This window comes from Physella acuta, unplaced genomic scaffold, assembly GCF_028476545.2.
Source record: "Physella acuta isolate Inbredline_101_S28 unplaced genomic scaffold, ASM2847654v3 ptg000365l, whole genome shotgun sequence".
Taxonomy (NCBI): Eukaryota; Metazoa; Mollusca; class Gastropoda; family Physidae; genus Physella; species Physella acuta.
This window is the reverse complement of record NW_026731884.1, coordinates 12,501-155,537: the sequence shown is the minus strand read 5'-3', so window position 1 is coordinate 155,537 and position 143,037 is coordinate 12,501. Positions and strand designations below refer to the sequence as shown.

The 143,037-nt window shown below is 44.6% G+C and overlaps 4 protein-coding genes across 9 annotated transcripts; 2 read left to right on the top strand and 2 right to left on the bottom strand.

Annotated features, from left to right (window-relative positions):
- The first annotated feature begins 29,163 nt into the window (after positions 1 to 29,163).
- On the top strand, positions 29,164 to 30,890 carry LOC131941555 (NADH dehydrogenase [ubiquinone] iron-sulfur protein 6, mitochondrial). Its single transcript, XM_059300849.1, has 4 exons — positions 29,164 to 29,205; positions 29,620 to 29,673; positions 30,093 to 30,212; positions 30,756 to 30,890. The coding sequence occupies exons 1-4, from the start codon at positions 29,164 to 29,166 to the stop codon at positions 30,888 to 30,890; spliced, it is 351 nt and encodes a 116-aa protein (XP_059156832.1).
- Positions 30,891 to 36,890: 6,000 nt separating this feature from the next.
- Positions 36,891 to 65,634, top strand: LOC131941561 (17-beta-hydroxysteroid dehydrogenase type 6). Its single transcript, XM_059300855.1, has 8 exons — positions 36,891 to 37,154; positions 45,213 to 45,573; positions 60,049 to 60,261; positions 60,784 to 60,966; positions 61,196 to 61,328; positions 62,088 to 62,247; positions 64,386 to 64,522; positions 65,395 to 65,634. The coding sequence occupies exons 2-8, from the start codon at positions 45,366 to 45,368 to the stop codon at positions 65,510 to 65,512; spliced, it is 1,152 nt and encodes a 383-aa protein (XP_059156838.1). The 5' UTR covers positions 36,891 to 37,154; positions 45,213 to 45,365; the 3' UTR covers positions 65,513 to 65,634.
- Positions 65,635 to 70,328: 4,694 nt separating this feature from the next.
- On the bottom strand, positions 70,329 to 85,285 carry LOC131941552 (structure-specific endonuclease subunit slx1). 6 transcript variants are annotated; one of them, XM_059300842.1, is made up of 8 exons: positions 84,105 to 85,045; positions 80,570 to 80,788; positions 79,542 to 79,593; positions 78,732 to 78,921; positions 78,032 to 78,177; positions 70,904 to 71,104; positions 70,422 to 70,470; positions 70,329 to 70,388 (listed from the first exon to the last, which is right to left on the bottom strand). In XM_059300842.1, the coding sequence occupies exons 2-7, from the start codon at positions 80,740 to 80,742 to the stop codon at positions 70,429 to 70,431; spliced, it is 804 nt and encodes a 267-aa protein (XP_059156825.1). In that variant the 5' UTR covers positions 80,743 to 80,788; positions 84,105 to 85,045; the 3' UTR covers positions 70,329 to 70,388; positions 70,422 to 70,428. The 6 variants fall into 6 exon arrangements, with proteins under 6 accessions (XP_059156825.1, XP_059156826.1, XP_059156828.1 ...); XM_059300843.1 differs by lacking the exon at positions 84,105 to 85,045 and adding an exon at positions 85,228 to 85,285 and having other exon boundaries at positions 70,386 to 70,470; XM_059300845.1 differs by lacking the exon at positions 84,105 to 85,045 and adding an exon at positions 85,190 to 85,214 and having other exon boundaries at positions 70,386 to 70,470.
- Positions 85,286 to 89,420: 4,135 nt separating this feature from the next.
- LOC131941554 (uncharacterized) lies at positions 89,421 to 90,170 on the bottom strand. Its single transcript, XM_059300847.1, has one exon. It carries the CDS (start codon positions 90,168 to 90,170, stop codon positions 89,421 to 89,423), a length of 750 nt encoding a protein of 249 aa, XP_059156830.1.
- Positions 90,171 to 143,037: the final 52,867 nt, after the last annotated feature.

Below are 143,037 nucleotides of genomic sequence, written 5' to 3'. Positions count from 1 at the left end.
GAATAGGCCACGCAGCGTTGACGAGGTTAACCACCGGTCACGAATGCAGCAACTGTCGGCCCACAGTGAAGAAAAAATCAATATACTAATAAAATTACTAATACAACAATAATGTCCATAATTTTACTTTTTCCACACATGCTACAATTGAATTATAATTAAAATACTAGACTTAACAGTTCATTCCGTAAAAAACAAAAACTAGTTGTTTCAGTCTGGCAACTAGCGTAGCAATGACGTCATGATACTAAAAATAGCGGATAGAAATGTCAGCGTGGGTACCTCATTTTGGGATAAGATTTTGGAAGCCAGAATCAATAATTATGTAAATATACAAGGTAAATATCTCAATTATATATTAATTTAGAGGAGGTCGGGCCGTTTTCCCCGGAGGTCGGTCGTTTTTAGCGGCGGTTCAGTTTTTACGGAGAGCGCTCTACTAGAAATCCTCTCATTATTTACAACAACAAATCTCTCGATTTTTTCTGGCATTCTAAGGCATATTATCCATTTTATTAGCATTCTGCATTAAAATAATGATGAGAATTTGCGAGATTAACAGTTTTTTCATTTGTCGTGGATGGGACCCCTAAAATAAACGTAAAAACCGTCTAAAAACGACGCGTGACGTTTCAGGGTCAGAGGTCAATCCAGCCATCTAAGCAACGCGCCAGACTATTAAATACTTAAATACTTAGATCTAGTACTAGTAGACTAGTAGGCTTTTTGATGAGAATTACAGAATGATTTTTTTATTAAAAATGTATCAATAATAGCTAGAACACTAGTAAACTAAGCTAATTTAGCTTATTTTAACTTTCTGTGCAAAGTCATTATTACTGAAAAAAATTCCAAGGTGTTGCACCCTTTTATAGTAATTATAGTGACTTAGTTTATAGTGACTGCAACGTGACAGAAGGAAAAGAAACTTCACCCGTGACCTTCATTAAAACAGAATTTGCTTTTTTATTTTTTTTATTTTTGGTAAACATGTGCTTAATCTTACCCAATAAGTGATAAAAATTTGAAAATTAATTTTAATTACTGTTGTAAAGTAAAGATAAACAGCTTAATAAGTTAATAAACACATGCTTTCTTGAGGGGGTGTGGCCCGGGTGTGGCACATCGCAATTATAACTTTATATTTCTGTGTTTTATGACTATATTTGTTCACAATCAGCATGCTATGTTTTTAAAATTGATAAAGGGTAAGTATACCAAGTTACAAAATCTGCAAAAATTATTAGTTTCAATTTAAAAAATAATAAAAACGATCATCAACGAAGAAAGCGTAAACATTCTATTTTTAGGTGTGACATAAAAAACAGTCATAAATCTAGCCAAATGATTGGATTCTTGCGCGGCACACATTTTCCCGCGCCTCGTTTTCACCAAACAAGAATATAATAAAATGGCCTTATTACCCACACCCTCAAAAGCATTGTTGTCACCCTAATTATATTAAACAATTCTATTTTTATTTGATAGTAAAGATGTTATACAAATTGAATATTACAATAAAGTTATTGAAGAACGCACCTGCTTTAGTTTATTCGACTTGAAACGCAAGCTAAGTAAGCGTGACTTTCTCTCGACGGCCTCGTTAAATACAAATAAAGATATAAGGTCAAGCTGCCATTATTAAAATGTTAATTATTCGCCCCGTAAATACATGGGCAGTTTCGAGTACAAATGTTTCCGAGTACAATATAATCCTTATTTTTAACTATTGTGTACTTCATGAGAAAGAAATGATTCGATATTTTATATGTCCGCCCAAAACACGGTAGCCATGAAACCGCGAGAACGAGACTTGACGAATCGAAAAGCCTAGATCTAGTACTGTACACGGTAAAACCTGGCTTAGTTTAGCATCAGAAATTATTGGGTAATGTTTGTTGAGTTTCGGTAACTAAAGTTACGATAACGGTAAACCATGGTATTATTTGTTGACCATTGAAATATCCTAATATATAAAAAGCCATGTGCGCTCTTCTCTCTCTCTCTCTGTCTGTCCGCAAAATATTTTCGCCGGACATCAAGTCAGAAACGGCAGCGATATATGGAGAACTTTATACGGACTTTTGTTGAAAATAATATGTTAGATGTTTTAAATGTATAACCACAATTTTCTTTAAAGAAGAAAAATAAAAATTAAAGGCGTATTCGAATGTAGAGAAACAGTATTATTTATGCAACCGGAAAAGCATTAATAGATGTGAAAAGAACGCATAAAACTGTGACGTCACTATTGCTTATACATTAACTAATGACGTCATCTGCCGTGTTTAGAATAAAAAGAAATGAACTATTTCATTCAAATTTGATTTAGATCTACGTACACTATGAAATGTATACAATACAATTTTTCCGGCCTAAACTCATAAAATTTATTTTATTTATTTGGATTCTAGATCTAGATATTCTAGATTCATCTATTCAAATAATACATTTCTATACTAAAGTATTTCAGGCCTTAATTACTTTATTGAAATCTTTGTTTATCTATGCAATTTGCTAATCTCTATAATATATAAAGCAAAGTTGTCGGGTGCCCGATAGGGCACTTCCCGGCGCCGCAGGCGCTTCAAATTTGGCAGGATCTTGCCTTAAGGCGACTGAACACGGGGGCCGGTTGGCCGAAAAGTCTACGATGATGGGGTCAAAACTGACCTCGACTGACCGGCGCCTTATATGAGCTATAAATCGAAAAAAAATGTCCACGGAGGAACCTCTTCATAACTCCTGAGGTCGTAGACCGACCCTCGGGCGAATTAATTAAGCATTCAAATTCTCAATGCTTTCGAAAGCCTAAGCAAAGTTGGGCAGCATGCCTAGTCCTAATATATAAAACCCCACGTTCGCACCTCTCTCTCTCTCTCTCTCTCTCTCTCTCTGTCTGTCCGCAAAATATTTTCGCCGGACATCACGTCAGAATTGGCAGCGATATATGGATACCTTTATACGGACTTCTGTTGAAAATAATATGCTAGATGTTTTAAATGTATAACCACAATTTTATTTAAAGAAGAAAAATAAAAAATAAAGGCGTATTCGAATGTAGAGAAACAGTATTATTTATGCAACCGGAAAAGTGTATAAACTTGGGACAAGAACGCATTTAACAATGACATCACTTATTGTTTACACTAAAAAAAGAGCACGAAACTGATGACGTCATCTTCCGAGTTTAGAATAAAAATAAATGAACTATGTCATTCAAATATGATTTACAGCTATGTACGCTATGAAATGTATACAATACGATTTTCTCGGCCTAAACTTAAAAAAATTATTTTATCTATTTGGATTCTAGATCTAGAGATTCTAGATCTAGATATTGATCTAGATCTAGATATTCTAGATCATCTAGATCTAGAGATTCTAGATCATATAGATCTAGAGATATTCTAGATCTAGATCTAGATTATCTATAAAGCTAAGTTGTCGGATGCCCAATAGGGCACTTCCCGGCGCCGCAGGCGCTTCAAATTTGGCAGGATCTTGCCTTGGGGCGACAGAACACGGGGCCCGTTGTCCGAAAAGTCTACGATGAGGGGGTCAAAACTGACCTCGACTGACCGGCGCCTTATATGGGCGAATTAATTAAGCATTCAAATTCTCAATGTTTTCGAAAGCCTAAGCGAAGCTGGGCAGCATGCCTAGTAATAATATATTAGGCCTAATATATTAATATAAATAGGCCTAGGCCCTAAAGTTAAAGTCGATTGTATAAAATTATTTAAGTTTAATAGACAAAAGAAACATGAATAGGCCTGAATATAATTAAATTAATTATAATAGTAGTAGATTTAAATTAGTAGATCTAAAATATTTTTAAAATATAGGCCTATAGCCTAGATTTCTAAATATAAATAATAAAGTCATATGTAATAATTTGTTTCATGTTTTTGGCTTGCAGTGGATTTGCGACCATTAATTAATTAGATCTAGATCTAACTAGCAGCTAGGCCAAGTAAAAAAAAAATCTAGTTTACAAAAATAGTAAAAATGATTACAAAAATGTAAAAATGATTACAAAAATAGTACAAGTGACTAGAAACAGGGTTACTAGGAGGGGTTGGGTTAGTCTAACCCTAATCATCAGCTTTTGCAAAGATTTCAAAAACAGTTTGGAGAGTGAATTGAAAATACAGGTGGTTAAATTATACGTAGACTACCACTTACTTCCCTCATAATTTTTTAATAAGACTACCTGCCTGCAACCTCAGAAAAACTTAAGAAACAATAGCGGGAGAAAAAAAGAGGTCAAGATTTGTATGTGCGATCGTTCTTCCATTACATAACAATTTTAAATACTTGTAACACATTTACATGGTCAGCCGTGAAATACACTTTTCTAAATTCAAGACTTTATCCAGACTGCGTACAAACAGGGGCGTAGCGAGGGGGGGGGGGCGGGGGGTGCGAACCGCACCGGGTGACACCATTTAGGGGGGTGACACCAAGGCAAAAAATAGCAAAATATATAGAGAAAAGCTCGAGGGGGGGGGTGCAAATCGAAAGTTTGAGGGGGGGGGTGCAAATCAAAAAACTTGAGGGGGGGGGGGTGCAAATCAAAAGTTTGAGGGGGGGTGCAAATCGAAAATTTGAAAGTTTGTCCCTGGGAAGGGTCTCTATGCCTCTGGGGGGGGTGACACCATTAAGTGCCGCACCGGGTGACACCCGACCTCGCTACGCCACTGCGTACGAACACTGCTAAACAATGTTTAGTAGCAGAAATATTTATCTGAAACACTTTAAAATAACTAGTTATACAAAATGATTAGTAAACAGTAGTTAACACGCAATTAAAATAAATCTAACAAAATTTTAAACGTTCTGTATTAAAAATAAAAGATGACCCCAAATAAAGTATGATTTACAGTACTTCCAGTGGATTCCGGAACTGTATGACAGACTTTGACATTGTTTTGCTGTTTTTTACTGCTATACCATTCCGGAATAATAAACTACGCTAAACTAAGGTTTTACCCTGTACACTGTAAGGATTAAAAGAAACTAGAATCTAGAAAAGAAAGCCAATCTTAAAAAATTAAAAAATTGGTATTCTTCTACTAACTTCTTTTGTTTTAGTTGCATACAATCGGCCAAGGCTAGTAATGTGCGAAAAAGTTGCTTCATTGTTAAGGCTTTAAAAGAAGTAGGCTATATTGTGATGTACTTGTGTCAAATATTATAGATTTATTTATAGATTGAGGCTTACTGAATAATAAACCAAAATCTATGGCTAGATCTAGATCTACAATCTACATACTACATAATAAGTACATTACATATCTTCATATATCAATGTAGTATGTAGGGAAGGAATTAACAGCAGAATTTGCTATATAAAAAGCGGCCATCTGTAAGTTAGAGTGGTTTCCCCTCTATCTCTAACTATAATTTTACCAAAAAAAAACTTAAACAAGATGGCTGCTAAAGTAAATGAGCTTGGTTGCATCTGATGAAAACGTTGCTAGTCTTTATTTTTTACTGAAAAGTTTTAATATAATTGTTTAAAAACAGGACATTAATGAAACTTTGAAACATTTTTGTAACTTTCAAAACATAAATTCTCCTAAAAGTGTGAAATAGTTACTAAAATTTAACCAGTCACCTTTTTTTCACATTACTAGTTTCAGCAGATTTTATGTACCTAAAACGATAAATGACCCAAAATGTAATCTTTGTCTTAGTAAATTTTGTTTGATTGACGTGTATAGCCATGTTTCCTTTCTTTGATCCAGCTGTAGGTATTGTTAGGCAGTTCTGTTCAGACTACCCTGACATTTTTGGGGGACTGATCTGTGCTACATTTGGTAAGTTTCTTATAAGATTAAGAGACTCTTTTTTTTTCTAAATATTTTACAAATTCTCTTTCTCTGGTTGGAGATGTAGTAAAAAAAAAATTCATGTCATGATTGTGTTTCTCGCTCCTTTCAAAGACACCATCATCACAGATTTTCTCAGATTGGAGAGTGTAAAGATTTGATGTTTATTTTTTTAAGCCTAAATGTCTTATTCTATGATCTGTAATTTTTTAATAGATATCTTTTTGAAAACAATTCTCCCAGTTTTTATACTAACCAGTTTAAAATTTCATAATTTCTATATAGTGCTGCATATAGCATTGTCAAGAATAATCTTGTCAAGTACAACTTAACTTAGTACTTAACTATTTTTCACACCTTCCAATAATAAAAGGACTAATCATTTTTTTCTACATGTGGTAGGTATAACAGCGTTTGCTCTGAAAACTTGGCTTTTTTATGATGATGATAAAGTACACCAGCATAAATGGGATTATACAGGTCTGTTTCTAAACTTTTTAGCCTTCATTACTTAATCTGGGCTACTGTATGTCAATCATGCTACAGAGCTAAGAATTAACTGCGGGTGTGGGTTTTTTCTACCTTTGCTAATTTATTTCATTAACTACTTTTCACTCAATCAGCTGTTCATTTGTAGCACTTCACATACTCCATTTTAAAATCTTCGCGAGAATATCATGTTCCCATTTAAATATCATCTGTAGGCTGCTCTACCCCACACAAACCTCTCCCCTCATCTGTAGGCCGCACTACCCCACACAAACCTCTCCCCTCATCTGTAGGCTGCACTACCCCACACAAACCTCTCCCCTCATCTGTAGGCTGCACTACCACACACAAACCTCTCCCCTCATTTGTAGGCTGCTCTACCCCACACAAACCTCTCCCCTCATCTGTAGGCTGCACTACCACACACAAACCTCTCCCCTCATTTGTAGGCTGCTCTACCCCACACAAACCTCTCCCCTCATCTGTAGGCTGCACTACCACACACAAACCTCTCCCCTCATTTGTAGGCTGCTCTACCCCACACAAACCTCTCCCCTCATTTGTAGGCTGCACTACCCCACACAAACCTCTCTCATCTGTAGGCTGCTCTACCACACACAAACCTCCACTCATCTGTAGGCTGCTCTACCCCACACAAACCTCTCCCCTCATCTGTAGGCTGCACTACCACACACAAACCTCTCCCCTCATTTGTAGGCTGCACTACCACACACAAACCTCTCCCCTCATCTGTAGGCTGCACTACCCCACACAAACCTCTCCCCTCATTTGTAGGCTGCACTACCCCACACAAACCTCTCATCTGTAGGCTGCTCTACCACACACAAACCTCTCCCCTCATTTGTAGGCTGCTCTACCCCACACAAACCTCTCCCCTCATTTGTAGGCTGCACTACCCCACACAAACCTCTCTCATCTGTAGGCTGCTCTACCCCACACAAACCTCTCCCCTCATCTGTAGGCTGCACTACCCCACACAAACCTCTCCCCTCATCTGTAGGCTGCACTACCACACACAAACCTCTCCCCTCATTTGTAGGCTGCACTACCACACACAAACCTCTCCCCTCATCTGTAGGCTGCACTACCCCACACAAACCTCTCCCCTCATCTGTAGGCTGCACTACCACACACAAACCTCTCCCCTCATTTGTAGGCTGCTCTACCCCACACAAACCTCTCCCCTCATTTGTAGGCTGCACTACCCCACACAAACCTCTCTCATCTGTAGGCTGCTCTACCACACACAAACCTCCACTCATCTGTAGGCTGCTCTACCCCACACAAACCTCTCCCCTCATTTGTAGGCTGCACTACCCCACACAAACCTCTCATCTGTAGGCTGCTCTACCACACACAAACCTCTCCCCTCATTTGTAGGCTGCTCTACCCCACACAAACCTCTCCCCTCATTTGTAGGCTGCACTACCCCACACAAACCTCTCTCATCTGTAGGCTGCTCTACCCCACACAAACCTCTCCCCTCATATGTAGGCTGCACTACCCCACACAAACCTCCACTCATCTGTAGGCTGCACTACCCCACACAAACCTCTCCCCCCATCTGTAGGCTGCTCTACCACACACAAACCTCCACTCATCTGTAGGCTGCACTACCACACACAAACCTCCACTCATTTGTAGGCTGCACTACCCCACACAAACCTCTCTCATCTGTAGGCTGCTCTACCACACACAAACCTCTCCCCCACACAAACCTCTCCCCTCATCTGTAGGCTGCTCTACCACACACAAACCTCTCCCGTCATCTGTAGGCTGCTCTACCACACACAAACCTCTCCCCCACACAAACCTCTCCCCTCATCTGTAGGCTGCTCTACCACACACAAACCTCCACTCATCTGTAGGCTGCACTACCCCACACAAATCTCTCCCCTCATTTGTAGGCTGCACTACCCCACACAAACCTCTCCCCCACACAAACCTCTCCCCTCATCTTTAGGCTGCTCTACCACACACAAACCTCTCCCCTCATCTGTAGGCTGCACTACCCCACACAAACCTCTCCCCTCATCTGTAGGCTGCACTACCCCACACAAACCTCTCCCCTCATCTGTAGGCTGCACTACCCCACACAAACCTCTCCCCTCATCTGTAGGCTGCACTACCCCACACAAACCTCTCCCCTCATCTGTAGGCTGCACTACCCCACACAAACCTCTCCCCTCATCTGTAGGCTGCACTACCCCACACAAACCTCTCCCCCCATCTGTAGGCTGCACTACCCCACACAAACCTCTCCCCTCATCTGTAGGCTGCTCTACCACACACAAACCTCTCCCCTCATTTGTAGGCTGCACTACCCCACACAAACCTCTCCCCCCATCTGTAGGCTGCACTACCCCACACAAACCTCTCCCCCACACAAACCTCTCCCCCCATCTGTAGGCTGCACTACCCCACACAAACCTCTCCCCCCATCTGTAGGCTGCACTACCCCACACAAACCTCTCCCCTCATCTGTAGGCTGCACTACCCCACACAAACCTCTCTCATCTGTAGGCTGCTCTACCACACACAAACCTCTCCCCTCATCTGTAGGCTGCACTACCCCACACAAACCTCTCTCATCTGTAGGCTGCTCTACCACACACAAACCTCTCCCCCATCTGTAGGCTGCTCTACCCCACACAAACCTCTCTCATCTGTAGGCTGCACTACCCCACACAAACCTCTCCCCCATCTGTAGGCTGCACTACCACACACAAACCTCTCCCCTCATTTGTAGGCTGCTCTACCACACACAAACCTCTCTCATCTGTAGGCTGCTCTACCACACACAAACCTCTCCCCTCATCTGTAGGCTGCACTACCCCACACAAACCTCTCCCCTCATCTGTAGGCTGCTCTACCACACACAAACCTCTCTCATCTGTAGGCTGCACTACCCCACACAAACCTCTCCCCTCATTTGTAGGCTGCTCTACCCCACACAAACCTCTCCCCTCATTTGTAGGCTGCACTACCCCACACAAACCTCTCCCCTCATCTGTAGGCTGCACTACCCCACACAAACCTCTCCCCTCATCTGTAGGCTGCTCTACCACACACAAACCTCTCTCATCTGTAGGCTGCTCTACCCCACACAAACCTCTCCCCTCATTTGTAGGCTGCACTACCCCACACAAACCTCTCCCCCACACAAACCTCTCCCCTCATCTGTAGGCTGCACTACCCCACACAAACCTCTCCCCTCATCTGTAGACTGCACTACCCCACACAAACCTCTCTCATCTGTAGGCTGCACTACCCCACACAAACCTCTCCCCTCATTTGTAGGCTGCACTACCCCACACAAACCTCTCCCCCACACAAACCTCTCCCCTCATCTGTAGGCTGCACTACCCCACACAAACCTCTCCCCTCATCTGTAGACTGCACTACCCCACACAAACCTCTCTCATCTGTAGGCTGCACTACCCCACACAAACCTCTCCCCTCATTTGTAGGCTGCACTACCCCACACAAACCTCTCCCCCACACAAACCTCTCCCCTCATCTGTAGGCTGCACTACCACACACAAACCTCTCCCCTCATCTGTAGGCTGCACTACCCCACACAAACCTTTCCCCTCATTTGTAGGCTGCACTACCCCACACAAACCTCCACTCATCTGTAGGCTGCACTACCCCACACAAACCTCTCTCATCTGTAGGCTGCTCTACCACACACAAACCTCCACTCATCTGTAGGCTGCTCTACCCCACACAAACCTCTCCCCTCATTTGTAGGCTGCACTACCCCACACAAACCTCTCTCATCTGTAGGCTGCTCTACCACACACAAACCTCCACTCATCTGTAGGCTGCACTACCCCACACAAACCTCTCTCATCTGTAGGCTGCTCTACCACACACAAACCTCCACTCATCTGTAGGCTGCACTACCCCACACAAACCTCTCTCATCTGTAGGCTGCTCTACCACACACAAACCTCCACTCATCTGTAGGCTGCACTACCCCACACAAACCTCTCCCCCACACAAACCTCTCCCCTCATTTGTAGGCTGCACTACCCCACACAAACCTCTCCCCTCATCTGTAGGCTGCACTACCCCACACAAACCTCTCCCCTCATCTGTAGGCTGCACTACCCCACACAAACCTCTCTCATCTGTAGGCTGCTCTACCACACACAAACCTCTCCCCTCATCTGTAGGCTGCACTACCACACACAAACCTCTCCCCTCATCTGTAGGCTGCACTACCCCACACAAACCTCTCTCATCTGTAGGCTGCTCTACCACACACAAACCTCTCCCCTCATCTGTAGGCTGCACTACCCCACACAAACCTCTCTCATCTGTAGGCTGCTCTACCCCACACAAACCTCTCCCCCATCTGTAGGCTGCACTACCACACACAAACCTCTCCCCTCATTTGTAGGCTGCTCTACCACACACAAACCTCTCTCATCTGTAGGCTGCTCTACCACACACAAACCTCTCCCCTCATCTGTAGGCTGCACTACCCCACACAAACCTCTCACCTCATCTGTAGGCTGCTCTACCACACACAAACCTCTCTCATCTGTAGGCTGCACTACCCCACTCAAACCTCTCCCCTCATTTGTAGGCTGCACTACCCCACACAAACCTCTCCCCTCATCTGTAGGCTGCACTACCACACACAAACCTCTCCCCTCATCTGTAGGCTGCACTACCCCACACAAACCTCTCTCATCTGTAGGCTGCACTACCACACACAAACCTCTCCCCTCATCTGTAGGCTGCACTACCCCACACAAACCTCTCTCATCTGTAGGCTGCTCTACCACACACAAACCTCTCCCCTCATCTGTAGGCTGCACTACCCCACACAAACCTCTCCCCTCATCTGTAGGCTGCTCTACCACACACAAACCTCTCTCATCTGTAGGCTGCACTACCCCACACAAACCTCTCCCCTCATCTGTAGGCTGCACTACCCCACACAAACCTCTCCCCTCATCTGTAGGCTGCACTACCCCACACAAACCTCTCCCCTCATTTGTAGGCTGCTCTACCCCACACAAACCTCTCTCATCTGTAGGCTGCTCTACCCCACACAAACCTCTCCCCTCATTTGTAGGCTGCACTACCCCACACAAACCTCTCCCCTCATCTGTAGGCTGCACTACCCCACACAAACCTCTCCCCTCATCTGTAGGCTGCTCTACCACACACAAACCTCTCTCATCTGTAGGCTGCTCTACCCCACACAAACCTCTCCCCTCATTTGTAGGCTGCACTACCCCACACAAACCTCTCCCCCACACAAACCTCTCCCCTCATCTGTAGGCTGCACTACCCCACACAAACCTCTCCCCTCATCTGTAGGCTGCACTACCCCACACAAACCTCTCTCATCTGTAGGCTGCTCTACCCCACACAAACCTCTCCCCTCATTTGTAGGCTGCACTACCCCACACAAACCTCTCCCCCACACAAACCTCTCCCCTCATCTGTAGGCTGCACTACCCCACACAAACCTCTCCCCTCATCTGTAGGCTGCTCTACCCCACACAAACCTCTCCCCTCATCTGTAGGCTGCACTACCCCACACAAACCTCTCTCATCTGTAGGCTGCTCTACCACACACAAACCTCCACTCATCTGTAGGCTGCACTACCACACACAAACCTCTCCCCTCATCTGTAGGCTGCACTACCACACACAAACCTCCACTCATCTGTAGGCTTCACTACCCCACACAAACCTCTCCCCTCATCTGTAGGCTGCACTACCCCACACAAACCTCTCCCCTCATCTGTAGGCTGCACTACCCCACACAAACCTCTCCCCTCATCTGTAGACTGCACTACCCCACACAAACCTCTCCCCTCATCTGTAGGCTGCTCTACCCCACACAAACCTCTCCCCTCATCTGTAGGCTGCTCTACCCCACACAAACCTCTCCCCTCATTTGTAGGCTGCACTACCCCACACAAACCTCTCCCCTCATTTGTAGGCTGCTCTACCCCACACAAACCTCTCCCCTCATATGTAGGCTGCACTACCCCACACAAACCTCTCCCCCACACAAACCTCTCCCCTCATTTGTAGGCTGCTCTACCCCACACAAACCTCTCCCCTCATCTGTAGGCTGCACTACCCCACACAAACCTCCACTCATCTGTAGGCTGCACTACCCCACACAAACCTCTCCCCTCATCTGTAGGCTGCACTACCCCACACAAACCTCTCCCCCACACAAACCTCTCCCCTCATCTGTAGGCTGCACTACCCCACACAAACCTCTCCCCTCATCTGTAGGCTGCACTACCCCACACAAACCTCCACTCATCTGTAGGCTGCACTACCCCACACAAACCTCTCTCATCTGTAGGCTGCTCTACCCCACACAAACCTCTCCCCTCATCTGTAGGCTGCACTACCCCACACAAACCTCTCCCCTCATTTGTAGGCTGCTCTACCCCACACAAACCTCTCCCCTCATCTGTAGGCTGCACTACCCCACACAAACCTCTCCCCTCATTTGTAGGCTGCTCTACCCCACACAAACCTCTCCCCTCATATGTAGGCTGCACTACCCCACACAAACCTCCACTCATCTGTAGGCTGCACTACCACACACAAACCTCTCCCCTCATCTGTAGGCTGCACTACCCCACACAAACCTCTCTCATCTGTAGGCTGCTCTACCCCACACAAACCTCTCCCCTCATCTGTAGGCTGCTCTACCCCACACAAACCTCTCCCCCACACAAACCTCTCCCCTCATCTGTAGGCTGCACTACCCCACACAAACCTCTCCCCTCATTTGTAGGCTGCACTTTGGTGCATATCTTAACAGACTAAACTAGATAAATTAGTAAAGATAGTTAAATATCCTACCTGGCTAAATTAGATAAAGTTTCAATTAGTATAAGAAATTGTAACTATCTTATCAGGCTAAATTAAAGTTTAATTAGTAAAAAAAATGTAAATAGCTTATCAAAAAGCCCAAGACAAGCTTGTACTTTTTATCTCCCTTGTTTCAGTGATCAGAGAGGAGGATGCTGTACCCAGGTTAAAAGAGAAAGGAATTTACAACTGATACATGTCCTGTGAAAAATGGCTCTGAATGGTAGTTTAGGAAAAAAGTTTTTGAATGCATATTCAGCTGTAGCTCTGGTATATTAAAGTTTCTCATTGTTTAGCCATTCTTTGGTTTTCTTACATTTTTTCTATCAATGACTTAATTGTATTATGTCTGTGTCAGTAGTTTAGGTATTGCATTTTTCTTTTTTTGAATCAGCTCAAACTTGATAATGTGGGTAATAAAAGAGTCGAGTTATCAACTGTGTTGTAGTTGATGTGGTTTTATACTGTCAGATTTTGTTCACATAGTGACCACATAGTGACAGAGTGAAAACAAAGCATTTTATTACAGCACAGCTAACATTTCAAAACTTGTCCAATTGATCTAAACCAAAAAAAGAATTAATATACAATCTTTTCAAGGTCATAATCTGTAACTTTTTGCCACGCTCTAAAGCCAGATTAGCAGTACTCTGACCAGCCTGTTGGAGGTAGCAGACACACTGTCAAGTAGATCAGGTTTGGTCACATGATCTGACAGTCAAGTAGATCAGATTTGGTCACATGATCTGACAGTCAAGTAAATCAGGTTTGGTCACATGATCTGACAGTCAAGTAGATCAGATTTGGTCACATGATCTGACAGTCAAGTAGATCAGGTTTGGTCACATGATCTGACAGTCAAGTAGATCAGGTTTGGTCACATGATCTGACAGTCAAGTAGATCAGATTTGGTCACATGATCTGACAGTCAAGTAGATCAGATTTGGTCACATGATCTGACAGTCAAGTAGATCAGATTTGGTCACATGATCTGACAGTCAAGTAGATCAGATTTGGTCACATGATCTGACAGTCAAATAGATCAGATTTGGTCACATGATCTGACAGTCAAGTAGATCAGATTTGGTCACATGATCTGACAGTCAAGTAGATCAGGTTTGGTCACATGATCTGACAGTCAAGTAGATCAGATTTGGTCACATGATCTGACAGTCAAGTAGATCAGATTTGGTCACATGATCTGACAGTCAAGTAGATCAGATTTGGTCACATGATCTGACAGTCAAGTAGATCAGGTTTGGTCACATGATCTGACAGTCAAGTAGATCAGGTTTGGTCACATGATCTGACAGTCAAGTAGATCAGGTTTGGTCACATGATCTGACAGTCAAGTAGATCAGGTTTGGTCACATGATCTGACAGTCAAGTAGATCAGATTTGGTCACATGATCTGACAGTCAAGTAGATCAGATTTGGTCACATGATCTGACAGTCAAGTAGATCAGATTTGGTCACATGATCTGACAGTCAAGTAGATCAGGTTTGGTCACATGATCTGACAGTCAAATAGATCAGATTTGGTCACATGATCTGACAGTCAAGTAGATCAGATTTGGTCACATGATCTGACAGTCAAGTAGATCAGGTTTGGTCACATGATCTGACAGTCAAGTAGATCAGATTTGGTCACATGATCTGACAGTCAAGTAGATCAGATTTGGTCACATGATCTGACAGTCAAGTAGATCAGATTTGGTCACATGATCTGACAGTCAAGTAGATCAGGTTTGGTCACATGATCTGACAGTCAAGTAGATCAGGTTTGGTCACATGATCTGACAGTCAAGTAGATCAGATTTGGTCACATGATCTGACAGTCAAGTAGATCAGGTTTGGTCACATGATCTGACAGTCAAGTAGATCAGATTTGGTCACATGATCTGACAGTCAAGTAGATCAGGTTTGGTCACATGATCTGACAGTCAAATAGATCAGATTTGGTCACATGATCTGACAGTCAAGTAGATCAGATTTGGTCACATGATCTGACAGTCAAGTAGATCAGGTTTGGTCACATGATCTGACAGTCAAGTAGATCAGATTTGGTCACATGATCTGACAGTCAAGTAGATCAGGTTTGGTCACATGATCTGACAGTCAAGTAGATCAGGTTTGGTCACATGATCTGACAGTCAAGTAGATCAGGTTTGGTCACATGATCTGACAGTCAAGTAGATCAGATTTGGTCACATGATCTGACAGTCAAGTAGATCAGATTTGGTCACATGATCTGACAGTCAAGTAGATCAGATTTGGTCACATGATCTGACAGTCAAGTAGATCAGATTTGGTCACATGATCTGACAGTCAAGTAGATCAGATTTGGTCACATGATCTGACAGTCAAGTGGGAATGGCCAGTCAATTTCTGAAGCTACAGTAACAGCTACATTCAAGATTTTTAAGAAGGGGGGGGGGGGGGGTTGAATTAAACTCTTGATATATTTCCTTTTTATACAATGTCATTCTTCTTTGGTAAGTACTTTATACAAAAATGATATTTAAGAGAAGTAATTGCTTTTTAATTTCTTTAGTATAAATCTATTAAAATGAGCTTATGAGCACCCCTATTTGACTATTTAAAAAAGGGAAATAAGTCACTGAAGTGGTTTGAACCGTTTGCTTATTTTTTATAAGTTTGATTGTAGGAGAAAGAGGACTCGGCTTTCACTGTTGTTTAAAAACCAAGGGAAAAAGAATATACAAGAGCGTGGGTTGGTGTTTACAGAATAAAGATAATCCAACCGCAGCGACAGTTATCTTTTTTTTTTACAAAACAACCATCAAGTCAAAAAAATTCTTTTATAAAAAATTATTATGGTCGGCTGTGGGCCCCTAAATGGCATCTCCCCCCCCCCCCCCCCCCCCCCTGCAGTACGGGGTCTGGCGGCACTATAGTTCCGCCCCTGGAGGGGGGAGTTGGATGGGACTCAGTTTTCACCCAGTTTGGCTAGAGAAAGTTCAATATAAACATGAGCTAAGTTGCCTAAAATAAATGTCACTATACTGTACTTATGGTGAGGGTACATCATTTTAATTTTATTAATTAGTCGCATAAAGTCTGGAATTTTTCCAAAAAAAGTCTGTAAAAAGTCTGGAATTTCTTTTACAAAGTAGTTTACGAAGTAATTAAAAAAAACTGCATAATGCTCATCCGTATAAAATAATTGAATACCATTTGACTTGTTGAAAAGTCCTTTTCCTGCGTTGTCAACATTTGATTGATCAATGACTTGGTGCCCACCCCACTCCATGCCTGTCCACAGCCGTATGCCTCCATCTTGGTGGTGCCCACCCCACTCCATGCCTGTCCACAGCCGTATACCTCCATCTTGGTGGTGCCCACCCCACTCCATGCCTGTCCACAGCCGTATGCCTCCATCTTGGTGGTGCCCACCCCACTCCATGCCTGTCCACAGCCGTATGCCTCCATCTTGGTGGTGCCCACCCCACTCCATGTCTGTCCACAGCCGTATGCCTCCATCTTGGTGGTGCCCACCCCACTCCATGTCTGTCCACAGCCGTATGCCTCCATCTTGGTGGTGCCCACCCCACTCCATGCCTGTCCACAACCGTATGCCTCCATCTTGGTGGTGCCCACCCCACTCCATGCCTGTCCACAGCCGTATGCCTCCATCTTGGTGGTGCCCACCCCACTCCATGCCTGTCCACAGCCGTATGCCTCCATCTTGGTGGTGCCCACCCCACTCCATGCCTGTCCACAGCCGTATGCCTCCATCTTGGTGGCTCGCCCTGGTCACAAACTTTAGAAACTTTTGCGTCCTGGTCGGTGACCTTTACTGGAAGGCCATGTGCCCAGTGATGCCGTGTTAGCATCACCCACCCCCCCCCCCCTACACACACACATGATTTGATCCGCTAGCTAAAGCGCTTTGTCGCGTTATTTTCCAGACTTATTTCTGAGGGGGGGGGGGTTTAGAGGATAGAAGGAACACAGTGAGGCCATTTACTTAAAGGTGCCACTTGTCGGATATTAAAGATAGACCTACCACAAGGTGCAAATACATCTGTATATATATGTATGTTACGGTCAAAGCCCGAAGTGCGGCCAAAGCCCGTATTGGCCGGCCAATGTGCGCATTGAACGGCTCTCTTGGCCAAAGCCCGAAAAACGTAGCACTAAGAACGTATTTCGTACATTGGCCGGCCAATGCGCGCACTGGCCGGGATGTCCTGGCTAATGTCCTATCTAGACTAAGTTTTGATCGCGTTTTCATTATTCTGGGTGCGGTTTCATTGCGAGTAACGTATTGGCTTTTGTTTGTATAGCATTCTATATGCAATGCGACATGGACTAAAAGGACCGTCAGATCAAGAGACAGACAGATGGCTGCCGAAATAAATAATCCAAATCCTAATGGAAAAGAATTTGTGAATCAAGTTATTTCTGAACTAAAGAACATGTGGCATGAACTTAAACTAGTACACAGAAAACCAAGGCATAGCCAAAGCCAATGTTCAGTAGAACGTGCCAACTAAGATGTTCAAAACATGATGATGACAAGGATGCAGACAAATGAATCAGCTTATTGGGCTGAGAGTCTCAAATTCATTCAATTTATGAAAAACCGTAATTTTCACCAAGGAATCCAGCAATCGCCATACGAAACCTTGTTTGGATGCAAAGCAAAAGTGGGACTAATCACTTCAAATCTACCAAGAGAGGCTCTTGATAATTTAGCTACTGAGAAAGATCTTGAGAACATTGAACGAGAAATGGAGGTTGCCATAAATGCAACGACATCATCAGCTAACACATCTGCTGCCGTGGCGCAACGTCCAGAACAGCTATGTGACAATAATATGGCCAACAGATTCTGTGTAGTTTGTGAAAAATATTGTAATGCAGCCCATTCTTGTGGATCCTGTGGCAACGATGTCCATGCTATATGCGGAATAGCCAATGAGGCAGACGAAGGGTATAGACTATAGAGCAGGGGTTCCCAACCTTTTTTTTTTTACTCGAGAGCACATTCTAAAATATCGGTAGGGTGGCGTGCACCACCTATTTTAAATCGACAAACTCCTTCCATAACTTGTCATTTTCCCATAATTTATTTTCTTATTTTCTTATAGTCATAGTGTATTAATAAATAATAAACAAAAATGTTTAAAAATAATAAAATTATTTGGCATTTTTTTTCAAATTGCATACACACAGAGAAATGTATTTACAAAACGTAAAGAAAGTAAACAAAACACATAAATACAAAGAAAACATTTAATTAAAAATATAATAAAGTCAATGTGATCTTTGGCATTGCATTTCATTGGCCAGAGCTTCATAATTAGGAGCGAATGACGATAATCCCGTTAGCAGACAAAAATTAAAACTGTAATAAATGAATAAAAATAAATCAAATTTAAAATGTTTTTGAAAAAAATTCTGTCTCTGTCGAATAGTGAGAGGCGGGCACATACGAATCGTTCAGCGGGCGCCATGACGCCCGCTGGCACAGGGTTGGGAACCCCTGGTATAGAGGGAAGAGTCAGTGGCGTAGCGAGGTCGGGTGTCACCCGGTGCGGCACTTAATGGTGTCACCCCCCCAGAGGCATAGAGACCCTTCCCAGGGACAAACTTTAAAATTTTCGATTTGCACCCCCCCCCCCCCTCAAACTTTCGATTTGCACCCCCCCCTCGAGTTTTCGATTTGCACCCCCCCCTCAAACTTTCGATTTGCACCCCCCCCCCCCCTCGAGTTTTCGATTTGCACCCCCCCCTCAAACTTTTGATTTGCACCCCCCCCTCGAGTTTTTCTCTATATATTTTGCTATTTTTTGCCTTGGTGTCACCCCCCTAAATGGTGTCACCCGGTGCGGTCCGCACCCCCCGCCCCCCCCCTCGCTACGCCCCTGGGAAGAGTACTTGCAGAATATGTCACAATAAACAAGAAACCATGGACAACAGGTCAGCAGCTCATACTACCTTGCAACTGAAGGTGCTAAGATGCTAACCAAATTTAAACAAGCTGAAGTGGGAGATACTGGTCGCATCCGTATTCCAGATGTTGACAGAGGTCGCGGTGATCCCCGAAAAGTTATTGCAGTTTTCATGAGCGTCGAGGGCGCTATCTACAAGCTAGGAACGGAACATGGTGTATTTAAACAACTATATGCTAGAAGTGAGTTTTCAATTCTTCACGAAAAACTGCTCTCATTGTCGCCCGTTGGCACTGAGGAAAATCACTTCGAACCATCGCATCTTCATAATCACTGACCGACGGCCAAGGCTACATTTACTGCAATCGCACAACCTAGTGCACAAAAAATCGCTGCAAGTGTAAAAATAGCATTGTAATTCTAAATAATAATCAACAAAGACTTAATGTGTATGATCCTAACGGTATAAATAAACCAAAATCTACTCATGATCTTCTAATTCGGACTTTCCCGGTCGTCCCTAGCCAGATGATCTTCTAATTCGGACTGACCGATCCACCATGGCCAGTCCGCGGATTGGCCGGCCAAAGGCCGAAATAAGGTCAAGTTTCGGACTTTGGCCGGTCAATGGGAGGCGATATTGGCCAATGCGCGCTTTGGCCGACTTCGGGCTTTGACCGTAACATATATACAGGGGTATCACGGGGGGGGGGGGGGGGCTGCGGACCGCACCGGGGGACACCGTGTATGGAGGTGACACCAAGACAAAATATTTGCGAAATGTATAGTTTCTTCCAGGCATCTCTTCGCCCTCCCCCCCCCCCCCCCCGAAGAAAGTCTACCCCCCCCCCCCCCCCCCGCCGAACGAGATGGATGTTATATAGTAAACATACACTTTTACTAGTGTCCGCCCCCCCCCCCCCGAAAACTGTTGCCCCCCCCCCCCCCCCCAATTTTAAGCGGCCCCCCCCGGAGAAAAAAGTCTGGAAGAAACAGTAAATATAAAGGAGCATGCTGTTTGCCAGTTCATGAATGATTAATTGATTAATTAGAGTTAAAAAGTTAGTGACACCACATCTAATAATTTTCTATGAAAATGTTGTTTTCTCCACTGAATTATAAATCTTGTTGGATTAGAATAAATTCAGAATAATGAGTGCACGCAATAGAAGCAAGGGAGAAAACGAAGTAAAGTTGTAAACCATTCAATTATCTGCTTAAGCTCCCTTTAATTATTTTGTGAAGGTCACAACAAATATGGCTGCCGTAGCGCTGAAAGTTTTACCCCAAACTAATAATTGTGTACGATTGGCAGTACGAGCTTTTTCGTTTTCAACAGCACATTTTTTGCGCGAAGGACCCAATGCTAATAAACCCACACATACAGGACAAGTATGAAATGTCATTCTTATTCTTGATCTAGATCTAGACTAAATTAGCAGATTCTCTAATTAATAAACTATTAATAAAACTATAAACTTAATAAATTTTAAAATTAGTTTTTAAATTAGGTCTGAACATTTTTTTTAGGAAAAGTAATAAAGTATAACTTAGTATAACTAAATCTATCAATAATAATAAATAATTAAATAATAGGGTAATCTATCGTTTTAGGTACTTAAAATCGCCCGCGACTAGTAATGTGAAAAACAGGTGACTCCACATTTTGAGGAGGATTTGTGTTTTGAAAAATACAAAAATGGGTAAAATCACGATATAGCGTCGGAAATTATTGGGTAATGTTCGTTGAGTTTCGGTAACATTCGTTACTGTAAACCATAGTTTATTTGACCGGTGAAATAAAAATGAAGTCAAGTGCATTAAATTAATGTTTTAACTTAATTTACAGTTTAATTGACAGAAAATTAATAACAGATAGAAAATCTAAATATTATTAATAAACTCGAGTGTAGTAATTAATTTTTTTTTAAGAAACAGAAAAAACCTGCAGAAGATTTGCGACAACTAGCTCTTGTTCTGTTAGTAAATAAGACGATTAGATTAACTAAAGTTAAAAGTAGTAAGAATAACTAGAATAATGTTTAGTAGAAGCAATAATTAGCCCATACACTTAAAATAATTAGAAATATAAAATAATTAGCAAAACAGTATTTAAAATGCAACTAAAATCAATCCTTGCACATTTTTAAACATTATGTATTAAAAATAATATGGCGGCAAATAAATGATGGTTTACAGTATTTCCGGTGGTTTCCGGAACGGCTCGACAGACTACGCCATGGTTTTACTGTTTTTTACTGCTGTACAGTTCCGGAATAATAACCGACGCTATATCGTGATTTTACCCAAAAATGTTTCCTTGTTTCATTTATTGACATTTATGTACCTGTTTTCAAACAATTGAATTAGGCCTAAAACTTTTCAATAATAAATGAATACTAGTGATGCTTCCAACAGATGCAACCATGCTCATTTACTATAGCAGCCATCTTGTTTAAGTTCTTTTATTGTTTAACTTATAGCGGAGATCAGGGGAAGGCAATTCTATTTTACAAATGGCTGCTGTTTATATAGGTAGTCCTGCTCGAAAGCACTGCTGTTAAAAGTTAATTTCTTGTCTATATCGATATATTTAGCTATTGATTTAGGTTATTTATTCATTTATCTATAATATTTGACACAAATATATCAAAATATACTTCTATTAAAGCCTTGACAATGAGGTAACTTTTTTGTACATTACTAGCCGCGGGCGATTTTACGTACCCAAAACGATAGATTACCAATAATAGCTAGATCTAGTATTAGCTAGCACACTAGTTAACTATATAGATCTAAGTCAATTTACAATATAGAGAAAATTAGGTAATCTATCGTTTTGGGTACGTAAAATCGCCCGTGGCTATTTATGTACGAAACGTTACCTCGTTGTCAAGGCTTTCATGTCATGTTTGCCTGTCGTCCCTACTGGGACATAGGCCGCTGACAAGAGCTTTCCAGACGTCTCTGTCCAGGGCTAGTCTCTCCAACTGTCCCCAGGTGTATCCAATCTTCTTGGTGTCTTCTTCCAGGTCACGTCTCCAGGTCTTTCTTGGTCTGCCTCTCTTCCTCCTGCCTTGTGGATTCCAGGTGAGGGCCTGTCTTGTTATGCTGGATACAGGCTTCCTGAGTGTGTGGCCAATCCATTTCCATTTTCTCTGGAGGATCTCTACTTCCACTGGCAGTTGATTTGTCCGTTGCCATAGAACATCATTTCTGATGGTTTTAGGCCAGCGAATTCGCAGGATCTTTCTGAGACATGCGTTTATAAATGATTGTATTTTCTTCTTATTTATAGCAGTTATTCTCCATGTCTCAGCTCCATAGAGTAAAACAGGTTTTACTAGTGTGTTGAAGATCCGGATTTTTATTCTAAGGGTTAAATCTCCCGAACCCCAAACATTTTTTAGTTGGTTGAAGACTGCTCTTGCCTTACCCGTCCTTATTTTTATGTCTGCTTCTGTCCCACCCTGCTTATCAACAATACTTCCAAGGTAGGTGAATCTATCCACTTCTTCTAGGGCTTCTTCTGCCAGTGTTATAGGGTTGTTGTTTGATGCATTGACTTTGAGAACTTTACTTTTCCCTCTGTGGATGTTCAGACCCAGGCTTGTAGAAAAATTTGCAACCCTGTTGGTTTTATCCTGCATTTGCTGTTGTGTGTGAGAAAGGAGGGCCAGGTCGTCAGCAAAGTCCAGGTCATCCAGCTGGCTCCACAATGTCCACTGTATACCGTTTCGCGTTTTCTCTGTTGACATCTTCATAACCCAGTCTATGGCCAGTAGGAACAGGAATGGTGAAAGTAGGCAACCCTGCCTTACTCCGGTCCGTACTGGGAAGGCCTCTGTAGTCTGTTGGCCATGCACTACTCTACATTTGAGACCTTCATATGAAGACATAATAATGTTGACTATTTTCTGTGGCACCCCGTAGTGTCTCAACAATTTCCACATTGACTGCCTATCCAGGCTATCAAAGGCCTTCTCATAGTCTATGAAATTAATATAGAGAGATGAGTTCCACTCTTGGGTCTGTTCAATGATGATGCGCAGGGTAGCAATTTGGTCTATGCATGACCTTTCCTTCCTAAAGCCCGCCTGTTGATCTCGAAGCTGGGGATCTATGGCTTCCTTCATTCTGTTTAATAATATTCTGTTGAAGACTTTGCCTGGGATGGACAAAAGTGTTATCCCTCTATAGTTAGAGCATGCACTAAGATCGCCTTTCTTTGGAAGCTTTATGAGTAGTCCCTCCTTCCACTCCTCTGGTATTTGTTCATCTTCCCAGATTTTCTTGAAGAGTGTGTATAGTAGTGTGGTGCTAGTTTCTATATCTGCTGTCAGTGCTTCTGCCGGTATACCATCTATTCCTGGAGCCTTCCAATTTTTCAGCTGCTTTATAGCTCTATGTATCTCTTCTTTTGAAGGTGGGTTGCAGTCTATAGGGAGGTCACTTTCAGCTGGTGGTATGTCTTGCGTGCACTCTGGTGTTGGTCTATTCAGTAGTTCTTCAAAATGTTCTACCCATCTCTTCATCTGTCCTTCCGCATCAGGTATTGTCTTTCCATCTTTGGTTTTCACTGGCCTCTCTGGCTTACTGTACTTACCAGATATCTTCTTAATTGTATTGTACACGTCCCTAATATTACCATGGTACAGTGCTTCTTCCGCTTCTCTTGCCAGCAGTTCCAAATAGCTCCGTTTGTCTTTCCTTATGTGTTTCTTTACATTTTTGTTCGTTTCGGTGTATTCTTCCAGTGCTTTTAATTTCGTAGCCCGTGTGCGGCTGTTGTTTAATGTTGCCTTCTTTCTTTTTCTCTCTTCAATAATTTTCATGGTATCTGCTGATATCCATTCCTTCGCTTGTCTTTTGATAGGGCCTAGCACTTCTTCGCATGTTGATGTTAATATACTTTTAGTTTTTTCCCATGTTTCCTCCATCGTCTCTTCTTCTATTAGTTCTTGTAGTACCTGGAACCTATTGGACATATGAAGTTTAAATTCGTTGAGTTTAGATGGGTCCTTTAGCAGGCCTGTGTTGTACCTGTATTTCCTTTTGTTTTCCAACATGTTTTTCTTCAGCTTGAGTTTTACTTTAGCTACCAGTAGGTGATGGTCTGAAGCAACATCAGCTCCTCTCTTGACGCGTACATCCTGAAGTGATCTCCTGAACTTTTTTATGATACATATATGGTCTATCTGGTTTTCTGTAGATAGGTCGGGTGATACCCAAGTAGCTTTATGTATCCTTTTATGATGAAAGAGACTACCGCCAATGACTAAATTATTTGTGGCACACAAGTCAGCAAATCTTTCTCCGTTTTCGTTCATCTCACCTAAACCCTGCTGTCCCATACATTCTTCATATCCTCTGTTGTCGCTTCCAATCTTAGCATTGAAGTCGCCCATGAGTATAAGGATGTTTCTTCTTGGGCGGTTCTGGATAATGGTCATTAGCCTGTTGTAGAATTCGTCTTTGTCCTCCTCTTTGCTGTCATTTGTTGGGGCGTAGGCCTGTATTATGTCCATGTTTATTCGTCTTATTTTAGTTTTAAAGGTAGCTGTTATGATCCGCGGGCAGTGTGCCTCCCATCCGATGAGAGCCCTTTGTGCTTGGTTTGATAGCATGAGTGCAACTCCTTGAGTATGTGGTGCATTTTCATCCTCATGACCTGAGTACAGCAGTAGCTCTCCTGATATCAGCCTTTTTTGTCCTGAGCCAGTCCACCTTGATTCGCTGACACCCAGGATAGCTATTTTATAGCGTCTCATTTCTGCTGCTATTTGGGTTGCTTTTCCAGCTTCGAACATCGTGCGGACATTCCAAGCTCCAATATTGATGGTGGTCCTAGTGGAAATAATGGTGGTCGACCTGGTGGTTTCCAATACATATTGGCTTTCACCACCCGGCTTCATAAATTCTCCATCGGGAGATCCATTTTTCCCCTGTGTCAAGGCTTTAATAGAAGTATATTGTCATACTTTTGTGTCAAATATTATAGATAAATGAATAATAAACCTAAATCAATGGCTAAATATATCGATATAGGCCAGAAATTAACTTTAAACAGCAGTGTCTGAGAGCAAGATTTGCTATATAAACAGCAGCCATTTGTAAAATAGAGTGGCTTCCCCCTGAATCTGGCGCTAAAAGCTTATAAAAATAAAACTTAGACAAGATGGCTGCTATAGTAAATGAGCATGGTTGCATCTGTTGGAAACATCGCTAGTCTTTATTTATTACGGAAAAGTTTTAATTCAATTGTTTAAAAACAGGTACATAAATGAATCAAGGAAACATTTTTGAATTTTTAAAAACATAAATCCTCCTCAAAATGTGAAATAATTATTAAAATTTAAGGAGTCACCTGTTTTTCACATTACTAGTCGCGGGCGATTTTACGTACCCAAAACGATAGATTACCAAAAATTCCGATCTGCGAACACACATAACAAAAAAATTGTAAGTCCCGACCCACCCCGATTTCAATTGGGTCATGAGAGACTCATTCCGTAACTATTTGACATAGAAAAAAAAGAAAGTACCATGAATCCATGATACTCCGCAACCATTCTATTGTGATATGTTTCATTTTGTATTCTACACATAGGATTTGAGACATTTTAATTTTCTTGTTTGGTAGGCCTATACATTTCGAGCCGTCCCTAGAGGCTAGAGAATTTCATAGTGTATTAAAAAGGGGGTGTTAGTTAAATTTATTTTCATCAAACCTAAGTTTCTTCTGTTTAAAGCCTAACCATTTCTATTTATTTTCATCAAACCTAAGTTTCTTCTGTTTAAAGCCTAACTAACCATTTCTATTTATTTTCATCAAACCTAAGTAATAACCTCAATCAAATAATGATGGTGCTAACAATCTATAATTAGTTCTTTGGAGACATGCTATAAATAGGCCAGGAAATGACATAGTGTGATGATGCAAGTTATACGTCATAGAGGTCAAGCTGAAGAAAGCAAAACAGCATAGCGTAGTTAGGTAGACCAATAGAATTGCAGGAGACAACTGGTTACACAAGAGTAGTGAGATGACCACTGAAGCGTGGGTCAGCAGCTAGAGATAGGTAGCGCTAGAGGAAAGATGTAGAGAGTTAAAAATATGTAAACAGTGTTAAAGTTGGTCATGGGAGCGTGTAGTGAGAAGTGTTAGTTGTATTTAGATAGTATTAGTAGAAGTGGAGTGTTAGCTGTAAACAGATTGATGTGTAAATAAAGAACATAATAGTTTCACCTTGAGTTGGACCTTTTGTGTTTGCTTCCATCACTAAACTGAGCCAGGCTACATTTTAAAGAAGAAGATAACACAGTACATTACGGTATACATTAGATACATTCTTATCTCGACAAAAAACCCTCCCCTCACACATCAGTTTTTTTTTAATTAAAAGATTGACAGAGTTTTTAAACAAATTATTATTGAATGTACCTGTCCCTAAAAGTAGATCAATTTGGGCCTTACATTTTGTTTTATCTTCTTACGGACAGAGCCGGCGGTAGGAATACGCGGGGCCTAGGGCCAACTTTCCGCGCGAAGCCTGCTTTTTTCATTATATAAATAGCCTATATATATGTATATATATATATATATATATATATATATATATATATATATATATATATATATATATATATATATATGTATGTATAGGTCTATATAATATGCATGCACACATAATAACACATAAGTGTTGTGGAAAATATAAGCAAATGCCTAACCTCACCATAAAATCAGATGTTTACCTCATCCACGTTTTAACCCAATGTTCTTTGTGTTGTTTTTTCTTGCAAAGATATTAAGGGGTCATCCATAAATGACGTCACACTCGTAGGGGGGAGGGGGGGTCCGTAATTTTGTGACGATGTGTGATGAGGGGGAGGGGGGGGGGGTTCAGATGTTGCGACGTCACATTTTTGCATTATAAAAAAGCAATGTTAGAAAACGAATTTTAGACGTTATTTCGCGTTTTAGATAACTGTTTTAATAAATTGTAATAGTTTAGACAAGATTTTGGAAAAATATCGATGTTTTAAAAAAATTCAACTGCAATTTTGAGGGGGGTTGTAGGTTGAGGTGTTACGTCATTTTAGGGGGGGGGTCTGACTTTTTGTGACGACGTGTGACGGAGGGGAGGTGGGAGGTAAAAATCGTCAAAAAAAGCGTGACGTCATTTATGGATGACCCCTAAATCACTTTTGATAGTTATGTAATCTATACCACTAAAGAAAATTCAGTTACATGCCCAAAAATTAGGACAATATTTTTTTTTAATGACTAACAGTTAATATAAAAGTCATGCGTTTGAGATGTATCTAAAAAAGAGAGGGTTAGTAAGTACAGAGTTTTACACAAATTACAATATCAATAAAACAAAATTGATTAAAGTTAAAAAGAAATAGAACACATTGATAGCTTTTGGACTTAGTTCGAATCGTGAATAAACACTGGTTACGAATCTTGAAAATAGACTATGTTTATGGATATCCAAAAGAAATGATTCTCAAATGTAATCACGGTCGCTCAGTAGGCTGAAGCTTTGGGTTGGGTGGCTGTTGGTGGCGTGAAGTAAAGGATAACTGTGCATTTTAATTTATGGCTATGGAATGCCAAACCCTAAGAAAAGGGTCACAAGGTTCAAATACTAGGTTACTGAGAAGGTTTGTGTTTATAGAGCGTCCACGTATTACATTGCCTGTCATGATCGCGGTATCACAAGAAAAGTTTCGTGTCTATAATTAGGAAGTGACAGCCAGCTACACCTTATTTATGAGTTTCGCGACGGCATGTTCGGGCTGCCGTGAAAGTCGGTACTTTAGACGTGTGAGAAATCAGGACAACTTGACAATACAGCGAACTCGGCCTGATGTATCAAAACAGTATAGACTTCAAAATTTGTTTAGAATCTATACAATATGTAAAAACCAAAATCATTACTGTCTTCACTATTGTATAGGATATCCCTACAATTAAAAAAAAATGGGCTTAATCACTCTACAAATGTCGTTAAAGTTCACCAAAGTATCAGATACAAATTGAAAGACCGCGTTTATTAGGGGAATATCAATAACTACTAAGTCTCTACCCTTCAATGCCTTCAACGATTCCCCTTCCTACATAAAAGTTGTGCGACGAGGACAATTCGCAGAAGCATGAATAATACAATATGGATGAAGTCGGGAAATTAATCATTCTGTCTTGGAACGGATGAATCCTAGAAATGACAACCTAATAACACTTTTAACTTTCTTCCCCCCAAAAAATTTAAAAAAAAATCACTTTGTTTAATGCCCCACTGATGTAGATCCCCATGGCCTCCCCCTCCCCCCCCCCCCCCCGCCCCCCTTACCCTTCTCCCACCCCTTCTGCACTCAACTGAATGTTAATTATGTTATACCAAGACAAGTAGGTACATATACGCCAACTACAACAAGAAAGTCAGGACTAGCGTTCATCATGTCATTTACTGTCTAGGGGTCATCCATAAATGACGTCACGCTTTTTTTGACGATTTTCACCTCCCCCCCTCCCCTCCGTCACACGTCGTCACAAAAAGCCAGACCCCCCCCCCCCTAAAATGACGTACACACCTCAACCCACAACCCCCCCCCTCAAAATTGCAGTTGAATTTTTTAAAAACATCGATATTTTTCCAAAATCTTGTCTAAACTGCTACAATTGATTAAAACAGTTATCTAAAACGCGAAATAACGTCTAAAATTCGTTTTCTAACATTGCTTTTTTATAATGCAAAAATGTGACGTCGCAACATCTGACCCCCCCCCCCTCCCCCTCATCATACATCGTCACAAAATTACGGACCCCCCCTCCCCCCTACGAGTGTGACGTCATTTATGGATGACCCCCTACTACAGACATCCCCACAGCTCACTAAAAGAACGTCTTTGTCGGCTCGCATACAATAGGGTATCTCTTTACTTGTTTCCCAAATGTACATATCTTTTCGGGTCGGGGTCTAATTCGCGTCAAACTATTTCCAGTCACCTCGGGCAAAATGCGAGGCGGCCGTACCCAGCACACAGCGAGGTGTGACACTGTATTTTGTATCGAATTACGGCTTTTCCCAGTTCAGGTGGGTGATAACACTGTGACATCAACCGTGGTTTCAGTTATAACAATCAACAACGTCAGTATTCGACCATTTAGGTTTTCCCAATTGAATTCAGAAAGACTTATTTAAGTTTACAAACTAATTCGAATAACAATGACAATGCTGAAGCGCGGGGCCCCTTCAAGCGCGGGGCCTAGGGCGACCGCCCCGTTTGCCACCCCCTAACGCCGGCTCTGCTTACGGATATAATAATTAAATGAAAAAGTATTAAGACAGGCTAAGGTATTTGAAGGAAATTTGTGGTACCATGTTTAGGATAATTAAGAGTAAGCTTATATGATTTAGTTTTCTCTGGTTGATTTGATGAAACTTGAGATCTTTCTGTCAATTTACATACAGGTTTATGACAAAGATGACTACAGGAATATTCGTTTTGTGGACAGGGATAAACTGGTAAGGTTCATTGATTTCTGGATGATTGGGTTGTACAATAGCTGGGTTGTGACTGGATCATTGGGTTGTACAATAGCTGGGTTGTACAATAGCTGGGTTGTACAATAGCTGGGTTGTGACTGGATCATTGGGTTGTACAATAGCTGGGTTGTACAATAGCTGGGTTGTGACTGGATCATTGGGTTGTACAATAGCTGGGTTGTGACTGGACCATTGGGTTGTACAATAGCTGGGTTGTAACTGGACCATTGGGTTGTGACTGGATCAAAAGTTGTAAAACTGGATGTTGTGTATCAAAAGTTGTAAAACTGGATGTTGTGTATCAAAAGTTGTAAAACGGGTTGTTGTGTATCAAAAGTTGTAAAACGGGTTGTTGTGTATCAAAAGTTGTAAAACTGGTTGTTGTTTCCAACTGTCAGATCAATCCTAACTGGGCCATCGAGTTGATAGCGGAGGATCCTGTGGTTGTGGTCAACAAATCTCACGTCTGGTCCAACAGCTGCGGAGCCTTGGGTCATCCTAAGGTCTACATCAATCTTGTGAGTAGGGATAGTATTGTGGGGATGGTATTGTTGGGTTAGTAGGGATGGTATTCTAGGGATGGTATTGTGGGGATGATATTGTGGGGATGGTATTCTAGGTATGGTTGGTATTGTAGGGTTAGTTAGATGATGTTCTTTGATGTAATTTGAGCTCCCTGTTTTCTAACCATCTGACTTGAGCTTCCTGTTTTCTAACCATCTGACTTAAGCTCCCTGTTTTCTAACCATCTGACTTAAGCTTCCTTTTTTCTAACCATCTGACTTGAGCTCCCTGTTTTCTAACCATCTGACTTAAGCTCCCTGTTTTCTAACCATCTGACTTGAGCTCCCTGTTTTCTAACCATCTGACTTGAGCTCCCTGTTTTCTAACCATCTGACTTGAGCTCCCTGTTTTCTAACCATCTGACTTGAGCTCCCTGTTTTGTAACCATCTGACTTAAGCTCCCTGTTTTCTAACCATCTGACTTGAGCTCCCTGTTTTCTAACCATCTGACTTGAGCTCCCTGTTTTCTAACCATCTGAATGTTCTCTCTCCCCCAGGATAAACCTGAGGTGGGTGTCTGTGGTTACTCCGGGAGAAAATTTATCCAGAAGAAATTTTACGATGAAAAAGTGCATGGGCCGAGTATCACGTATGAAGAATACCTGGAACAGATGAGGGGAGACTCAAGATAAACTCACACGTCATGTCTGTATGTAGAGATGGGAGGGTCAACTCCAGATCTGTGTGCTGTCCTGTGGTACATGAGTTGATGGCACTCTAGGTGTACTGAGTCTTGGTCTGACCACTGACCAGCCTGTGTACATATCAGTCAACCTGTGTGTGTGTGTGTACGTGTGTTGTGTGTACAGCTACAAATTTGATGTTGACAATAAATAATATAGCAAATGGATTGGTCAGTTTGTGTGTTCACATATTTCAGCATAGCAGTTACTTGATGAGGGGGGGGGGGGGTAGGTAAACAAAAGGACAAATTTCATCTTTACACCCAGCAATCCATTGGACAGATGTGTTTCTTGACTTGTGCATACCAAGAGATAATGTGGTCAGCTCTATGCCCAGCTGTCTTTACGTTTCCTGACGTGAGTCAGGTACCCATCAGAGCTGGGTGGACGTTCCAGGGACTTCAACCCAGATTCAAACATGAGACTTTTGGGTTAGCAGTCTAGCGCTCTACCGCTAGGCCACACCATCCTATAGGGGGGGGGGGGGGAATGTATAGCATCCTCATGGCTGTCAACATCAACAAACTTGAGACAACATCAACAAACTTGAGACAACATCAACAAACTTGAGACAACATCAACAAACTTGAGACAACATCAACAGACAACATCAACAAACTTGAGACATCAACAAACTTGAGACAACATCAACAAACTTGAGACAACATCAACAGACAACATCAACAAACTTGAGACAACATCAACAAACTTGAGACATCAACAAACTTGAGACATCAACAAACTTGAGACAACATCAACAAACTTGAGACAACATCAACAGACAACATCAACAAACTTGAGACAACATCAACAAACTTGAGACAACATCAACAAACTTGAGACATCAACAAACTTGAGACATCAACAAACTTGAGACAACATCAACAAACTTGAGACAACATCAACAAACTTGAGACAACATCAACAAACTTGAGACAACATCAACAAACTTGAGACAACATCAACAAACTTGAGACAACATCAACAAACTTGAGACAACATCAACAAACTTGAGACAACAAACTTGAGACATCAACAAACTTGAGACAACATCAACAAACTTGAGACAACATCAACAAACTTGAGACAACATCAACAAACTTGAGACAACATCAACAAACTTGAGACATCAACAAACTTGAGACAACATCAACAAACTTGAGACAACATCAACAAACTTGAGACAACATCAACAAACTTGAGACAACATCAACAAACTTGAGACATCAACAAACTTGAGACAACATCAACAAACTTGAGACAACATCAACAGACAACATCAACAAACTTGAGACAACATCAACAAACTTGAGACATCAACAAACTTGAGACATCAACAAACTTGAGACAACATCAACAAACTTGAGACAACATCAACAAACTTGAGACAACATCAACAAACTTGAGACAACATCAACAAACTTGAGACAACATCAACAAACTTGAGACAACATCAACAAACTTGAGACAACATCAACAAACTTGAGACATCAACAAACTTGAGACAACATCAACAAACTTGAGACAACATCAACAAACTTGAGACAACATCAACAAACTTGAGACATCAACAAACTTGAGACAACATCAACAAACTTGAGACATCAACAAACTTGAGACAACATCAACAAACTTGAGACAACATCAACAAACTTGAGACAACATCAACAAACTTGAGACAACATCAACAAACTTGAGACAACATCAACAAACTTGAGACAACATCAACAAACTTGAGACAACATCAACAAACTTGAGACATCAACAAACTTGAGACAACATCAACAAACTTGAGACAACATCAACAAACTTGAGACAACATCAACAAACTTGAGACATCAACAAACTTGAGACATCAACAAACTTGAGACAACATCAACAAACTTGAGACAACATCAACAAACTTGAGACAACATCAACAAACTTGAGACATCAACAAACTTGAGACAACATCAACAAACTTGAGACAACATCAACAAACTTGAGACAACATCAACAAACTTGAGACAACATCAACAACCTTGAGACATCAACAAACTTGAGACAACATCAACAATCTTGAGACAACATCAACAAACTTGAGACAACATCAACAGACAACATCAACAAACTTGAGACAACATCAACAAACTTGAGACATCAACAAACTTGAGACATCAACAAACTTGAGACAACATCAACAAACTTGAGACATCAACAAACTTGAGACAACATCAACAAACTTGAGACAACATCAACAAACTTGAGACAACATCAACAGACAACATCAACAAACTTGAGACAACATCAACAAACTTGAGACATCAACAAACTTGAGACAACATCAACAAACTTGAGACAACATCAACAGACAACATCAACAAACTTGAGACAACATCAACAAACTTGAGACAACATCAACAGACAACATCAACAAACTTGAGACAACATCAACAAACTTGAGACATCAACAAACTTGAGACAACATCAAAAACTTGAGACAACATCAACAAACTTGAGACATCAACAAACTTGAGACAACATCAAAAACTTGAGACAACATCAACAAACTTGAGACATCAACAAACTTGAGACAACATCAACAAACTTGAGACAACATCAACAAACTTGAGACAACATCAACAAACTTGAGACAACATCAACAAACTTGAGACAACATCAACAAACTTGAGACAACATCAACAAACTTGAGACATCAACAAACTTGAGACAACATCAACAAACTTGAGACAACATCAACAAACTTGAGACATCAACAAACTTGAGACAACATCAACAAACTTGAGACAACATCAACAAACTTGAGACAACATCAACAAACTTGAGACATCAACAAACTTGAGACAACATCAACAAACTTGAGACAACATCAACAAACTTGAGACATCAACAAACTTGAGACAACATCAACAAACTTGAGACAACATCAACAAACTTGAGACATCAACAAACTTGAGACAACATCAACAAACTTGAGACAACATCAACAAACTTGAGACAACATCAACAAACTTGAGACAACATCAACAAACTTGAGACATCAACAAACTTGAGACATCAACAAACTTGAGACAACATCAACAAACTTGAGACAACATCAACAAACTTGAGACAACATCAACAAACTCGAGACAACATCAACAAACTTGAGACAACATCAACAAACTTGAGACAACATCAACAAACTTGAGACAACATCAACAAACTTGAGACAACATCAAAAACTTGAGACAACATCAACAAACTTGAGACAACATCAACAAACTTGAGACAACATCAACAAACTCGAGACAACATCAACAAACTTGAGACAACATCAACAAACTTGAGACATCAACAAACTTTAGACAACATCAACAAACTTGAGACATCAACAAACTAGAGACACAGCATCTTTAGATCTCCAATGGTTGCTATGGAAACATGGAGAGAATAAGATGCACTGGTTAGTGTACCAACATGAACTGGTTGCTATAGAAACATAATGTGGGGTCCACCTGATAAGGCTGCCGTTGTTTTATTTACTTCGCTAATCAAAGTTGGTCAAATACTTGGCTAATTAAAGTTGGTCAAATACTTGGCTAATTAAAGTTGGCCAAATACTTCGCTAATTAAAACTGGTCAAATACTTCGCTAATTAAAACTGGTCAAATACTTCGCTAATTAAAGCTGTTCCAATGCTGGGCTAATTAAAGTTGGTCAAATACTTCGCTAATTAAAGCTGTTCCAATGCTGGGCTAATTAAAGTTGGTCAAATACTTCGCTAATTAAAGCTGTTCCAATGCTGGGCTAATTAAAGTTGGTCAAATACTTCGCTAATTAAAGCTGTTCCAATGCTGGGCTAATTAAAGTTGGTCAAATACTTCGCTAATTAAAGCTGTTCCAATGCTGGGCTAATTAAAGTTGGTCAAATACTGGTTTAATTAGTAAAGTTCCCTTTTCAAACCTGACGGTCTATGAGGCAAGTGAAGTAGAGTTCACTTGTTTCTATGACCTCGGCATATGAAGAGATAGTGTGGTCAGCACTATGCCCAGCCGCCTTTACTTTCCCTAACGTGAGTTAGGTACCCATCAGAGTTGGGTGGACTCAGGGACGGTTTACTGACTTGAACCCGGATTCGAACTCGAGACTTACGGGTTAGCAGTCCAGCTCTCTACCGCTAGACCACTCCGACCTTAACTGGTCTAATTAATTAAAGTTGGCCAAATACTGGCTAATTAAAGTTGGCTAAATACTGGGCTAATTAAAGTGGTCAAAAAGTCAACTAGAACTAAAACAAAATAGCTGCAGCACAGATAAAGGGAAGTAACAATCATAGATTTCCCTGTAGCAAACTTGAAGAGTGTTGTTGGCGGGGAGGGGGGGGGGGGGTGCTACAGATTTCGTTAGCAGCAGGTAAATCGTCTAGCGTGTGAAAAAAGTTCTAATACCTTTCTAATTGATGAGCTGATTCAATTTGTGTTTGTTTAACCCCAGCCTCTGCAGGAAGTTTTCTAGAAAGTTCTCTTAAAGTCCCCCTGTTAGGTCGCCTGAGATTTGTTTGTGGCTTCCTTGTGTGTGTGTGTGTGTTTACGGCTGGAGTAGTGTGTGTGTGTGTTTACGGCTGGAGTATTTCATTTAATTAATTTAATTAACACGTTACTGTTCACCTCACCGTAATAAGCTGCGCCAAGAATGTGGTTAGCGTTAATTTGAAACTATTTCAAACGCATTTTCTATTTTAACGATATGATCCAGTTCTGGGCCTCCATCTTCATCCCCGCTCCACACCAATCAGTACTCACGTTTATCCGTCACTGTCCGTAGTGTCACGTTTATCCGTCACTGTCCGTAGTGTCACGTTTATCCGTCACTGTCCGTGGTGTCACGTTTATCCGTCACTGTCCGTACTGTCCGTGGTGTCACGTTTATCCGTCACTGTCCGTGGTGTCACGTTTATCCGTCACTGTCCGTGGTGTCACGTTTATCCGTCACTGTCCGTGGTGTCACGTTTACCCGTCACTGTCCGTGGTGTCACGTTTATCCGTCACTGTCCGTGGTGTCACGTTTATCCGTCACTGTCCGTGGTGTCACGTTTATCCGTCACTGTCCGTGGTGTCACGTTTATCCGTCACTGTCCGTGGTGTCACGTTTACCCGTCACTGTCCGTGGTGTCACGTTTATCCGTCACTGTCCGTGGTGTCACGTTTATCCGTCACTGTCCGTGGTGTCACGTTTACCCGTCACTGTCCGTGGTGTCACGTTTATCCGTCACTGTCCGTGGTGTCACGTTTATCCGTCACTGTCCGTGGTGATAGTGTAATTTTCCCCAAACATTTTCCAAAAGAACATTCTCGAATAGATTTAGACAGTCGTGTTGTTTCACTTCTTAAGTTCAAAGTCAATATACGACATTCCCTACACAATAACCCCACCCAACAATCCCCCACACAACAGTCCCCCACCCAACATTCCCCCACACAAAAATAAAAGCACAAAATTATTTATTCTTTCCTAATCCATAAAAATCCTTTTATAATGCAGCACAGTCGCCGTCTGAAACTAAAAATAATACAATCTCGATCTAGATTTAGTTACAAAACAAATTGGCCTACCTCTAATAAAGCGGTGGAGAGAGATTTGTAAAACATGAATCTGGAATAAACAAAACATTGTTCCTGTTTACGGTGTTAGTATTCTAGAAACGAAATGTGTGCACCTCAGTTGTGCACCTCAGTTGTGCAGCGTTATACCAGCATCACCTCCCTTTCCTCAAGTCTCCCCCCCCCCCCACTTCCCACTTGAGCGGGTGCACACACCACGCACCCCGAGATGTGCAGCCCCACCCTGTGGGAGAATGTGCCCACCTCGGCGCCGCCCCTGCTGGTGGCAGTAAAGCCATGACGGATGGGCCACAGTTAACGTCTGCTGTCTGTTCACAGTCTCTACTGCGCCGTGTGCCTTCACAGTCCGCGGGACGCTAAATCTGCCGTTCCCGTGTGCCCTAGTTCCCCCCCTCTCGCCGCGGGTCGCCTTGAGTGTCGCAGCCATTTAGTCCTGGCTTAACGGCTCGACCTGACAGGTTCGACAACTCCAACATTCGCCGCAAATTACTCGAGTTATTGCACCTGCAACTGGAGAGGATATTTGTCTCAGTTTAGAGTAAATTAGAGGTCCATTTCAAGTTGGGATCAACTTTTCATTTCTTGTTGTGATTACGTTCAGAGGCACATGTAAGTGAAGCTTTCAATTAGGTTAGGTTAGCTAATTAGAGCAATGGGGTCTGATGTACTGCAATGAAACGTGGGTAAACCAGCTGCAGTAGAGTTGATCGAGGCTGGCTACAGTACAAGCAGATTAGAGTGTATCTGTGTACAATTGTTGTGTACATTCATGTGTATCTTCTGTGTACAATTGTTGTGTACATTCATGTGTTTCTTCTGTGTACAATTGTTGTGTACATTCATCTTCTGCGTACAAGAGGTGTGTTTATGTCTTTTTGTCGGTGACGTTATGTATGTGTACCACTATAACTTGTTGGAATTCCATGTAGCTTGCTAGCCATACTGTACCCTCTATGTTGTACTTTGTACCGTGCTAGCCATACTGTACCCTCTATGTTGTACTTTGTACCGTGCTAGCCATACTGTACCCTCTATTCTGTACCGTGCTAGCCATACTGTACCCTCTATGTTGTACCGTGCTAGCCATACTGTACCCTCTATTCTGTACCGTGCTAGCCATACTGTACCCTCTATGTTGTACCGTGCTAGCCATACTGTACCCTCTATTCTGTACCGTGCTAGCCATACTGTACCCTCTATGTTGTACCGTGCTAGCCATACTGTACCCTCTATGTTGTACCGTGCTAGCCATACTGTACCCTCTATTTTGTACCGTGCTAGCCATACTGTACCCTCTATGTTGTACCGTGCTAGCCATACTGTACCCTCTATTCTGTACCGTGTTAGCCTTAATGTACCCTCTATTTTGTACCGTGCTAGCCATACTGTACCCTCTATTTTGTACCGTGCTAGCCATACTGTACCCTCTATGTTGTACCGTGCTAGCCATACTGTACCCTCTATTTTGTACCGTGCTAGCCATACTGTACCCTCTATGTTGTACCGTGTTAGCCTTAATGTACCCTCTATTTTGTACCGTGCTAGCCATACTGTACCCTCTATTTTGTACCGTGCTAGCCATACTGTACCCTCTATGTTGTACCGTGCTAGCCATACTGTACCCTCTATTTTGTACCGTGCTAGCCATACTGTACCCTCTATTTTGTACCGTGCTAGCCATACTGTACCCTCTATGTTGTACCGTGCTAGCCATACTGTACCCTCTATTCTGTACCGTGCTAGCCATACTGTACCCTCTATTTTGTACCGTGCTAGCCATACTGTACCCTCTATGTTGTACCGTGCTGTACCTACCATTCTGCCAACACTGAGTTGTACCGTGCTGTACCTACCATTCTGCAAACACTAAATTGTACCGTGCTGTACCTACCATTCTGCCAACACTAAATTGTACCGTGCTGTACCTACCATTCTGCCAACACTAAATTGTACCGTGCTGTACCTACCATTCTGCCAACACTAAATTGTTGAACTTTTAAAGCCGGCAGAGTGACCAGGAACACTACAGGCGGGAGGAGGCGTGGTTTCAAGCAAAAAGGGGCGTGTTTTGGTGAAGTTATGGCCTATATCAAAGACGTTCGTTGTTTTTTTTTTTACGTTAGATCGCCCTAGCAAGTCCATCCAAAAGCTCCACTCCCCCCCCCCCTCCCCACGATGTGACACTAGGGAGGTCAACTTTCACTTTCTGAGTCGTATCGATATTAAGTGTGACATCGATACCAGCAGGATATCGATACTCGTACTGACGTCGATACCTACTATTTGAAAATTTGCTACAGATCTATGTATTGCTAAACTGAACTAATTTTAAAACTTTAAATTTGAACTCCTTGACATTCCCCGCCCCCGCATGTGACCGAGATTATCACGTGGGCTAATGACTAGCGGTGTTTAGATACAGTTTGTTAACAAACAGGAAGAGGAAGATTTAGGAGAGAAAAACCCGGCTTTCTCGCTCGTCTGGGATATATCATAATATATGTAACTGTAAGTAGAGGTTGGGATTTGGGAAACCACCTCATTGACAACTGTGCTGGTTTAAATTAGTGTCTAGTGGTGAACTCATTGTCAGAGGCGTAGCGTGTGTATGTATGTGTGTATGTGTGTATATGTGTGTGTATGTGTGTAAATACGTCTATGTCAGAAATGCTATGGTGGTGTCTGACAAAAGCCCACTACGCTAGCAAGTGTGTTCTGTATTGTTTGAGAGAAGCTTTTAAATTTAGGAATCAGTTACGTCACAACATGGCGCAGTGGGGTGTTTCAGAGCGTAACTCGGTATACTTCAGTAAGACAACTGTAATGGGTCAGTTTGCTACTCGGTTACTTCAGTAAGACAACTGTAATGGGTCAGTTCGTTACTCGGTATACTTCAGTAAGACAACTGTAATGGGTCAGTTTGTTACTCGGTTACTTCAGTAAGACAACTGTAATGGGTCAGTTCGTTACTCGGTTACTTCAGTAAGACAACTGTAATGGGTCAGTTGAAAGTATTTTCTCTACCTCACCTCTTTTGGTGACCTCAGGGGTCGATGCTTGGGGCGCCACCCCCCCCCCCCCCCCACCCCACCCTCACCAGCGTCCCCCTAGCCACTACACACATTTCAACAGCCACTAGACTTGTTTTTTACGAGTACCTTTGTTTACGTGATTATTTGTTTACTAGCTGATGAGAAAACATTTCAACTGGTCTACCAATACACTAACGTTACACACGAATTGTTTGAGCAATTCGAAAGTTTTGATCCGAGAATGACACAAGGTGCAAACTGATGGAATAACTTGCGCCAAATATCTCAGGTAACCTGTGGGGGGGGGGGGGGGGGGACCTGGGAACTGACCTACTTTTAACTCGTATAAACAGCGCTGGGAGGGGTTGGGTTTGTTTACATCACGTGGTGTTCCCTTCTGTTTATACATTTATAAGGGGGGGGGGGGGAGTTTCCATCAGAGAGGGCTAGAAGAATCGCTGTGCGGGAGGGGGGAGGGAGGGGGGGGGGGGGAAGGATATAAATAGATTAAAAACCGATCGTTTTCAATATTAACTACAAATGACATGTTACACAAAACATTTATATGTCTCTTCAAATGACATGTGACGCGGAACGTTTATATGTCAATCCAAATGATGACATGTAAACACATGACCGACTGTCACGTGTATTTGTCTGCAGCCCAAAGTCAAAGTTCGTGTTGATGTTGGTGGGGTCTTGTCCCACTATTGGGGGGGGGGTCTTGTCCCACTATTGGGGGGGGGTCTTGTCCTAATATTGGGGGGGGGGGGTCTTGTCCCACTATTGGTGGGGTCTTGTCCCACTATTGGGGGGGGGGGGTCTTGTCCTACTATTGGGGGGGGGGGGTCTTGTCCCCACTATTGGGGGGGTCTTGTCCCACTATGGGGGGGGGGGTCTTGTCCCACTATTGGAGGGGGTCTTGTCCCACTATTGGGGGGGGGGGGGGTCTTTTCCTACTATTGGGGGGGGGGGGGTCTTGTCCCACTATTGGGGGGGGGGGGGGTTGTCTTGTCCCACTATTAGGGGGGGGGGTCTTGTCCCACTATTGGGGGGGGTCTTGTCCCACTATTGGGGGGGTTGTCTTGTCCCACTATTAGGGGGGGGGGGTCTTGTCCCACTCTTAAGGGAACAGGACAGGGAGATAACTCGCTTGTCTGGTACCCGGGCTTAAAGACAGGGGGGGGGGGGGTCGCTCCTGTTATTTTTGTGTTGGTGAAGTCATGCGTGACCGTCGACCTCCTCCATCCCTGTTTCAGGGGCGGAACTACAGTGCCGCTAGACCCCGCAGTGCGGGGGGGCCCGGGCCGTTTAGGGGCCCACAGTCGACCATAATCAATTTTTTTTTTACAGCTTAAAAAAATTATTTTCTTGCATTTTTGACTTGATGGTTGTGTTTTGTAAAAAGAAGACTGTAGCTGCGGTTGGATTATCGTTATTCTATAAACACCATCCCGAGTCCTCTTTTTTTCTCCTACAATTAAACACACGCTGTTGTCGGCAAAATTCTTTTGAAAATAAATCCATCGCGTGAAAGATAGGTAAACGTTCTAACCACTTCCATGATTTATCTCCCTTTTTTAAATAGTCAAATATGTGCGCTCTTAAGCCCCCTTTAATAGATTTGCACTAAACAAATTAAAGAGCAATTACTTCTCTTAGTTATTATTTTAAAAAAAACATTATAAAGAATGACAAAGCATAAAAATGAAATGTATTTAAAACTAATAATATAAATACAAAAAAAAACATGAACATAAACATAGCGTAAGAAACTATTACAAATACAAAGCTTTCATGCTTCATATTCTTTTGACCTAATTGCTTACAGGAAGCATTATAGAAAACAGATATTTAAACAGAGATTTTCATATCAGACTAATAGCACTCATACAACTGAACGTGTTGTTGTAACTTGTTTTAATTTTTTTTCAAAGCTAAGAATTTTTAAAAAACCCGAACAACCCCGAAATGAGTACTCTATGTTAGTATTTTCGTATTTTGTTTAAACATATATATATATATATATATATATATATATATATATATATATATATATATATATATATATATATATATATATATATATATGTATATATGGGGCCCAAAAAATTTCTTTGCGGGGTGGCCTTTTTTTTCTAGTTCCGCCACTGCCCTGTTTGCCTTTTATTTACTGCACCCCCACACCTTACGTGCGAATTACCCCCACCCCCACACCTTACGTGCGAATTACCCCCACCCCCCACACCTTACGTGCGAGTTACCCCCACTCCTTCATGCTACCCCCCCCCCCCCTAATTTCACCACACCCCACCACTGTCTAACCAATGCTAACCCACCACATATAGGAGAGGTAGTTGGTTCACACGGTTGCCTCTTCCAGCACGGCGCACACGTGTCGCAGAGTTCTAGAAAACTCTCAGAAAGTGGCTTGAAGGTTTCAACCCTCTACTGGTCTAGATGAAGTAGAGCCACTGTGGTGATGTTCAACATACATTTGCCTTCTTTAGCAAACATACAAACATATGCCTATTTGTCTATTAACATAAGCCTAAATAAATATGCATATGATAACAGTAACGTGTGATCCAGATATCCAATGGAACACATAAACAGAGACACATACATAGATACACACAGACTCTCACACATAGATACACACACATACACAGGCACGTACACTTACACACAGAGGCACACCCACATAAACACACACACACACACATCAAAATTATCAACACGATTCAAAACCTTGGACCAGATGAACTTGACCTATTGACCTGTATAAAAATAGGACGTGTTCTTTGACGTCATCGGGTATTATCACAAGCTGTCCTTGGTTATCCTAAGTTTATCCTAAGTCTATCCTAAGTTTATCTTAAGTCTATCCTGTCTATCCTAAGTCTATCCTAAGTTTATCTTAAGTCTATCCTGTCTATCCTAAGTCTATCCTAAGTTTATCTTAAGTATATCCTGTCTATCCTAAGTCTATCCTAAGTTTATCTTAAGTCTATCCTGTCTATCCTAAGTCTATCCTAAGTTTATCTTATGTCTATCCTGTCTATCCTAAGTCTATCCTAAGTTTATCCTAAGTCTATCCTAAGTTTATCCTAAGTCTATCCTAAGTCTATCCTAAGTCTATCCTAAGTCTATCCTAAGTCTATCCTAAGTTTATCCTTAGTTTATCCTAAGTCTATCCTAAATTTATCCTAAGTCTATCCTAGGTCTATCCTAAGTCTATCCTAAGTCTATCCTAAGTTTACCCCAAGTCTATCCTATGTCTATCCCGAGGAGCAACAACTCGTCTGACACACCACTGGGAGTTGTTTAGTATCAGCCCAGCCAGGGCTGCTTACAACACGTGACCTGCCATCCAACTAGAGGCGTAGCGACCCTTCCCGGCGCCCTGGGACAAACTTTTGATTTGCAACCCTCGATTTGTTTTTCCAACCCATTTTGGCGCCCCCGCCCCCCCCCCCCCCCTCGCTACGCCTCTGGATCCAACTATCCATCTTTCCACCGCATTAGTCAATTCATCCACCCATCCACCCACGTATCCGTCTGTCCCTCAAATGTCTCCCGTGTCGCTTGCTGATTGGCCCCGTTCATTTCCGCTTCCGGTCGAGTCACGTGGTCATCCAGCAGATGAATATGTTCTAATTTGTGTGCTCTAGTAAAGTCACACGTTTTCCGTCCAGTGTCCTACCCCACTCACACACCCTAACGCCCCCACATCCACCCTCCCCCCACTCACACACCCTAACGCCCCCACATCCACCCTCCCCCCACTCACACACCCTAACGCCCCCACATCCACCCTCCCCCCACTCACACACTGACGTTTGACCCGTTACTTGAAATACAGGTTAAAAGTATCTTAAAAGATGGCTTATGGTGTAACACAAACGATGGCTTATGGTGTAACACAAACGATGGCTTATGGTGTAACACAAATGATGGCTTATGGTGTAACACAAATGATGGTTTATGGTGTAACACAAATGATGGTTTATGGTGTAACACAACGATGGCTTATGGTGTAACACAAACGATGGCTTATGGTGTAACACAAACGATGGCTTATGGTGTAACACAAACGATGGCTTATGGTGTAACACAAACGATGGCTTATGGTGTAACACAAACGATGGCTTATGGTGTAACACAAACGATGGCTTATGGTGTAACACAAAAGATGGCCTATGGTGTATCACAAACGATGGCTTATGGTGTTACACAAACGATGGCTTATGGTGTAACACAAACGATGGCTTATGGTGTAACACAAACGATGGCTTATGGTGTAACACAACGATGGCTTATGGTGTAACACAAACGATGGCTTATGGTGTAACACAAACGATGGCTTATGGTGTAACACAACGATGGCTTATGGTGTAACACAAAAGATGGCCTATGGTGTATCACAAACGATGGCTTATGGTGTTACACAAACGATGGCTTATGGTGTAACACAAACGATGGCTTATGGTGTTACACAAACGATGGCTTATGGTGTAACACAAACGATGGCTTATGGTGTAACACACTGAACTGACACAAAGGAAACGCTTAGACTGCAACATACTTACTATTCTATTTTTAGAATCAAGTGAGTTTTGTCCAATCAGAGCTCGTGTTTTAACTGCGATACTGCTGACATCAGCAGTCGTACAGTATTGGTCCCATGACATCCTGGTGACATGACATCCTGGTCACATGACATCCTGGTGACCTGACATCCCGGTCCCATGACATCCTGGTGACATGACAACCTGGTCACATGACATTCTGCTGACATGAAATCACGGTGACATGACATCATGGTGACATGACATCATGGTGACATGACATCATGGTGACATTACATCCCTGTGGCACGATATCCTGATAACATGACATCTTTTCTGGCATGACAATGACATCACATATGATGTGTCGTAGTTATGGGGGAGGGTACTGAAATGACAGGAAAATTGACATTCATGGCTTTACTCACTGATTGACCTATGTTCTAATCAAATGTACGGGGGTACAATGGTGGTGGTCATGGGGGAGGGGGTGCTTTTTAGCCACCGTATAACTTAATAATCCCCCCCCCCCGGACGTTCGTGTTGAGAAATCTCTTGGAAGAGCTATAGACAAACCAAGTGAATCAATCAAATGTGTTCACCCGTATTCTTATCAAGTCATTTTCTTTCTTTTAAAAAAAAGCTTTGTCGCTAAAATATGTAAAAGATTTCAATAGTGACCAAAGCTTTGATTTAGGAAAATAAATTAGTTTTTTTTCTTTTTTTTTCAGTGCATTAAAAAGCTTGTTGGTGTTAAGATTTTTTTTTTTAAATATCTGTTTTATTGTACCACCGCAGACGCTGTTTAAAATGTTCGAGAACATTCGGAAACATCGTCACTATAGCAGATGGGTTGGAGACAAAAGTGGCGTGGAACTTTTGTTTTGAAATGCGTGTATGGTAGTAGTTGATGTTATGCGTGTATGCTAGTCGTCGATTGTATGCGTGTATGCTAGTAGTCGATTGTATGCGTGTATGCTAGTAGTCGATTTTATGCTTGTATACAAGCGCCCTATGTTTATGTGTAGTTGTCAAATCTGAAAGACCACATTCTTTTTTTTCAGGTCTCGACATCATCACACAATGGATTAACTAGAGATTAGTAAGACAGTAAATCCGACAGATTATCTAACCCAAGACAGCTGGGACTGTCTCTGTCGACAGACAAGCCTGTCAGGTCACGTGTTTAGGTCACGTGTTGAGGTCACGTGAGCGAGATGAAGTTCCGCACGTGCCTGTCCATCCTGTTGGCCAACCTGGCCCTGGTGGCCTACATCTACCGGCCCTGGCCACTGAGTGGCCTGATGGCCCTCACCTCACCGCTGGTCTTCTACGTCACGCTGCTGGTGGCCGCGTGTGTCCTGCTGTGGTCCACGGTGCCCAAGGTCAGGGTCGACCCTACCGGCAAGGCCGTGTTCATCACAGGTAGGTCATAGGTCATAGGTTAGAGGTCATAGGTTAGAGGTTATAGGTTAGAGTTCAAAATACTTTTCATCTTTTTAATAACCTATTTAGGCAAATTAGGGGGGCGGGGGTTAAATTTTTGGGCGTGGCTTATCTAGACGGTCCCTAACTTGAAACAAATAATTTGATCACTAGGTATGACGTCATGATGTGTGGGGCGGGGTGGGGACACGCGGGGTTGCCAAACCCCACCTCTACCCCACCCCTACCCTCGGCTTTTAGGGTTTCTAACTAGCAACAACACCCCATCCCACCCCACCCCACCTCTACCACATCCCACCCCACCTCTACCACACCCCACCCCTACCCCAACTCTACCTCACCCCACCCCCTGCCTTAAGGTTTCTAACTAGCAGCAATGACCCCCCCCCCCCAGCCTTAAACTATGTAGTTAGACTGTGTACATTGGATCAACTTCCCGAAACTTAGCAGACGTGAATAGTTTTTACAGCAGACGTTAGTAGTTTTTCTTGTTTACACAAAGTTTGTTTTAAGGAAAGAAATTAGAGACCTAAGGTCAGCGTGACCAGGGCAGGCTGTGATGTGTGGGGTGTAGAGGGTATGTGTGGGGTGTAGAGGGTATGTGTGGGGTGTAAAGGGTATGTGTGGGGTGTAGCGAGTATGTGTGGAGTGTAGCGGGTATGCGTGGGGTGTAGAGGGTATATGTGGGGTGTAGAGGGTGTAGAGGGTATGTGTGGGGTGTAGAGGGTATGTATGGGGTGTAGAGGGTATGTGTGGGGTGTAGCGAGTATGTGTGGAGTGTAGAGGGTATGTGTGGGGTGTAGAGGGTATATGTGGGGTGTAGAGGGTATGTGTGGGGTGTAGAGGGTATGTGTGGAGTGTAGAGGGTATGCGTGGGGTGTAGAGGGTATATGTGGGGTGTAGAGGGTGTAGAGGGTATGTGTGGGGTGTAGAGGGTATGTATGGGGTGTAGAGGGTATGTGTGGGGTGTAGAGGGTATGTGTGGGGTGTAGAGGGTATGTGTGGGGTGTAGAGGGTATATGTGGGGTGTAGAGGGTGTAGAGGGTATGTGTGGGGTGTAGAGGGTATGTGTGGGGTGTAGAGGGTATGTGTGGGGTGTAGAGGGTATGTGTGGGGTGTAGAGGGTGTAGAGGGTATGTGTGGGGTGTAGAGGGTATGTGTGGGGTGTAGAGGGTGTAGAGGGTATGTGTGGGGTGTAGAGGGTATGTGTGGGGTGTAGAGGGTGTGTGTGGGGTGTAGAGGGTATGTGTGGGGTGTAGAGGGTATGTGTGGGGTGTAGAGGGTGTAGAGGGTATGTGTGGGGTGTAGAGGGTATGTATGGGGTGTAGAGGGTATGTGTGGGGTGTAGAGGGTGTAGAGGGTATGTGTGGGGTGTAGAGGGTATGTATGGGGTGTAGAGGGTATGTGTGGTGGTGTAGAGGGTGTAGAGGGTATGTGTGGTGGTGTAGAATGTATGTGTGGGGTGTAGAGGGTATGTGTGGGGTGTAGAGGGTATGTGTGGGGTGTAGAGGGTATGTGTGGGGTGTAGAGGGTATGTGTGGGGTGTAGAGGGTATGTATGGGGTGTAGAGGGTATGTGTGGGGTGTAGAGGGTATGTGTGGGGTGTAGAGGGTATGTGTGGGGTGTAGAGGGTATGTGTGGGGTGTAGAGGGTATGTGTGGGGTGTAGAGGGTATGTGTGGTGGTGTAGAATGTATGTGTGGGGTGTAGAGGGTATGTGTGGGGTGTAGAGGGTATGTGTGGGGTGTAGAGGGTATGTGTGGGGTGTAGAGGGTATGTGTGGGGTGTAGAGGGTATGTGTGGGGTGTAGAGGGTATGTGTGGGGTGTAGAGGGTATGTGTGGGGTGTAGAGGGTATGTGTGGGGTGTAGAGGGTATGTGTGGGGTGTAGAGGGTATGTGTGGGGTGTAGAGGGTATGTGTGGGGTGTAGAGGGTATGTGTGGTGTTATGCTTAGCTTTCCATTTCATAGTGGAACAAGGTATAACACAATTTAAAACACAGTTCAAATGTAATAATCCAATATAATTTTCAACTTCTACAGGGGAACACTGAACATGGTACACAAAAACATTCCCTACTTCACTCGCTCTACACCACACACCGCTGACACACACAGTTCACACACTTCTTCTCTCGCTTGCACACCACTACAAGGGGAGGCCACTCTCACACACACTTTATATAAACAAATACATCACACCTCCCCCCTTAAAAAAATAGATTTCTTCTTTTCATTTGGTGAAATCTTTTTACAGTAGTTACCCTTTCCGGGGTTATATGAAATGAGAAATGTTGAAGAAATCTATTACATGATGATTACTGAAAGCTAGAAGCTATTCCTATACTACAGCTTCGTATCTCATTCTAATTTTGGAATAGTAGGCCATCCAACTCTCTTAGGTATTGTTTTAGTCTGCGTTTCCTTTTTGGCTTCTCTCCGTCAAACCAAGAACTACCACAAGACAGCACTTCTAAGGTGTATCTTGCACAACTATTTAACATATACTGCAAAATTTTTAATACAATTCATCAGAACATTTAACACCGAGACAAGGCATCAGCCACGACATTGTGTAGCCCCTTTATGTGCTTAATGTCCAATTGATATTCTTGTAAAAATAAACTCCACCGGAGTAACCTCTGGTTTTTTTGTGCTCATCTTGTTGAGGAATGTCAGGGGGTTGTGGTCCGTTAACACCAGGATTGGTTGAGCCGAACAACTGATATAAAAATCCCATTGCTGCAACGCCAGGATTATGCCCAAACATTCTTTTTCAACCGTTGAATAATTGGCTTGGTGCTTATTAAATTTCTTCGAGAAATAACAAATCGCATGCTCCACTTCTTCTTCGTCTAACTGGGATATGACAGCTCCGACACCGGAATCGCTGGCGTCCACAGCTATTCGGCATTGACGTTTAAAATCTGGGGTTACCAATACCGGAGAGCCAGTTAGCATGGTTTTAATCCTCACAAAGGCTTCTTCGCATTCTGGTGACCAAATAAACTTGGCGTTTTTTTTCTGAGAAGGTTGGTTAAGGGGGCGGCTATCACTGAAAATTGTTCACAGAATTTCCTATAATACCCTGCCATCCCCAGAAACCTCATTAACTGCTTTTTATCATTGGGAGGTGAAATAGCCTGAATCTTAGCAGCGATCGGTTTCACTTGTCCTTGTCCGACGACATGACCAAGATATTCGACTGTGGCATGGCAAAATTCACTCTTGTTCAGGTTAACTGTTAACCCGGCCTCGTCTAGTTTATTAAACAGAGCTCGTATTTGTTTCACGTGGCTCACGAAATCATTGCTGCAGACTATGATGTCATCTATGTACGCACTTGAATTTTCTAAGTCTGTGATGAGGCTATTGATGAGGCGTTGGAATGTTGCCGGAGCGTTTTTCATACCAAAGGGCATTACTTTGTACTGGTATAGTCCGTCAGGAGTAGCAAACGCAGATATTTCCTTGGCTCGATCGGATAGGGGAATCTGCCAATACCCCGACAACATGTCTATCTTGGTGACATAACGGGCATTCCCCATGCGATCTATCAAGTCATCTATCCTAGGAATTGGGAACGAATCAGCTTTAGTGACCGCATTCACTTTCCTAAAGTCGGTACAGAACCGATAACTGCCGTCGTGTTTAGGTACTAGAACACACGGGGAACTCCAGTTACTTTTGCTATGTTCAATAATATCATTTTCCAGCATATACTTCACTTCTGTTCTCATTATCTCCAACTTGATTGGGTTTACCCTATATGGATGTTGTTTAACCGGAGATGCTGACCCAATATCTACGTCATGAGCAATGAGGTTGGTCTTGTTTGGAATGTCAGGAAATAAAGTGGCAAAATCTCTAATTACCGACGTAACAGCTTCTTGTTGGTCAGTGGAAAGATGTGAAAGTTTGGCTGGTAAATTGGACAAGATCTCTGAATTTTTTAATTTATATTGTCCTGCCTTTTCTGTAGGGATCTCATCCTCAGGATCACAAACGTTTATCATAGCGACAGTCTTCACTGGGGCTGGTTGGCTTTCTTCTCTCTTAAAATATTTCTTTAACATATTGACATGGCACAATTGTCTCTTCTTCTTCCTGTCGGGGGTCTTTATCACATAATTCAAGTCATCGTTCTTGGATTCGACCTCATATGGGCCGAAATATCTGGCTTGCAGTGTCTGACCTGGTATGGGGAGAAACACCAATACCTCATCCCCCGGTGAAAACGAGTGGGCTTTCGTCTTCCTATCATACCATGTTTTCATTTTATGCTGTGATTGTTTCAAGTGAGATCGGGCCAGCCAACAGGCGTCACTTAGTTGATTCTTGAATCGAAGGACGTAATCTAGAAGACCTTCGGTTGGGGTCGAAGACATCCACATATCCTTAAGTGATTTCAGTGGACCTCGAACCGTATGGCCAAACACCAGTTCGAAAGGACTAAATCCCAGAGATTCCTGTACCGCCTCTCGGGAAGCAAACAGCAGCATGGGAATTCCTTCGTCCCAGTCTCTTTCGTTGTCATAACAGTATGTACGGATCATGTTTTTCAGTGTTTGGTGGAATCGTTCTAGGGCACCCTGAGATTCTGGATGATAAGCACTGGACATACACTGTTTTACTCCCAATTGTTTCATCACTTGTTTGAACAATCTGGCAGTAAAATTGGTTCCCTGATCGGATTGCACCTCTCTGGGTAGACCAAACACTGTAAAAAATTTGATTAACGCTTTCACAATGTTTGGAGTTTTAATTTTCCGGAGAGGAACAGCTTCTGGAAATCTGGTCGCAGCGCACATTATGGTCAACAAGTATTGATGGCCAGATTTGGTCTTGGGTAGTGGTCCTACACAGTCGATGATAATCCGACTGAAAGGTTCTTCGAAGGCCGGAACCGGATGTAGAGGAGCAGGTGGTATCGTTTGATTTGGTTTTCCAATTAATTGACACGTGTGGCATGTTCGACAATATTCGGCCACATCTTTTCTCAATTGTGGCCAAAAGAAATGTGACGCTATCCTTTGATACGTCTTTTTTACTCCTAGATGGCCTGAAAGAGGCGTATCGTGTGCCAAGGTCAAAATGTCTCTTCGGAACTTGGTCGGAACGACAATTTGATGGAGGACTCTCCACTCTTCGTCTACCGATGCCTCGGGGGGTCTCCATCTTCTCATGAGCATTCCGTCTTTCAAATAATACACACACGGGCCCGGTTCAGTCTCTTCCAACGGCTGGGCATTCTCGCGGAGTTCGGATAACTCCACATCCTTGGTCTGTTCTTCAATTAAATATTCTTTTGTGGGTTTTCCCCCTTCGTCTTGTCGTTGATATAAACTGGCGAGGAATGTATCCGCCAATTCTACCTCAGTGTCATCTCTTTTTCCAACGGAAGTCGGTTCTTGGTATGTTTTTGAACTCATGGCTCTGGTAACGGCGCCCACTGTGTTTACCTCCAAGTCATCATCTAGCGGTGTTCGTTGGTTAGAGAATGGAGTGGAATGTAGGTTGGCGAACACTTTTATGTCGGCCAGGTCATTGCCCAACAACAGCGAGATGCCTTCTACTGGAAATTCAGATTGGACCCCGACAATCACAGGTCCACTGACGAGATCTGACTTGATATCGATGTGGTGGAGGGTCACACGATTTACCCCCTGTCCTATTCCATGGATCAGCGCACAATCTCCGGTCTCCGTAGATGCCGATAGGGGTAGGACTCCCTCCAGTATTAATGACTGAGCCGCACCAGTATCTCTCAGGATACGGATGGGTCGCCACTTAGTCGACTCGCCGGGTAGTGATACAAATCCTTCCGAAACAAAAGGACCAAATTCTTGCCAGGAGGTTTTCTGCATTCTGGCCATGGGTGCACTAGCTCCCCTCAGGTCTTTCTCACTGAGACTCTCGGTGTTCTCATCTGCAACTTCACTGACACATTTAAAGTTCACCTCTTTTCTTGCTGAAAGTTCAGTCTCTGTTTGTATTTTCGATAACTCTGATCGACCATCTGCTGACTGCCCAACTTTTCTGCTGGGTTTGACGGGTGTGGGCCAATAGATTCTCGTCGGATACGATGTAGCACAGGCAACAACTTTACTCTCCTTTTTATCACTTCTTGAGTTAAGTCTCCAACAATCATTTCGTGTGTGCCCTTGTCTATTACAATAGGTGCACGCCTCTCGTTTTTTAACCTCACTTCTCCAAGAGGTTTGACCTCTTGGTGACATCTCTATGTCACTTTCCTTTCTTCTATCATCTAGTTCTCTGACTGATGTCATTTCGGCGAATTGATGCGTGATGAGATAGTCATCCGCCAACACTGCCGCTTTGTGCACATCATCTTCTCTTCGGTCCGCTATGTGAGTGCGGACATCTTGCCGCACGCAGCTTTGGAATTCTTCCATTAATATTAGATTTTTTAATTTTTCAAAACTGGTACCCACCTCTTTGGATGTGATCCATTTTTCTAGCAGTCGCTCTTTTTCTCTTACGAATTCTACATGTGTTTGTTCCTGTTTCTTCAAGTCGCGAAACCTTCTTCGATACGCCTCAGGCACCAATTCGTAGGCTTTCAAAATCAAGGATTTCACCAAGTGATAGTCCCTTTGTTGTTCTCGGGTCAGCGAGGTGAACACCTCAGCGGCTCTCCCAGTTAGTGCCGGTTGTATCATCATTGGCCAGCATTGTTCTGGGAAGTTATAATTGTACGCTGTTATTTCGAATTGTGTAAAATATTGGTCAATATTTTTTTCTTCAAACTTGGGGACTAATTTGGCATATTTAACTGCCTCGAAATTCTGGTTATCTTCCCTTTGTGAATTACATTCTCTCTCTAGCCTTGCCAACTGTATTTCCTTATCGGCCTCAATTTGTTTTATTTCTTTCTCTATTTCTTTTTCTTTCAGTTCTCTATCCTTCATTTCCAACTCTTTCGCTATTCTCATCCTTTCCAGTTCCCTCTGTGCATCAATTTCCATCTGTTTCAGTTTGACTTGTATCTCGTCATCTATTTTCTTTCTGACGCTGACCGTCCGATTTCTCTCTGCTATTTTCTTTTTGTCTAGGGGTCAAAACTTGTCAAAAATCTTGTTGTTTCAAATCCCGGACTTAAGCCCTCACTTGTTATGCTTAGCTTTCCATTTCATAGTGGAACAAGGTATAACACAATTTAAAACACAGTTCAAATGTAATAATCCAATATAATTTTCAACTTCTACAGGATAACACTGAACATGGTACACAAAAACATTCCCTACTTCACTCGCTCTACACCACACACCGCTGACACACACAGTTCACACACTTCTTCTCTCGCTTGCACACCACTACAAGGGGAGGCCACTCTCACACACACTTTATATAAACAAATACATCACAGTGGGGTGTAGAGGGTATGTGTGGGGTGTAGAGGGTATGTGTGGGGTGTAGAGGGTATGTGTGGGGTGTAGAGGGTATGTGTGGGGTGTACCCACATGTGGCCCTTTACCCACAAATTGTTGTATTCATGAGTTCATGCACTCTGTGTGGCAACTATTCCCCCCCCCCCCCCCCCGCCATCAGTTACGACCCCATCAACACATCAAGACCTCGGCCTGTATTTGGTGTTTTAGAAGTTTTGAAAACTTAAACGGGGCTATGAGACCCGGAAGTGGGGGTGGGGGTCATGGGGTCACCGGTAGTTCCCTTTCAGGTCCTTATTGCTAAACCTGTTTAATGGCTGCATGGCTGTTAAAGCTTTAGACACTCACACACACCGACACACACACGTACACAGACACATGTAAAGACACAAACACATACACGCCTAAAAATATTTTCCTTAAATTGACATTATATAAACTTTATTATGATTGGCTTCTTACTCTCCCAGCTAGTAAAGATATCACTAGCTAATATACATAGCACCCTCTAATTTGGTTGCATTGTTTGAATACCCGGAGCGGAAATAATGTTCTGAACAAAATCAGATGTAAGAACATAAAGTTGGATCCCTTTCTTTGTTGGATTTAGCCTGTATCCTGCTGTAGGACTATCCTAGGTTAGCTTTGTCCATTGTGTTTTGTCGTGTCAATGTCGGCGTTTTGTCTTTATTCTTTTCTTTGTGATGTGATGAGTGTGGTCAATGGGGACATTAAACATGGTTCAACAAGTGTTGCTAATTCGAAGTTCGAATTATAACGCGAGGAAAACAAAATGACTGGGTTTAAACATTTGATTAAGTTTTAAAAGAATTAATTATAAACCTACATAGACTAACTAATTATGACTAATTGTTTTTACATATGCTATAAGTATAACAATACTGATACAAGTTACGAACACATATCCAAACTATTGATATTAGTTACGGTGATCAGATTTCTGTTTGTGCTTTTTTTCCGTGTGCGCATTTTTTTCTTTGCGCATTTTTCTGTGTGCACAATTTTCTGGTTGCGAATTTTTCTCTTTTCTGTGTGTGCGTATTTTTTTTTTTTTTGCGCTTTTTTTCCGTTGCTGGAAACTTACTTAAACAAATGTCGATTTGTACTTTCTGAATACTTATAAAATAAATACATTAGCAAATTCCATGCAATTACGAATTTGTGACTTTTTTCCTGTGACTCCCCCCCCCCCCCCCCCCCGTACAATCGAAAGCAACGGCCGTGAGTGGAAGAGTTCAAAGCACAAAACTGGGCCATGTTTTTTGCGGTCGGGAGCAGACTTGCAGGAACCGTGGACTCTGGAGGACTCTGGCACTAGGTCAAGGTCTTCTTCGGCTTAGAGGCCGACGTGCCGTTTGTCCAGAGGTCACGTGCCGTTTGTTGTCTGTTAAAAACACATTGCCTTTAGGCCTTGAACTGTTTCCCTTTCTATACCACACCTCCCACAACATTAACCTTTGACCTTTGTCTTGAGAAAACATCTGGAAATCGCCAGACACAGCATGGCTGAAGGAAGTTACGTCACACAGCTGATGGTGCTGACGTCACACAGCTGATGGTGCTGAAGTCACACAGCTGATGGTGCTGACGTCACACAGCTGATGGTGCTGACGTCACACAGCTGATGGTGCTGACGTCATCCAGCTAATGGTGCTGACGTCACACAAATGACGGTGCTTTGCGTCATACGTCATCCAATGGAAACATAGTGCGACCAGTAAGCTCAAATGTAGTCGGCATTTGTTGCATCAATCCCCAACCTGGTCGGAAATTGTTGTACACTCGACATTATTTTCGTGGCACGCCTTTGTTTTATCATTCAGCATAAAAGGTTGGTACCTCCCCTCCCCTCCCCCACCCCCCACACACCGCGATAAACCAACAGGTGGACACACGTTACCTCAATGGTTGTGCCAGACTTTGTTATGATCGCCCCAAATTCCAGGCAGTCCAAAGTTTAACCGGCAGTTGGCCCAGTGCCAGCCAGTTTTTCATCTGGTTCTATCAGAACGAGGCCAGCCTTGATTGTTTGCCACTTGAAATGTTCCCAGACTTCAGTCGACCATGGGCTAACCACAGGACAATCTATGTCCTACATAGAGTTCCCGTAAGGACACAATCCATGTCCTAGCTAGTAAAAGTATGGGAGGTGATTATGTTATAACCAAACAACTACCAACACAACCACACAACCACCAACATAACCACACAACCACACAACCACCAACACAACCACACGACTACCAACACAACCACACGACCACCAACACAACCACACAGCCACACGACTACCAACACAACCACACGACTACCAACACAATCACACAACCACACGACTACCAACACAATCACACGACTACCAACACAATCACACAACCACACGACTACCAATACAATCACACAACCACACGACTACCAACACAACCACACAACCACACGACTACCACACAACCACACAACCACACGACTACCACACAACCACACAACCACCAACACAACCACACAACCACACGACTACCAACACAACCACACGACCACCAACACAACCACACAACCACACGACTACCAACACGTCCACACAGCCACACGACTACCAACACAACCACACGACTACCAACACAACCACACAACCACACGACTACCACACAACCACACGCCTACCAACACAACCACACAACCACACAACCACACGACTACCAACACAACCACACAACCACACAACCACACGACTACCAACACAACCACACAACCACCAACACAGCCACACAACCACACAACCACACGACTACCAACACAACCACACGACCACCAACACAACCACACAACCACACGACTACCAACACAACCACACAACCACACGACTACCAACACAACCACACAACCACACAACCACACGACTACCAACACAACCACACAACCACCAACACAACCACACAACCACCAACACAACCACACAACCACACGACTACCAACACAACCACACAACCACCAACACAACCACACAACCACACGACTACCAACACAACCACACGACCACCAACACAACCACACAACCACACGACTACCAACACAACCACACAACCACACGACTACCAACACAACCACACAACCACACGACTACCACACAACCACACGACTACCAACACAACCACACAACCACCAACACAACCACACAACCACCAACACAACCACACAACCACCAACACAACCACACAACCACACGACTACCAACACAACCACACAACCACACGACTACCACACAACCACACAACCACCAACACAACCACAACCACCAACACAACCACACAACCACACAACCACACGACTACCAACACAACCACACAACCACCAACACAACCACACAACCACCAACACAACCACACAACCACCAACACAACCACACAACCACACAACTACCAACACAACCACCAACACAACCACACAACTACCAACACAACCACCAACACATCCACACAGCCACACAACCACCAACACAACCACACAACCACCAACACAACCACACAACCACACAACTACCAACACAACCACCAACACAACCACACAACTACCAACACAACCACCAACACATCCACACAGCCACACAACCAACAACACAACCACACAACCACCAACACAACCACACAACCACACAACTACCAACACAACCACCAACACAACCACACAACTACCAACACAACCACCAACACATCCACACAGCCACACAACCACCAACACAACCACACAACCACCAACACAACCACACGACTACCAACACATCCACACAGCCACACGACCACCAACACATCCACACATCACCGCAGACAGCAGTACACAGTGGTTGTTTAATGAATTAATTAATTACCAGCATTGGTTGTTTCACGGAGAATCTGGTCGAGATAAAACAAGATGGCGTCAGATTTGAGATCAATCAAATCTTAATGACCGCATTCAACAGGAGACAGCAACTCTATTTTTAGAATGTTGACTTGCTTGTCTGGTTGGGTGGTTGGGTGGTTGGGTGGTTGGGTGGTTGGGTGGTTGGGTGGTTAGGTGGTTAGGTGGTTGGGTGGTTGTGTGGTTGGGTGGTTAGGTGGTTGGGTGGTTGTGTGGTTGGTGCCTGGTTATTGGGTTGTCTGGTTGACATTGTGATGAACGAAACCAACGCTACTCGCTCTAAGTTTAGCTTTATTACCAGACCATTTCCGATCCTCGGAAAATGAAAGCCAATGAAAAAAGAAAAATACCAGCAGGCAAAAAAGGTAACGACAGCAGAGCAGGCATAAAGCAGCGCGGGAAAACAACGGATTCTCCACCTGTCTGCCCAGCGTGTCTTGATCGTCTGCTCAGCTTGTATGGTCGTCTGCGTTCGATCAGGGGCAGTAACCGGTAAACAAGGGCAGTAATAAATGGCAGAGTTGCTTGTAACATTGCTCTTAACAAGCTGTAAATCTTTCTGTGACCAGAGGTTCCCTTTACCCCAATTTCAGTGTAGGTGAAGCGACGAAATTAAACGTTAATCAATTAATTAATTACGGGTTGCTAGGTGAGCGAGTCACATCAAGCGGGCGAGACCCCCCCCCCCCTCTCACCCCGACCCCCGAATAACACTAGTAAAGTAGAAACCTGTTTTAACATGACTTAAAACACTGGATGTATCAGTCGAGCCTCAGTCAAATACTTGACTTGTATGGTTGACTGGATGTATCAGTCGAGCCTCAGTCAAATACTTGACTTGGATGGTTGACTGGATGTATCAGTCGAGCCTCAGTCAAATACTTGACTTGGATGGTTGACTGGATGTATCAGTCGAGCCTCAGTCAAATACTTGACTTGGATGGTTGACTGGATGTATCAGTCGAGCCTCAGTCAAATACTTGACTTGGATGGTTGACTGGATGTATCAGTCGAGCCTCAGTCAAATACTTGACTTGGATGGTTGACTGGATGTATCAGTCGAGCCTCAGTCAAATACTTGACTTGGATGGTTGACTGTATGTATCAGTCGAGCCTCAGTCAAATACTTGACTTGGATGGTTGACTGGATGTATCAGTCGAGCCTCAGTCAAATACTTGACTTGGATGGTTGACTGGATGTATCAGTCGAGCCTCAGTCAAATACTTGACTTGGATGGTTGACTGGATGTATCAGTCGAGCCTCAGTCAAATACTTGACTTGGATGGTTGACTGGATGTATCAGTCGAGCCTCAGTCAAATACTTGACTTGGATGGTTGACTGGATGTATCAGTCGAGCCTCAGTCAAATACTTGACTTGGATGGTTGACTGGAGCACACAGTCAAGCTCTGGAGGCCTGGGGATGATGTGTGGTGATTGGTGCGTCACAGTGGTGTGAGGATTGTGATGATTGGTGCGTCACATTGGTGTGAGGATTGTGATGATTGGTGCGTCACAGTGGGGTGAGGATTGTGGTGATTGGTGCCTTATTGTGGTGTGAGGTGATGATTGTCATGATTGATGCCATATAATAATGTTAGGATTGTGATGATTTGTGCCGCATAATGTTGCAGTAGAGTACAACCAGCTGACACTACAACACTACAACACTACAACCAGCTGACACTAGCGAGCAACATGTGGGACCCAGTTCAACCCTTTACACTATCGCCGCGGCACAAAGCGCCATTTGTTTACTCACACCCAACATAAACAAACCTGGAGCCGGGTTGGGGTGGGGGTATTGGGGGGGGGGGGGGGTGTTGGGTTCGGTGGGTTCGGTGGGGGGGATTCGGTTTGGGGGTGTTTGCTTAGGTGAACGGTGTTGTGTTGGAAAAACTCCCAAAACTTTCTCGTATATTCGCTTATGATAATATAAAGTTTGACATTGGAAGCGATATAGAAATGTTTTAAATATTTTAATGTTTAAACAGAACAGAATCGCCTAGATAAAAAAAAAATTGCCCATAAACTCAGTGGGACTATAATTGAGCGGAACATTGATTCCCTTTTTAGAAATCGGAAATAGCTTAAAGTATTACTTCCGGTTACTTGGTATTTTAGTATTATTTTTAGAAACCAGAAATAGAATAAAGTACCACTTTCGGATATCGGAAGTCACTCAAAAATTGAAATTGATACAAGTATACGATCTTTGACTAAAATATGAGATCACAAACTCCTAACTAAAGAAACAGAGTTAAGTACCACTTTCGGTTACCGAAAATCGCTCAAAAGTTGATAAAAAACCTGCGCATAATACTTTGGTGTGTAGTTTTGTCTACCTAACGTTAATGATACTCAAGTTACCGGCTTTTGTGGGACCTGAAGTAGAGTAGGTATCACTTCCGGTTACCGAAAATCGCTCAAAAGTTGGTAGATTTTACAAATTCGAAGTTGACCAAATAAAACGGCGAAAACTGTCAAAATTTCAGTTAATTGTGCACAATTACAAAACTTCCTCTATACTATGTAAACGAGAAAGTAAAAAGAAACAAAGAAATTTTAAAAAAGATTTCTGAGGTTAATGCTGAACTTAGTAACAGGGGTGGGGGGGGGGGGGTGTGTGTGGGGGGGGGGGTGTGTGTGCAGTGAGTAGCTTTTCTATCCTACTGTGTGTCCCACTGAATGTCCTCCTGTCTGTCCTACTGTCTGTCCTCCTGTCTGTCCTACTGTCTGTCCTATAGCACACAGCGACCATATCTACAACGAAACTCTGGTCAGGTATGAGCCACGACCCAGATTTTTGAGACTTTGGGTCAAGGTCGTAGAAGTGATTCTGGTAGCCGATTTATAAGCTCAAATGATGAGTTCAATACATCAAAACCCCGCACCTCCCCCCCCATCAGCATGTGAGGTCAGCTATGAAACACACTATGTGTGGTAGGCTACTGGTGTGTGGAGTTATTTTTGTAGCTGACAAAATCTTTGCCTTAAGCCGGATGTATTGGGGGGGGGGTGTAATCTTGCTGCCATGTTCCTGGGGTTACTCTAATTCCCAGAAGATTCTATCAGTTGATGACCTTAATGAAGCTGACCTTGATTGATTTGATCTCCCCCCCCCCCCAGGCTGTGACTCGGGATTTGGCCGAGAACTGGCCGAACGTCTGGACAGGATCGGGTATCACGTGTTCGCTGGCTGTCTCGCGCCCGACCGAGAGGGCGCGCGCTCCCTGAAGGAGTCGACGTCAGATCGTCTGCACATCGTCAAGGTTGACGTCACTGACGACTTCCAGGTGGAGCAGGCGGTCAAGTATGTCAAGGACAACATCGGGGTCAATGGTGAGTGGGGGTCAAAGGTGAGTGGGGGGGTCAAAGGTGAGTTGGGGTCAAAGGTGAGTGGGGGTCAAAAGTTTATGGGAGGTCAAAGGTGAGTGGGGTCAAAGGTGAGTTGGGGTCAAAGGTGAGTTGGGGTCAAAGGTGAGTGGGGGTCAAAAGTTTATGGGAGGTCAAAGGTGAGTGGGGTCAAAGGTGAGTGGGGTTAACGGTGAGTGTGGGATGCAGTGAATGGGGTTCAAAGCTTAGGGGGTAGGGGTAAAAAGCGGATGTGAATGACATCAAGTTCAGATGTCATCTTTCGCTAAAATGTCAACACGATGCCATGTCATTTAGTTAGATAGTCACTCCCTCACTGTCACGCTTGAAATAAACTCCTGGAACTTGGTTCAAAGTTTAGTGCTGCATAGGTCGGTAGGTTACAGTCAGCTGGTTAAAGTTACGGTCAAGTTGATGTTGTCGTTAGCTGGAAACTTCAGATGATTTGGTTGTTCAAACAATGTAACCTCTCCCCCCTCCCTCCCCCAGAGCTGTGGGCAGTGGTCAACAATGCAGGCGTGGCCGTGTTCTGTGAGATCGAGTGGTGCGCCGTGCAGGAGTTCCAGAAGATCATGGACGTCAACGTCTTCGGCATCGTCCGCGTCACCAAGGGTTTCTTGCCCCTGCTGCGTCAGTCGGAGGGTCGCGTCATCAACGTGGCCAGTCTAGCAGGTAATGACGCCACACATCCACACCGCCACACACATCACCACACACACACACACACCGCCATACACCACCACGCACACACACCGCCACACACACATCACATGTGACACCCCTACACATAACGACACACTTCTATACGCATATGACACACATAACGTAACACACCACAACACACAGACTACACACTGTGGTGATCTACCGTGTGTAGCTGACGCTACTCTTGCTCCCCCAGGTCGCTTCACCCTGCCTGCCTTCGCCGCCTACTCCATGTCCAAAAAAGCCTGTATTGCCTTCTCAGACGCCCTCCGGCAAGAGATGAAGAAGTTCAACATTTCCGTCATCACCATCGAACCGGGCTTGTACAAGTACGTCCACCTTCTCATGTACACATCTGACAGGCTGCTTGTACACCTGGTGTACAACTGTCTAGTCACGTGTAATTGTTTGTGTACTTAACTAAAGCCATAAGCCCAATGATTGTGTACTGAGCTTAGCCATTAGCCCATTGAATGTGTACTGAGCTAAGCCATAAGCCCGATAAATGTGTACACCTGGTACACTTGACCCAAATCTACCCAGAAGTTTTGTGTACCGAACTATGACCTACTTTTTTCATTGTTTTTTTCATGAGCCATGTAAGAGTTTTACATCTCAGTTACATGCAAACATTACATAGAGAGATATTATATGAAGTCATGTTACATGCCAACATTACATAGAGAGATATTATATGAAGTCATGTTACATGCCAACATTACATAGAGAGATATTATATGAAGTCATTATAAATAGGATTGTAGGGTGTCATCTAACATACAGCAAGTTCTTGCATGATATCTCAGTCATGTTATAGCCACTTAGAAATGTTCACGGGTGTTTTCTGAACTTTGACCCCCACACCCCATTACAAGTTTTGTAGATCTTAGCAGACGATAAAACCCGCCCCGCCCCCCCCCCCCCCCCCGTAATACACCGACCCACCAGTCCTGTGTAGTCACAGATGGCTAATCTAGGCCGAATCTTACAACTTAGGCTGCACAGAATGTGTAGGGTGTTGTTCAGTGGTTGAAGTGAAACCGAGGCTGTGTTGGCTAACCGACTACTGTCCCCCCCCCCCCCCACAGGACGCCGATCACCCTGGAGAATGTCCTGATTGACCACAACCGGAAGTCCTGGGCCGAGACCCCCACAGATGTGCGAGCTGACTACGGTGAGGAGTACTTCGACGCCTTCCTCAAACAGGTCACCCTCAGTCTAAGACAGGCCCGCCCCAACGTACAGGAGGTCAGTGGGCGTCACCGGTTGCTTTCTGGGGGGGGGGGGGCATTACTGAAAGTGACTAAGTGGTTGGTAACAAGGTTGTTTAACTGTGGGGGTGGGGTGGATATGGTGGTTTTACTCAGGGAGTGGACAACATGGTTGTTTTACTTTAGGGGTGGGGGTCGACAACTCGGGGGGGGGGGGGGGGTCCATATGGTTGTTTTACTCTAGGGGGGGGGGGGGTTGACATGGTTGTTTTACTGTAGGTGGTTGACAACATGGTTGTTTTACTGTAGGTGGTTGACATGGTTGTTTTACTGTAGGTGGTTGACATGGTTGTTTTACTGTAGGTGGTTGACATGGTTGTTTTACTGTAGGTGGTTGACATGGTTGTTTTACTGTAGGTGGTTGACAACATGGTTGTTTTACTGTAGGTGGTTGACAACATGGTTGTTTTACTGTAGGTGGTTGACATGGTTGTTTTACTGTAGGTGGTTGACAACATGGTTGTTTTACTGTAGGTGGTTGACATGGTTGTTTTACTGTAGGTGGTTGACAACATGGTTGTTTTACTGTAGGTGGTTGACATGGTTGTTTTACTGTAGGTGGTTGACAACATGGTTGTTTTACTGTAGGTGGTTGACATGGTTGTTTTACTGTAGGTGGTTGACAACATGGTTGTTTTACTGTAGGTGGTTGACATGGTTGTTTTACTGTAGGTGGTTGACAACATGGTTGTTTTACTGTAGGTGGTTGACATGGTTGTTTTACTGTAGGTGGTTGACAACATAGTTGTTTTACTGTAGGTGGTTGACATGGTTGTTTTACTGTAGGTGGTTGACATGGTTGTTTTACTGTAGGTGGTTGACAACATGGTTGTTTTACTGTAGGTGGTTGACAACATGGTTGTTTTACTGTAGGTGGTTGACATGGTTGTTTTACTGTAGGTGGTTGACATGGTTGTTTTACTGTAGGTGGTTGACAACATGGTTGTTTTACTGTAGGTGGTTGACATAGTTGTTTTACTGTAGTTGGTTGACAACATGGTTGTTTTACTGTAGGTGGTTGACATGGTTGTTTTACTGTAGGTGGTTGACATGGTTGTTTTACTGTAGGTGGTTGACAACATGGTTGTTTTACTGTAGGTGGTTGACATGGTTGTTTTACTGTAGGTGGTTGACAACATGGTTGTTTTACTGTAGGTGGTTGACAACATGGTTGTTTTACTGTAGGTGGTTGACATGGTTGTTTTACTGTAGGTGGTTGACAACATGGTTGTTTTACTGTAGGTGGTTGACAACATGGTTGTTTTACTGTAGGTGGTTGACAACATGGTTGTTTTACTGTAGGTGGTTGACAACATGGTTGTTTTACTGTAGGTGGTTGACATGGTTGTTTTACTGTAGGTGGTTGACATGGTTGTTTTACTGTAGGTGGTTGACAACATGGTTGTTTTACTGTAGGTGGTTGACATAGTTGTTTTACTGTAGTTGGTTGACATGGTTGTTTTACTGTAGGTGGTTGACAACATGGTTGTTTTACTGTAGGTGGTTGACATGGTTGTTTTACTGTAGGTGGTTGACATGGTTGTTTTACTGTAGGTGGTTGACAACATGGTTGTTTTACTGTAGGTGGTTGACATAGTTGTTTTACTGTAGTTGGTTGACATGGTTGTTTTACTGTAGGTGGTTGACATGGTTGTTTTACTGTAGGTGGTTGACAACATGGTTGTTTTACTGTAGGTGGTTGACAACATGGTTGTTTTACTGTAGGTGGTTGACATGGTTGTTTTACTGTAGGTGGTTGACATGGTTGTTTTACTGTAGGTGGTTGACATGGTTGTTTTACTGTAGGTGGTTGACATAGTTGTTTTACTGTAGTTGGTTGACATGGTTGTTTTACTGTAGGTGGTTGACAACATGGTTGTTTTACTGTAGGTGGTTGACATGGTTGTTTTACTGTAGGTGGTTGACATGGTTGTTTTACTGTAGGTGGTTGACAACATGGTTGTTTTACTGTAGGTGGTTGACATAGTTGTTTTACTGTAGTTGGTTGACATGGTTGTTTTACTGTAGGTGGTTGACATGGTTGTTTTACTGTAGGTGGTTGACAACATGGTTGTTTTACTGTAGGTGGTTGACAACATGGTTGTTTTACTGTAGGTGGTTGACAACATGGTTGAGGCGGTGTGTGCTGAGCACCCCAGCTACCGCTACGTGCCGTACTGGAAGTACAGACTCCGTGCCTTCGTCATCAGCAACCTGCCGGTCACGTGGTCAGACAAGCTGTTTGCTGCCAGGTTAGTGGAACAGTGTCACTGTCAGCTGTCATGTCAGTAGTCACTGCCAGCTGTCATGTCAGTAGTCACTGCCAGCTGTCATGTCAGTGGTCACTGCCAGCTGTCATGTCAGTGGTCACTGCCAGCTGTCAGGTCAGACTTTATATGGTCATTCACATACAAAATACGCTGCCACTATACAATTATTCACATATGCTGCCACTATACAATTCTTCACATATGCTGCCACTATACAATTCTTCACATATGCTGCTACTATACAATTATTCACATAATGCTGCTACTATACAATTATTCACATATGCTGCCACTATACAATTCTTCACATATGCTGCTACCATACAATTCTTCACATATGCTGCTACCATACAATTCTTCACATATGCTGCCACTGTACAATTCTTCACATATGCTGCTACCATACAATTCTTCACATATGCTGCTACCATACAATTATTCACATACGCTGCCACTATACAATTCTTCACATATGCTGCCTCTATACAATTCTTCACATATGCTGCTACCATACAATTCTTCACATATGCTGCTACTATACAATTCTTCACATATGCTGCCACTGTACAATTCTTCACATATGCTGCTACCATACAATTATTCACATATGATGCCACTATACAATTCTTCACATATGCTGCCACTATACAATTATTCACATATGCTGCCACTATACAATTATTCACAAATGCTGCTACCATACTATTATTCACATATGCTGCCACTATACAATTATTCACATATGCTGCTACCATACAATTATTCACATATGCTGCTACGATACAATTCTTCACATACGCTGCCACTTGATATTATTCACATACGCTGCCACTTGATATTATTCTTTTTAAAAGGTTCCCTGTCATCCAACCCGAGTCAAGAAAAAACAGGAGCCCCAAAACACCACGCACACCCCTCCCTGGGGAGTTCAACTTCAAGCTTCCAAATTTTACAAGAGATAAGAAATCTTAAAGAGTTGGAACAACGGCATAGGGTACAGTTGTAGGGTACAGTTGTAGGGTACAGTCACAGGGTAGTTGTAGTTACAGGTGTAGGGTAGTTACAGTGTACAGTTGTAGGGTACAGTTGTAGGGTAAAGTTGTAGGGTACAGTCACAGGGTAGTTGTAGTTACAAGTGTAGGGTAGTTACAGGGTACAGTTGTAGGGTACAGTTGTTAAGTAGTTACAGTAGTGGTTACAGGGTACAGTTGTAGGGTACAGTTACAGGGTACATTATTAGTTTTAAAAAAAACTCAGTCTGAAACAATAGATTGTATTAGACTTTATTAAAACATTTCTTATTTCAATAATTTTTATTGGTACATTTGATAAACAATGAAGTTCATATGAAAGCAGCTTTAGACAATTATGTCATATCAATTTCACAGGGAACTATATCATTTGTATGAGCAAATATGTATTTGTATGAATAAATGTCATTTCAATTGTATAAGTAGATCATATTTAACTGTAAATTGCACCACAAAATAATTAGTAGGCAATGTTCCCTCTAAGCTGTGCAGTTGCGCTGCCACGCACTTGATTTGCACACTAGCTTTTCCCCCGTAGAGGGAACATTGTAAGTAGGCCTCATGTAATTTGTATGAATGAATCATTATAAACTAATATGTATGTAATGTAATTTGTATGCGTAAATAATAATGTAAGTGTATGCATGTAACTGACAAGACCAGCTAAAAGTTGAAAACATTCACAATTGGGGACAAGAAAAGTTTGTACATAAATACCTGGAACATTTTATCAACTTGGATTTGACAGATATATTCTAATTTACAGTTATATTAAAGTAAAATCATATCAATATGGTCATTTATGCTCAGTTTTTACCGCAAGACTCAAGATTTTGTAAATATAATGAGTCATTACAAATATTTCTTACATCCTGAAGCTAAGCATTGGTTGTTTTTTTCTTTAAAGATATCAGATGGTGAATTATGGGACATGAGTGTGAGTTATGGGACATGAGTGTGAGTTATGGGACATGTGAGTTATGGGACATGAGTGTGAGTTATGGGACATGTGTGTGAGTTATGGGACATGAGTGTGAGTTATAGGACATGAGTGTGAGTTATGGGACATGAGTGTGAGTTATGGGACATGTGTGAGTTATGGGACATGAGTGTGAGTTATAGGACATGAGTGTGAGTTATGGGACATGAGTGTGAGTTATGGGACATGTGAGTTATGGGACATGTGAGTTATGGGACATGTGTGAGTTATGGGACATGAGTGTGAGTTATAGGACATGAGTGTGAGTTATGGGACATGAGTGTGAGTTATGGGACATGTGTGAGTTATGGGACATGAGTATGAGTTATGGGACATGTGAGTTATGGGACATGAGTGTGAGTTATGGGACATGTGTGAGTTATGGGACATGAGTATGAGTTATGGGGCATGTGAGTTATGGGACATGAGTGTGAGTTATAGGACATGAGTGTGTGAGTTATGGGACATGAGTGTGAGTTATGGGACATGAATGTGAGTTATGGGACATGAGTGTGAGTTATGGGACATGTGAGTTATGGGACATGTGAGTTATGGGACATGAGTGTGAGTTATGGGACATGACATGTGAGTTATGGGACATGTGAGTTATGGGACGTGAGTTATGGGACATGAGTGTGAGTTATGGGACATGTGTGTGTGTTATGGGACATGTGAGTTATGGGACATGAGTGTGTGTTATGGGACATGAATGTGAGTTATGGGACATGAATGTGAGTTATGGGACATGAGTGTGAGTTATGGGACATGAGTGTGAGTTATGGGACATGTGTGTGAGTTATGGGACATGTGTGTGAGTTATGGGACATGTGTGAGTTATGAGACATGAGTGTGAGTTATGGGACATGTGTGAGTTATGAGACATGAGTGTGAGTTATGAGACATGAGTGTGAGTTATGAGACATGAGTGTGTGTTATGGGACATGTGTGAGTTATGGGACATGTGAGTTATGGGACATGTGAGTTATGGGACGTGAGTTATGGGACATGAGTGTGAGTTATGGGACATGTGTGTGTGTTATGGGACATGTGAGTTATGGGACATGAGTATGTGTTATGGGACATGTGTGTGTGTTATGGGACATGTGAGTTATGGGACATGAGTATGTGTTATGGGACATGTGAGTTATGGGACATGAGTGTGAGTTATGGGACATGAGTGTGAGTTATGGGACATGAGTGTGAGTTATGGGACATGAGTGTGAGTTATGGGACATGAGTGTGAGTTATGGGACATGAGTGAGTTATGGGACATGAGTGTGAGTTATGGGACATGTGTGTGTGTGTGTTATGGGACATGAATGTGAGTTATGGGACATGAATGTGAGTTATGGTACATGAGTGTGAGTTATGGGACATGAGTGTGAGTTATGGGACATGAATGTGAGTTATGGGACATGTGAGTTATGGGACATGGGTGTGAGTTATGGGACATGAGTGTGAGTTATGGGACAAGAAGTAAAAAGACCATGAAGTTATGGTACACAAAAACTCAGTAAATTGTTACAAGACCTAAAGGTTAAATGTAAACATTAGAACTGGATAAATGTACAAAAGTCATGTGACTTTTCGGCTGTACCTAAACATTTGGCTAAACAAAAACATTGGGCTGTACCTAAACATTTGGCTAAACAAAAACATTGGGCTGTACCTAAACATTTGGCCTATACAAAAACATTGGGCTGTACCTAAACATTTGGCCTATACAAAAACATTGGGCTGTACCTAAACATTTGGCTAAACAAAAACATTGGGCTGTACCTAAACAAAAACATTGGGCTGTACCTAAACATTTGGCCTATACAAAAACATTGGGCTGTACCTAAACATTTGGCCTATACAAAAACATTGGGCTGTACCTAAACATTTGGCTAAACAAAAACATTGGGCTGTACCTAAACATTTGGCTAAACAAAAACATTGGGCTGTACCTAAACAAAAACATTGGGCTGTACCTAAACATTTGGCCTATACAAAAACATTGGGCTGTACCTAAACATTTGGCCTATACAAAAACATTGGGCTGTACCTAAACATTTGGCCTATACAAAAACATTGGGCTGTACCTAAACATTTGGCCTATACAAAAACATTGGGCTGTACCTAAACATTTGGCCTATACAAAAACATTGGGCTGTACCTAAACATTTGGCTAAACAAAAACATTGGGCTGTACCTAAACATTTGGCCTATACAAAAACATTGGGCTGTACCTAAACAAAAACATTGGGCTGTACCTAAACAACATTTGGCTAAACAAAAACATTGGGCTGTACCTAAACAACATTTGGCTAAACAAAAACATTGGGCTGTACCTAAACAAAAACATTGGGCTGTACCTAAACAACATTTGGCTAAACAAAAACATTGGGCTGTACCTAAACAACATTTGGCTAAACAAAAACATTGGGCTGTACCTAAACAACATTTGGCTAAACAAAAACATTGGGCTGTACCTAAACAACATTTGGCTAAACAAAAACATTGGGCTGTACCTAAACAACATTTGGCTAAACAAAAACATTGGGCTGTACCTAAACAACATTTGGCTAAACAAAAACATTGGGCTGTACCTAAACAACATTTGGCTAAACAAAAACATTGGGCTGTACCTAAACATTTGGCCTATACAAAAACATTGGGCTGTACCTAAACAAAAACATTGGGCTGTACCTAAACAACATTTGGCTAAACAAAAACATTGGGCTGTACCTAAACATTTGGCCTATACAAAAACATTGGGCTGTACCTAAACAAAAACATTGGGCTGTACCTAAACAACATTTGGCTAAACAAAAACATTGGGCTGTACCTAAACAACATTTGGCTAAACAAAAACATTGGGCTGTACCTAAACAAAAACATTGGGCTGTACCTAAACAAAAACATTGGGCTGTACCTAAACAAAAACATTGGGCTGTACCTAAACAAAAACATTGGGCTGTACCTAAACAAAAACATTGGGCTGTACCTAAACAACATTTGGCTAAACAAAAACATTGGGCTGTACCTAAACAACATTTGGCTAAACAAAAACATTGGGCTGTACCTAAACAAAAACATTGGGCTGTACCTAAACAAAAACATTGGGCTGTACCTAAACATTTGGCCTATACATTGTAAATAAAATGTCATCTCAACTGACTGAAAGTTTGAGTTAAAAAAAAAAATCTCAGTCATTTGTTGTGCCTTAGTATTTTGTGATAAGCTCAGCGGACACCATTAGGCTTCTTATCAGTGGCAGAGCCAAGATTTTGTGATAAGCTCAGCGGACACCATTAGGCTTCTTATCAGTGGCAGAGCCAAGATTTTGTCATTAGGGTGGGGGAGGGGGTTGGTTTCAACTTTTGTTTTAAGTCTAGATTCATAGAACCTATGTAATGAGTGGTTATACAAGTTTATATACTTATATATAAATATATATATAGATTTGTATTTAATGGTTTCAAGGCATAAATTGTGGTTTTGCTTAATGTTCAAGTGATAAACAAACAAACAAACAAACAAACAAACAAACAAACAAACAAACAAACAAAAGTTGTCCATGGCTGTAATTGATGGGAGGCAGCTTTCATTTTGGTCACCACTGATTCTTCTACTTTGTGTAATAGTAGTACTACCACTTGCTGGTCAGCTATTGGCCATATGCTGGTCAGCTGTTGGCCCCCTGTTGGTCAGCTGTTGGCACATGCTGGTCAGCTGTTGGCCACCTGTTGGTCAGCTGTTGGCCACTTGCTGGTCAGCTGTTGGCCACCTGCTAGTCAGCTGTTGGCCACATGCTGGTCAGCTGTTGGCCACCTGTTGGTCAGCTGTTGGCCACCTGTTGGTCAGCTGTTGGTCAGCTGTTTGTCACCTGTTGGTCAGCTGCTATCATCCCCCTCACTGAGTGGAGCTAAATGATCCTGCAGGACACAGACAGCCTATATTACTGGGACATCTAGACATACCATGTTTTTTACAAGTACGTCAAATTTTTAGAGTACATCAAGTTTAGAGAGAACATCAAGTTTAGAGAGAACATCAAGTTTAGAGAGAACATCAAGTTTAGAGAGAACATCAAGTTTAGAGAGTACATCAAGTTTAGAGAGTACATCAAGTTTGGAGAGTACATCAAGTTTAGAGAGTACATCAAGTTTGGAGAGTACATCAAGTTTAGAGAGTACATCAAGTTTAGAGAGTACATCAAGTTTAGAGAGTACATCAAGTTTGGAGAGTACATCAAGTTTAGAGAGTACATCAAGTTTAGAGAGTACATCAAGTTTAGAGAGTACATCAAGTTTAGAGAGTAATAAACTAGAGATCTAGTGAGTAAATAAAAAGCAGGTGAGGACAGACCTGAATGCTGGACAAGTTTGTGTGACAACCTTTCTTCTGTCTGATCAACTCGCCCCACAGCAAGCCAACTTGGCATGACGGACACTTGCCCTCCACTGGCAGAAGTCTGGCCGGGTCATCCAGGAAGTGTCCGGCCAGACAGGTCAGGTGGGCAACCATCTTACAGCACGGCTTCAGACAGCTCAAAACATTTTCTGCCTGCTGGAAAAATTCAGACAGCTCAAAACATTTTCTGCCTGCTGGAAAAATTCAGACAGCTCAAAACATTTTCTGCCTGCTGGAAAAATTCAGACAGCTCAAAACATTTTCTGCCTGCTGGAAAAATTCAGACAGCTCAAAACATTTTCTGCCTGCTGGAAAAATTCAGACAGCTCAAAACATTTTCTGCCTGCTGGAAAAATTCAGACAGCTCAAAACATTTTCTGCCTGCTGGAAAAATTCAGACAGCTCAAAACATTTTCTGCCTGCTGGAAAAATTCAGACAGCTCAAAACATTTTCTGCCTGCTGGAAAAATTCAGACAGCTCAAAACATTTTCTGCATGCTGGAAAAATTCATCTAATAAAAAATCTTTCTTACTCTAGGAAATAAACTTAGACACATCATAAAATCTTTCTTACTCTAAGAAATAAACTTAGACACATCATAAAATCTTTCTTACTCTAGGAAATAAACTTAGACAAATCATAAAATCTTTCTTACTCTAAGAAATAAACTTAGACACATCATAAAATCTTTCTTACTCTAAGAAATAAACTTAGACACATCATAAAATCTTTCTTACTCTAAGAAATAAACTTAGACACATCATAAAATCTTTCTTACTCTAAGAAATAAACTTAGACACATCATAAAATCTTTCTTATTCTAGGCAATAAACTTAGACACATCATAAAATCTTTCTTACTCTAGGAAATAAACTTAGACACATCATAAAATCTTTCTTACTCTAAGAAATGAACTTAGACACATCATAAAATCTTTCTTACTCTAAGAAATAAACTTAGACACATCATAAAATCTTTCTTACTCTAAGAAATAAACTTAGACACATCATAAAGTCTTTCTTACTCTAAGAAATAAACTTAGACACATCATAAAATCTTTCTTACTCTAAGAAATAAACTTAGACACATCATAAAATCTTTCTTACTCTAAGAAATAAACTTAGACACATCATAAAATCTTTCTTACTCTAAGAAATAAACTTAGACACATCATAAAATCTTTCTTACTCTAAGAAATAAACTTAGACACATCATAAAATCTTTCTTACTCTAAGAAATAAACTTAGACACATCATAAAATCTTTCTTACTCTAAGAAATACACTTAGACACATAAAATCTTTCTTATTCTAGGAAATAAACTTAGACACATCATAAAATCTTTCTTACTCTAGGAAATAAACTTAGACACATCATAAAATCTTTCTTACTCTAAGAAATAAACTTAGACACATCATAAAATCTTTCTTAGTCTAGGAAATAAACTTAGACACACCAAAAAGTCTTTCTTAGTCTAGGAAATAAACTTAGACACATAAAATCTTTCTTACTCTAGGAAATAAACTTAGACACATCATAAAATCTTTCTTACTCTAAGAAATAAACTTAGACACATCATAAAATCTTTCTTACTCTAAGAAACAAACTTAGACACATCATAAAATCTTTCTTACTCTAAGAAATAAACTTAGACACATCATAAAATCTTTCTTACTCTAGGGACTTAGACACATCATAAAATCTTTCTTACTCTAAGAAACAAACTTAGACACATCATAAAATCTTTCTTACTCTAGGGACTTAGACACATCATAAAATCTTTCTTACTCTAAGAAACAAACTTAGACACATCATAAAATCTTTCTTACTCTAGGAAACAAACTTAGACACAACATAAACTCTTTCTTACTCTAGGAAATAAACTTAGACACATCATAAAATCTTTCCTAAGCTAGGAAATAAACTTAGACACATCATAAAATCTTTCTTACTCTAAGAAATAAACTTAGACACATCATAAAATCTTTCTTACTCTAAGAAATAAACCTAGACACATCATAAAATCTTTCTTACTCTAAGAAATAAACTTAGACACATCATAAAATCTTTCTTACTCTAGGAAATAAACTTAGACACATCATAAAATCTTTCTTACTCTAAGAAATAAACTTAGACACATCATAAAATCTTTCTTACTCTAAGAAATAAACTTAGACACATCATAAAATCTTTCTTACTCTAAGAAATAAACTTAGACACATCATAAAATCTTTCTTAGTCTAGGAAACAAACTTAGACACATCATAAAATCTTTCTTACTCTAAGAAATAAACTTAGACACATAAAATCTTTCTTACTCTAGGAAATAAACTTAGACACATCATAAAATCTTTCTTACTCTAAGAAATAAACTTAGACACATCATAAAATCTTTCTTACTCTAAGAAATAAACTTAGACACATCATAAAATCTTTCTTAGTCTAGGAAACAAACTTAGACACATCATAAAATCTTTCTTAGTCTAGGAAACAAACTTAGACACATCATAAAATCTTTCTTACTCTAGGAAACTGATGTAAACATTTCCTGGTGGCAACAAATTGATTTGATTCTAAACATTTTCTGAGATGGTCTGATGGAATGTCCTTAATGAAGAGGATCAAAGGTGGCTACATCTCTACAAGAGATCTGTCTGCTGGGACCATACCATGGGGAGGGGGGGGGGCATAGTGCACAAAATAAGAGATGGCACATGATCTGAGAGAATTTGTCCCCACCTGAATGTCCCTGAGAGAATTTGTCCCCATCTGAATGTCCCTGAATTTGTCCCCACCTGGATGTCCTGAAAGAATTTGTCCCCACCTGAATGTCCCTGAATTTGTCCCCACCTGAATGTCCCTGAGAGAATTTGTCCCCACCTGATTGTCCCTGAATTTGTCCCCACCTGGATGTCCTGAAAGAATTTGTCCCCACCTGAATGTCCCTGAATTTGTCCCCACCTGAATGTCCCTGAGAGAATTTGTCCCCACCTGATTGTCCCTGAATTTGTCCCCACCTGAATGTCCCTGAGAGAATTTGTCCCCACCTGAATGTCCCTGAGAGAATTTGTCCCCACCTGAATGTCCCTGAGAGAATTTGTCCCCACCTGAATGTCCCTGAGAGAATTTGTCCCCACCTGATTGTCCCTGAGAGAATTTGTCCCCACCTGAATGTCCCTGAGAGAATTTGTCCCCACCTGAATGTCCCTGAATTTGTCCCCACCTGAATTTGTCCCCACCTGATTGTCCCTGAATTTGTCCCCACCTGAATGTCCCTGAGAGAATTTGTCCCCACCTGAATGTCCCTGAATTTGTCCCCACCTGAATGTCCCTGAGAGAATTTGTCCCCACCTGAATGTCCCTGAGAGAATTTGTCCCCACCTGAATGTCCCTGAGAGAATTTGTCCCCACCTGAATGTCCCTGAGAGAATTTGTCCCCACCTGAATGTCCCTGAATTTGTCCCCACCAGAATGTCCCTGAATTTGTCCCCACCTGAATGTCCCTGAATTTGTCCCCACCTGAATGTCCCTGAATTTGTCCCCACTTGAATGTCCCTGAGAGAATTTGTCCCCACCTAAATGTCCCTGAGAGAATTTGTCCCCACCTGAATGTCCCTGAGAGAATTTGTCCCCACCTGAATGTCCCTGAGAGAATTTGTCCCCACCTGATTGTCCCTGAGAGATTTGTCCCCACCTGAATGTCCCTGAGAGAATTTGTCCCCACCTGAATGTCCCTGAGAGAATTTGTCCCCACCTGAATGTCCCTGAGAGAATTTGTCCCCACCTGAATGTCCCTGAGAGAATTTGTCCCCACCTGAATGTCCCTGAGAGAATTTGTCCCCACCTGAATGTCCCTGAGAGAATTTGTCCCCACCTGAATGTCCCTGAGAGAATTTGTCCCCACCTGAATGTCCCTGAGAGAATTTGTCCCCACCTGAATGTCCCTGAGAGAATTTGTCCCCACCTGAATGTCCCTGAGAGAATTTGTCCCCACCTGAATGTCCCTGAGAGAATTTGTCCCCACCTGAATGTCCCTGAGAGAATTTGTCCCCACCTGAATGTCCCTGAGAGAATTTGTCCCCACCTGAATGTCCCTGAGAGAATTTGTCCCCACCTGAATGTCCCTGAGAGAATTTGTCCCCACTTGAATGTCCCTGAGAGAATTTGTCCCCACCTGAATGTCCCTGAGAGAATTTGTCCCCACCTGAATGTCCCTGAATTTGTCCCCACCTGAATGTCCATGAGAGAATTTGTCCCCATCTGAATGTCCCTGAATTTGTCCCCACCTGAATGTCCCTGAGAGAATTTGTCCCCCCCTGAATGTCCCTGAGAGAATTTGTCCCCACCTGAATGTCCCTGAGAGAATTTGTCCCCACCTGAATGTCCCTGAATTTGTCCCCACCAGAATGTCCCTGAATTTGTCCCCACCTGAATGTCCCTGAATTTGTCCCCACCTAAATGTCCCTGAGAGAATTTGTCCCCACCTGAATGTCCCTGAGAGAATTTGTCCCCACCTGAATGTCCCTGAGAGAATTTGTCCCCACCTGATTGTCCCTGAGAGAATTTGTCCCCACCTGAATGTCCCTGAGAGAATTTGTCCCCACCTGAATGTCCCTGAGAGAATTTGTCCCCACCTGAATGTCCCTGAGAGAATTTGTCCCCACCTGAATGTCCCTGAGAGAATTTGTCCCCACCTGAATGTCCCTGAGAGAATTTGTCCCCACCTGAATGTCCCTGAGAGAATTTGTCCCCACCTGAATGTCCCTGAGAGAATTTGTCCCCACCTGAATGTCCCTGAGAGAATTTGTCCCCACCTGAATGTCCCTGAGAGAATTTGTCCCCACCTGAATGTCCCTGAGAGAATTTGTCCCCACCTGAATGTCCCTGAGAGAATTTGTCCCCACCTGAATGTCCCTGAGAGAATTTGTCCCCACCTGATTGTCCCTGAGAGAATTTGTCCCCACCTGAATGTCCCTGAGAGAATTTGTCCCCACCTGAATGTCCCTGAATTTGTCCCCACCTGAATGTCCCTGAGAGAATTTGTCCCCACCTGAATGTCCCTGAGAGAATTTGTCCCCACCTGAATGTCCCTGAGAGAATTTGTCCCCACCTGAATGTCCCTGAGAGAATTTGTCCCCACCTGAATGTCCCTGAATTTGTCCCCACCTGAATGTCCCTGAGAGAATTTGTCCCCATCTGAATGTCCCTGAGAGAATTTGTCCCCATCTGAATGTTCCTGAGAGAATTTGTCCCCACCTGATTGTCCCTGAGAGAATTTGTCCCCACCTGAATGTCCCTGAGAGAATTTGTCCCCACCTGAATGTCCCTGAATTTGTCCCCACCTGAATGTCCCTGAGAGAATTTGTCCCCACCTGAATGTCCCTGAGAGAATTTGTCCCCACCTGAATGTCCCTGAGAGAATTTGTCCCCACCTAAATGTCCCTGAGAGAATTTGTCCCCACCTAAATGTCCCTGAGAGAATTTGTCCCCACCTAAATGTCCCTGAGAGAATTTGTCCCCATCTGAATGTCCCTGAGAGAATTTGTCCCCACCTGAATGTCCCTGAGAGAATTTGTCCCCATCTGAATGTCCCTGAGAGAATTTGTCCCCACCTGAATGTCCCTGAGAGAATTTGTCCCCACCTGAATGTCCCTGAATTTGTCCCCACCTGAATGTCCCTGAGAGAATTTGTCCCCACCTGAATGTCCCTTAATTTGTCCCCACCTGAATGTCCCTGAGAGAATTTGTCCCCACCTGAATGTCCCTGAGAGAATGTGTCCCCACCTGAATGTCCCTGAATTTGTCCCCACCTAAATGTCCCTGAGAGAATTTGTCCCCACCTGAATGTCCCTGAATTTGTCCCCACCTGAATGTCCCTGAGAGAATTTGTCCCCCCCTGGATGTCCTGAGAGAATTTGTCCCCACCTGAATGTCCCTGAGAGAATTTGTCCCCATCTGAATGTCCCTGAATTTGTCCCCACCTGAATGTCCCTGAGAGAATTTGTCCCCACCTGAATGTCCCTGAGAGAATTTGTCCCCACCTGAATGTCCCTGAGAGAATTTGTCCCCACCTGAATGTCCCTGAATTTGTCCCCACCTGAATGTCCCTGAATTTGTCCCCACCTGATTGTCCCTGAGAGAATTTGTCCCCACCTGAATGTCCCTGAGAGAATGTGTCCCCACCTGAATGTCCCTGAGAGAATTTGTCCCCCCTGGATGTCCTGAGAGAATTTGTCCCCACCTGAATGTCCCTGAGAGAATTTGTCCCCACCTGAATGTCCCTGAATTTGTCCCCACCTGAATGTCCCTGAGAGAATTTGTCCCCACCTGATTGTCCCTGAGAGAATTTGTCCCCACCTGAATGTCCCTGAATTTGTCCCCACCTGATTGTCCCTGAGAGAATTTGTCCCCACCTGAATGTCCCTGAATTTGTCCCCACCTGAATGTCCCTGAGAGAATTTGTCCCCACCTGAATGTCCCTGAATTTGTCCCCACCTGAATGTCCCTGAGAGAATTTGTCCCCACCTGAATGTCCCTGAGAGAATTTGTCCCCACCTGAATGTCCCTGAGAGAATTTGTCCCCACCTGAATGTCCCTGAGAGAATTTGTCCCCACCTGAATGTCCCTGAGAGAATTTGTCCCCACCTGATTGTCCCTGAGAGAATTTGTCCCCACCTGAATGTCCCTGAATTTGTCCCCACCTGAATGTCCCTGAGAGAATTTGTCCCCACCTGAATGTCCCTGAGAGAATTTGTCCCCACCTGAATGTCCCTGAGAGAATTTGTCCCCACCTGAATGTCCCTGAATTTGTCCCCACCTGATTGTCCCTGAGAGAATTTGTCCCCACCTGAATGTCCCTGAATTTGTCCCCACCTGAATGTCCCTGAGAGAATTTGTCCCCACCTGAATGTCCCTGAGAGAATTTGTCCCCACCTGAATGTCCCTGAGAGAATTTGTCCCCACCTGAATGTCCCTGAGAGAATTTGTCCCCACCTGAATGTCCCTGAGAGAATTTGTCCCCACCTGAATGTCCCTGAGAGAATTTGTCCCCACCTGAATGTCCCTGAGAGAATGTGTCCCCACCTGGATGTCCTTGTAGCAGATGGCACATGACCTGTTGAGTTCCGCATGGCTGGGCACAGTTGAGGGTTGCAAGGTTTTCTGGCTGGAGATTTTCTTGCTGACCACTGGCCCGTAAACCACTGGCATGTGTAGCGGAGGTTCTAAGCCTGGGTGGACAAGGTACATTGTCAGGTAGATCAAATCAGGGGTGGGCTGATGGGGGATGGGTGGGCTGATGGGTGGGCTGATGGGGGATGGGTGGGCTGATGGGGGAGGGGTGGGCTGATGGGGGAGGGGTGGGCTCATAGGGGAGGGGTGGGCTGATGGGGGAGGGGTGGGCTGATGGGGGAGGGGTGGGCTGATGGGGGACATAGTGTTAGATGGACCAGCAACAAAACCTACATCACATAGATAGACCAACAACAAAACCTACATCACATAGATAGACCAACAACAAAACCTACATCACATAGATGGACCAGCAACAAAACCTACATCACATAGATGGACCAACAACAAAACCTACATCACATAGATGGACCAGCAACAAAACCTACATCACATAGATGGACCAGCAACAAAACCTACATGACATAGATGGACCAGCAACAAAACCTACATCACATAGATGGACCAACAACAAAACCTACATGACATAGATGGACCAGCAACAAAACCTACATCACATAGATGGACTAGCAACAAAACCTACATGACATACCTACAGGAAAGTCTTGCTGATATTCCTGCTTCAACCACCTGACAGTGAGTGCCAGACCATTCCATGGCGCTGTCCGCAACATGTTGCACACCACGCGCCAGCGAAACTGGAACGCCGACTCTTTAGAGCGTTTAGCTGGGACACCCTTCAGTCTTCTGGACTTCTCTGGGTTCTGCCACGCCCACTCAAACTAAAGACACAACATAAGAAACATTTGACTTTTTGATAACACTCATCTCACTAGATCAGTTTGAGATTAATGATCAGGTACTGAGTACATGACTGAATGATCAGGCACTGAGTACATGACTGAATGATCAGGTACTGAGTACATGACTGAATGATCAGGTACTGAGTACATGACTGAATGATCAGGTACTGAGTACATGACTGTGTGAATGATCAGGTACTGAGTACATGACTATGAATGATCAGGCACTGAGTACATGACTGTGTGAATGATCAGGCACTGAGTACATGACTGTGTGAATGATCAGGCACTGAGTACATGACTGTGTGAATGATCAGATACTGAGTACATGACTGTGTGAATGATCAGGTACTGAGTACATGACTGTGTGAATGATCAGGTACTGAGTACATGACTATGAATGTTCAGGCACTGAGTACATGACTGTGTGAATGATCAGGCACTGAGTACATGACTGTGTGAATGATCAGGTACTGAGTACATGACTGTGTGAATGATCAGGTACTGAGTACATGACTGTAAGAATGATCAGGTACTGAGTACATGACTGTGTGAATGAATTAGAGAAAAAAAAGAAAGTCTCAGAAAGTCTAACATACCCTGAGACCTGACACATCATTGGGGAAGCCATGAATGATCAAAACCATTTCCCTGTCAAAAAACACAGCAACATGAGCATTACAAAACTAGCACATGCTACACACCAGGTCCCACTACCCCACCAGATGTGAGGTCCCACTACCCCACCAGATGAAGGTCCCACTACCCCACCAGATGAAGGTCCCACTACCCCACCCGATGAAGGTCCCACTACCCCACCCGATGAAGGTCCCACTACCCCACCACATGAAGGTCCCACTGCTCCAAAAGATGTGAGGTCCCACTACCCCACCAGATGAAGGTCCCACTACCCCATTAGATGTGAGGTCCCACTACCCCACCAGATGAAGGTCCCACTACCCCAACAGATGAAGGTCTCACTACCCCACCTGATGGAAGTTCCCACTACCCCACCAGATGAAGGTCCCACTACCCCACCAGATGAAGATCCCACTACCCCACCAGATGAAGGTCCCACTACCCCAACAGATGAAGATCCCACTACCCCACCAGATGTGAGGTCCCACTACCCCACCCGATGAAGGTCCCACTACCCCACCCGATGAAGGTCCCACTACCCCACCACATGAAGGTCCCACTGCTCCAAAAGATGTGAGGTCCCACTACCCCACCAGATGAAGGTCCCACTACCCCATTAGATGTGAGGTCCCACTACCCCACCAGATGAAGGTCCCATTACCCCAACAGATGAAGGTCTCACTACCCCACCTGATGGAAGTTCCCACTACCCCACCAGATGAAGGTCCCACTACCCCGCCAGATGAAGGTCCCACTACCCCAACAGATGAAGGTCCTACTACCCCACCAGATGTGAGGTCCCACTACCCCAACAGATGAAGATCCCACTACCCCACCAGATGAAGGTCACACTACCCCAACAGATGTGAGGTCCCACTACCCCACCAGATGAAGATCCCACTACCCCACCAGATGAAGGTCCCACTACCCCACCACATGAAGGTCCCACTACCCCAACAGATGAAGGTCCCACTACCCCAGTACTTACCATGGCCCACGGCCACTGGTCCTGTGGGCGCCCCCTGCGTGAGAGCCAGTGTTGTGCTGCTTGATGCGCCTGTTTGGGTTGACTGTGTAACCGATGTAGGTCCTGCCTTTATACTTGGGGTTTAGACAGTACAGGAGGTACACGCCATAGAAATCTTCCACTTCATGGACCATTGTGGCGGTCTTCTCGCTGTGCTTGGTCAACTGTCTAGTGCCGTGTCTGAGAAAGGTCATTTTAATTACAAAACTGTGTTCAAAAAGATGGACCAGTGAGATAGACCTACCTCAAACAGGATTAAGTAGACACAAATCAAAATATTCCTGTTGTGATTTTTTAAAATTTCACACTGTTTGCTCACCTACCCACTGGTTTAGATAATTTAATTAGGTGAACAGAAACAAAGTCACGGGAAATAAAAACACAGAAAAATTTATTGGAAAAAAAAGTCACAGAAAAAATGTCACAAAAATATTCTATGATATATTTGGATTTAATTGTTGAGAATTGTAAAATTTTGGGTGTATATTAATGTGCCTGATAATTTTCTTGGGTGCACATTTCTAAACTTTAAAAGCGTTATGGAAAATAACAATAATAAGTTAAATTACTGTAAGATAATGTACATAGCAACCTCAACTTTAGTTAAATACGCTGTGGAAAATTATTAAACAAGTTAATTAAAAAAGTCTAGTGACATTTGTGCGCAATTTCCTTATGTTATCTAAAAATAGCTCTGACGTATAATGTTGGGGTGCGTTCAAGCTAGAAGAACAATCGGTTTGTAGGTGTTTATGTAATTTTAAAATTTGTGACCGAACGAGAGAATATTTTTGAAAACTTTCTTCGGCAATATTGTTCTAAATTATGACAGGAATCGATTGGTACATGTTTCAAGTCGCTAAGTGGTCTGGTTGCCGAGATATGGGCCAAAAACTGCTTTTTTTCGAGATTTTTTGGCTTTTCTGGGAAATCCATGAAAGAAACCCGGAATTTTTATGGCCTATGTTCATCCTCGTAACTTGCTTAACATAATTGCTTTTGGAACTAGTCATCGATATTGCTTCGTTGAGGAGGAGATACGACTTAAAGCTGCGGACACACATTCATCCATCCATCCATCCATCCATCCAGAAATGACGGGTTAATAAACGCAATTCTCCAGAATGGAAATTGCGCTAAAAATGAATTTTGGCTCATCATTGGGTTTGCATATGATTTTGCTGTAGGCCTTATCTTGGTTGGCTTCTCCTCAGTCGGCTTTGTCCGTCCATATTGTGTGTTGTTTACGTTTTGCGTCAATGACAGCCTTTGTACTTTGTCTGCTTTCTGTTTTGATCCTATGCTTTGTTATGTAATGAGGTGATAAAGATGGTTGAACTATTGTTGCAATGAGTTGAGGGCAGCAAGTCACATTTATGCCAATTTATGCTAATTTAAACTTGGTATTTAACAAACACACTTTATGCTAATTTAAACTTAGTATTTAACAAACACACTTTATGCTAATTTAAACTTAGTATTTAACAAACACAATTTATGCTAATTTAAACTTAGTATTTAACAAACACAATTTATGCTAATTTAAACTTAGTATTTAACAAACACAATTTATGCTAATTTAAACTTAGTATTTAACAAACACAATTTATGCTAATTTAAACTTAGTATTTAACAAACACAATTTATGCTAATTTAAACTTAGTATTTAACAAACACAATTTATGCTAATTTAAACTTAGTATTTAACAAACACAATTTATGCTAATTTAAACTTAGTATTTAACAAACACAATTTATGCTAATTTAAACTTAGTATTTAACAAACACAATTTATGCTTATTTAAACTTAGTATTTAACAAACACAATTTATGCTAATTTAAACTTAGTATTTAACAAACACAATTTATGCTTATTTAAACTTAGTATTTAACAAACACAATTGAAAACAAGCAGGTTTGAAAATTATATTAGATTCTATTAAATATTATATTAAATATTATATGTAGGCCTATAATGGTATTAAAATTAAATCCTACAAACTTTATATGAAAATCTTTTATGCATGTTATAAATATGTATACAACCAACGCATATAATATACAAAACATGTTTACATTACATTTAATCAATCATAAGTTGATTTGCATAATACATATAAGTATTAACAAATTCTATGCAAATACACATTTGTGACTTTTCCCTTGATTTTTTTCAGTGTTTTATCCCTGTGTTTTGTATTCTATTGACTTTTTCTTCTACAATCTTTAATTTAGGTCAAGACTTCAAGATCTTAACTTTTAATTTTGTTTTATTAATCTACCTAATTAATTATAATTAACATTGCAAAAACTGCAGCTATGATTAAAATAGATTTATGGAACTATTTTGGGAATAGAAAAATCTAGCATGTACAGACTGGGTATTTGAACATTTGTTTCCATATCTATAATATCTATAATGTTATCTATCTAGGTCTATATAGGCCTATAGAAACTAGAATAATAATAAGAGGCTGATTCAAGATGCTGATGTCCAATTAGAGACTTAAAAGAATAGGTGGGTTAGGTTGTTAATAGTATTGTAATTTTGACTAGTTTTATGGTTAGAAATTAGGGTTAGGTGTATGGTTAGAGTAGGGTTGGGGTTAGCATTGACATTAGCAAGCCATGTGTGTGCTGTATTTTAGTTAATTACCCCTTTTTAAGAAGATTCTATTATGATGTATTATCACACTGGTATAAAAATCATGTTATGTTGGCTATATATTTATATTAGTGCCTAGGCATATACAGTACAGAGTACACACACATATATAAATATAAAGTAGGCCTATAATGAATGATTGTATGAAGCGCCCCTTAACACGGTAACAAATTCCTGCGTACCCCACTGATCCACAAGACTGCACTTTGTACCAACACAAAACTCCACTCAGAGAAAAATTGTATTAAGGGCTTGCAGAGAGTACTTCATGGTTTGTCTACAAGCAGGTGATGCTGGACTATTTGTATCATCCTCAAATTTATTTAGTAAAATATTTATTATTTAGGCCTATTATTTATTTAAAATTAAAAGATATATCGGACGGATGTCCCTGTAGGCCTATAATTATTGCAAGTATCAATATATATATAACTCTCTTCATGAGGACCATGTGAGACACCACATAAACACACGCCGTTACTCCTCTGCTCTCCAGGCATATAATTTCTGGCCTAGAGTCTAGATCTAGATTGATAGGGCCTATATTTTATTTTTTTTATTTAGCCATTGATTTTGGTTTATTATTTAGTTATCTAGATCTATATAGGGCCTAATATTTGACGCAAATAAAAATATATCACAATTAGTCAATTAGTATAGTTAAGTATAGGGCATATAAATATATAGGCCCTATAGATCTAGGCCAACTTCTTTTTAACATAACAATGAGGCAACTTTTTCGGACATTACTATAATCATAGACTCATAGATCTAATCTAGCCTCGGCAGATTTTTTCAAGTAAATTTTACGCACCTAAAACGATAGATTACCTTATTAATAATAGTAGCCTTAGTACTAGTAGTAGAATAGATTCTAGATCTATTTCATTTCTAGATCTAGAAAATCTAGATCTAAACTACTTTCTAGATCTAGATCTAGAACAGATTACTGGTAAAACTCCATTTTAGCGTATTTTATTCCCCGCTTCACGTTCACCTCCAGTTGAGCGTATTTTATTATAAACACAATCGAAACACACAAAAACGTTAGGAAAACTCTAAGCCTATTTCTTCGTGAATTTTTTGTTTTAGTTTTAGATAATTTACTTTTGTTAAAACTTGAGAAAAATCCAAATTTGGATGTATTGAATGTGCACTATTTAGTTTTTTTTTTTTTTTTTACTCTTGAAAATATGTTCGTGTCAGTTAAGATTTCCATGGCGATGGGTAAAGTACCAAAATCATGGAGGTTAAGTTTATATTGTTTAAAGTATCTCGCACGCCCATTGCTCTAAACTCTAAATAAACATATATGAACTCACAATGACCCCAACATTGAGGCCACCACAATTTCAAATAGCAATTGCCCAAGCTATGGGCTATGACTTATATAGATAAAGTCAATGTGAACTCACGGTGAACCCTCGACCGTGTAGGGATTTTTCTCACGCCGACAATCACCCGCTATTTTATTGGACCTGTAATGTTTATTTATGTTTTTACCTGTTCTAATTACAACACACATTCATAAAAAAATTAGATCTAGATCTAGATCTTTTCTAATCCTAGTTCTAGTGTGTTCGAAATGTTTTTGTGTGTTTCGGTTGTGTTTATAATAATAAAATACGCTCAACCGGAGCTGTACGCAAAGCGGCGAATAAAATACGCTAAAATGGAGATTTACCCAGATTACTAACTAATCTAGATCTAGTATCTAGATCTAGATTCTAGGTTTTAGAAAAATAATAGGCCTAATAATTAATTAGGCCTGGTGTTCACCAATAACTTTTAATTGCTGCAAGCAAATGTTAGTTGACTAGATCTAGATAGATCGCTAGTTTTAGATCCAGAAGATAGAGATGAAACATTCTAGTTATTCTAGTTAGATCTAGTAGTTACTAGATTCTAAATATTACTTCAAATACTGAAATAGATTTCTAAATATCAAATTCACCAGAGTGATTCCGCTTGTTTTTTTTTTCTTTTTAAAAATGACCAATCCAATGCTTAGGGCTTTTAAATAGGTAGGCAGGGCATAGGCCTTAGGTCTATGGTCTTGGATGACATATCAAAAGTTATTGAGAATCTTAAGGGTAAAATACTTAATTCCTACTGTTGTCTTTAAACAACCATTTAGCTTTTTAATAAACTCAGAAGTGTGACTATTATTAGTTAATAAAGTGAAATGACAATAGAGTAAAAAAAAAATTGTCATAGAAAAAGGTTTTGGTTTCTGGTCAAAGGGCGATAATGATAAAAAACTTTAAAAACAATAATTTAAAAATTCAGAGCTTTAAAATGTATTTTTAAAAAAAAAGTTAGATTAAGTAATCTCTCAAATAAAGGTCTGTAAATACCTTTAATTACTAGACTCTCTATCACTGCCGTTTATTTATTACACCAATCACCAAACCTCACTGAAGCTACTAGTTTCATTTATTTTCATTTATCATCTGAGACTGAAAAAACAAAACAAAAAAACAGAGTAAAATAATATTAATCATTATAATTATTTATTGACTATCTCTGTTGGGAACATCAAGTTATGGTTTTAGTGCCGCTGAAAACGCAAGTGTTTTTAGTTTTAACCGACAGATTTAGCCCTACGAATTCTCGGATTACAATTATTTAATGGTTGTGGCCCTTTGACCAGATACAAAAATATATTTAAAATTAGGTTACTTCCCCTAGAACATGTTGATTAAAATTTAAAACAAAACGTTATACATATCTAAATAGCCTTATGAAATACTCATAAATAATAATAGGCCTATTAATAATACCCAACCTCAATAAAAACAATTACATTTCATTTTAAAAAATTTAATAATATTAAAAAAATATTGTTTAGAAAAACAGAAAGGTAGTAAAAGAATGTATACTTGTCAGTTTTATTTTAGTAAACGCATTTTATATAAGTTTTTTTTATTCCTTGAAGTTATCTTTAATATTAACTGGCTTTAATAATAAAATAGTTTTTAAATTTATGCTGAGACTTCTCTTCTGGCTCTTGAAGCGACCCACAAATATAATCCGACCTGACCGCGACCCACAAATATAATCCGATCTGACGGGGACCCACACATATAATCCGATCTGACGGGGACCCACAAATATAATCCGATCTGACGGGGACCCACAAATATAATCCGATCTGACGGGGACCCACAAATATAATCCGATCTGACGGGGACCCACAAATATAATCCGATCTGACGGGGACCCACAAATATAATCCGATCTGACGGGGACCCACAAATATAATCCGATCTGACGGGGACCCACAAATATAATCCGATCTGACGGGGACCCACAAATATAATCCGATCTGACCGCGACCCACAAATATAATCCGACCTGACCGCGACCCACAAATATAATCCGATCTGAAAAAATATTTTAACTGCATTCTTTTTTTTTTCACAAAATCGAACCCAAAATGAAATTGTATGTGGATAATCACGTTTTTATAGCAACTAGCACATTTTTTTCACATTCCGTTTGTTCTTGTTTATGCTGAGACCACAGACGAGTAAAATATTTGATCTGAAACTTCAACTTACGATCTTCACTCTAAGCTACATGTATCTACCTGTATTAAGTCCCTTGTCGCCTGTCTATTTGAATGTTGTGTATATTGAGTTTGTTACGTTGTACGCCAGCAACTATAAAATCTACATAGATTCGATCACATTCTCAACTTTCGACCGCGTGGAATAAATTTATTTATTGTTTTATATACTCGGTTTGGCACCCCATAGGTGTGGCGCCCTAGTCAACCAGTGTTACTCCCAGACCTTTTTCTCCGGGGGGGGGGGGGGGCACTTAATATTTCCGGGGGGAGGGGGGCGGTCAACATTTTCCGGGGGGGGGGGGCACTAGTAAAAGTATCTGTTTACTATATAAATTCCATCTCGTTCGAAGAGATGCCTGGAAGAAACTCTGTGGTCAACTACCCCGCCGGACATCCCCTAACTAGACCTCTGCTGGAGGGGATGGAACATCTGAAATTTAAAAAAAATTGATTAAATGTCCTCCACATGATCGCTTTTTGAAACTTTCTATGCGCGTAACTATTAGTATGGAATTGTTTTTCCCGTGTACCGAACTAGCAGTAGTATCATTCTGAAAATATTTCCGTGTACGGAACAAGACCTTCTCAGTTCTGAAATATTTCTGTAACCAGCCAGACAAAAATACTACCGCTGGCGACAGATGACGTCACACTTGTCTTACCGTCTGCTGGTGGTGAGTGAGGGAACCGTCTCACAACTCACCCCACGGGCCGTCTCACAACTCACCCCTCGGGCCCGCCAAAAACTTGTTGACGAGCGCTCACGTCTGCCGGTGCAGCCCAAGATTCCAGGGCGTGATAAAGAAACTCATTAATATGAATTATAGTCACTGCTGCTTCAGAAGCTCGACAAGTCATTACAGAAATGATTAATTGAGCGACTGAAAAATGAAACCAAAATATTCTCCCGTCTAGCCAAACTTTGACGACTGACAGATTTTTTTTCCTGGCAAACTTTAATTTAATTTAAATTTTTCAAATTTTCAATTTTTCAAACTTTCATGCTTATGGTTTCTTGCTCACCAACTTAAAATCTGTCTGTGGGTATGGATGGTATTTAGATGATGTGTATGGGTAGTAAGTATGAATGGTATGTGGATATGTATGGGTAAAACGTATGGATGGTATGTGGATGATGTGCATGGATGAAGTGTATGGATGATGTGTATGGATGATGTGTATGGATGATGTGTATGGATGATATGTATAGATGATGTGTATGGATGATGTGTATGGATGATGTGTATGGATGGTATGTATGGATGATATGTATAGATGATGTGTATGGATGATGTGTATGGATGATGTGTATGGATGGTATGTATGGATGATATGTATGGATGATATGTATGGATGATATGTATGGATGATGTGTATGGATGGTGTGTATGGATGTTGTGTATGGATGATATGTATGGATGATGTGTATAGATGATATGTATGGATGATGTGTATGGATGATGTGTATGGATGATGTGTATGGATGATGTGCATGGATGATGTGTATGGATGATGTGTATGGATAATGTGTACGGATGATGTGTATAGATGATGTGTATAGATGATGTGTATAGATGATATATGTGTGGATGAAGCGCAGTGCATTTAGGATATGATCAAAAGAAAAAGTGGCACCATATAACTGGCCCACCAAAAGAAATTGTGGCACCATATAACTGGCCCACCAAAAGAAAAAGTGGCACCATATAACCGGCCCACCAAAAGAAATTGTGGCACCATATAACTGGCCCACCAAAAGAAAAAGTGGCACCATATAACCGGCCCACCAAAAGAAATTGTGGCACCATATAACCGGCCCATCAAAAGAAATTGTGGCACCATATAACCGGCCCACCAAAAGAAATTGCGGCACCATATAACTGGCCCACCAAAAGAAATTGTGGCACCATATAACTGGCCCACCAAAAGAAATTGCGGCACCATATAACTGGCCCACCAAAAGAAATTGTGGCACCATATAACTGGCCCACCAAAAGAAATTGTGGCACCATATAACTGGCCCACCAAAAGAAATTGTGGCACCATATAACTGGCCCACCAAAAGAAATTGCGGCACCATATAACCGGCCCACCAAAAGAAATTGTGGTCCGCTTGCTCAGGTTTTCCCCTGGCTATTTGGTCCACATAACAAGAGAGATAACTCAATTTACCGACGCCCCGGGGGAGAGAACTGCTATCTATATTTACTATTATTTTAATCTCCCCTTGTTAAACCCAGCCCTGTATAGCAGGGGCTTGAACCAATGCTCTAGCTTTGTCTAGACAAGAGTTGTCGCCCCTGATAATGTTGGCCGCTATTTAAATCTGATTTACTAAAAACATCACTTTGTGATAGAGTATATGAGGATAAATTTTAGGATCGGTTGGGGTAATTGTATGGATAAGGTGTATGGATGTGTGGATATGCTGGGTTGGATGTGTGGATGTGTGGATACATTGGGATGGATGTGTGGATACGACTGGATGGATGTGTGGATACAACAATTGGCTTCAATTATCCGTGTGGTGATCTAACATTATCTTTCCAGATTTCCCCGTGCTTGTATCAAAGCTACCAAGTTATTTCTGGCATGATAGCTCTTGGCCATCCAACTTCTGGCCTCTTGGCCATCCAACTTTTGCCCTCTTCGCCATCCATTTTTTGGCCTTTTGGCCATCCAACTTTTGCCCTCTTGGCCATCCAACTTTTGGCCTCTTGGCCATCCAACTTTTGCCCTCTTGGCCATCCAACTTCTGGCCTCTTGGCCATCCAACTTTTGCCCTCTTGGCCATCCAACTTTTGGCCTTTTGGCCATCCAACTTTTGGCCTCTTGGCCATCCAACTTTTGGCCTCTTGGCCATCCAACTTTTGCCCTCTTGGCCATCCAACTTCTGGCCTCTTGGCCATCCAACTTTTGCCCTCTTGGCCATCCAACTTTTGGCCACTTGGCCATCCAACTTTTGCCCTCTTGGCCATCCAACTTCTGGCCTCTTGGCCATCCAACTTTTGCCCTCTTCGCCATCCAACTTTTGGCCTTTTGGCCATCCAACTTTTGCCCTCTTGGCCATCCAACTTTTGGCCTCTTGGCCATCCAACTTTTGCCCTCTTGGCCATCCAACTTTTACCCTCTTGGCCATCCAACTTTTGGCCTCTTGGCCATCCAACTTTTGCACTCTTGGCCATCCAACTTCTGGCCTTTTGGCCATCCAACTTTTGGCCTCTTGGCCATCCAACTTTTGGCCTCTTGGCCATCCAACTTTTGCCCTCTTGGCCATCCAACTTCTGGCCTCTTGGCCATCCAACTTTTGCCCTCTTGGCCATCCAACTTTTGGCCACTTGGCCATCCAACTTTTGCCCTCTTGGCCATCCAACTTCTGGCCTCTTTAAAAAAAAATTCCTTTTAATTTCTCCGACATTTTCATGAATATCACCCCACCCCAACTACACCATTACTGAACACATCTTACAAGCAACCAGTACCACAACCTACCCCCCCCCCCCCCCCTGGTAACCTAGTATTAACACTCCTCCCACAAAATTCCCGTACAGCTAATCCCCCCCCCCCCCCCCCGATACAGCATCTGTGCGCATGTCAGAACCATATTTAAGAACCACGGTAGCCGTATCACAAACTAATTAGAGCGCTAGAGCTGTGAGTACAACACGTCATCAGATAGCGCCGTCTTCATCACGCGCCCATAAAACACGCACTGCGCATGGCCGTGGCCGACTCAAACTGTTTGAATGCGCATCTATAACGCGCAGCCTCTTGAGTAATGACACTTGGACACTCGCTACACGAAACGCGCTACGCATGCGCAGAGGATCCCCTGACTGGAACTTCAAAGCTTTCTCGTGCAACTTGTCTGCCAATAATTTCACGTCTGCAAGTTTTGTACGGGAAGTCTTGAGGCGGACGCTACTGTGAGAGGTGGGTAGGGGGGGGGGAAGCTTACACCAAGGTGTGTGTGGAGGGGGGGGGGGAGTGGTGATAATATATGGGAGGGGGGGGTTGAAGAAATTACAGGGAGGTACTGTAGAGTCTGTTATTGGTGGGAGTAGAGGAGCGAGAGTTGGAGAGAGGGAGGGGGGAGGAGGAATGGGTATCAGAAGATCGTTAGAACAACAACACAAACTATTTTGTTCTGTATTCAACATACGGTAGTCAACATAGGTCAACATACGGTAGTCAACATACGGTAGTCAACATACGGTAGTCAACATACGGTAGTAAACATACGGTAGTCAACATACGGTAGTAAACATACGGTAGTCAACATACGGTAGTCAACATACGGTCAACATACGGTAGTCAACATACGGTAGTCAACATACGGTCAACATACGGTAGTCAACATACGGTAGTAAACATACGGTAGTCAACATACGGTAGTCAACATACGGTCAACATACGGTCAACATACGGTCAATATACGGTAGTCAACATACGGTAGTCAACATACGGTCAACATACGGTCAACATACGGTCAACATACGAGTTAATCATGAATGAGCTTAGCTTTCTGCTGTTCTCATCTAAACAACATCAGTTGTCATCTCGAGATGGCCACAAAACATCAGCACCAAGCTCAAGTAAAGAGAAAACATCATCAGCACCCGGCTCATAAAACATCTGCAGCGTCCAAACAACTCAAATCTTGACTTATCACATTTTGTTCAAGCACGTCTACCGCCCTATCCCTATCCCGGACGAAATAGAATTTTTAAAGAAAATATCTATTTTTAAGAATGCCCCCCCCCCCCCTCCCGACCCCCCTGAAAATTTAGTCCGACGAAATTTTTCAAGTGACACCCCCCCCCCCAAGAGAAAAAATGTCTGAAACTAACAAACTAACAAACTAACAAACTAACAAACTAACAAACTAACAAACTAACAAACTAACAAACTAACAAACTAACAAACTAACAAACTAACAAACTAACAAACTAACAAACTAACAAACTAACAAACTAACAAACTAACAAACTAACAAACTAACAAACTAACAAACTAACAAACTAACAAACTAACAAACTAACAAACTAACAAACTAACAAACTAACAAACTAACAAACTAACAAACTAACAAACTAACAAACTAACAAACTAACAAACTAACAAACTAACAAACTAACAAACTAACAAACTAACAAACTAACAAACTAACAAACTAACAAACTAACAAACTAACAAACTAACAAACTAACAAACTAACAAACTAACAAACTAACCCTGTTATTGCCGGAAGTTGAGAGCACCACCGACCAGAACACATCCACCACTGTGTGAGCAAATGTTTCCAGAATGTTCGAGTCACAGCCCTACCCCAGCCCAAGTGAGCAAATGTTTCCAGAATGTTCGAGTCACAGCCCTACCCCAGCCCAAGTGAGCAAATGTTTCCAGAATGTTCGAGTTACAGCCCTACCCCAGCCCAAGTGAGCAAATGTTTCCAGAATGTTCGAGTTACAGTCCTACCCCAGCCCAAGTCTCCGCTGACCTCACTCTGTCAGGCATCTCTTAATCAACTGATTTCATCAGCCTGTGACAGGCAGACCCTGTGACAGGCAGACCACTATCCCCTGTGACAGGCAGACCACAATCACCTGTGACAGGCAGACCACAATCACCTGCGACAGGCAGACCACTATCCCCTGTGACAGGCAGACCACAATCATCCTGTGACAGGCAGACCCTGTGACAGGCAGACCACAATCACCTGTGACACACAGACCACATATCTTACACTCGGCCATCAAGGCGCCGTGTAACCCTGTCTGTTTTATTTGTGTTTGTCTCCCGTTGCCTAGCGACGGCGAGAGAAATGGCGCCCTGACCAAACGGCGTAACCCAGTATTTAGGGGAGACAACGCTTGTCTTGTGTGGGTTATCGTTCTTGTAATGCTGCCGTCGTCCCCCCCCCCCCCCCCCCACCAGATTGTGACCTCACCGTTTGTCTGGCACGCGAGGAGACAGCCATCGAAAGATCTAGAACATTCCAGAAACATAGGCTTCAAAACATTTTAGTCCAAATAGTGTCCTAATGCAATAGCTAGACATCCAATTCTCATCCTAATCACCCTCCCCCCCACCTCAACATGTCGTACAGACTCCCAATTCTTGTCTCAATCAACTCCCCCCCCCCCCCCCCCCCAGTCGTATCTGACAGCCCCGCTTACAAAGCGGCCAATTGTATAGCATGACACGTCAGAGATATTTTTATACAGGACGCCCCCCCCCCCCTCCCCCCTCCCACACCATCCCCACCCCACGGAGTCAGACATTTTTGTCTGTATCTAGCAGCAGAGATGTATCCCCAGCATTCAGAATGTTCTCGACACAAATCCTTGTTTGTTTTTTAACCCACTCAGAGCTAATTGCCATGCCAATCAAATCCATTGTTGCCCAATCTATCTTTTGATATCTGGAGTGGGCGGGGCTTATTGTTGCCCAATCTATCTTTTGATATCTGGAGTGGGCGGGGCTTATTGTTGCCCAATCTATCTTTTGATATCTGGAGTGGGCGGGGCTTATTGTTGCCCAATCTATCTTTTGATATCTGGAGTGGGCGGGGCTTATTGTTGCCCAATCTATCTTTTGATATCTAGAGTGGGCGGGGCTTATTGTTGGCCAATTTATCTTTTGATATCTAGAGTGGGCGGGGCTTATTGTTGGCCAATTTATCTTTTGATATCAAGAGTGGGCGGGGCTTATTGTTGCCCAATCTATCTTTTGATATCTAGAGTGGGCGGGGCTTATTGTTGCCCAATCTATCTTTTGATATCCGGAGTGGGCGGGGCTTATTTTATTACAGGCAAAAGTCACAACAACAATTTTAAAATTCATTTTTTCTTGATCTTTTTTGGGATCTTTTGATAGTTTTAAGTCAAAACCTTGTGACAGTTTTAGGCGGCAACAGTAAGCACACGGCAGGCAGACGCCGCAAGCTAAAAAAAACCCATCTGGATCAGACGAAGAGAATGGCCCATGACCTTGAAGTCAGCAGCGTATGGCCCATGACCTTGGAGATCTTACTTAAAATGGCCTCAGGGAGCCTGCATTGACGGCACATCAGAAAATCCGGAAACTGTAAACCTGATTGTACAATAGCAACTTGTGAGTGTGTGTATGTGTGTGTGTATATGTGTGTGTGTATGTGTGTGTGTATGTGTGTGGTGATGTGGAAAAGGAACGGGCTAGGTAGGAGTGGGGGGGGGGGGGAGGGGGATGAAAATCCTGATGCACAATGGCGGCACAATATCGGCACAATGTCGGCACAATATCGGCACAATGTCGGCACAATGTCGGCACAATGTCGGCACAACGTCGGCACAATGGCCTAGTTCAGCTCTGACGAGAGCCAAGATTGACCTAATTACGCGGCCATTTTTAGTTTTAATTGCGCGCCATTCACCGGGGATTAAGGGGAATTCCCGGTACCATTAGACGTCCAAAGCAGACATGAAACCACGTGATTAGATTACGTCAGCGGATATTGAGATGGACAGCACATTTTAATTGCGGACAAGACTTCCATTAGGGCTCAAGAGGAATCAATCCACGGTAATAATACACCCCCACCCCAGGGCCAACATAGACACTACCCCACCCCAGACACCCCATGCCACCCCACGCCGACCCAGGCCTTACATTCCACCCCAGGCCCCAAACCCAACCCAGGCCAACCCCCGGCCCGACAAACCCCACCACCCCATTCACCTCACCCAAGGCACCCCAACCCCACCTCAGGCGCCACCCCAGGCCCCACACTCCAAACCTACTCACCAACCTAACCTAACCCAAACTAACCTAACCTAACCTAACATAACCTAACCCGAACTAACCTAACCTAACCTAACCTAACCCAAACTAACCTAACCTAACCTAACCCAAACTAACCTAACCTAACCTAACATAACCTAACCCGAACTAACCTAACCTAACCTAACCCAAACTAACCTAACCTAACCTAACCCGAACTAACCTAACCTAACCTAACCCAAACTAACCTAACCCGAACTAACCTAACCTAACCTAACCTAACCCGAACTAACCTAACCTAACCTAACCTAACCCAAACTAACCTAACCCGAACTAACCTAACCTAACCTAACCCAAACTAACCTAACCTAACCCGAACTAACCTAACCTAACCTAACGTAACCCAAACTAACCTAACCTAACCCAAACTAACCTAACCTAACCCGAACTAACCTAACCTAACCTAACCCAAACTAACCTAACCTAACCTAACCTAACCTAACCTAACCTAACCTAACCTAACCTAACCTAACCCAAACTAACCTAACCTAACCAAACCTAACCCAAACTAACCTAACCTAACCCGAACTAACCTAACCTAACCTAACCCAAACTAACCTAACCTAACCTAACCTAACCCAAACTAACCTAACCTAACCTAACCTAACCCAAACTAACCTTACCTAACCTAACCTAACCTAACCTAACCTAACCCAAACTAACCTTACCTAACCTAACCTAACCTAACCCAAACTAACCTAACCTAACCTAACCTTACCTAACCTAAATAAAACTAACCTAATCTAACCTAACCTAACCTAACCTAACCCAACTAACCTAACCTAACCCGAACTAACCTAACCTAACCTAACCCAAACTAACCTAACCTAACCCAAACTAACCTAACCTAACCTAACCCAAACTAACCTAACCTAACCTAACCTAACCTAACCTAACCTAACCTAACCTAACCCAAACTAACCTTACCTAACCTAACCTAACCTAACCCAAACTAACCTAACCTAACCTAACCTAACCTAACCTAACCTAACCTAACCTAACCTAACCTAACCCAAATTAACCTAACCTAACCTAACCTAACCTAACCCAAACTAACCTTACCTAACCTAACCTAACCTAACCCAAACTAACCTAACCTAACCTAACCTAACCTAACCTAACCTAACCTAACCTAACCTAACCTAACCTAACCTAACCTAACCTAACCTAACCTAACCTAACCCAAACTAACCTAACCTAACCTAACCCGAACTAACCTAACCTAACCTAACCCGAACTAACCTAACCCGAACTAACCTAACCCAAACTAACCTAACCCGAACTAACCTAACCTAACCTAACCTAACCCGAACTAACCTAACCTAACCTAACCTAACCCAAACTAACCTAACCCGAACTAACCTAACCTAACCTAACCTAACCCAAACTAACCTAACCTAACCCGAACTAACCTAACCTAACCTAACCTAACCCAAACTAACCTAACCCAAACTAACCTAACCTAACCCGAACTAACCTAACCTAACCTAACCCAAACTAACCTAACCTAACCTAACCTAACCTAACCTAACCTAACCTAACCTAACCTAACCTAACCTAACCTAACCTAACCCAAACTAACCTAACCTAACCTAACCTAACCCAAACTAACCTAACCTAACCCGAACTAACCTAACCTAACCTAACCCAAACTAACCTAACCTAACCTAACCTAACCCAAACTAACCTAACCTAACCTAACCTAACCCAAACTAACCTTACCTAACCTAACCTAACCTAACCTAACCTAACCTAACCTAACCTAACCTAACCTAACCCAAACTAACCTTACCTAACCTAACCTAACCTAACCCAAACTAACCTTACCTAACCTAACCTAACCTAACCTTACCTAACCTAACCCAAACTAACCTAATCTAACCTAACCTAACCTAACCTAACCTAACCCAAACTAACCTAACCTAACCCGAACTAACCTAACCTAACCTAACCCAAACTAACCTAACCTAACCCAAACTAACCTAACCTAACCTAACCCAAACTAACCTAACCTAACCTAACCTAACCTAACCTAACCTAACCCAAACTAACCTTACCTAACCTAACCTAACCTAACCTAACCTAACCTAACCTAACCTAACCTAACCTAACCTAACCTAACCTAACCTAACCTAACCTAACCTAACCTAACCTAACCTAACCTAACCTAACCCAAACTAACCTAACCTAACCTAACCCAAACTAACCTAACCTAACCTAACCCAAACTAACCTAACCTAACCTAACCCAAACTAACCTAACCTAACCTAACCCAAACTAACCTAACCTAACCTAACCTAAATTAATCGGCATTTTAAACCAATGACAACAAATGCCCTATGAAGCCTATGCCTTATTTAGATGATTAGCAAATAATTGCAATCGCTAATTTTTGTCTGAGGTAAAATATGAAATCAAGATGAGCGCCGGCTAGGGGAGATTAGTTTCTAATTACCTTGGGGGGGGGGGGGGGGAATGTGATGACGTGTGCTGGGGAAGTGGGGCTCGGTACACAAAGGTCACGTGATAACTAGGCCCCTGATGTGGTGTGACGTCAGGGTGATGGTGAGGTGTGGCTTATGATGGTGATGGTGTGGCTTATGATGGTGATGGTGAGGTGTGGCTTATGATGGTGATGGTGAGGTGTGGCTTATGATGGTGAGGTGTGGCTTATGATGGTGATGGTGAGGTGTGGCTTATGATGGTGATGGTGTGGTGTGGCTTATGATGGTGAGGTGTGGCTTGTGATGGTGAGGTGTGGCTTATGATGGTGATGGTGTGGTGTGGCTTATGATGGTAATGGTGAGGTGTGGCTTATGATGGTGATGGTGTGGTGTGGCTTATGATGGTGATGGTGTGGCTTATGATGGTGATGTGTGGCTTGTGATGGTGAGGTGTGGCTTATGATGGTGATGGTGTGGCTTATGATGGTGATGGTGAGGTGTGGCTTATGATGGTGATGGTGTGGTGTGGCTTATGATGGTAATGGTGAGGTGTGGCTTATGATGGTGATGGTGTGGTGTGGCTTATGATGGTGATGGTGAGGTGTGGCTTATGATGGTGATGGTGAGGTGTGGCTTATGATGGTGATGGTGAGGTGTGGCTTATGATGGTGATGGTGAGGTGTGGCTTATGATGGTGAGGTGTGGCTTATGATGGTGATGGTGTGGTGTGGTTTATGATGGTGATGGTGAGGTGTGGCTTATGATGGTGATGGTGAGGTGTGGCTTATGATGGTGATGGTGAGGTGTGGCTTATGATGGTGATGGTGAGGTGTGGCTTATGATGGTGAGGTGTGGCTTATGATGGTGATGGTGTGGCTTATGATGGTGATGGTGTGGCTTATGATGGTGCTGGTGAGGTGTGGCTTATGATGGTGATGGTGAGGTGTGGCTTATGATGGTGATGGTGAGGTGTGGCTTATGATGGTGATGGTGAGGTGTGGCTTATGATGGTGATGGTGAGGTGTGGCTTATGATGGTGAGGTGTGGCTTATGATGGTGATGGTGATGGTGTGGCTTATTATGGTGATGGTGTGGCTTATGATGGTGATGGTGTGGCTTATGATGGTGATGTGTGGCTTATGATGGTGATGGTGAGGTGTGGCTTATGATGGTGATGGTGAGGTGTGGCTTATGATGGTGATGGTGTGGCTTATGATGGTGATGGTGAGGTGTGGCTTATGATGGTGATGGTGTGGCTTATGATGGTGATGGTGAGGAATGGCTTATGATGGTGATGGTGTGGTGTGGCTTATGATGGTAATGGTGAGGTGTGGCTTATGATGGTGATGGTGTGGTGTGGCTTATGATGGTGATGGTGAGGTGTGGCTTATGATGGTGATGGTGAGGTGTGGCTTATGATGGTGATGGTGAGGTGTGGCTTATGATGGTGAGGTGTGGCTTATGATGGTGATGGTGAGGTGTGGCTTATGATGGTGATGGTGAGGTGTGGCTTATGATGGTGATGGTGTGGCTTATGATGGTGATGTGTGGCTTATGATGGTGATGGTGAGGTGTGGCTTATGATGGTGAGGTGTGGTGTGGCTTGTGATGGTGATGGTGAGGTGTGGCTTATGATGGTGATGGTGAGGTGTGGCTTATGATGGTGATGTGTGGCTTATGATGGTGATGATGAGGAGTGGCTTATGATGGTGATGGTGTGGTGTGGCTTATGATGGTGATGGTAAGGTATGGCTTATGATGGTGATGGTAAAATGTGATAGGCTACACTACTACACCCCTACACCCCACGCACACCTCTATAACTCTACACCCAACCCAACTCCACCCCAAACACCTTACATGCCATCCTCCACACCACCCACATCGCTAAAATTACCCACCCACCCACTCACCAACACCCCTAACCCCACCAACAACTTTACACGTACACTGGTACGTCTTGTGACTGTCGTGATGGTACGTCTTGTGACTGATGGTACGTCTTGTGACTGATGGTACGTCTTGTGGCTGATGGTACGTCTTGTGACTGATGGTACGTCTTGTGACTGATGGTACGTCTTGTGACTGATGGTACGTCTTGTGACTGTCGTGATGGTACGTCTTGTGACTGATGGTACGTCTTGTGACTGATGGTACGTCTTGTGACTGATGGTACGTCTTGTGACTGTCGTGATGGTACGTCTTGTGACTGATGGTACGTCTTGTGACTGATGGTACGTCTTGTGACTGATGGTACGTCTTGTGACTGATGGTACGTCTTGTGACTGTCGTGATGGTACGTCTTGTGACTGATGGTACGTCTTGTGACTGATGGTACGTCTTGTGACTGATGGTACGTCTTGTGACTGATGGTACGTCTTGTGACTGATGGTACGTCTTGTGACCGATGGTACGTCTTGTGACTGATGGTACGTCTTGTGACTGATGGTACGTCTTGTGACTGATGGTACGTCTTGTGACTGTCGTGATGGTACGTCTTGTGACTGATGGTACGTCTTGTGACTGATGGTACGTCTTGTGACTGATGGTACGTCTTGTGACTGATGGTACGTCTTGTGACTGATGGTACGTCTTGTGACTGATGGTACGTCTTGTGACTGTCGTGATGGTACGTCTTGTGGCTGATGGTACGTCTTGTGACTGATGGTACGTCTTGTGACTGATGGTACGTCTTGTGACTGATGGTACGTCTTGTGACTGATGGTACGTCTTGTGACTGATGGTACGTCTTGTGACTGTCGTGATGGTACGTCTTTTGACTAATGGTACGTCTTGTGACTGATGGTACGTCTTGTGACTGATGGTACGTCTTGTGACTGATGGTACGTCTTGTGACTGTCGTGATGGTACGTCTTGTGACTGATGGTACGTCTTGTGACTGATGGTACGTCTTGTGACTGATGGTACGTCTTGTGACTGATGGTACGTCTTTTGACTGTCGTGATGGTACGTCTTGTGACTGATGGTACGTCTTGTGACTGATGGTACGTCTTGTGGCTGATGGTACGTCTTGTGACTGATGGTACGTCTTGTGACTGTCGTGATGGTACGTCTTGTGACTGATGGTACGTCTTGTGACCGATGGTACGTCTTGTGACTGATGGTACGTCTTGTGACTGATGGTACGTCTTGTGACTGATGGTACGTCTTGTGACTGTCGTGATGGTACGTCTTGTGACTGATGGTACGTCTTGTGACTGATGGTACGTCTTGTGACTGATGGTACGTCTTGTGACTGTCGTGATGGTACGTCTTGTGGCTGATGGTACGTCTTGTGACTGATGGTACGTCTTGTGACTGATGGTACGTCTTGTGACTGATGGTACGTCTTGTGACTGATGGTACGTCTTGTGACTGATGGTACGTCTTGTGACTGTCGTGATGGTACGTCTTGTGACTGTCGTGATGGTACGTCTTGTGACTGATGGTACGTCTTGTGACTGATGGTACGTCTTGTGGCTGATGGTACGTCTTGTGACTGATGGTACGTCTTGTGACTGTCGTGATGGTACGTCTTGTGACTGTCGTGATGGTACGTCTTGTGACTGATGGTACGTCTTGTGGCTGATGGTACGTCTTGTGTCTGATGGTACGTCTTGTGACTGATGGTACGTCTTGTGACCGATGGTACGTCTTGTGACTGTCGTGATGGTACGTCTTGTGACTGATGGTACGTCTTGTGACTGATGGTACGTCTTGTGACCGATGGTACGTTTTGTGACTGTCGTGATGGTACGTCTTGTGACTGATGGTACGTCTTGTGACTGATGGTACGTCTTGTGACTGATGGTACGTCTTGTGACTGATGGTACGTCTTGTGACTGATGGTACGTCTTGTGACTGATGGTACGTCTTGTGACTGTCGTGATGGTACGTCTTGTGACTGATGGTACGTCTTGTGACTGATGGTACGTCTTGTGACTGATGGTACGTCTTGTGACCGATGGTACGTCTTGTGACTGTCGTGATGGTACGTCTTGTGACTGATGGTACGTCTTGTGACTGATGGTACGTCTTGTGACTGATGGTACGTCTTGTGACTTTCGTGATGGTACGTCTTGTGGCTGATGGTACGTCTTGTGACTGATGGTACGTCTTGTGACTGATGGTACGTCTTGTGACTGATGGTACGTCTTGTGACTGATGGTACGTCTTGTGACTGTCGTGATGGTACGTCTTGTGACTGATGGTACGTCTTGTGACTGATGGTACGTCTTTTGACTGTCGTGATGGTACGTCTTGTGACTGATGGTACGTCTTGTGACTGATGGTACGTCTTGTGACTGATGGTACGTCTTGTGACTGATGGTACGTCTTGTGACCGATGGTACGTCTTGTGACTGATGGTAAATCTTGTGACTGATGGTACGTCTTGTGACCGATGGTACGTCTTGTGACTGATGGTACGTCTTGTGACTGATGGTACGTCTTGTGACTGATGGTACGTCTTGTGACTGATGGTACGTCTTGTGACTGATGGTACGTCTTGTGACTGATGGTACGTCTTGTGACTGTCGTGATGGTACGTCTTGTGGCTGATGGTACGTCTTGTGACTGATGGTACGTCTTGTTACTGATGGTACGTCTTGTGACTGATGGTACGTCTTGTGACTGATGGTACGTCTTGTGACTGATGGTACGTCTTGTGACTGTCGTGATGGTACGTCTTGTGACTGATGGTACGTCTTGTGACTGATGGTACGTCTTGTGACTGATGGTACGTCTTGTGACTGTCGTGATGGTACGTCTTGTGACTGATGGTACGTCTTGTGACTGTCGTGATGGTACGTCTTGTGACTGATGGTACGTCTTGTGACTGATGGTACGTCTTGTGACTGATGGTACGTCTTGTGACTGATGGTACGTCTTGTGACTGTCGTGATGGTACGTATTGTGACTGATGGTACGTCTTGTGACTGTCGTGATGGTACGTATTGTGACTGATGGTACGTCTTGTGACTGATGGTACGTCTTGTGACTGATGGTACGTCTTGTGACTGATGGTACGTCTTGTGACTGATGGTACGTCTTGTGACTGATGGTACGTCTTGTGACTGATGGTACGTCTTGTGACTGATGGTACGTCTTGTGACTGATGGTACGTCTTGTGACTGATGGTACGTCTTGTGACTGATGGTACGTCTTGTGACTGATGGTACGTCTTGTGACTGATGGTACGTCTTGTGACTGATGGTACGTCTTGTGACTGATGGTACGTCTTGTGATCTCTTTCTTTATATTTTAAATTCCCGAATACTATGTCGAGTGTTACGTCGCTGACATATAGCCTCCCCTGAGTGTGGATGTGTGTGTTGTGTATGTGTGTTGTGTGATCGAACGACAGGTACCCTCTTTTTGAGTTGAGTGTGTTTTCATAGAGCGAGAAGTGTTCACGCGAGAACTGACAGTATTGTGCGCAATACGTTGTAGTGTCATTTATCTTTATAGGAAGCACGGAGAACCTGAGCTAAAAAATGGGTCGTACGAATGTGAACAGTGTGAATTTTACATATCTAATAAACTTTATGGGAGTCAGCGTCTTTATTGGATGATATGGGAGTCAGCGTCTTTACAGCAACAATTGCAAGGCTAAGCTGATCCATTTTAGATTCTACTCAAGCACCGGCAAAACCAGGAGAAACTTCATGAAGTTTCACGGAGACAGGAAATACAAGAACACAACGTAGTAAATATTCATTATTTTGTTTATGGTGTAAGTCAAAATAAGATTTTAATGTTTTGTTTTTAGAAAACAGTCATGTTGATGCACGCTTCATTTTGTGCTCCAGTTGATGGGGTTCTAGCCTATTGGCTAGGGTTAGTCTAAAATAATAGTAGGCCTATAAATGAGCAAATATTAAGAATTGTCATTGATTGATGAAATAAGCATCCTTTGTCGCATAAATTTATATATATATATATATATATATATATATATATATATATATATATATATATATATATATATATATATATATATATATATATATATATATATATATATATATATATATATATATATATATATATATATATCCAGGCTCTGCTAGGCTTGTTAAAAACTTATCTTTAAAGGACCATGACTTGTTGTTTATTGATCACCCGATACCTCTCACATCCCGCGTTTTGGGATAATGTTAAATCTCCAATTCATATCTGTATGCAAATAACATTTTAGAATATATATATATATATATATATATATATATATATATATATATATATATATATATATATATATATATATATATATATATATATATATATATATATATATATATATATATATATATATAACCCTAACCAGCCACAACAACAACAATAAACGACTTAAGCTCTCTCCCCTCCTCGCACCTATATCTAAAAAATCCATATAAACACAAACATAATCCCTAACCACAACCAGAAACATAAACACAAACATAAACTCTCATGACACACATATTCACACACATGTATTACAGACATATATTAATGTATTAGTGTATGTATATCTGGTGTGTATGTACTGAACACAAAAAAGTGTCATCAGCTACCTGTATAGTGTCATCAGCTACATGTATAGTGTCATCAGCTACATGTATAGTGTCATCAGCTACATGTATAGTGTCATCAGCTACATGTATAGTGTCAACAGCTACATGTATAGTGTCATCAGCTACATGTATAGTGTCATCAGCTACATGTATAGTGTCATCAGCTACATGTATAGTGTCATCAGCTACATGTATAGTGTCATCAGCTACATGTATAGTGTCATCAGCTACATGTATAGTGTCATCAGCTACCTGTATAGTGTCATCAGCTACATGTATAGTGTCATCAGCTACATGTATAGTGTCATCAGCTACATGTATAGTGTCATCAGCTACATGTATAGTGTCATCAGCTACATGTATAGTGTCATCAGCTACATGTATAGTGTCATCAGCTACATGTATAGTGTCATCAGCTACATGTATAGTGTCATTAGCTACATGTATAATGTCATCAGCTACATGTATAGTGTCATCAGCTACATGTATAGTGTCATCAGCTACATGTATAGTGTCATCAGCTACATGTATAATGTCATCAGCTACATGTATAGTGTCATCAGTACATGTATAGTGTCATCAGTACCTGTATAGTGTCATCAGCTACATGTATAGTGTCATCAGCTACATGTATAGTGTCATCAGCTACATGTATAGTGTCATCAGCTACATGTATAGTGTCATCAGCTACATGTATAGTGTCATCAGTACCTGTATAGTGTCATCAGCTACATGTATAGTGTCATCAGCTACATGTATAGTGTCATCAGCTACCTGTATAGTGTCATCAGCTACATGTATAGTGTCATCAGCTACATGTATAGTGTCATCAGCTACATGTATAGTGTCATCAGCTACATGTATAGTGTCATCAGCTACATGTATAGTGTCATCAGCTACATGTATAGTGTCATCAGCTACATGTATAGTGTCATCAGCTACATGTATAGTGTCATCAGCTACATGTATAGTGTCATCAGCTACATGTATAGTGTCATCAGCTACATGTATAGTGTCATCAGCTACATGTATAGTGTCATCAGCTACATGTATAGTGTCATCAGCTACATGTATAGTGTCATCAGCTACATGTATAGTGTCATTAGCTACATGTATAATGTCATCAGCTACATGTATAGTGCCATCAGCTACATGTATAGTGTCATCAGCTACCTGTATAGTGTCATCAGCTACCTGTATAGTGTCATCAGCTACCTGTATAGTGTCATCAGCTACCTGTATAGTGTCATCAGCTACATGTATAGTGTCATCAGCTACATGTATAGTGTCATCAGCTACATGTATAGTGTCATTAGCTACATGTATAGTGTCATCAGTACATGTATAGTGTCATCAGCTACATGTATAGTGTCATCAGCTACATGTATAGTGTCATCAGCTACATGTATAATGTCATCAGCTACATGTATAGTGTCATTAGCTACATGTATAATGTCATCAGCTACATGTATAGTGCCATCAGCTACATGTATAATGTCATCAGCTACATGTATAATGTCATCAGCTACATGTATAGTGTCATCAGCTACCTGTATAGTGTCATCAGTACATGTATAGTGTCATCAGCTACATGTATAGTGTCATCAGCTACATGTACAGTGTCATTTGAGCTGACTGATCCCCCGTGCACGGAACTCTTCACCCGCAGTCTACCCGCAGTCTACCCGCAGTCTACCCGCAGTCTACCCGCAGTCTACCCGCAGTCTACCCGCGCTGTATATTGCTGGCACATGGGGCGCTGTATATTGCTGGCACATGGGGCGCTGTATATTGCTGGCACATGGGGCGCTGTATATTGCTGGCACATGGGGCGCTGTATATTGCTGGCACATGGGGCGCTGTATATTGCTGGCACATGGGGCGCTGTATATTGCTGGCACATGGGGCGCTGTATATTGCTGGCACATGGGGCGCTGTATATTGCAGGCACATGGGGCGCTGTATATTGCAGGCACATGGGGCGCTGTATATTGCAGGCACATGGGGCGCTGTATATTACAGGACATGGGGCGCTATATATTACAGGACATGGGGCGCTGTATATTACAGGACATGGGGCGCTATTTATTACAGGACATGGGGCGCTGTATATTACAGGACATGGGGCGCTATATATTACAGGACATGGGGCGCTATATATTACAGGACATGGGGCGCTATATATTACAGGACATGGGGCGCTGTATATTGCTGGCACATGGGGCGCTGTATATTGCAGGCACATGGGGCGCTGTATACTGCAGGACATGGGGCGCTATATATTACAGGACATGGGGCGCTATATATTACAGGACATGGGGCGCTGTATATTACAGGACATGGGGCGCTATATATTACAGGACATGGGGCGCTGTATATTACAGGAAATGGGGCGCTATATATTACAGGACATGGGGCGCTGTATATTACAGGACATGGGGCGCTATATATTACAGGACATGGGGCGCTGTATATTACAGGACATGGGGCGCTATATATTACAGGACATGGGGCGCTGTATATTACAGGACATGGGGCGCTGTATATTACAGGACATGGGGCGCTGTATATTACAGGACATGGGGCGCTATATATTACAGGACATGGGGCGCTGTATATTACAGGACATGGGGCGCTGTATATTACAGGACATGGGGCGCTGTATATTACAGGACATGGGGCGCTGTATATTACAGGACATGGGGCGCTGTATATTACAGGACATGGGGCGCTGTATATTACAGGACATGGGGCGCTGTATATTACAGGACATGGGGCGCTGTATATTACAGGACATGGGGCGCTGTATATTACAGGACATGGGGCGCTGTATATTACAGGACATGGGGCGCTGTATATTACAGGACATGGGGCGCTGTATATTACAGGACATGGGGCGCTGTATACAGCAGGCACATGGGGCGCTGTATATTGCCTATCGCTTGAGGTGCACTCATTAGCCGACGATGCACCTCCAGCAACTGATGGTTTATCTCCCCTCCCCACACACGCCAGCAGACATCATATAGGGACGGGGGGGGGGACTGCTTGACCTCCAACCTTTCAGCGCCCTCTAATCGTGGAGTTTTGTCTCCGAGATGAAATGAACCGATTGCTCATCCATGAAAAATGGGTTTGCGCTTTGGCCTCTGAAATTGTGTTAAAACTTTGGGGGTGGGGCGGTGGTGGTGGGGGGATCGACGGATTGAGTGTAGATAAGATAAATAGCAGGGGGTGGGGCGGTGGGGGTGGGGGATTTAGTTCAGTGGTGCAGTCTTAGACCCGCCCATGGTCATGGCGAGACGGTTACATGTACGGGATAAAGAGAGCCAAAAGTTTGGGATAAAGACAGCCAAAAGTTTGGGATAAAGACAGCCAAAATTTTTGGGATAAAGACAGCCAAAATTTTTGGGATAAAGACAGCCAAAAGTTTGGGATTCAGACGGCCACAAGTTTGGGATTCAGACGGCCACAAGTTTGGGATTCAGACGGCCACAAGTTTGGGATTTAGACGGCCACAAGTTTGGGATTTAGACGGCCACAAGTTTGGGATTCAGACGGCCACGAGTTTGGGGTTCAGACGGCCACAAGTTTGGGATTCAGACGGCCACAAGTTTGGGATTCAGACGGCCACCAGTTTGGGATTCAGACGGCCACCAGTTTGGGATTCAGACGGCCACAAGTTTGGGATAAAAAAGATGTAGTTGGTAGTTGATGATGTGATGCCGCTGTAAATTCATCCCCCACCCCCGGGCGTGTCCCACATATCTCATGTCTGTACTTGTCCAATATCCCTCACATCAGCCCCCTCCCCCCAGTACGATGCTCGTGATGGAAGAAAAACAAACATTTGACAGCAGAGCTCACGTTAATAACTGTGCTATAAATAGCCCTGTTTTTTTTTTGAGGAAAATAATCGTTTGATAAAGGGAAATAATCGTTTGATAAAGGGAAATAATCGTTTGATAAAGGGAAATAATCATTTGATAAAGGGAAATAATCTTTTGATAAAGGGAAATAATCGTTTGATAAAGGGAAATAATCGTTTGATAAAGGCAAATAATCTTTTGATAAAGGGAAATAATCGTTTGATAAAGGGAAATAATCGTTTGATAAAGGGAAATAATAGTTTGATAAAGGGAAATTATTGTTCGATCGTAACGGCAGAAGCTGAGTAAAGAGTAATTAAAGTAATGAACATTTATTAATTAGAGAAGGACAATGCGAGTCTGGACAGTGTTGTAGTCTACATGTGCGTAAATCAAACTGAAGCAGCGAATATCGATTTCTCTGGCCCAAACCTAATCACGTTTTTTGTTTGAGCTGAATCAGCTTAAATATCGTCATTAGCGCAGCTTCCACCATACATCATCCGTCATCCGGCACAACAAACACAATGTGAGCAGTTCCCGTGTCAACAACAGCTACTTTATTTCACGCTCAAATGGTTAGACACGGTTCACTGAGCAACATAATTTCTCCCCCCCCCCATTTCACGCAAACCTGTTGAGCGATTGTTGTTCCCATCCTGTGGTAGATATTGTTGGATGGTGATGGTGATGGAAGCAGTGGTGGTGATGGTGATGGAATCAGTGATTGGTTACAAATGACCCACAAATGACCCACAAATGACCCACAAATGACCCACAAGTGACCGACAAGTGACCGACAAATGACCGACAAATGACCCACAAATGACCCACAAATGACCGACAAATGACCCACAAATGACCCACAAATGACCCACAAATGATCCACAAATGATCCACAAATGATCCACAAATGACCCACAAATGACCCACAAATGACCCACAAATGACCCACAAATGACCCACAAATGACCCACAAATGACCCACAAATGACCCACAAATGACCCACAAATGACCCACAAATGACCCACAAATGACCCACAAATGACCCACAAATGACCCACAAATGATCCACAAATGACCCACAAATGACCCACAAATGACCCACAAATGACCAACTAAAAGTGTCTGAGGTTCTAGACAGTGACACGGGCTGTAGAAAGCCAACAACTTCCTCTCCCAGACTTCCCAGCGGCGAGCCGACAGGAAGTGACGTGAGAGCTGACTGCGAGTTGAAATCTGAGCTCAATCTCCGCTCACCCCGTGTGGTTCAAGTCATGTTTGAGTGCCGACATCATAAGCCGCCGACTCGGGTCTAGCGCCGTCCTCCGGGTGCCTCATTAGCTACATCACTTGCTGACTCGCTGCTCACATCATCAAAACTAACGGCCGTGTGGGCAGAGCTTTTACTGTAATCCACCCTACACCCCCACCCTACACCCTACACCCCCACCCTACACCCCCACCCTACACCCCCACCCTACACATCACACCCTACACCCCACATACACCCACCCTACACCCCAACCATACACCCCCGACCTACACCTATACCCCCACCCTACACCCCCACCCTACAAGCCCTGCTCTATACCCCCGCCCTACACCCTCATCCCACACACCCCGCCCTACACCCCCACCATACACCCCCGACCTACACCCCCACCCTACACCCCCACCCTACAAGCCCTGCCCTACACCCCCCACCCTATACCCTCATCCCACACACCCCGCCCTACACCCCCACCATACACCTTCACTCGACACACCTAAAATACAGCCACCCTACACACCCCGCTTGAAACCCCGTCCCACACACCTCAGCCCACCACCCCACACACCTCAGCCCACCACCCCACACACCTCAGCCCACCACCCCACACACCAACCATCCACTAGATCAAAGCTTTTTCCGCCGTTGTCTTCAGTTCTAAGTGAAAAAAAAAGCTAAGCCGGCAAATCACGGACTGAGCCGGTTTACGCCGGTCTACCTCGGCCCAGTGACAGTTTGTCATGGCCGTTACCGACGCTCCCCCCCCCCCCCCCGTCGTGTGTTGTTGTAAGCGGGTGTCGGGTTTCCCCGGCTGCTCCAGTTAAGTAATTGGAAACATTTGTGCTGGGTACAAAGTTTTGCTGAGTTGTCGTCATCGGCTCAAATATGACCCAGATAGATCAGTTTATCTACCGATGAGGTGGGGGGGGGGGGGGAGCTGTACCACGTGACCATCTGGCAGCCTTGGCTGATAGCTAGTAGCCCCCCCCCCCACCCCCTGTCACAAAATGGGGGGGGCGCACTCTCCTACCCCCACATCAGTCCCCTGATTATGGGCTGATGTGGGGGGGGGCGCACTCTCCTACCCCCACATCAGTCCCCTGATTATGGGCTGATGTGGGGGGGGGCGCACTCTCCCACCCCCACATCAGTCCCCTGATTATGGGCTGATGTGGGGGGGGGGCGCACTCTCCCACCCCCACATCAGTCCCCTGATTATGGGCTGATGTGGGGGGGGGGGGGGCGCACTCTCCCACCCCCACATCAGTCCCCTGATTATGGGCTGATGTGGGGGGGGCGCACTCTCCCACCCCCACATCAGTCCCCTGATTATGGGCTGATGTGGGGGGGGGCGCACTCTCCCACCCCCACATCAGTCCCCTGATTATGGGCTGATGTGGGGGGGGCGCACTCTCCCACCCCCACATCAGTCCCCTGATTATGGGCTGATGTGGGGGGGGGGGGGCGCACTCTCCCACCCCCACATCAGTCCCCTGATTATGGGCTGATGTGGGGGGGCGCACTCTCCTACCCCCACATCAGTCCCCTGATTATGGGCTGATGTGGGGGGGGCGCACTCTCCCACCCCCACATCAGTCCCCTGATTATGGGCTGATGTGAGGGGGGGGCGCACTCTCCCACCCCCACATCAGTCCCCTGATTATGGGCTGATGTGAGGGGGGGGCGCACTCTCCCACCCCCACATCAGTCTCCTGATTATGGGTTGAGGTGGGGGGGGGCGCACTCTCCCACCCCCACATCAGTCCCCTGATTATGGGCTGCTAAAATGTTTTCTTGCGGGGCTTGACATGGGGTTGGGGGGGGGGGGGGATGTGGTCCTCTACAGGGTTGACATGGGGGGGGGGGTCTTAGGACAGGGTTGAAATGGGGGGGGGTCTTAGGACAGGGTTGAAATGGGGGGGGGTCTTAGGACAGGGTTGAAATGGGGGGGGGGTCTTAGGACAGGGTTGAAATGGGGGGGGGTCTTAGAACAGGGTTGAAATGGGGGGGGGGGGTCTTAGGACAAGGTTGACATGGGGGGGGGGTCTTAGGACAGGGTTGAAATGGGGGGGGGGATCTTAGGACAGGGTTGACATGGGGGGGGGTCTTAGGACAGGGTTGACATGGGGGGGGGGGTTCTTAGGACAGGGTTGACATGGGAGGGTCTTAGGACAGGGTTGAAATGGGGGGGGGGGTCTTAGGACAGGGTTGACATGGGGGGGGGGGGTCTTAGGACAGGGTTGACATTGGGGGGGGTCTTAGGACAGGGTTGACATGGGGGGGGTCTTAGGACAGGGTTGACATGGGGGGGGGTCTTAGGACAGGGTTGACATGGGGGGTCTTAGGACAGGGTTGACATGGGGGTCTTAGGACAGGGTTGACATGGGGGGGGGTCTTAGGACAGGGTTGACATGGGGGGGTATTAGTGCTGACACATCACGTGACACTGCTAGCCACATGTGACGTGAAATGTGCGTCACCCCCACCCCCACGTCAAGCACATGATATCCCACAGAGAAATCTCCATGCTCACACCACACCCACCCCCTCCCACCCCAACAGTCGTGTGTGTATGTGTGTGGGGGTGGTTACTTTTATAACATCATGTGATGTTCGAACATCACACAAAGATCATCACTCACAAAGATCATCACTCACAAAGATCATCACTCACAAAGATCATCACTCACAAAGATCATCACTCACAAAGATCATCACTCACAAAGATCATCACTCACAAAGATCATCACTCACAAAGCACGATATACGCCATCATTAAGCCGATGTTAACATCTGTTCATCAAATTTTAGCCGGTTAATCCTGACCCAGTTAATAAATATTCAACCAATTGAATATTCCGTTGTTAAATCAGAGAATTTGCATAACGCGATCATTCACGCCGGCTGGTGTGCGTGTGTCTGTCGGTCTATGTGTTTCTATGTGAATATGTATTTATGTATGTAAAAAGCCAAAAAAAAAAGTAGAATCCCCTAGCCTAGGTCTTTAGTCGGCCTTGGAACCAAAATTTTTACTCTAATATTTCGTCATCAGTGTAAATGTGCGCTTCATATAAATAAATAAATAAATAAATAAATAATATAAATAATATATATATAAATTTATATATATATATATATATATATATATATATATATATATATATATATATATATATATATATATATATATATATATATATATATATATATATATATATATATATATATATATATATATATATATATATATATATATATATATATATATATATATATAATGTATGTATGTGTGTACAGTGTATGTATACAACCAGCCCCCCCCCCCCGCCAGTGTAATTACTCACCGTCAGAAGTTAAGCTCAGGCCCCGCTCTACACGGCTTATGACGGGTATCACGGTACACTTTTTACGCTTGGTAAAACTTTAATAACAAGAGCAGCGTCTGGCGCGAAGCTTAAATATCAGCGTTACCATAGCAACACTAACGCTTAGTGGGCTGCTCTGGTATCACTGAGCTTACGTAGAAGGGTTAGCTCCGATACAACGGAGCTTAAAGTCCAGAATAACATATTGGGCGGGGCGGGGGGTTGGGGAGTTCAGGCACGTTAGTGGGGACACGTTCTAAATATACACAACCCAAGACAAGCGAATTTATCCTATCCTATCCCGTCCTGTCCTGTCCTGTCCTCTCCTATCCAACAAAATCCTGTTGCTAAATGACGTCATCATTGCGCAGTTTAAATTGAAAGAAATGTCACGTGCCCAGATGTTGAACCAATGGGCCGTGTTTGAAGTTGGCCAATCAAAAACTTCCGACATTTTCCTCCATGTCTGCGTGGCATCCAGCCCACAGCTCAAAGGGCAAAAACTCTTTAGTTGTCAGGGGCCACAACCCGTCTCTTGAATCTCTACGGGGCTTTTTATCTGTAGCCACAAAGTCGCGGCGTGACGTCATACGTGTGAATTAAGTCCTGTCATTATTTCTGAATTATCTTCATCAACAACGAAAGTTTTCACAACTTCAACAAACTATGACATGACTTGACATGACATGACATGACATGACATGACATGATATGACATGACATGACATGACATGACATGACATGACATGACATGACATGACATGACATGACATGACATGACATGACATGACATGACATGACATGACATAATATCAAGGCATGGCGTGTGATAGCGATGTTTGGAACGTTTTTCTTAAAGTGCTTATATCTCCCAGTGCCCAATTGTTTAGCAGATGGGGGGGGGGGGGGTGAAGGAATGGTGGGAGGGGGGGGGGGGAGAGCTTTAGTTGTTCCCCTACTGCTTCTAGCCAATCTATATTTAGCCCCAGATCACATTCAACACATCTTTAGCGTTCCCCCATCGTGGTGAGTAAAGATATCATAAACAAAACTTTCAGGTGCAACAGTAAAGATATCATTAACAAAACTTTTAGGTGCAACAGTAAAGATATCATTAACAAAACTTTCAGGTGCAACAGTAAAGATATCATTAACAAAACTTTTAGGTGCAACAGTAAAGATATCATTAACAAAACTCTCAGGTGCAACAGTAAAGATATCATTAACAAAACTTTTAGGTGCAACAGTAAAGATATCATTAACAAAACTCTCACGTGCAACAGTAAAGATATCATTAACAAAACTTTACTTTCAGGTGCAACAGTAAAGATATCATTAACAAAACTTCAGGTGCAACAGTAAAGATATCATTAACAAAACTTTAGGTGCAACAATAAAGATATCATAAACAAAACTTTACGTGCAACAGTAAAGATATCATTAACAAAACTTTCAGGTGCAACAGTAAAGATATCATTAACAAAACTTTCAGGTGCAACAGTAAAGATATCATTAACAAAACTTTCAGGTGCAACAGTAAAGATATCATTAACAAAACTTTCAGGTGCAACAGTAAAGATATCATTAACAAAACTTTCAGGTGCAACAGTAAAGATATCATTAACAAAACTTTCAGGTGCAACAGTAAAGATATCATTAATAAAACTTTCAGGTGCAACAGTAAAGATATCATTAACAAAACTTTCAGGTGCAACAGTAAAGATATCATTAACAAAACATTCAGGTGCAACAGTAAAGATATCATTAACAAAACTTTCAGGTGCAACAGTAAAGATATCATTAACAAAACATTCAGGTGCAACAGTAAAGATATCATTAACAAAACTTTCAGGTGCAACAGTAAAGATATCATTAACAAAACTTTCAGGTGCAACAGTAAAGATATCATTAACAAAACTTTCAGGTGCAACAGTAAAGATATCATTAACAAAACTTTACGTGCAACAGTAAATATATCATTAACAAAACTTTACGTGCAACAGTAAAGATATCATTAACAAAACTTTACGTGCAACAGTAAATATATCATTAACAAAACTTCACGTGCAACAGTAAAGATATCCTTAACAAAAGTTTCAGGTGCAACAGTAAAGATATCATTAACAAAACTTTCAGGTGCAACAGTAAAGATATCATTAACAAAACTTTACGTGCAACAGTAAAGATATCCTTAACAAAAGTTTCAGGTGCAACAGTAAAGATATCATTAAAAGAAATTTTAATCCGAACTTTAAGACACCATTTGAAAACGTGCCAGATAAAAATGAAATAAAAAAGTCAAACAGGGCAGTGTAACTGTGGACAATCTTCCTGTCAATCAGACCCCTCCCCGTCCAGCCCCGACCCCTCCCGCACTAAAAAAAATACGGATCAGTTCAATCCGATCTCGCAAGTGCCGTTAGAGGCTTAAGAGATGGGTGGGGTAGGGTAAAGGAAGGGGTGGGTAGGGATGTTTTGAAATCAGCTGATGAGGTCAAGTAATTTCTGGGTGGGGGGGGGGGGGTGGGGGTTGGGGAGGGGGGGGAATACTTTGAAGAATCAACAAAATTAAATTTTTAACTGAAATTGTCGAAATCTTCAATCTTAGCAATCATTGGGTCTGTGCTCAAACAGCAATCAGACTTACTTTAATTAGGGTTAAATTAACCTTATAGAATTATTTGGGCAAACAATTTATGGGCTAACAAATTATGGGCTAACAAAATATGGGCTAACAAAATATGGGCTAACACATTTTGGGTCTACTCTAGCGACAAATAGACACATCATAATGTGTTAACTCGGTCAAGAAAGAAAAATAAAAGTGGGCCAAGTGTTACTAGATCTGTGGGCCAAGTGTTACTAGATCTGTGGGCCAAGTGTTACTAAATCTGTGGGCCAAGTGTTACTAGATCTGTGGGCCAAGTGTTACTAGATCTGTGGGCCAAGTGTCTGTGGGCCAAGTGTTACTAGATCTGTGGGCCAAGTGTTACTAGATCTGTGGGCCAAGTGTTACTAGATCTGTGGGCCAAGTGTTACTAGATCTGTGGGCCAAGTGTTACTAGATCTGTGGGCCAAGTGTTACTAGATCTGTGGGCCAAGTGTTACTAGATCTGTGGGCCAAGTGTTACTAGAATGAACTGCACCAATTTCTAACGCCACTTGAAGATCGCTTGCCTGGATCCCGCATTAGGCTGCTAATGTGTTGACGGGCGCTATGGGGTCGGGTGGGGCAGGGCGGGTAGGTTGTGGAAGGTTCTAGATGTACCAAGCTCCATCACACAGCTCATAACATCGGCCTGCTTTAGACATCCAAGAGTTTCTGGTGGAACCATTTGATGGGGAGCCAGGTCTAGAAGTCGCTGCTTGATCTGTGGGGGCCATATCAGCCGGCAAAACATGTATAGGAGAAATCAGCCGGCAAAACATGTATAGGAGAAATCAGCCGGCAAAACATGTATAGGAGCAATCAGCCGGCAAAACATGTATAGGAGAAATCAGCCGGCAAAACATGTATAGGAGAAATAAGCCGGCAAAACATGTGTAGGAGAAATAAGCCGGCAAAACATGTGTAGGAGAAATAAGCCGGCAAAACATGTATAGGAGAAATCAGCCGGCAAAACATGTATAGGAGAAATCAGCTATGGTGGAGGGTGCTATGGTGGAGGGTGCTATGGTGGAGGGTGCTATGGTGGAGGGTGCTATGGTGGAGGGTGCTATGGTGGAGGGTGCTATGGTGGAGGGTGCTATGGTGGAGGGTGCTATGGTGGAGGGTGCTATGGTGGAGGGTGCTATGGTGGAGGGTGCTATGGTGGAGGGTGCTATGGTGGAGGGTGCTATGGTGGAGGGTGCTATGGTGGAGGGTGCTATGGTGGAGGGTGCTATGGTGGAGGGTGCTATGGTGGAGGGTGCTATGGTGGAGGGTGCTATGGTGGAGGGTGCTATGGTGGAGGGTGCTATGGTGGAGGGTGCTATGGTGGAGGGTGCTATGGTGGAGGGTGCTATGGTGGAGGGTGCTATGGTGGAGGGTGCTATGGTGGAGGGTGCTATGGTGGAGGGTGCTATGGTGGAGGGTGCTATGGTGGAGGGTGCTATGGTGGAGGGTGCTATGGTGGAGGGTGCTATGGTGGAGGGTGCTAAGGTGGAGGGTGTTATGGAGAGTACAAATTGAGACATAGAGGGTGGGGTGGGGTGGGGCTGTGTCTATGTATTTGATGACATTACAGCTGCCTATTACATTTGGATGATTTTCTCATTCGCTTAATTAATTGATAATTTTATGACGCATTTCTCATCAACGTAAGACATTAAGTTCATCCTTCTGCTTTGTGCAACATATGTTTGATGGTCTATGAAAAAATATCGTTAAGAAGTCATTAAGTTAATTATCATGTGTTAATCATGCATAACGATGTTTTAAACACTTGGAACATGGTGTTTTAAGGTTCTGGGTAGGGGTTCAGATAATAGTGTTTAAATAGTGTTTAAATAGTGTAAACGACCCGACCCGCGGTGTATCATACGCCGCTATTTAGTTGTTTTTTCTACTTTTCAGTAATTCATAATTTGTGAATTCGACAGTACCAATGCTGTCACTGAGAATATTTGCTTTAAAACACTAAACCCCCCATTCCCCCCCCCCCCCCCCCCCCCCCCGTGAAAGCAGCCTCCTCTTAGTTACCTTCTCTAAGTTTATAATAGTCTCAAACTGAATTATCTGCCCCTAATAGCCTTCACCAAACTAAACATTTAACGTGAACTACAACTCACCTGACCATGTGAGGGGGGGGGGGGGGGGGTAGCGATAGAGAGGAAAAGAGGGGACTGCAAGGCGCGCGCTTGCAGCTTGTTTTCTAACGGCTCCCAGAAGAGAATTATATATAGTGTTTAAATAGTGTAAATAGTGTAGTGTTTAAATAGTGTTTAGTGTTTAAATGATGCGTTAGTTAACCCTCAATGATACGAGTCTAGGATGTTGTCACGTTGTCACAACAATTTATATTTGGTTAGGGTTGTGTTAGGGCTAGGGTTAGGGTTGTGTTAGGGCTAGGGTTAGGGTTGTGTTAGGGCTAGGGTTAGGGTTGTGTTAGGGCTAGGGTTAGGGTTAATTTAACAGCAAAGTCAAGTTTAATCTAAAGCTAAGGTTAATGAGATTAAGGTTAGGGTTTAGGTTAGGGTTGTATTAGAGTTAGGGTTGTATTAGAGGATTGTAGGAAAAAAAGTCACAGGAAAAAAAAAACACAGGAAAAAAAAACACAGAAAAAAAGTCACAGGAAAAAAAGTCACAGGAAAAAAAGTCACAGGAAAAAAAGTCACAAATATATATTTGCATGATATTTGTTAATACTTTTATGTATTAAATATTTAGAGAATGCAAATTAAATTAGGATTAATTAAATGTAATGTAATGTGTGTAGGCTGTATACGCATAGGAATTTTTATAATTCATCTAAAAATATTTATTATGAAGTATGTAGATTGTAATTATATTAAACTTAAGTTTAGTAGCATTTAATAGAATGCTCCAGAGTCCACGGTTTTCATCGTGTTATTTTTAAATACCATTAAATTACCGTGAAATGGTAAGTTCATCTGACTTGCTGCCCTCAACTCATGGCAACAATAGTTATGTTTAGTTCAACCACCTTTACTGCCCACATGTTTCACGCTCAATAGATAACAAAACTTAGGATCAAAACAGAAAGCCGACAAGGTTCAAAGGCTGTCATTGACGCATAACGTCAACAACACGATATATGTTCGGACAGTGCCTACTGAGGAGAGGCCGACCGGAGAATAGCCTAAGGCAAAATTTGCCTAAATTTCTTTTATAATTAACTTTTCTACCGCGTATTTAACTAAATACTTAACAAAAGTTGAGATTGTTGTGTTAATTATCTTAGAGTATTTTTACTTACAATTGTTATAAATCATAATGCTTTTAACGTCTATAAATAATTTATGCTATCAAAAAATACAACCCACAACAATAAACATACAAAATTTTACAATTCTTAACAAATTAATAAAAATATTTCTAAAAAGATTTTTGTGACTTTTTACTTTCTCGTATATACGTAGTATAGAGAAAGTATTGTAATCGTGCAAAAAAAAAAAAATCGAGATTTTTACAAATCTCGACGTTTTACACCTCACTGATACGGAAAAACATAATTTTGCAATCTTGTCCGTATGTCTGTGTGTGTGTGTGTCTGTCCGTGTGTGTGTCTGTGTGTAAACACGATAACTTGAGTACCGTTACAGCTAGGTTGATGAAATTTCATATATAAGTATTTTATCAAAATCGTAGATCCGTATCAACTTTTGAGCGATTTCCGATAACCGGAAGTGGTACTTTTCCTACTTTGAATTTTTCAAAAGCCTATAACTTGAGTACTATTTCAGATAGATAAATGAAATTTCACATGTAAGTAAAACGTCTAATTCTCTACCTTCTGTCAAATTTTGAGTAAAGTCCGTTGCACGCAAGTACTAATTTACGCTACTTCCGATTTCTCAAAAAACTAATGTAAATTTTTAAAGTACTAATAATATTGCGCACTATTATACGCGTTTTTATTCGGCGTTTGCTTGGTGCGCAATGTTTTTTTTATGAGATTCTATTCTATTTTTAAAAGTTTAAGTATTTACAATGGATTAAAAATCATAACTATATCCCCAGTTACCATCCCCTGTTGTTTTATATAAGAATATTCGAGAAAGTTTAGGGGAGATCACTACCGGTTTATTTTCTGTGACTTTATTTCTGTGACTTTTTTTCCGATAAAATTTTTCCACTGTGACTTTTTTTCTGTGACTTTTTTTCCTAGCAAAAACTGTGACTTTTTTTTCTGTGTTTTTTTTTCCTGTGACTTTTTTTCCGTTTACCGTATTAGAGTTAGGGTTAAGGTTAAGGTGATGGGGTGGGGTGATGGAGTGGCGGGGGTGTGGGGTGGTGGGTTGTGTGATGGGGTGGGGGATGGATGTGATAGGTTGGATGTTGTAGGTTGGATCTGATAGGTTGGATGTGATAGGTTGGATGTGGTAGGTTGGATGTGATAGGTTGGATGTGGTAGGTTGGATGTGATAGGTTGGATGTGGTAGGTTGGATGTGGTAGGTTGGATGTTGTAGGTTGGATGTTGTAGGTTGGATGTGATAGGTTGGATGTGATAGGTTGGATGTGATAGGTTGGATGTGGTAGGTTGGATGTTGTATCTTGTCTATAGTTGACCACTAGATTTGAATGAAAGTAAAACACACTTCTGGTCGTTGCTTAGATTTAAAGATGAAAACACAATAAAAAAAAAAACGATTCCAAAATTTGCTCACGTGACTTGTAGTGTCAAACAATTCATTAGGGGCCCCCAGCCTGGGATGTTAATTGGGCGGGGATTGGGAGGGCGGGGTTGGGAGGGCGGGGGTTGGGCGGGGGTTGGGAGGGCGGGGATTGGGAGGGCGGGGGTTGAAATCATAGCCGTCAATTAAAGCGTTGGGTTCACTTTTGACCAGTTTTTGTATGCTTGCTCGCCATTGTGTGTGTGCGCGTGCGTGTGTGTATCTTCGTGTGCGTGTGTGTGACTGCGAATGTGTGTCTATGTCTGTGGTTGTGTATGGCTAGGTCTGTGGTTGTGTGTGGCTAGGTCTGTGGTTGTGTGTGGCTAGGTCTGTGGTTGTGTGTGTCTAGGTCTGTGGTTGTGTGTGGCTAGGTCTGTGGTTGTGTGTGGCTAGGTCTGTGGTTGTGTGTGGCTAGGTCTGTGGTTGTGTGGCTAGGTCTGTGGTTGTGTGTGGCTAGGTCTGTGGTTGTGTGTGGCTAGGTCTGTGGTTGTGTGTGGCTAGGTCTGTGGTTGTGTGTGGCTAGGTATGTGGTTGTGTGTGGCTAGGTCTGTGTGTGTGTGTGGCTAGGTCTCTGTGTGTGTGTGGCTAGGTCTGTGTGTGTGTGTGGCTAGGTCTGTGTGTGTGTGTGTGGCTAGGTATGTGGTTGTGTGTGGCTAGGTCTGTGGTTGTGTGTGGCTAGGTCTGTGGTTGTGTGTGGCTAGGTCTGTGTGTGTGTGTGTGTGGCTAGGTCTGTGTGTGTGTGTGTGTGGCTAGGTCTGTGGTTGTGTGTGGCTAGGTCTGTGGTTGTGTGTGGCTAGGTCTGTGGTTGTGTGTGTGGCTAGGTCTGTGGTTGTGTGTGGCTAGGTCTGTGGTTGTGTGTGGCTAGGTCTGTGGTTGTGTGTGGCTAGGTCTGTGGTTGTGTGTGGCTAGGTCTGTGGTTGTGTGTGGCTAGGTCTGTGTGTGTGTGTGTGTGGCTAGGTCTGTGTGTGTGTGTGTGTGGCTAGGTCTGTGTGTGTGTGTGTGTGGCTAGGTCTGTGGTTGTGTGTGGCTAGGTCTGTGGTTGTGTGTGGCTAGGTCTGTGGTTGTGTGTGGCTAGGTCTGTGGTTGTGTGTGGCTAGGTCTGTGGTTGTGTGTGGCTAGGTCTGTGGTTGTGTGTGGCTAGGTCTGTGGTTGTGTGTGGCTAGGTCTGTGGTTGTGTGTGGCTAGGTCTGTGGTTGTGTGTGGCTAGGTCTGTGGTTGTGTGTGGCTAGGTCTGTGGTTGTGTGTGGCTAGGTCTGTGGTTGTGTGTGGCTAGGTCTGTGGTTGTGTGTGGCTAGGTCTGTGGTTGTGTGTGGCTAGGTCTGTGGTTGTGTGTGGCTAGGTCTGTGGTTGTGTGTGGCTAGGTCTGTGGTTGTGTGTGGCTAGGTCTGTGGTTGTGTGTGGCTAGGTCTGTGGTTGTGTGTGGCTAGGTCTGTGGTTGTGTGTGGCTAGGTCTGTGGTTGTGTGTGACGATATGGTGAGACAATGAGAACTTCTGTGACTTGTCCCCTAAAACTTGTTCCAAAAATAGATTCCATTTCGATAGGGCAGAGATGGCTAGAGGGAATGGGAGAAGGTGGGGGGGGGAGAGATTGGGACACATTTAAGTTTTCTAACTTGGGCTGTGACATGCGCACTCACGTGGGAATGTTTTCACGTCTGACGGTGATTTAAAAAATCAGATTTAAGTGAGGTTTGTTTCGCTAACCAGAGAAGGGAGCGAATGCAGTTTTTTACAAATCATCTTGTAACCAGAGAAACAACATTGTAATTTATAAAGGATTTTTTTAAAGAGGAAAATTCTTCACAATCTTATAATGTAGTGGATAATGGAAACTTGATGGGAGAATGTGTGAAAACAGCGGCTAAAAATGGACTGCAGCGGAAAGTAAATGGCTACAGTCAACAAACAGCGGCCAGCCTCAGCAGACGAGGCGTTAGAAAAATGGCGGCAAATTTGAGCGCCACGGACTGTTGACCGAAATCAAAGACTCGCCGTCTGCTTCAGTCGCTCAGCGCATGTCAAATGAGGCGGACTTCCGGTCGGCATGTTAGCACGTGCTGTGTGACTAATTACTTTTAAATTACCCGCGGCCACGTTATACCTCGCTGTTTTCACACCTGCCACGTCCATACGTCATGGGCATCAGACGTCAGCCTGGACGTCAACCTGGACGTTCTATTTTCTGTCTTGTGAAACGTCTGGCGGACTTGATAGATGGTTTTTGTCTGTGTTATTCCTGGTTTGTTGTTTTGTACAAGCTTTCATTTCGTTGGCAACGTCTTTTTGTTTGTTTGTTTGTTTGTTTAAGGAATTAATAAACCGGGAGTGATCTCCCCTAAACTTTCTCGAATATTCTTATATAACACTACGGGGGATGACAACTCGGGATATAGACAATTTTTGGCTTAGATAACATGCGCTTTACAAACCCGACCACGTCGACTCCACGCAGGGGCGTAGCAAGGGGGGGGGCGGGGGGTGCGGACCGCACCGGGTGACACCATTTAGGGGGGTGACACCAAGGCAAAAAATAGCAAAATATATATAGAAAAACTTGAGGGGGGGGGGTGCAAATCGGAAGTTCGATGGGGGGGGGGGGTGCAAATCGAAAACTTGAGGGGGGGGGGGGTGTAAATCGAAAATTTGAAAGTTTGTCCCCGGGAAGGGTCGCTACGCCTCTGTGGGGGTGACACCATTAAGTGCCGCACCGGGTGACACCCGACCTCGCTACGCCACTGACTCCACGTAATATACTGAAGGCACGTTTTGATGACGCATTTTATAAACTGATGGCATATATTGATGACGTCTACGCAATTATTCTGGCATCAATCTAGCTCTCAAAAATTCTGGCTATAATAAAGCCTAGGATTGGAAATTCCAGCAGGAATGGATAGAGTTCTGCATAACTAAGCGCTAATAGAATCTTTAAGCAGGAAATTATGCCAGACCGTCTTCTTACACCAGACGATGCTTGCCGTGGGCAGACGACATAATTTATGGCCTGCATTTTTTTTGGCGGGAAATTTTTAGCGGGTATTTATCACATGTCAACAATATGGCGCTGAGGTTTTGTTACCGGGTCTAGGTGTCTCTTCTCCACTGTAAGGGTAGACATGGGGCTACATGTGCTACATGTGCTACAGTCTACACGGGCTACACGGACTACATGTGCTAAATGTGCTACACGGGCTACATGGGCTACGCGGGCTACATGGGCTACGCGGGCTACATGGGCTACGCGGGCTACGCGGGCTACATGGGCTACATGGGCTACACGGACTACATGTGCTAAATGTGCTACATGGGCTACACGGGCTACGCGGGCTACATGGGCTACATGGGCTACGCGGGTTACAAGTGGATTAGGGAGATCGAAGGAAGGGGAAATGGAAGGGGGAAGGGGAGGAAGGGTAGCTAGAACAAAAGAAAGATGAAACGGTATCTTGGTGGGGCGGGAAACAAGAGGTGTGTGTGTGTGGGGGGGGGGGGGTGGGGGGTGGGGGGTGGGGTTAGGGGGTTTCGGGAGATATTTGTGTAATGACAGCAGACGATAGCTAGGGTTTGTCAGACGTCAGTGTGAGGTTGTCAGTGTGAGGTTGTCAGACGTCAGTGTGAGGTTGTCAGTGTGAGGTTGTCAGTGTGAGGTTGTCAGTGTGAGGTTGTCAGTGTGAGGTTGTCAGTGTGAGGTTGTCAGACGTCAGTGTGAGGTTGTCAGACGTCAGTGTGAGTTTGTCAGTGTGAGGTTGTCAGTGTGAGGTTGTCAGTGTGAGGTTGTCAGTGTGAGGTTGTCAGTGTGAGGTTGTCAGTGTGAGGTTGTCAGTGTGAGGTTGTCAGTGTGAGGTTGTCAGCGTGAGGTTGTCAGCGTGAGGTTGTCAGCGTGAGGTTGTCAGCGTGAGGTTGTCAGCGTGAGGTTGTCAGCGTGAGGTTGTCAGCGTGAGGTTGTCAGCGTGAGGTTGTCAGCGTGAGGTTGTCAGTGTGAGGTTGTCAGTGTGAGGTTGTCAGTGTGAGGTTGTCAGTGTGAGGTTGTCAGACGTCAGTGTGAGGTTGTCAGTGTGACGTTGTCAGACGTCAGTGTGAGGTTGTCAGTGTGAGGGCGTCAGTGTGAGGGCGTCAGTGTGAGGCTAGCTCCAAAGCTTATTGCCAGAATTCTGGCAGTGTCTTACAGCAGACGTCAATTTGACGCCACATTCCACCAGGCTGCCTTCCACCGCCAACACCCAATACCCCCCCCCCCCCATCGCCCGACCCCAGCCATCATCACTCCCCAGACTCAGCCTTCAGGTAAACTGACGACATGAAAGGGAGATATTCACCCGCGCCGACAGACAGCAGACCCAAGATGGGACTCTCGCTCTTCCTCACGATATCTGCCCATTTTCAAAAGAATTGTCACATTTTTGTTTGTAAATTGTATTTGTTGTTCATGTTCTTCTCGGATCTTTAAATACACGGAGTAACTGACGGATCTTTAAAAACCACGCCCACCAAACAAACTTAGCCACGCCCATCAAACAAACTTAGCCACGCCCACCAAACAAACTTAGCCACGCCCACCAAACTTAGCCACGCCCACCAAACTTAGCCACGCCCACCAAACAAACTTAGCAACGCCCACCAAACAAACTTAGCCACGCCCACCAAACAAACTTAACCACGTCAACTTAACAAATACAAACCACGATACTAAAAATGCATTTGAAAAACGTTTTAATAACAAGCTATTATGTAATATAAATCACAAAAATAACTATAAAAAATGGGTGGGTGGCTCATTAAATTTTAGTATTTCAGTAAAGATATTCAAACACAATATTGCGAACCACGCTTTTCTTTTATAAGAAAGTTCAGTTGGAATCTGTAGCACTGACGGGCGGGGGGAAACATGCGTATTGTAAAAACTTGACTTGAATTGTGTAATATTCTTAAAATGTGAGTTTTTTTTTTCTTTTTACTAAAATCGAAATGGATGTCTCTAAAATTCAGTGGTGATCATTTTCGAAACAAATTTTCATTTTATATCTTACCATTTTAATGACGTAATGTGTATAGAACAAAATTAAAATAAATATACCATTTACAAAATTCCAATTTTGTTTGAAACATTTTTTTTTATAAATTACTTCCAACATAAAAAAAAAACAACAACTTTTTACTTTCTCGAATACGAAGTGTAGAGAAAGTATTGTAATCGTGCACAAAAATCGAAATCGAGATTATCACAAACCTGTTAAACCCCCCTTAGTTGGAAAAACACAGTTTTGCAATTTCGTCCGTATGTCTGTGTGTATATATGTATGTGTGGATGTCTGTTGACACGATAACTTGAGTACCGTTACAGCTAGGTTGATGAAATTTCATATAAAGTATTATATCAAATTTGTAGTCCTGTATCAACTTTTTAGCGATTTCAGCTAACCGGAAGTGGAACTTATTCTACTGTAGGTTTTTCTAAAGCCTATAACTTGAGCATTGTTTGAGATAAACGAAATTTCACATACAAGTAAAAGATCTAATTCTCTGCATTGTATCAATTTTTTGTGTAATATTTGTTGACCGGAAGTAGTACTTCAGCCATATTTTCGATTTCTAAAAAAAAAAAAACGCGTATGTTTTTATAAAGTGCTATACTATCGTAATTGAGAACGTGAGAATCAATAAAAATATTTCTATAACCGGATTGTTTGAAAGGGCTCTCCTTTTTACTGTCATATAGAATATACCAGAAAGTTTAGGGGAGATTACTCTTAATAGAGTTGCATCACTAAAAATAATTCCGCACCAAATGAATAAAAAAAAATACGTATACTAGCTCGGAAAATAATATTTTACATGAACTAATTATTTTTTTACAAGCGTTTAACTCACTTCCTCTGTCGTCAGCCGTCAGTCTGTCTGTCTAGATCGAAAAGCCCGAGCGAAATCGCAGGCACTTCTAACTGACAGATACGGTTCGTAGTTTGTACGTGGGTTAAGACATGAAGACAATGCAACATGACATTCAATTTGCCTAAATTGGTTGCCTAATTATTTTTTAGGAATTTAATTAAAATTTTGTCCAAATTAGTAGGCTGTCTTATCAAATAATTCCGCGCTATTATACACGCGTCATCACGTTCAATAGGTGCGCAATGGTTTTTAGTCATGCAACTCTAGTGTAAATAAATAAAACATGTAAAGTACATAAAAAAAATTTCATAAAAAAGTTTTAATAAGAAGCTTTTATGAAATAATGCACTAAAAAGTAGAAAATAAATTATACACTACTTTACGTGGGTCTCTTCCTAAACATTAGTAAAGGTGTCCAATAGATACTAAAGTGACCCACGCTTTTCTTTACAGTAATTTAAATAGTAGTGTATAATTTCTTTTTCTACTTTTTAGTGCATTATTACATAAAAACGTGTTATTAAAACGTTTTTTTATGAAATTTTCTATAGCATCCAATCAAGTCCAATTTGATGTCAGATTGTTTTCTCATCTACGTGTGAAGTTAAAAAAATGGGTCCATAAGAAGTGGTCGAATTTCACTCAGCCGTTTTGACCCATGAAAGACGAAGCATTAAGTACGACAGACAATAGAAGGGGGGGGGGATAAGTTAAATAAAAGCTGGTAAAACTCTCAACAACATCAACACTGCTACCCACTGCAACCATGAAACGATTGCTACTCGCTACCAAAGTGTGAAGAACAAAGGTACGGACCGGTTGTAGCCCGACATGCGTCTGTTTGTTTGTCTTCAGGCGTCTGTCTGTTACCTGGTTACCTGTGGGTACCTGTGGGTACCTGTGGGTACCTGTGCAGCCTCAACCACTGAGAGAAGATTTACCTGCATGGGCGTGTCCTGTCCTACACCATCGGACCAAGTCGTCGTCTTTCATTGGTCGAGTCACTCAAACGCACGATGTGCGCTTTATTTCCGTTATGGTGAAACCTACACCGACCCCCACATCTGCACCGACCCCCACACTTGCACCAACCCCACACCAACCCCCCACAAACCTCCCACACCAACCTCCCACACCAACCCCCCACACCAACCCCCACACCATCCCCAACCCCCACACCAACCCCCACACCAACCCCCACACCAACCCACACACCAACCCACACACCAACCCCCACACCAACCCCCACACCAACCCCCACACCAACCCCCACACCAACCCCCACACCAACCGCCACACCAACCCCCACACCGACCCCCGCACCAACCCCCACACCAACCCCCACACCGACCCCCGCACCAACCCCAACCCCCACACCAACCCCCACACCAGCCCCCACACCAACCCCCACACCAACCCCCACACCAACCCCCACACCGACCCCCGCACCAACCCCAACCCCCACACCAACCCCCACACCAACCCCCACACCAACCCCCACACCAACCCCCACACCAACCCCCCTCCAACACATGCACCAAGACCGACTGGTTAGACTCGGCACCAGCAACAGTTTTGCAACCAACGTCTGCCGGCAGCTGAATGTCATCCTGGGCAGACGATACAGATGAATCATACAGATAGGGAGCTGTCAAAACGGAAGTGCGTGAACCCTTCAGCCTATAGGCATGCGCAGTCTAACATCCGCACTCTACCATATTGTTTTAGTTTCCGCTTGGGAGAGTTGTGTGAGGGGTTGGGGCGACAGGGAGTGAGGGAGGGGCTGGGGCGACAGGGAGGGGTTGGGGCGATAGGGAGTGAGGGTGGGGTTGGGGCGACAGGGAGTGAGGGAGTGAGGGTGGGGTTGGGGCGACAGGGAGTGAGGGAGTGAGGGTGGGGTTGGGGCGACAGGGAGTGAGGGAGTGATGGTGGGGTTGGGGCGACAGGGAGTGAGGGAGTGAGGGTGGGGTTGGGGCGACAGGGAGGGGTTGGGGCGACAGGGAGTGAGGGAGGGGTTGGGGCGACAGGGAGTGAGGGAGTGAGTGAGGGGTTGGGGGTGTCAGGGAGTGAGGGAGTGATGGAGAGGTTGGGGCGACAGTGAGTGAGGGCTTGGGAACAGATCTTTAAAGTTATAACACATGACGCTGATGGTTCTACAACTTTTGGATTTTACATCACCCCCCCCCCCCCCCCATCGCCAACCCACTATACCCCACTATAACCACAAGCTCCACCAATTACCAGCCACTATAACCACAAGCTCTACCAGTTACAAGTCTGTATGTCTGTATGTCTGTATGTGACAATTCAATACTACCAAGTGTCCCGTTTATCTTCTGGATGTGTGTCTGTGTGTGTCTGCGTGTGTCTGTGTGTCTCTTTGTGTGCTTGTGTTGTGCGCGTGTAACCACCAACCCAGCAATTACCGACTCCAGTTTGACCAAATATCCTACAAATTTCCAGGTGATTTTCTGTTCACGTATTGACTGTTATTTTAACCGCCGACCCCCCCCCCCCCCCGACATCCCCGCGACCCCTACCTCACCCCCCCCAACCCCATGCCCTAGCGGTCACCAGTGATCCCCAGGGTGCCCCTCTAACAACTTGAATTAATCCCAGACCCTCCAACATCGCCAGCCAGTCATTACCAGGAACATTTCGCTTCCAGCCTGTCATTACCAGGAACATTTCGCTTCCAGCCAGTCATTACCAGGAACATTTCGCTTCCAGCCAGTCATTACCAGGAACATTTCGCTTCCAGCCAGTCATTACCAGGAACATTTCGCTTCCAGCCAGTCATTACCAGGAACATTTCGCTTCCAGCCAGTCATTACCAGGAACATTTCGCTTCCAGCCTGTCATTACCAGGAACATTTCGCTTCCAGCCAGTCATTACCAGGAACATTTCGCTTCCAGCCAGTCATTACCAGGAACATTTCGCTTCCAGCCAGTCATTACCAGGAACATTTCGCTTCCAGCCAGTCATTACCAGGAACATTTCGCTTCCAGCCAGTCATTACCAGGAACATTTCGCTTCCAGCCAGTCATTACCAGGAACATTTCGCTTCCAGCCAGTCATTACCAGGAACATTTCGCTTCCAGCCAGTCATTACCAGGAACATTTCGCTTCGACCCACCAATTTTAGACAAGATACTTTTAGTAGGCTGGACAATTTTAGACAAGATACTTTTAGTAGGCTGGACAATTTTAGACAAGATACTTTTAGTAGGCTGGACAATTTTAGACAAGATACTTTTAGTAGGCTGGACAATTTTAGACAAGATACTTTTAGTAGGCTGGACAATTTTAGACAAGATACTTTTAGTAGGCTGGACAATTTTAGACAAGATACTTTTAGTAGGCTGGACAATTTTAGGCAAGATACTTTTAGTAGGCTGGACAATTTTAGACAAGATACTTTTAGTAGGCTGGACAATTTTAGGCAAGATACTTTTAGTAGGCTGGACAATTTTAGGCAAGATACTTTTAGTAGGTTGGACAATTTTAGACAAGATACTTTTAGTAGGCTGGACAATTTTAGACAAGATACTTTTAGTAGGCTGGACAATTTTAGACAAGATACTTTTAGTAGGCTGGACAATTTTAGACAAGATACTTTTAGTAGGCTGGACAATTTTAGACAAGATACTTTTAGTAGGCTGGACAATTTTAGACAAGATACTTTTAGTAGGCTGGACAATTTTAGACAAGATACTTTTAGTAGGCTGGACAATTTTAGACAAGATACTTTTAGTAGGCTGGACAATTTTAGACAAGATACTTTTAGTAGGCTGGACAATTTTAGGCAAGATACTTTTAGTAGGCTGGACAATTTTAGGCAAGATACTTTTAGTAGGTTGGACAATTTTAGACAAGATACTTTTAGTAGGCTGGACAATTTTAGACAAGATACTTTTAGTAGGCTGGACAATTTTAGACAAGATACTTTTAGTAGGCTGGACAATTTTAGACAAGATACTTTTAGTAGGCTGGACAATTTTAGACAAGATACTTTTAGTAGGCTGGACAATTTTAGACAAGATACTTTTAGTAGGCTGGACAATTTTAGACAAGATACTTTTAGTAGGCTGGACAATTTTAGACAAGATACTTTTAGTAGGCTGGACAATTTTAGACAAGATACTTTTAGTAGGCTGGACAATTTTAGGCAAGATACTTTTAGTAGGCTGGACAATTTTAGGCAAGATACTTTTAGTAGGTTGGACAATTTTAGACAAGATACTTTTAGTAGGCTGGACAATTTTAGACAAGATACTTTTAGTAGGCTGGACAATTTTAGACAAGATACTTTTAGTAGGCTGGACAATTTTAGACAAGATACTTTTAGTAGGCTGGACAATTTTAGACAAGATACTTTTAGTAGGCTGGACAATTTTAGACAAGATACTTTTAGTAGGCTGGACAATTTTAGGCAAGATACTTTTAGTAGGCTGGACAATTTTAGACAAGATACTTTTAGTAGGCTGGACAATTTTAGACAAGATACTTTTAGTAGGCTGGACAATTTTAGACAAGATACTTTTAGTAGGCTGGACAATTTTAGACAAGATACTTTTAGTAGGCTGGACAATTTTAGGCAAGATACTTTTAGTAGGCTGGACAATTTTAGGCAAGATACTTTTAGTAGGTTGGACAATTTTAGACAAGATACTTTTAGTAGGCTGGACAATTTTAGACAAGATACTTTTAGTAGGCTGGACAATTTTAGACAAGATACTTTTAGTAGGCTGGACAATTTTAGACAAGATACTTTTAGTAGGCTGGACAATTTTAGACAAGATACTTTTAGTAGGCTGGACAATTTTAGACAAGATACTTTTAGTAGGCTGGACAATTTTAGACAAGATACTTTTAGTAGGCTGGACAATTTTAGACAAGATACTTTTAGTAGGCTGGACAATTTTAGACAAGATACTTTTAGTAGGCTGGACAATTTTAGGCAAGATACTTTTAGTAGGCTGGACAATTTTAGACAAGATACTTTTAGTAGGCTGGACAATTTTAGGCAAGATACTTTTAGTAGGCTGGACAATTTTAGGCAAGATACTTTTAGTAGGCTGGACAATTTTAGACAAGATACTTTTAGTAGGCTGGACAATTTTAGGCAAGATACTTTTAGTAGGCTGGACAATTTTAGGCAAGATACTTTTAGTAGGTTGGACAATTTTAGACAGATACTTTTACTAGGCTGGACAATTTTAGACAAGATACTTTTACTAGGCTGGACAATTTTAGACAGATACTTTTACTAGGCTGGACAATTTTAGACAGATACTTTTACTAGGCTGGACAATTTTAGACAAGATACTTTTAGTGGGCTGGACAATTTTAGACAAGATACTTTTAGTAGGTTGGACAATTTTAGACAAGATACTTTTAGTAGGTTGGACTATAACCCCCCCCCCCCCCCCCCCACCCCACGACACGGGTTGAGCTATTGAAGATTTGCCCAAGACAGGCCGCTTACCGTGTAATGAGAATTCCATTTATAACTCGGGGGGGGGGGGATGCTATTTTTACTCTCGAGGCCCAGCGTCCGACTGAAGGCCAGAATTCAAGCATGGAGCAACAACTGAGGAGAGAATAACGTCAGAGTAATGGGACCTGGCGGCCTTTCAACCGCCGCTTCAGGGGGAGGGGGGGGGGGGGCACGAAATAAATGGCTGCTACCTGATCCATACTTTGACAAATTTTCGCCTCGTCTGTTGGCACCATTAGGGTCACGTGATCTCTTGTGTTACAGAGAGTAATGTCTTAGTCCCAGACTTTGTTACAGAGAGTAATGTCTTTGAGATGAAATCTTGTTCATTTCGGTTGGAAAGTTTTGACAGTTTTCAGAGCCAAGATCAGGTCAAGACTGACCCAAGTCAAGACTGACCCAAGTCCAGACTGACCCAGGTCCAGACTGACCCAGGTCCAGACTGACCCATGTCCAGACTGACCCAGGTCCAGACTGACCCAGGTCCAGACTGACCCAGGTCCAGACTGACCCAAGTCAAGACTGACCCAAGTCAAGACTGACCCAGGTCCAGACTGACCCAGGTCCAGACTGACCCAAGTCAAGACTGACCCAAGTCAAGACTGACCCAAGTCAAGACTGACCCAAGTCAAGACTGACCCAAGTCCAGAATGACCCAGGTCCAGACTGACCCAAGTCAAGACTGACCCAAGTCAAGACTGACCCAAGTCCAGACTGACCCAAGTCAAGACTGACCCAAGTCCAGACTGACCCAAGTCCGAATACCCCCTACACGCTGTTGTAGTCCCGCTGGTAAGTACATGAGAACTAGAGTCGTCACGTGACTCGCCCAACTAGAGTTGTCACGTGACTCGCCCGACTAGAGTCGTCACGTGACTCGCCCAACTAGATTCGTCACGTGATTTGCCCGACTAGAGTCGTCACGTGACTCGCCCAACTAGAGTCGTCACGTGACTCGCCCAACTAGATTCGTCACGTGACTCGCCCGACTAGAGCCGTCACGTGACTCGCCCGACTAGAGTTGTCACGTGACTCGCCCGACTAGAGTTGTCACGTGACTCGCCCAACTAGAGTAGTCACGCGACTCGCCCGACTAGAGTTGTCACGTGACTCGCCCGACTAGAGTTGTCACGTGACTCGCCCGACTAGAGTTGTCACGTGACTCGTCCGACTAGAGTTGTCACGTGACTCGCCCGACTAGAGTTGTCACGTGACTCGCCCGACTAGAGTTGTCACGTGACTCGCCCGACTAGAGCCGTCACGTGACTCGCCCGACTAGAGTTGTCACGTGACTCGCCCGACTAGAGGGCTCCAGTCATCTCCCCATCTGTACCGACCTCTTTATTCAAGCAGCCCCAGGGTCGGGGGGGGGGGGGTCATTTCTGGACAAGCCGCTTCCTGGGGTGAGAGTTATCTACCGCTGTCCGTGAAGCCGGCATCTGTCACGTTACACGGCATCTGTCACGGCGATTCTCAGCCGGCAAGTGACGTCACTTGGCGTGAGATGGACAGACAAGTAGCCAGGGAGTCATTACATGTATTACACCAGAGTTATCTTTCTTTGACAGGTAGTCCCCCCCCTCACTCTCTATTCAGTAAGATCCATGTCACTGTCATGTCACTGTCATGTCACTGTCATGTCACTGTCATGTCACTGTCATGTCACTCAATTGTCATGTAATGAAAAAATCATAATGTGATATCCAGTGGCTCTGGTGGGTGCTGCCCACAACAACTACTTGCAGATCAGTAACTCTTGACCCCCCCCCCCCCAAATACGCACACCGAGGCCTACCCCTTCCCTCCCCACCCCCACCCATCTGGATATGAAATTTACCAGAGGTATCAGCTGATAGACTGGTAATCGGATTAAGTTTAACAAATCCAACCTCCCCCCCCCCCCAGCTCCAGTAGCAGATCGTGTGTAACTTAGTTCCCATCTCTGACCGCAGACCTCATTAGTTCCGCTCTAGATTAACAAGTATCGATTGATTGATTCCATCCAGCGACGATCTGATTAGGTGTGACACCATTTTTCCACCGGAACATCCAGGTCGCCAGTTGTAAATTATTTTATCAGATGTTTGCCAGATGGAGTGTGGGGGTACATGGAGTGGACGTGTACATGGAGTGTGGGGGTACATGGAGTGTGGGGGTACATGGAGTGTGGGGGTACATGGAGTGTGGGGGTACATGGAGTGGACGTGTACATGGAGTGGACGTGTACATGGAGTGGACGTGTACATGGAGTGTGGGGTACATGGAGTGGACGTGTACATGGAGTGGACGTGTACATGGAGTGGACGTGTACATGGAGTGGACGTGTACATGGAGTGTGGGGGTACATGGAGTGTGGGGGTACATGGAGTGTGGGGGTACATGGAGTGTGGGGGTACATGGAATCTGGCATGAGAACCAGAGCGAGCTATAATTAGATCCGGTCACGTGGTACCAAGTGGGACAACTTGACCAGTCCAAGACACAAATTCTATTTGTCTCACCTCACCCCTGGGGTGGGGATAAGGGGTGAGGTTGGGGTGAGGCAGGGGTGAGGTTCAGGTTGAGGATGGGGGTGAGGGTGGGGGTGGGGGTAGCTACCTTCTTTCCTCCCTCACAACAGTCCTGTGTCACCCCCCCCCCCAGTTTACTGGCGGTTGGGATGTAAATAAAATTGGCCTTGTGCCTATAGGTTACCAGATCATTATTTACGACATCGGCCAAAAACGTACTGTAATGTTTATTTTTCTTCAGATGTTGTTTATTAAATTATAAACAAAATTATGAATGTTATTAACAAAGCACCAAGTTTTTTAATGACGTTCGACTCAAATAACACAACACCAAATTGGCAACTCTTTGAATCACGTCAAGTACTCGCACCTCTATGATCACGTCAAACAGTGGCAAGAACTAACTCCCCAGAACTCCCGCCATTTTGAAAATCACGTGACCCAGCAGGAATTGATGACAAGGCCATCGACGTCTGCCCTAACGAGGCTAATCAGGTCACGACGCGGCGCGCGCTTGACCGGTCCTGCCGGCCATTAGATGTCCCTGCCGGCCATTAGAATGTCCCTGCCGGTCAAGCTCTGCCTACAGACGACTGACCGCTGGTCAGCACACAGACCAGACCTATGGGCTGACCCCAATGGTTGGATGTTCTTTATGGGCGGGAGACTTCATTTATCACTAGGTCAGGGGTGGGGGTGGGGAGAGAGTCACTGGACTAGGTCAGGGGTGGGGGAGTCTATAAGAGAATGTATGTCTGTCTTTGTGTGTGTCTGTCTTTTGTATGTCTGTTTTGGGAAGTGTATCAGACTTTGAATCTTTTTTTCTGAAAATCTGACTTTGTGAATGTCAGACTTTTTTTGTAACTGAAATATTTTGTCTGAGATGAAATTCTGACTACAAAAACCAATTTCGACAAACACGTAGCGACACAATAGTCGGGCATCAAGGGGTTAATCGAATCAAATTAGTGTCAGCCATATTGGGGACCTCCCATGATTCCCCGGGGCGGTCAGGAGAATATCTGGCCACAGGAAGTCAGATCGTCACATGACCAATCGGCGGATCAGGATAAAAGAAAGTCAGTCATGTGACTTGGGGGGTTTGTTTGTAAAGAGGGTGGGGTGTCTTTGTGGGGAGGGGGGGGGCGAGGCTTTTGTATATCCGAGCACTTAAACTGCAAGTCGACAAGATGAGACATGGGGGCATGATTGGACGGGGCATGATTGGACGGGGCATGGGGGCATGATGGGACGGGGCATGGGGGCATGATGGGACGGGGCATGATGGGACGGGGCATGGGGGCATGATGGGACGGGGCATGGGGGCATGATGGGACGGGGCATGATGGGACGGGGCATGGGGGCATGATGGGACGGGGCATGATGGGACGGGGCATGATGGGACGGGACATGATGGGACGGGGCATGATGGGACGGGGCATGATGGGACGGGGCATGGGGGCATGATGGGACGGGGCATGGGGGCATGATGGGACGGGGCATGATGGGACGGAGCATGATGGGACGGGGCATGATGGGACGGGGCATGGGGGCATGATGGGACGGGGCATGGGGGCATGATGGGACGGGGCATGATGGGACGGGGCATGATGGGACGGGGCATGATGGGACGGAGCATGGGGGCATGATGGGACGGGGCATGGGGGCATGATGGGACGGGGCATGATGGGACGGGGCATGATGGGACAGAGCATGGGGGCATGATGGGACGGGGCATGGGGGCATGATGGGACGGGGCATGGGGGCATGATGGGACGGGGCATGGGGGCATGATGGGACGGGGCATGGGGGCATGATGGGACGGGGCATGATGGGACGGGGCATAATGGGACGGGGCATGATGGGACAGAGCATGGGGGCATGATGGGACGGAGCATGGGGGCATGATGGGACGGGGCATGGGGGCATGATGGGACGGGGCATGATGGGACGGGGCATGGGGGCATGATGGGACGGGGCATGGGGGCATGATGGGACGGGGCATGATGGGACGGGGCATGATGGGACGGGGCATGATGGGACGGAGCATGGGGGCATGATGGGACGGGACATGATGGGACGGGGCATGATGGGACGGGGCATGGGGGCATGATGGGACGGGGCATGGGGGCATGATGGGACGGGGCATGGGGGCATGATGGGACGGGGCATGATGGGACGGAGCATGATGGGACGGGGCATGATGGGACGGGGCATGGGGGCATGATGGGACGGGGCATGGGGGCATGATGGGACGGAGCATGGGGGCATGATGGGACGGGGCATGGGGGCATGATGGGACGGGGCATGATGGGACGGGGCATGATGGGACGGGGCATGATGGGACGGAGCATGGGGGCACGATGGGACGGGGCATGGGGGCATGATGGGACGGGGCATGATGGGACGGGGCATGATGGGACGGGGCATGATGGGACGGAGCATGGGGGCATGATGGGACGGGGCATGGGGGCATGATGGGACGGGGCATGATGGGACGGAGCATGGGGGCATGATGGGACGGGGCATGATGGGACGGGGCATGGGGGCATGATGGGACGGGGCATGGGGGCATGATGGGACGGGGCATGGGGGCATGATGGGTCGGGGCATGATGGGACGGGGCATGATGGGACGGAGCATGGGGGCATGATGGGACGGGACATGATGGGACGGGGCATGATGGGACGGGGCATGGGGGCATGATGGGACGGGGCATGATGGGACGGAGCATGATGGGACGGGGCATGATGGGACGGGGCATGGGGGCATGATGGGACGGGGCATGGGGGCATGATGGGACGGAGCATGGGGGCATGATGGGACGGGGCATGGGGGCATGATGGGACGGGGCATGGGGGCATGATGGGACGGGGCATGATGGGACGGGGCATGATGGGACAGAGCATGGGGGCATGATGGGACGGGGCATGATGGGACAGAGCATGGGGGCATGATGGGACGGGGCATGATGGGACAGAGCATGGGGGCATGATGGGACGGGGCATGGGGGCATGATGGGACGGGGCATGGGGGCATGATGGGACGGGGCATGGGGGCATGATGGGACGGGGCATGGGGGCATGATGGGACGGGGCATGGGGGCATGATGGGACGGGGCATGGGGGCATGATGGGACAGAGCATGGGGGCATGATGGGACGGGACATGATGGGACGGGGCATGATGGGACGGGGCATGGGGGCATGATGGGACGGGTCATGATGGGACGGGACATGATGGGACGGGGCATGATGGGACGGGGCATGATGGGACGGGGCATGGGGGCATGATGGGACGGGGCATGGGGGCATGATGGGACGAGGCATGATGGGACGGGGCATGGGGACATGATGGGACGGGGCATGGGGACATGATGGGACGGGGCATGGGGACATGATGGGACGGGGCAAGATGGGACAGAGCATGGGGGCATGATGGGACGGGGCATGATGGGACGGGACATGATGGGACGGGGCATGATGGGACGGGGCATGGGGGCATGATGGGACGGGGCATGGGGGCATGATGGGACGGGGCATGATGGGACGGGGCATGATGGGACGGGGCATGATGGGACGGGGCATGATGGGACGGGGCATGATGGGACGGGGCATGATGGGACGGGGCATGGGGGCATGATGGGACATGGGGGCATGATGGGACGGGGCATGGGGGCATGATGAGACGGGACATGATGGGACGGGACATGATGGGACGGGACATGATGGGACGGGGCATGGGGGCATGATGGGACGGGGCATGATGGGACGGGGCATGGGGGCATGATGGGACGGGGCATGATGGGACGGAGCATGATGGGACGGAGCATGGGGGCATGATGGGACGGGGCATGATGGGACGGAGCATGGGGGCATGATGGGACGGGGCATGGGGGCATGATGGGACGGGGCATGGGGGCATGATGGGACGGGGCATGATGGGACAGAGCATGGGGGCATGATGGGACGGGGCATGGGGGCATAATGGGACGGGGCATGGGGGCATGATGGGACGGGGCATGGGGGCATGATGGGACGGGGCATGGGGGCATGATGGGACGGGGCATGGGGGCATGATGGGACGGGGCATGATGGGACGGGGCATGATGGGACGGGGCATGATGGGACAGAGCATGGGGGCATGATGGGACGGGGCATGATGGGACAGAGCATGGGGGCATGATGGGACGGGGCATGATGGGACAGAGCATGGGGGCATGATGGGACGGGGCATGGGGGCATGATGGGACGGGGCATGGGGGCATGATGGGACGGGGCATGGGGGCATGATGGGACGGGGCATGGGGGCATGATGGGACAGAGCATGGGGGCATGATGGGACGGGACATGATGGGACGGGGCATGATGGGACGGGGCATGGGGGCATGATGGGACGGGTCATGATGGGACGGGACATGATGGGACGGGGCATGATGGGACGGGGCATGGGGGCATGATGGGACGGGTCATGATGGGACGGGACATGATGGGACGGGGCATGATGGGACGGGGCATGGGGGCATGATGGGACGGGGCATGGGGGCATGATGGGACGAGGCATGATGGGACGGGGCATGGGGACATGATGGGACGGGGCATGGGGACATGATGGGACGGGGCATGATGGGACAGAGCATGGGGGCATGATGGGACGGGGCATGATGGGACGGGACATGATGGGACGGGGCATGATGGGACGGGGCATGGGGGCATGATGGGACGGGGCATGGGGGCATGATGGGACGGGGCATGATGGGACGGGGCATGATGGGACGGGGCATGATGGGACGGGGCATGATGGGACGGGGCATGATGGGACGGGGCATGGGGGCATGATGGGACATGGGGGCATGATGGGACGGGGCATGGGGGCATGATGAGACGGGACATGATGGGACGGGACATGATGGGACGGGACATGATGGGACGGGGCATGGGGGCATGATGGGACGGGGCATGATGGGACGGGGCATGGGGGCATGATGGGACGGGGCATGATGGGACGGAGCATGATGGGACGGAGCATGGGGGCATGATGGGACGGGGCATGATGGGACGGAGCATGGGGGCATGATGGGACGGGGCATGGGGGCATGATGGGACGGGGCATGGGGGCATGATGGGACGGGGCATGATGGGACAGAGCATGGGGGCATGATGGGACGGGGCATGGGGGCATGATGGGACGGGGCATGGGGGCATGATGGGACGGGGCATGGGGGCATGATGGGAAGGGGCATGGGGGCATGATGGGACGGGGCATGGGGGCATGATGGGACGGGGCATGGGGGCATGATGGGACGGGGCATGATGGGACGGGGCATGATGGGACAGAGCATGGGGGCATGATGGGACGGGGCATGGGGGCATGATGGGACGGGGCATGGGGGCATGATGGGACGGGGCATGGGGGCATGATGGGACGGGGCATGGGGGCATGATGGGACGGGGCATGGGGGCATGATGGGACGGGGCATGATGGGACGGGGCATGGGGGCATGATGGGACGGGGCATGGGGGCATGATGGGACAGAGCATGGGGGCATGATGGGACGGGGCATGGGGGCATGATGGGACGGGGCATGATGGGACGGGGCATGGGGGCATGATGGGACGGGGCATGATGGGACGGGGCATGGGGGCATGATGGGACGGGGCATGATGGGACGGGGCATGGGGGCATGATGGGACGGGGCATGGGGGCATGATGGGACGGGGCATGGGGGCATGATGGGACGGGGCATGATGGGACGGAGCATGGGGGCACGATGGGACGGGGCATGGGGGCATGATGGGACGGGGCATGATGGGACGGGGCATGATGGGACGGGGCATGATGGGACGGAGCATGGGGGCATGATGGGACGGGGCATGGGGGCATGATGGGACGGGGCATGATGGGACGGAGCATGGGGGCATGATGGGACGGGGCATGGGGGCATGATGGGACGGGGCATGATGGGACGGGGCATGGGGGCATGATGGGACGGGGCATGGGGGCATGATGGGACGGGGCATGGGGGCATGATGGGACGGGGCATGATGGGACGGGGCATGATGGGACGGAGCATGGGGGCATGATGGGACGGAGCATGGGGGCATGATGGGACGGGGCATGGGGGCATGATGGGACGGGGCATGATGGGACGGGGCATGATGGGACGGGGAATGGGGGCATGATGGGACGGGGCATGATGGGACGGGGCATGATGGGACGGGGCATGATGGGACGGGGCATGATGGGACGGGGCATGATGGGTCGGGGAATGGGGGCATGATGGGACGGGGCATGATGGGACGGGGCATGGTGGGACGGGGCATGGGGGCATGATGGGACGGGGCATGATGGGACGGGGCATGGGGGCATGATGGGACGGGGCATGATGGGACGGGGAATGGGGGCATGATGGGACGGGGCATGATGGGACGGGGAATGGGGGCATGGTGGGACGGGGCATGATGGGACGGGGCATGGTGGGACGGGGCATGGGGGCATGATGGGACGGGGCATGATGGGACGGGACATGGGGGCATGATGGGACGGGGCATGGGGGCATGATGGGACGGGGCATGATGGGACGGGGCATGGGGGCACGATGGGACGGGGCATGATGGGACGGGGCATGATGGGACGGGGCATGGGGGCATGATGGGACGGGGCATGGGGGCATGATGGGACGGGGCATGGGGGCATGATGGGACGGGGCATGGGGGCATGATGGGACGGGGCATGATGGGACGGGGCATGATGGGACGGGGCATGGGGGCATGATGGGACGGGGCATGATGGGACGGGGCATGGTGGGACGGGGCATGGGGGCATGATGGGACGGGGCATGATGGGACGGGGCATGATGGGACGGGACATGGGGGCATGATGGGACGGGGCATGATGGGACGGGGCATGATGGGACGGGGCATGGGGGCATGATGGGACGGGGCATGGGGGCATAATGGGACGGGGCATGGGGGCATGATGGGACGGGGCATGGGGGCATGATGGGACGGGGCATGGTGGGACGGGGCATGGGGGCATGGGGGCATGATGGGACGGGGCATGATGGGACGGGGCATGATGGGACGGGGCATGGGGGCATGATGGGACGGGGCATGGGGGCATGATGGGACGGGGCATGATGGGACGGGGCATGATGGGACGGGGCATGATGGGACGGGGCATGGTGGGACGGGGCATGGTGGGACGGGGCATGGTGGGACGGGGCATGGTGGGACGGGGCATGGGGGCATGATGGGGCGGGGCATGATGGGACGGGGCATGGGGGCATGATGGGACGGGGCATGGGGGCATGATGGGACGGGGCATGGGGGCATGGGACGGGGCATGGGGGCATGATGGGACGGGGCATGGGGGCATGATGGGACGGGGCATGGGGGCATGATGGGACGGGGCATGGGGGCATGATGGGACGGGGCATGATGGGACGGAGCATGGGGGCATGATGGGACGGGGCATGATGGGACGGAGCATGGGGGCATGATGGGACGGGGCATGGGGGCATGATGGGACGGGGCATGATGGGACGGGGCATGGGGGCATGATGGGACGGAGCATGGGGGCATGATGGGACGGGGCATGGGGGCATGATGGGACGGGGCATGATGGGACGGGGCATGGGGGCATGATGGGACGGGGCATGGGGGATGATGGGACGGGACATGATGGGACGGGGCATGGGGGCATGATGGGACGGGGCATGATGGGACGGGGCATGGGGGCATGATGGGACGGGGCATGATGGGACGGGACATGGGGCATGATGGGACGGGGCATGGGGGCATGATGGGACGGGCATGATGGGACGGGGCATGGGGGCATGATGGGACGGGGCATGGGGGCATGATGGGATGGGGCATGATGGGACGGGGCATGGGGGCATGATGGGACGGGGCATGATGGGACGGGGCATGGGGGCATGATGGGACGGGGCATGGGGGCATGATGGGACGGGGCATGATGGGACGGGACATGGGGGCATGATGGGACGGGGCATGATGGGACGGGGCATGGGGGCATGATGGGACGGGGCATGATGGGACGGGGCATGGGGGCATGATGGGACGGGGCATGGGGGCATGATGGGACGGGGCATGGGGGCATGATGGGACGGGGCATGGGGGCATGATGGGACGGGGCATGGGGGCATGATGGGACGGGGCATGGGGGCATGATGGGACGGGGCATGGGGGCATGATGGGACGGGGCATGGGGGCATGATGGGACGGGGCATGGGGGCATGATGGGACGGGGCATGGGGGCATGATGGGACGGGGCATGGGGGCATGATGGGACGGGGCATGGGGGCATGATGGGACGGGGCATGGGGGCATGATGGGACGGGGCATGGGGGCATGATGGGACGGGGCATGGGGGCATGATGGGACGGGGCATGGGGGCATGATGGGACGGGGCATGGGGGCATGATGGGACGGGGCATGGGGGCATGATGGGACGGGGCATGATGGGACGGGGCATGATGGGACGGGGCATGATGGGACGGGGCATGGGGGCATGATGGGACGGGGCATGATGGGACGGGGCATGGGGGCATGATGGGACGGGGCATGATGGGACGGGGCATGGGGGCATGATGGGACGGGGCATGGGGGCATGATGGGACGGGGCATGGGGGCATGATGGGACGGGGCATGGGGGCATGATGGGACGGGGCATGGGGGCATGATGGGACGGGGCATGGGGGCATGATGGGACGGGGCATGGGGGCATGATGGGACGGGGCATGATGGGACGGGGCATGGGGGCATGATGGGACGGGGCATGATGGGACGGGGCATGGGGGCATGATGGGACGGGGCATGATGGGACGGGGCATGGGGGCATGATGGGACGGGGCATGGGGGCATGATGGGACGGGTCATGATGGGACGGGACATGGGGGCATGATGGGACGGGGCATGATGGGACGGGGCATGGGGGCATGATGGGACGGGGCATGATGGGACGGGGCATGGAGGCATGATGGGACGGGGCATGGGGGCATGATGGGACGGGGCATGATGGGACGGGGCATGGGGGCATGATGGGACGGGGCATGATGGGACGGGGCATGGGGGCATGATGGGACGGGGCATGATGGGACTGGGCATGATGGGACGGGGCATGGGGGCATGATGGGACGGGGCATGGGGGCATGATGGGACGGGGCATGATGGGACGGGGCATGGGGGCATGATGGGACGGGGCATGATGGGACGGGGCATGGGGGCATGATGGGACGGGGCATGGGGGCATGATGGGACGGGGCATGGGGGCATGATGGGACGGGGCATGGGGGCATGATGGGACGGGGCATGGGGGCATGATGGGACGGGGCATGGGGGCATGATGGGACGGGGCATGGGGGCATGATGGGACGGGGCATGGGGGCATGATGGGACGGGGCATGGGGGCATGATGGGACGGGGCATGGGGGCATGATGGGACGGGGCATGGGGGCATGATGGGACGGGGCATGGGGGCATGATGGGACGGGGCATGGGGGCATGATGGGACGGGGCATGGGGGCATGATGGGACGGGGCATGGGGGCATGATGGGACGGGGCATGGGGGCATGATGGGACGGGGCATGATGGGACGGGGAA

Coding starts and splice junctions, on each gene's coding strand:
- LOC131941555 (XM_059300849.1), top strand. CDS start 29,164: ATGCGAGGCGGCCGTACCCAGCACACAGCGAGGTGTGACACT. Junction 29,206..29,619: donor ACACAGCGAGGTGTGACACT/GTATTTTGTATC, acceptor ATTTACATACAG/GTTTATGACAAAGATGACTA. Junction 29,674..30,092: donor TTGTGGACAGGGATAAACTG/GTAAGGTTCATT, acceptor TCCAACTGTCAG/ATCAATCCTAACTGGGCCAT.
- LOC131941561 (XM_059300855.1), top strand. CDS start 45,366: ATGAAGTTCCGCACGTGCCTGTCCATCCTGTTGGCCAACCTGGCCCTG. Junction 60,262..60,783: donor GGACAACATCGGGGTCAATG/GTGAGTGGGGGT, acceptor TCCCTCCCCCAG/AGCTGTGGGCAGTGGTCAAC. Junction 62,248..64,385: donor CCCGCCCCAACGTACAGGAG/GTCAGTGGGCGT, acceptor GTTTTACTGTAG/GTGGTTGACAACATGGTTGA.
- LOC131941552 (XM_059300843.1), bottom strand. CDS start 80,742: ATGGTCCATGAAGTGGAAGATTTCTATGGCGTGTACCTCCTGTACTGT. Junction 78,922..79,541: donor ATGATGTGTCAGGTCTCAGG/GTATGTTAGACT, acceptor TTGTGTCTTTAG/TTTGAGTGGGCGTGGCAGAA. Junction 71,105..78,031: donor TCTGCTACAAGGACATCCAG/GTGGGGACACAT, acceptor GAATTTTTCCAG/CAGGCAGAAAATGTTTTGAG.
- LOC131941554 (XM_059300847.1), bottom strand. CDS start 90,170: ATGGCCAAGAGGGCAAAAGTTGGATGGCCAAGAGGCCAGAAGTTGGAT.